The following is a 144,179-nucleotide window of genomic DNA, read 5'->3' as shown; positions in this document are numbered from 1 at the left end:
TGGAGAGAAAAACCCACGAAAACCTGACGCGGTTGGCCTGACTGTAAGGGAACTCTAATCCATGATTCGTCTACCACTGAGGATATTTTACGTCAGCATTGTGTCGGTGCAAGCCGCTTGCGAATTCGTATTAACCATCCATCGCTGGGATTCGAACCTGGGTCACCTTATTGGAAGGCGAACGCTCTATCCCCTGAGCCACCAAAACTCTCCAATCTATTATTGTTATTTTATAATCATCGTTAAACAACCGACCCAATTTCTGGTTTACGACTACTAATGTTCAATTGACTAGCCACCTTGAAATTTTGAACGCAATCCAGAATACTAGGGAACTCCTGGATCAAGTATTGGGGGAAATTTGTGGAGGACTTTTTCAAAGGAACTAGCCAGCATTTGTGTTACATGGTGAGGAAAACTCCGAAAACCTCCCACGGTTAGCCTGACGGCAAGAGGATTCTAGCTAATAATCTGTTTACCACTGAGGATATTTTACGTTAGCACTGTGGTCCATTCTAACGGTTTGCAGAATTCGTAACAACCAGCCATCGCCGGTATTTGAACACGGACACCTCACTTCTCCTGAGCTACCACGGCTCTCCAATTTTTTATTGATCGGATTCAATGAAACCTTTTTTTTGTTTCAGGAATGAAGGTACATGGGGAGCTCTTGTTATAAATCGAGTACAAGAAATTCGTCTTTATAGTGATCCAAAGAATCGGAACCATGTTTCTGGCAACATGACTCTTGCAGATCCGTCTACAAAAGGTTCCTTTAATTGAGACCCTTGATATCCGAAAAATGGGATGAAGATCTGAAGTGGTTGAAACAAACAGAAGAAACTTAATTAGAACTACCATTCCTACAGGAGAATGAAATAGAAAAAAAAAGACAATCTTAATACCTAAACCTAATATTGAAACTGATCAATTTTATCTTAACTACTCATATTATTTTCGAATGGTGCGAGAAACAGCCTGGCTATTTAGGTTCATTTGTATCATTAGATTCTTTCCGTGCGCCAAAAATTTCCTAATAATTGGAGATTAATATCACAAAATTAAAGTTTTGAAATAATAAGGAGGAAAAACTGTAAGAGTTATGATGTATGTGAGGTGAGTGTGAATTTTGGAAAATGTAGAATACCAAAATTTTGCGTGTGCTGACTCGGCGTTCCAATGAGAACCTGACTGGTGGAAAATACGTTATCGCGAAAATCACTACCAATTAGAGTCTCGTTTCTATTTCCGAATTCACATTCACAATTTTTTTTATTTTTTTTTATTTTGCAAACAGCGAGAATGACTTTTTGAATTTTCATCCATACCTGTGTCAACTTAGAATGAGCTAAATCCTTTTATCCATGAGTATATGAGTTCCTTCCATTAGTTCAATGAATAATTCATGGATTTTCCCTTGAGTTTCAATTTTATTCATAAGTTATATTTAATAGTTTGGGACTGGATAGCCTAGCTGGTTGGGCGTTGGGCCCATATCCGAGATGTCGTAAGTTCAATCCCCACCGGCCGGTGACAAAAGGGTGACTATTGTACGCTAAATCTCTTGGGTTCACAAAGTTCCCATAACAAATCATACCTCTGAGGGTACTACATCAGAGTATCAGAGATTGATCTTACTCTAGTTGGAAGGCGCGTGCGTGTGTGTTCTCCCTGTAAAACGAGTTGTGACGTATGTATGCTGTCTCCGGATCATCCTGAGGAATGTTTCCCAGACCGTCGCCCATAGCATAGCCCATTGTGCAGCACTAGCACGATGTAAATAAGAGTACTGTACCGTAATAGTTTTCATACTTGGAAAATATTCTCGGATTTGTATTGGCGATCGCAACACTCGAATACGCCATCTGGGAAGAGACCGGTTTCATGGCTTTAGCCCTTCTCCCTTCCCTCTCCTCCTTTTTTCAGTTGTATAGGAATGTACCACGATATTTTCCCTTTTCTTAATATTTTTCCTTTTTATTTAATAAAAAATTTTTTTCAAATTTCTGTGATACTTTTCTTTAGAATTATGTTTAGCGTAATTTTCAGTTCCATATAGTTTTCCAACTTAAAAGATTTTAATCTATATGAAAATCAAGAGAGAAGTTAACGTACTTCCTTCCTCTATGACTTTCCACACGCTAATGGGGAAAGNCAGACCGTCGCCCATAGCATAGCCCATTGTGCAGCACTAGCACGATGTAAATAAGAGTACTGTACCGTAATAGTTTTCACACTTGGAAAATATTCTCGGGTTTGTATTCTGTCTAATAATTAGAAATGATTTTTAAAATTTTTTTAATTTTATACAGGTGGGAAAGACATTTACAATTCAAATGAATCATCGTTGAAGAGGCATCTGCGTTATATAGAGGATTACATATTCTCTTGATAAAAACTCACCGATCAGGTTATATTTTCTATCACAATGGTGATCGTGGATGCTTCAATCGAATGCAGTAAGCGAAACAGTTGAGCCAATCCAGAAGCAATATGAATATTTTAAGTTCACGCACCACCGGACTTCAAAGATGAATTGATTGGCGCAATATAATTAGCCCGATTATCTTGGGTGCAGCAAGAATAGTTCCTTGGCTTTACGCATACTTTTCTCTCGGCTGCCTCAGCAATCACGATATATCTTTGTCTATAACCGTGATTGTGTCATGTAAACAAAAATCAAAACAGTTACACATTTTTGTTTACCTTCTGCTAATATATGCGTTGGTGAATTAGACTGTTAATTTTACCATGGCTTTTAATCCGAGTATCGTAAATACTAATATGCCTCCTCCGAACTATCCCAGTGTACCCGCGCGATTCCAATCGCATCCAATGAATCCATCACCGATTCCACAGCACATGTTTAATGCCGGAATGCACGTGCCTCAAACAAATCCTTCACCATTGCCGTTCAATGTAATACCTCCAAATAATTTACCGCCACCATCTGCTGTTGGATTAGTTCAGAACACTGTGCAAACAATGTGGAATAATAAACCAATGAATTTATCAATGATTAATAATCAGAATTTTACCAGTGCACCTCCGATACCTAATGTGCAAAATACCCAAATTACTGGTTGTTTTCAAACTCCACCTCCACTTCAAAACAATCAGCCTTCAGTTTGGAATAATTCAAGTAATCATCCACAAAACAATTATAATGGGTTATTAACTGTTGCACCCAACTCCTCTACTGGAAATTATCAACAAAATAATTTCACCCAAAATCAAACCGCCCTTCAAACACCAGCTAGATCGGATTTTCAATCATTTACCTCTCAGCATCATGGAAATAGTAGCTCAGTTTGGTCTAATAATAATTCTTCAAACAATGAGCCTTACAGACCTCCACCTCCTGTAAATCATACCCCTATGATAGATAATCAGAGTCGTAGCTTAGTTTGGTCTGGTAATAGCACTTCAAACAATTTACCTTGGTCTGGTAATAACACTTCAAACAATTTACCTTGGTCTGGTAATAATTCTTCAAATAATGCACCTCCACCGTCTATGAACCATTTGGGAAGAAATCAGAATAATTTCGATGCCAATAAGAATTCAATTGCTTTGACGCAAGAAAATTCCTGGAATCCAATTCAAAAAACAAACGTACCCGATGCAAGCATTTTTCAAAATCCCAGTGCTATTTTTAATGTGGCTGAAAGCAATAATATGTTACATGCTCGTGTTCATGATTCAAATGTGGCCAATGAAATTCCCATGAATCAGGGTGATATGAATTTCTCCAAAAAGTTTAATTCACCGCATAATGGTAATTTTATTCCAATTAATGGGGATTCTGTACCAAAATGTAATAATTCATTTCAGAATCAAAACAAGCATCATCATTTTACAAATGATTTAAATCATAAGAATGTAAATAGATTCCATGAAAGCAAGGCACAAAAAAGGAATTTTCACAATAATAATTTCAACCAAAACAGGGACTATCGTGCAAGTAGTTACAGATCAGAGAAACCTAATTATTGCGAAGAACAAAATCCACCATTTCTACCCAATAATCAGAATTTAATAGATGTGTGTGCTGTATCTAATAAAGATGGTGTTGAAGTAAAACCTACAAATATTAGTCTCCTTCAATCAAGCAACTATCCTGGGTCTAATTTTAGCTCTACTATTCCGGAGTTTACTATTTCAGATTCCGAATCAATTGATAGTAAAAATTCTCCACAGAAGCACCAAAGAAACAAAAGAATTTTTGAGAATTTGCAAAAAATCAATCCTGAATCCAGTATTAATGCTTCTGAGTATAAAATGGTAGGTTCTAAGGAATAAAGTTTTGTTTTGATTAAAGAATAACAATACCTACTTATCGCTATTAGTTCAGTATTTAACATAAAATATGAGAGTCTGGTTTGATTTAATTATATTTTTCCTCATATTTTGATATTTATTTTGTGCTTAAATTTATTAATGATGTAGTAACTGAATATCAAAAATTTAATTTAATGTGTTGCTTGTTTATTTATGCTCAAAGCTTTTATAGTGATGACATGAGTTTTTATTTTCTTGGTTTCCTATCTTTCTTGGTTTCAGGCAAAAAATACAGGGTGGTTATTTTTAAATTCCCTATGACATATCAACCTGCTGAAAAATAATATATTCTTTTATGTTAAATGTAATTAACACAGGTAATTTTATTTATTAATGTATTTAAATTCATTAATTTACGTTCTTTATGAGTATGACTGTAAATTTATTAATGTCTCAATATATTTTGATTTCGGTTACACGTAAAAATGTTATAAAGTTTAATAATTCATAAGCAAAATCATTCAAGAAATTCGTAAAAATCAAACGAATCTTTTTCTTAGTTAAGCCGAAAATGTTTAACAGTGTGCAAACTTGACTTTCTAAAAACGTTTTGAAAATGTGTGTAACTTAAAAAAATAGTGCTATTAATACTAATAGTGAAAATTTTGGGTGAAGTTTTAAACTAAAAAGAAACTGCTGTTTGAAAATATTAGGCTTTAAGAATTTTTTGGGTGCAGAATTTCCACCCCTTCTGGAACAGGCCAATTTTATAAACAATGGTTTGCCAGCGCCCCGACTTGTTTGTTCCATTAAGGATCTTTGAGAAGAAAAAAAAATTAAACACCTATTGATTTTTTGAATAAATAAATATTTTTGGTAATATGAACGTTATCATCTTAATGAGCTTTACTGTTACGAAATCGATGATGTTAAGAAATCAATAGAAATGTCAATGGAAACATAAACTACCTTTTGCTTCAGTTGAAAACAAAATTAAATCTTTTATACTATAACGAAGAAATATGAATTAGATTCGTAACTAAGTATTTTTGGTTATTTTTTTTTACCTTCATATTGTTTTTTTTTACTTTTTTTCAAAAGACCACCTATATTGAAAGAAGAAACAGGCAGTTATTGTCTGTTTCAATGATATTTCAAAATGTGTTTACATTGTTAAAATAATTAAATAAATTTCTAACATAAAATAAATTATTATAATTTTTTTTTTCTTAACAGGGTTGGATGACAGAAGATATTCAAAAGGCCCTCCATAAAAGAAATATGTTATTTAAACAAGCGAGAGCCACCAATGATCCAGCAGTTTGGGATGAGTACAATAAATTGAAATATGAAATTAATGAAGAAATAAGACAGGCTAAATTAGATAATAAAAATCAAACTCACAAGCCAAAAAGAAACGCTGTAAGTGTTTTTTTTTTTGTTTTGTTATAAATGTTCTTACAGTGTTTTCATTACAGAAAAGAAGTAGGTGAAAATTTATCACCCTTTCTCCAAAAAGTGGGTGAGATTTAAAAAAGTTATGTGAGATTTCTAAAAATGAAAAAAAAACACGAATAGACTTGGAAAATAAATATTTCATTTTTAAGCTTAACATCTTCTAATTGTTAAAGCATTGAATATTTTTGCTGCATCATCATATGGAAAATGTTCTATATCTACTTTTTCATCAGCTATTCTCATTAGGTTGCTCAAATGCTTATCAGTCAATCTGTTAGTATATTTTGTCTTAATTCGGTTTTGGGTGCAACAGATGCTGAACTATTCTGAAGCACTAAGTAAATTTGTAGCATTGTGCACGCCCTTTCCTATCCTCTTCACCTGCCCGCATAGGTTTTTCAATTATTTATGCTATAGAATAAAGAAGTTATTTTCATGTTCATACTTCATGATAGTATTTGATCCATAACCGTTGAATATCCGTATTTGTTTTGTTTTGACCGTTCCTACCGACATTTGTTTCATTTTCATTTGTCCATTACGGACTAGAAAATGTTGCCTTAACAAGGTATTTGTCCAACTTACATTCAAGCACAAGAAATTTAAATGTCTTAAATGAAGAAACCTTACCTATGGTTAACATGTGGTTGCAGAGAAATGTGTTCTGAAAGGGTTTCCGGGAGGGGGAGGGGCATTGTGTTCTGCTGTTCGCACTGGTTCTGGACAATACTGGTAAATTGGAAAGTTTGATAACAAGGACCGATGTTGAAAATACGGAAAGATCAAGGAAGAGGAAGAAAGGTGAAACGGAGGATTTAATTTAAATAGCGGAAGATGAATTTTTTTCCAAAATTTGCGAGATTCGCTCATTTTGAAATTCATTAATAGAGTGCGAGAACTTCTCGCATTAATCATTTTTTTATGCGAGAAAAGAAATAAATATGCGAGATTCTCGCGCTGTAGTGAAAACACTGTCTTAGTAAAGCAATATTTGATTATTTTAAACTTCTTTATTTCAATTTAATGTAATTCTGAAATTATTTTAGAATCTTTTTTTTGCCATGGTTTGTAGATTCATGTAAAATGATTTGCTTATAATGAAATACTTCATAAGTTTATTCTGTTAAATGATCATTTCATGTAGAATATGACTGAAATTTAAGCAGTTACCGAAGAAGATAAGCAGAAAGTGCATATCATTAAAAGCTACTAAACAAAGTCAATCTTTAGATTTTTTAAATGAAGATATTTTATTATTTATGTTAAACTGTATTAACTTTCTTATTAGAGCATGATTTCATGAGAGAACTTTCATTCTGAAAAGAGAAAGACAAGAAAAGTAGACAATTTGCACACACAATGCAAAAGTATAGATAATCATTAAAAAAATTAACAATTAATGCTGAAAAACAATTAATAACCATAAAACACAAGCTAACAATAAATAACCAGCAAAAAAACCAACTGTCCTGCTTAAACTAATATCTTACAACCTATAAGTTATTTGTCATTTAATCTGCAATAACAAAAGTCCCACTGATGCTACTTTAAGTTGAATTATGCGTATAACTGAGACATTTCAAAATGTATTTTCTTTTCAATGTAAATAAAGAGTTTTGAGTTGATAGTATTTAGTATTAGTATTTTCCCAATAATCATGAAGTCAAAATTATTTGACGGCGCATCTGTGATTTCATTAAACAATTTTTCAGAAAAAATGGCATGTTGGTGTATAAAGGTTCGCCACCCCTGTTACAGTCAATGTTAAGTGGTCAACCAATGCAACTGTTTAATTTTAGTTTTATAACTTTAGATTAATTATTATTTATGTTTCTTTCATACTATTAGCCAAAAGTATGGCAAGACAAAGGGAAAAAACTTCCTTTCAATTGTGACACCTGTGACAGAGGTTTTTGTTCAAATGATGAACTGGAATCACATATGGCATTGCATATAAAAGTGAGTGTTTTTATTATTTTTTTTAAAAATATTTCAAAAACTACTATATTTAAGCTTATTAAATACTTTATAATTTTAATGTATTTATATGTATATGAGGAAATATGCAAATTTTATATTTTATTATTTTCTTCAATGTTATTTTAATTCAACAATTGTCTAATTTACCATAGTATTTTTTTAAATAAATGTACATGCATATTCGGGGGTCTGTCCAGGCCAAATGTACTATTGTTTAGCGGTACCTTCACAAATTCAACTTTAAGAAAAACGATCATTTCACAAAATACTTTTTCTTAAAATTTTATTTTTTTATCCCATAAAAAACATTGAATTCATATTTTTGTGTTGATTTTTTATATAATTTTTAATTTTCGCAAATTATGTTTAAATTTTCACAAAATAGGTACCTCAGAAAAACCTAGACAGACCCCTGATATTGTTGTAAGAATACCTTTTATCAGGAATCTAATTTAGTAAATATGCAGAATATAGTTTGAACTGTTATGAATTACAAATAATGTACGGATGTGGCTATGAACTGGTTGTGACAAGAAAAGTTTCTACATGTCAGTTTTTCTGAAAATTCTGGTTTTATTGTGTTTTAAGTGTAACAGAAAAAAAAAACGTTCCTTACCATATTCCATGATAGAATAGATTTAATAAAATGTATGTAAGGTTACAAACATAAACCAAATCAACCATCTTGTCAATTTTTTTATAATTATTATTTTTGCTGCTTTCCCGTAACTGAAAAAGTTGTGTAACTTGCCAGTAAATTTTTTAATTGCAATTTTATTTTATTAAATAATTTTTTTCTAAGATAAAAAGAAAGTAACATTATAAGCTCAGTAAAAATAGATACGAGGACTTATTGCTTTTGATTATGTTTTTTTAATGGAATATTTTGTTTAGAATAGAATATATTTTAAAGAATTTTTGTTTAAAATCGTATAAGTAAAAATGAAAAGGATTTGAGATTTGTTACAACATATCACTTAGCAAAAAAAAAAAAAAAAAAANAAAAAAAAAAAAAAAAAAAAAAAAAAAAAAAAAAAAAAAAAAAAAAAAAAAAAAAACAGTTAACAAATGTACTAGTTTATGGTCTGTTCTTTTTAAGCTAAATTTAGAAGTGCTACTTATTGATAAGGTTGCTTTTATATCATTGTGTTTAAAACAAGCACTTTAAATCAACGTATTTCAAGTTGCAATTGTACTTACAATGACCAGACTGACTAGTTACAACTATAATTAGGGTTCACGCCTGCATGGCCAAATGATCTTCAATCATTATGGATTGCTGAACCTAATTAGCTATTATAGTTATATAGATTGAGAATTATAGTCTGCTTAATTTTTAACTTTGATCTAGTTCATAAAATTAAGTTGCTATAGTAACGATTTGTTTTGCTTTTTTGAGAGTGTTCTGTGGTGAAAAAACAAAAAGAACTTTAAGTTTATATTTATTTATTTTTGAGCATTAATATATTTATCTTTGTACCATTTTGTATCTTTGAATGTTTTAGGTTTTATTGATGGATTTTATATTTTTGTAAATAGAACAGTAAAATAAATCATTTTGTGTGTTGTAAGTTGTTTTATGGAATAATCAAGAATAATCTGAGTTGTTTTATGGAATAATCAAGAATAATCTGAGTTGTTTTATGGAATAATCTGATTCAAAGTGCAAATCGGAATAATATAGATGGCAATTAATATTTTTTGATGGGTACCAAAAAGGAATTATGTGATCGCAAAGTTCGATTTATTTTCTTTAGAAGTTTGTCTGTCATGTTAAATTTTTGAACTGCTAAATGAATACCTTGGTGGGTCCTATTTTCGTTACTGGTGTGATCCCTAAGTATAATAATATTATACATGTAACCTACTGGAAATTATATTATATGAAATCTCATAATTACTGGCCATTTATTTTTCTTAAATTATCAAAGTATTAAACAAAAAAAATTTATTTCTGTTATGAATTTTTATGATACTTATCTAAGAGCAATTAAGATCTTTTACCCATGAGATGTCTTGTGCCATGAGATCTTCTGTGTTTACTTCCATTAACTTCTGTGTTACTGTGTTAATCGACTAATTTCTTTCTTAATTCTTAGAGAAATCTAGGTACCTTAATTTTTAGTTTTAATCCTTTTATTTATTCTTAAAACATTCTAAATTAATTTTTTTTCATTGAAATAATGTAATTAAACTCACATTTTTTTCAGTACTTGCTTTGATCATTTAAGCCAGCTCAATTAATCAATTCCTACATGTGTCTAGTTAACCTAATTTTAGCTGATAATAATTCTAAAATTATCAGTGACTTCATATTAGATAAGTAAAGATAATGATATCTGCAAGCATTTTGATGTCAAGATTTATTTTGACATTAACTTTTTTTTTGTTACATAGTATTAATTATAATGAGTTTATTTTATCACAGATATTTTTATCACTACTTAGTTTATTATTTGTTTCTAGTGCCTTGAGTGCAAACAAATAAATTTCTAAGTGTTACAAGGTCACTATATTTAATTATACTACCTTTTTGAAAAATTACAGAATAGCTAATTTAATCGGTTTTAATTTTTATATTTCTATATCTATCTATATATATTTTTATAGTGCCATTATCAGGGTTGTATCTTTGAAGCCCATCCGAAAATTGTAAGTCTCCACCAAAGAATGGTAAGAGCCTTTACAAATATATTTTTTTCTTCATTATATAATTCTTAATTTTCATTTTCAGCTATATTTGAAGTGAGGAAATGTATTTTGATGAAAGAGAGTTTTATAGTTAATTTTAATTCCTAATACATTTTCTAGCATTAATATAGGATTATTTTATTTTCACTAGTGTTTCTATTTCAGTGATCCCAATGGTGGATTTACCATAATTTCTAAGACTTTTAAGGTTAACTAAGGAAAGGTTTTGAAATTCCATGATGATTTTCGTAGTTTTTTTACTTTTCTGGTAATATTTCTTTTTTTTTTTTAATTTGTTGGCAGTTTATTTTTTTTTTGTGTTAATAAATATATTTTTTTTATCATTAATTTTAAAACAATTTTCCACTAGAATATTTTATAATTTAATGTCACTAAACTTAATTATTTTTACATACCTTGGCTTTTATTTTTATAGAATTAAATCTGTTGAATCTTTTTATATTGTGTGAAGAAGATGTGAACTAAAAAATTAAATGATAGTTATGTTTCATAGAGAGTACTGCAGGAAATTATCTCCATAACTGCTAAGAAAAGTAACTTTGGGACTGGAAATCACCATTACATGTTACCATCCACATTATTGTAAAATTTTTCATAAAATTCAATTTTTGTATCACAGAGCTGCCAACTTTCTACTCTTTTTGTTAAAAATTATCCTAGTGGTAGCCGTGATATGTTTTAATGTATTATTTTTTATTAATTTAAACTTATTTTCCTCACCACTACAAATAAATGTTTTTAAAGGTCATATGCAGCTTCACCGTGGTGATATCTTTAAAATGTTAACAAAATTACCAAAATGTTTGAAAGCTTTGGTTCTTAAACCACTGTATAAAATATTTTACAAAAAGCATAGCAGCTGGCAGATTTGGGGATGTATTTTTGAGACAAATCGTTCTTTTCTTATGTTCTGCTAGAAGTTTTTTGCCAATTATCTAGCTTAAAATAATTGTAGTACACTCTTATAATATACTTATTTTTGCAAGGTAGAATTATTTATACATAAAACTTACTTCATATGTAAATTATTTATGTATTTGTAATCAAAATTGTGAACTACCTAAGTTTCCCCCCCCCCTCTCTATATTAAGGTAGTTTATTCTTTTATTTGATAATAATTTTTTTATTTATTGTTGCATAGAGAAAAAGAGAGTAGTATATTTTTGCAAACCAATGATATATTACAATTGCAAACCAATGATTCAGAGGAATTTCCAAGTAATTTTGTTTGATTTCGTAAAATTTATTTCTAATAACTACTGTAGTGATTCTGCTAGACTTTAGAAATCCCATGTCCTTTGGACCCAGGACTTCTAAATTTCTTGTTTCTTTTTTTACTGAGAGTGAGTCCTTATTTTAGATATTGCAAATTCATACTTTAAAAATATACATAAAAAACAAATATTTTATGTTAAGGAAAAAGGTGTGATTGTTGATTCATTCAGTAATAATACCTATTCAACAGATTTGAATCCAAATTTCTTTATTAATGCAACTAAAAATTATTTTCATTTTCTCGTTCTATTTTCATCACAGCAGAAAAATTTAATTTTGATTACATAAAAATCTTCCCATGTGCTATCCCCCCCCCATCTTTCTATTTTCCATGATGGAGATGCATTGTAACTTTCTTTTGCCCCCCCCCACTTTTTATTTTCTGTAGCACGTAAGAATCTCTTAAGTATCAATGGCTTGTTATGGAAGAAAAATCAATTAATCAAACCTCTAAAGTGCTGTGTATACAGTAAATAGCATTAACAAGCTTCAACAGTATAAACATAGTTAAGTTTTTTTAAATGGCAGGAGTATTTTTCTCGTATTTTCATTTTCTGTTTTAATTTTTATGGAATACATTTTTATATGAATTTAGATTCTCATTGTCATGCATTTTCTGTAACGAATAAACTTTTTAAATTTTTAATCAATTAAGTGCTGTATAATATAAACTCATTGGAGTAATTTATATTTATAGTGCCTAGTTATTTAGTTCCATGAAAGCTCATGTATTTTATTTAAAAATTTTTGTATATATTTATTTATCGTTTAAAATTTTACTTTATGAATTTTTATTTCACCATCATATTGGAGTTGCATAATAATGCTTAATTCAAGTATATTTCTTTCAAATTGTTCAATCTTTATTTCAAATTTTATTCTTTCATGTGTCCGTTTTAGTTAATTATACCTTTTGTTTACTGTGAATATGGAACTCGACTGCAGTATAATATGGTTGATATTACTGTTGTTGTGCAGCCTGATTTAGTTATGTGAACTTTGTATATTCACAAATAAACAGGCAGCAAAGTCACAATCTGTTGATGTTTTATCTTCCACTGTATTTACTTGGATATTCATATGTTTTTGGAAGTTTTCAGATTTTAGTGGGAGAATATTTTCATTACTTTTTCTCCCTGTTTTTTAACTTTTCAAACAATTGAATCTCTCGTTTGTTAAACTTAGTAAAGAAAACTTGCTTTTGCATATCTAACTACAGTACAGAACCCGTTATCCGGAAATCGGAAAACCAAAAAACCGGAACAAAATTCGATAAATTTCCCCGCTATNATAATATGGTTGATATTACTGTTGTTGTGCAGCCTGATTTGGTTATGTGAACTTTGTATATTCACAAATAAACAGGCAGCAAAGTCACAATCTGTTGATGTTTTATCTTCTACTGTATTTACTTGGGTATTCATAAATTTTCAGATTTTAGGGGAAGAATATTTTCATTACTTTTTCTCCCTGTTTTTTAACTTTTCAAACAATTGAATCTCTCGTTTGCTAAACTCAGTAAAGAAAACTTGCTTTTGCAATTCTAACTACAGTACAGAACCCGTTATCCAGAAATCAGAGAACCAAAAAACCGGAACAAAATTTGACAAATTTTCACGCCATTTTTTTAAAAAAAAATTTTTTTTTTCCTCATAAGATTTTAGAATTTTTCTTTCCTTTTTGAAAGATGTTTACCTTACCATCATTTTGGAAATAATCATTAGCGTATTACTTCATCGTTTTTTCTTCTTTCTAAGATTATTTCCAATTTGTAAAAATTTTTTTTTAGTTGGGTGTTTAACAATAAAAAAACGGCTTTTTGAAGCGATTCAGAAAACCGGAAAAATCAGTTATCCGGAATAGCCATGGTCCCGATTCCTCTGGATAATCGGTTCCCTACTGTTTTATTCTTTGATGAACTTATATGCATTTTAACACATTAATGGACAGCATCATCATAACCCTAAAATTGCTGTTTTTCAGAGGGCAAGAGTATTTACTTTGTCTATCAATGTATTTAATTTTTGAATATTATTCTCTTATGTTTAAAAAAAGATTATTATTTAGTGAATTCTCTTAATGATTAACCACTGCATTATCATTCTGAGTTATGGATAAATGTTCATATTTCTCATTCAAGCAGATCACCAAATTATTTAATGCCAATTAATTAAAATGCTTTTACCCTGCAGAATTATTTATTTACATGCTTGCATTTTTATTTTAACTTGCAAATGCTTATCTCCTTTTTGATTTTTCAAAATTTTTATAAATGTTTTTTAAGGAGCCATTAACGAAGTGTTATTCAATGTGAGAATTAAAATTTTGCTCTTTTTTTAAATTTCAATGAGTTTGATATACGGTGAATGTGTTTGACCTGTTTTAGAGAGCAAAATTAGTTACTTACATGGCTCTATTTTTAGTAGATAGTCTATTGACTGAGAATAATTATGAGAACTTTTTTTTAAAATTATTTGATAATTATGTTTACATTTGATACAAAAAATTCTCATTTTAAAAGTCATTAAAAATAATAAGTGTAGCTCATAAAAGTTTATTAAATTGAACCTTTTAGCAACATGATACAGGATATGCCGATGTTATAAATAAATTACAGAATGATGAAGAAATAAAGAAATGGAGAGAAGAGAGGAAAAGGTAAAATATTTAACTTTTAACTCTCATTAATTATAAAAAGTCTTTTACCTTAAGGACAATAGGTTTTCCTTTCATCTAAAATTTAGTTTTGAAGAAGAATAGGGAGCCATTTATAAATTCGAAAATTGTTTTAAAATTGGACATTAAAATTCAACTTGTTGAAAGAATATTTCTTTTCTTGTTTACTTTTTATTCCTACATTATTATTAGTTTGGCATTTAGGATTTTTTCTTTTTACAACTTTTAGTTTTGTTATGAGCCAAAACGATCTATTACACATTGTACAAAGCCAGTAAGCATACACCCTCAAAATGATCTGGATGTTTTGTCTGTATATGTGTTTTCTTATGAAACGTATATTTTGGTGAGAATGCTGTAAATCTTACAGACTGGTTTATTGTCGAGTATATAGACTGATTGTCTCTGTGCTTTCATTCCATAAGTGTTCCCTTGGTAATGCAAAATGAATGGAATATCCGGCACTTGTGAAAAATATGTTAAGTGTCTAACATATCCTTTTTCGTAAAGAACATACTTTGTCTATTTTCATTTTCTAAAAAGGGCAATTGTATAAAGGGATGGAATCAATTTTTCCCCCTTTAATTTCTTTGTTGCAATTTTCTGTTAAAAACACAGTTAATTATGAAATACTTTTTTTAGATGAAAATTAGTAATTAATGCTTTGGAATTGCTCTCATTCATCCTTCCTTCAACCGATTTTATTTTTTAACATAACACACTTTCTTTCATGAGCGTTAACTTATTATTTCATTTATTATTTTTTCACATTTTCAAAAATCAGCAATTTAGTCAATTATATATTTTTTCTTATATCTTTAATTGAGAATTAAAGGATTTAAATCAGCTGTCTCCTTACTCTGGTGAATTAAAGAGCCTTGACTAAATTACAAGTGATTGAAGAAGTAAAATTGCGAATAATCTTTTCTTTTAAAATATTATTGAATTGATTAAATTATTATTATTATTTTTTTGAATTTCAAATTCTTATAAGAGGATTTTTAAAAAAGGCAGATATGATAAGTAGTGATCAACTACTTTGATTTGCCACAGTAATTTTTTATACATTTTGAAATCAATTTTCATAACCAAAAGTTGTTATACTCTGTAATTAAAAATATTTCTCTTAGTTTGTATTTTGTGTATTTAATTATACTGATAAATATGAATTCAAAAAAAAAAAATGTGTGTACTTTTCTATGTCATGTTTGCTTTTAAATTTTTTATTATGTTTTTTTAATATAAAATTTCTATTACTTACGAAAAAGATTAAAAACAGCTATTGATTATCAGAAAGAAAGTTTCTGAAGAACGGAAATTTTCTGAGTTATCTAAATGGTCCATATGAATAAAGCAGTATCATCATAACTATAAATTAAATTTAGAAATTTTGTGTGTTTTTTCCTTTAAGAAATGAAAGATACAAACGATTGAAAAAATATCATTAATCAACAGAAAATATGTGATAAAAGGCATATTAAAATAAGCTGATTGGTTAATTTAAGTGTTGTTAAAAGTTCACTTCTCATCACCTTAAATATTTACATTCTGTACATTTTTTATTTACATTTTTATTTTGAATTCCTCATATGTTACGAATCTAAAAAACTGCAAATCAAAAAGAAAGAGAAATATAATTATATTGCTTTCTTCTTTTACTTACGAAAATAAATTCCATTCTCCTTTTTAATTCTTATTTTATTTTCAAAACAGTCCTTTTCAAGTTGGTGATCCACAAACATATGAATTAATATAATTTCACCTTTTCATATTGCCCGTTTTGACAGTAAGCTTTTTGTGTAATTTGAATATTATTAAAAATAGCGCAGAAATTTGAGTATTTTTTTGATCAGTAGAATTTTTTTTAAATTTTCTTTTCTTTCAGGTATTAAAAAGTATTTTGCTTACTTTAAAAAATTCTTCGAAGCCTGTTTACATAAACAGTCGAACCTCGTTAACTTCAACTCGAAGGGGATCAGAAAATTTATTCATGCTAAAAGTCATTTACATTAACAGTGTAGAATTTTTTTTGATAAAAATCGTACAATACACAAGCATTTTTTATTATCTATATTTGCTAACTATTTGTCTTTTTTAATCTTAAATTTCTATTATGAATATACATTAATGTATATTTCATTTCAATGAATTTTTATTTTATTTTACATTTTATACAACTTCTCTGCATCACATAATAAACACAGCTACTTTCAAAAATTAAACTAAGATATAAAGGAAGAAAAAATATTATAGTTCAGACGACATTCAAAATGTGAACTTACTTTTGGTGCTCTCTTTTTTATTTCTGTAGAAGCAAATAAAATTACTGAAAAGTAACTAACTTAGAGGAGTAAACTAACTTATTGCACAAATTAGAAGGATTATTATAACTGAAAAATTAATTGATTATAACTTGCTGTTTAGATTTCTTATTTGCACATGCTTTCCAAAAGTCTTCTGACTTATGATCTGATTTGTAACCGAAAAATAATTGGAATTTTTATTTTGCATTACAAAAGAACCAATAGTTTTAATTGCTTCTCTGGCATTCACCAGAAAAAGTCATATGTCCTTTTGTGGGATAGAGTTCCATGTCTGTTGCACTTGGTCAATCAACATGGGCATAGTTAATGCTGGCTGTGGATGACTCAGAAGTTGTTGTCCAATGATATGCCATACGTGCTCGATTGGGGAAAGATCTGGTGATCTAGCAGACCAAGGCAACATTTCTACATATTATAGAGCATGTTGGGTTACAACAGCAGTATGAGGGCAAATGTTATTATGTTTAGAAATACCCCCTTGAATGCAGCTCATGAATGGCAACTAAACAGGTTGAATCACCAGGTTGACGTACAAATTTGCAGTCAAGGTGCATGGAGTAACCACGAGAGTGCTCCCTAAACCATAACTCCAGGTGTAGGTCTAGTATGTCTAGGCTGGTGACAGTTCGGTTAGCAGGTGCTCACCTGTCCTCCTTCTAACTAATAAACGGCTATCACTGACACCTAGGCAGAACTGTCTTTCATCAGAAAACAATAGATCTTCACTATGTCATCCAGTGAACTCTAACTTGACACCACTCACATTGTAAACGGCAGTGGTTTGAAATGTGTGGATTGCAAGCTACAAGGTGTCTCACTCGGAGCTATATTTGAAGTAGTCGATTTATAAACATTCCTTGTGTCACTGCAGTGCCAAATGTAGCTTGAATTTCTGAGGCAGACGTAGTACGGTGCGCCACTGTCGTATGCCATATATGACGGACTTGCTTATGAGTAGTGCCTCATGGTCACTTAAAACCCGGTCTTCTTGAAGCTGTGCCTTCCTTTGGCCACTGCTGACAACAATCATGCACAGTGGATGTATTTCTCCCCTGTCTTTCTACAATATCGGGAAAAGAAAATCCACCTTCTTGCGCTCAACTGAAAATAAGAACTGTAGAACACATGTGTACAGCAATTCTGATTTGCATGTTCACAGTGGCACCAAACTTATGCACTAAGTGCAAAATTTGAATGAATATTATCTATTAGTTACATTAGCAAACCCACCAAATTTATTTCATCTAGTGTGACTCCTTCTTGCTGTTGTGATTTTTTTTCCGTCAGTGTATGTTCTATGAAGCATTAAGTTTCCATTTTATTACTAAAAATATTTTTTTACACAGCTTTTTTGTATCATTAGAATAAACAATATAGCACAACAGATAAAAAAAAAATCTTTAAAAAAATTTTTAATTTTACTTTTTTAAGGTTTTAATTTAAGTTTTTGAATTGTGTTGTTTTATTTATTTATTGCAATCTTATTTGCTTTTCACACTAATAGGCGTTTTCCTACTGCTGAAAATATCCTGAAAAAGAAAGCCGAACAGGCTGAAAAGGAAGCTCGTGGAGAAGTAATTGAAGAAAAAGATCATGGGTAAATGGGTAATTCTTAAAATATTTTTCATTGTGCTTCAATTTTCATGATCAATTGAAGAAGAAATGAGGTTAGGAATTGGGGCTTTCTAAAAACATATATGCAAAAATGCCCTTTTGTAAAATCTTTTTATTCTAAAATATATGATGATAAATATTCCAGTTAGTTTATACTTTTAAAACTCATAAATTTCTTTAAATATGATAGTGTAAATTTTTTTAGAAATTTAAAAGCAAGCAAAAAGAAACTGGATGAAATTTCTTTTACATAATATGTAAGAATAGTATGAAACAGAAGAAAATTGTGAATTAAAGTCGTTAAGAAATGATAATTCTAATTCAAAATTCATGTTTAGTAATGACATCATGTTTGAACGACTTTGTGAAAAAGAATGAAAAAAAAAAATAGACAATAAGAGGTTTTTAGCCATTTCTACTTCTTTGTTTTTCTGTAACTAACATTTGATTTTTTTTTACTTACAATTTGTGTGAATGGGTTTTAATTATTTATTAAAATTATAATTAATGCCAAGCTCTTTTTGCCAAGTTTTTTGCTTTCATCTTTTTCAGTTGGCTTGAGAACTTAAATCAAAACATTTGTTTTACCTTAAATTTCTCAGGTTTCCTGAAAACATATAATGTGTTAAAATTTATTTGTTCTTTACAAAATAAGGAAGTTATAATTATGTAATTCTACATATATTAGTATGAAGGAAGCAGAATCTCATCTAACTTTTAAAAATTTATCTTTTCTTTTATTGATGTTGATTAACATGTCTTAAATATTAGTGTTATTTTAAGTGTGATTTTCAATTTCTAAGATAGTTTTCAATATTTTTTAGGAGATTTAGAAAACGTAGATTTGAAGACAGAAATAAAGACAACTCCTTCAATCGACGTGATCGAAGTAATCGCAAGAGGAGACCTAGGAATCCTTTCCAAAGAGCTCCTGAAATTGATCTAGCTCAAGACTCAGGCTCAGATGGTGAGGGTGGATGTCCTACAAAGCTACCTAAATTTAGAGGGATGAAAAATGTATATGAGCATTTATCTATTGATGATGGTATTGAAATTGGAGGTTTAGCTGATGCAGGACTTGAAAGTACAATATAAAGTTTTTTTCTTTTTTTTATTCTATTTTAGATTGACTTTTTCTTAGTATTAACTGTCATTAGAGTATGATTTTTTTTCCCTGTATATTTTAAAAATTTTTACTAACAAAATATTATTCTTATTCTTTTTAAATTTTTTTTGTAGTTTTAAAAATTTATTTAATATGAACTGAAATCAAATATGAGTGTATCACTTTAAGATATTTATTTTTAGGCCAAGATTAGATTTAAGATCGTTTCTTACTATATGATTTCTTTTGTGTGGTTGTCTAAAAACACGAATTAGTTTATAAATACTAATAATTCCTTTCAGTGTTTATCTGTCATATTTTAAGATGGTATGCTTTTTTAGAAAAAAATAAAATGCTTTAAATCTCTGACTTATTCCTAGCTACATATTCTTACAAATCATTTGCCAATAAAAATTTATATTGTTAGGTCATCAAGGAGAGATATTATACATTGGATATGTCTCCTTTAACATCTTATTATTTAACATTAGTTTAATATTTTACTGTTTTTTTTTCCTGTTATAAAAAACTTTTATGCTTCATCTGCTTATAAAAATCATAGTGATCTCTAAAAAGTAATAAAATTTTTTTTTTAAAATTAATTTTATTGAAAGGGGAACTTTAGGAAATCCATTCTGTTTGGAAGCATGAATTTTCATTTATTTTGAACTACAGGATCACAGACTCTAGTGTGAACTAAAGAAGGATGAATCATCAAAACATAACACTCCAAAGTGCTATATTCTCCAAAAAAATCTGTTGGTTAGTGCTTGACATAACATAATCCATTCTGATTTTCTGAAACGTAGCCAGCTTATCAGCCACAATAATAGTACAGTCAGACTTCGATATAAAGTCATCCGCATATAAGGTCACCCTGTATACTGAAAAAAATTTGCAAATAAAATTTTTTATGTAATTTATTAGACAAAAATGAGATTTTTTCCGCAAATTGTTTTTTTTTTCTTCCTAAAAATGTCATTCCAGTCACATTTTTTATTAACAATAATATATTATCTCATTGTTTAAAATAAATGGAGACACGTGTTTTTTTTTAAACCAAAAAATTAATGTCTTAAATTTAAAATAGCTTTCTTACCCTAATGCTTATTTACAATTTCAAATCCCATTAGAAAGAGGATATACATTTTAAGACATCCTTGCATATCTTTATAAATATATTTATGACATAATAAACTGAATATTGAAATGATACAAGTGTTGTTTATTATCATTCATTATTTGATATTATTCTTATTCTTTAAATGAAAGATTAGTGTGCTATAAATCTATTATTTTATGTTTGTACTTAATATTTCTTTTTTTTATTTTAGAGGCAGATGATGCAGCCATTAATCATACTTTAGAAGTATCATTAGACCAAGTTAATTCATCTACTGATCAACAAGATATGAAAGGTTATTCATTATTTTAGTTAATGACAGAAGTATATCTCATTATTTAGATAAATAAAAGTATACAATGGAACCCTAGTTTTACGTTGTCCATTTCATATGTTATGCCGCTCCCTTCGTTATTTTCTGCTGGTATGCCAAATTTGCCTATACTGATAATGTTAAATTTTCCTGAATTTTTCATTACCATTTTTTTTTTAAAAAATCTCACTTTATATGTTTTTCTAACAGTTCAAAATCATTTTATATCTACAAAGCTTGCACAAACTTTTGCTGAGTTCTTTCTTTCTTTTTCTCCCTTTCTTTCTAAAAAAAAAAAAAAGAAGAAGAGACTTGTTTAATAGCTGTTTGTAGTTTTTCTGAAATTCTTTCTATTCTATTTTATTGCCCTTTTATCTAAGAAGGGATTTCCCCCTTGAGTCAATGTCAGATAGGTGATGGAATTGGCAAAGCACGGGAAGTATGGGAGCTTCAATTGTAAAATTTACGAGTGGAATTTTTTCGAGCAGACTTTGACCTTTGAATCTTGGAATTATCAAATCATTTAAACGTTACATTAAGCAACTGGTATGGTAATCATTTCTTTTCTTGATTCCAGTGTCCTGCTAGATGCTTCGAAAGTAACTATAAATGATCTGGAAGCTTTGAATTTGATTTTTGCAGCATTTAGCAGTGTTGACTAAAATCCATTACAAATGGGTTTAATGAAGCTTTTTGGTATCCCGTGGGAACAATGGCCATTCGGAATAAAATTGCATGTCTGACGATCTTCCGTGGGGAGTGACGTGTGTATCGACCTCAACACACATATCATTCATTATTTTTCAATATCTGATTTAATGCCTACTCCCAATGGTGATCATGAAAAGCATAAAATTATAAGTTTGAAAGCCTAAAATCTCTTAAACTTGCACAAATGTAAACCATAAATCAATTTAATAAAGTAATGAGAGATATATTATTGAAATTTTACCTTAAGACAAAAAATATATAAATATTACATACTTTTTTCAAGTAATTCATCTCTAAAGTGTCAATTTTTGAAAAATATACTTATTCTTTTTGTACCCTGATCTAACATTTTCTGTGTTTTTTAACACTAGTTCTATGAAAAATGTAAAATCAAGGTTCCACTGTACATGTTATACTTTTTTTTTAAGTTCATGTTTTAAATTTGTTATAAATTTTTTCCGCTACTATTATACTATTTCTTTCATTTCTTAGGCATGGGATTTTTCCGTTAATAATTAGTAGAATTCCGCAAATCCCAAGACCCTTAACTCGCTGAATTTCGGCAATCAATAATTTATATTCCAGCAAAATTTTCTCAGAATTCCACTAATCTAAAACTTAAATTTCATTACTTACTCAAAATCTTGTTAATGAGATATAAATTCTGCCCTTACCAGCACCCTCTTTTTTTTCTTGCTAAGTTCTCGATCTTGTGTGATATCGACTTATTGCATGCAGATTTGTTAGAGAATAGCACAACTTTGTATAAACTTTAAGAACACGAGACTGAAAAGAAAAAAAAAAACTATAATTACTTCAGCTAGAATTATTGAACTACACTGGCAAACAGAAGAGTATAAAATTGATAATCCAAAAAGTAATTCCAAAACTAATTGTCGAACATCTGTTGCAAAAATCCAATGATTTTATTCACTTTTATTGCTTATAGATGCAGAGTTAAGGAGCTTAGGAAGTTCATTCTAGTGATTCCTTCAATTATTTATTGAAAATTGCTTCAAATGGTCTTAATTAAATTTATTATCTTATTGAATCATAATTGCTAATTTATTTTTAGAAAGCTTTAAAATGTATATAGGACTTTTGATACCTTTTCCTTTTTTCCCTACTTGTTCTAAACTAAAAATATTTTATGTATGTGATCATTTCATCATGATATCAAAAAAGGAATAAAGAGATAACATTAGTTTGCTTTTTTCTTTGAAACTTCAATTGTTTAATTATTACAATGCATTATATGTGCTTTAAAAGAATTGAAATTTTTAAAAAAAAATATTATAAATAGATTTTAAAGTCTCATTTATTGGAAATAAAAAAAAAATTATCTATAACACGTTATCAAAAAAAAAATTTCAATATAACTACGCAAGTTTCTGCTTTTGCGGATGATATATTGTTTTGATGGTTAGGTGCTAGAAGGCCTTCATTGATTTCCTTCTATTCCTTTGGACAAGAAATAAATTTAGAAAATGCTAAATACATGGTTATAGATTGTAAATAATCTAATACAGATGCCGGACATAAGAATAACGATGGTAAGACTTAAAGTGTTTTATTATTTGAGTTCAGTTGTAACTGAAAATAATATGATACCAGAAATCGACCATAATCTTTATACTGGTAACCACAGTTTTTTTTTTTTTGCACTACAGAAATTAATAAGATCTAAAGTAATAATGTGTTGAACAAAACTTAAGAGTTTACAAAACTGTGACCGTGACCCAAAAAAATTAAAAAAATGTTAATTCCTTGAGAAGGGAAAAGTGTAAGAATCAATTTTGGACCAGTCAGAGAGGGTGATGTGTGGTGAAGGATATTTAACTGCTAAATCATAAAATCCAAAAGCAGTTCAAAGATACTTGGGTATTTTGAAGTATTAAAATCACGCAAAAATACGATGGTCATGGAAAGAAACAATGAAAGCAGGTGCACGGAAAAAGATCTTTATTGATCAGTGTCATGGTCAATGGAAACGTGGAAAAGAGATGGATTGATGTGGTTAAGAGAGAGAGCTCAAGATCTTAAATAAAGTATAAAGCAAAAACGCGAGACAAATAGCTTTGGAGTACAATTGTTAGGAAGGTAACGTCCAACACAAGCTGTTAGTACCAGGGAATAAGTAAGTATATATTTTTGATGGTCAGAAAAAAAGGAGAATCTAATTACATCTAATATGTGCTCCTGATTTGGTTTGGAGGGGATCTTCTGTAAGATTAAAAGTCATAGAATGAAGAAAAGTGTTCGAAAATTGCCATAAGCGACATTAAGTCTTGCATCTTAACAAAAAAATAAATATATAAAATAAAATTAAAGAAATATATCTTAAATCCAAATATTCTTTTTACATTGTTTTACTTCTTAATTAATAAGGAAACTTTTTTTAATCATTCAAGCTGAAATGTTTGTGTTGTATTTTTTGAATATAGAGTTAGATGATGATGATGAAGCACCCCTAGAAATTCCCATTCAAAAAGTCTCCTTAAATGACTATTCAGATTCAGGTGATGAGAATGATAATAAACTATTGGCTAAAGAAAACCATCAAGGTTTGTGAAATATTATTCTCAAGTTTTTCTTTGCTTTCACTGTGCATATGTTGTCATAATTTGATATAGTTAAAAGTTTTTGTAATAATATATTTTGTTATTGAAACAAATTTTAAGGCTGCTGAAATGGATGGTGTTTTCAATAGAAATGTAAACAATAACAATCTCGAGCTCGGCACCTACTCTAGTTCCGGTTAAAAAGTTTGCAGCTGCTTACTACATGTTATTCTGATAGGCGATGTTTTCAAACAGATAATTTTATTTTCAATAAAAGAAATAAATTAGATATTTTCTGAGCTCAAATCTGCCGTATTTCATAAGATATTAATGTTATTATGTAATTCTGGGGAGTTTGGAGTGAAAATTTGCTTTAGTTATTTTGTTATTTATTATTAAAAAAAGTGACATGGTTACTAGATTTTGAATAACTCGCTTTTCTCGCTCTTTCCATTTGTTTATTACTGTTTGTTCGTGTTGCAAGCTGTGCACCATCTTACGTTAGTGTTAACACTTTTAGTATTGTAAGCACAAATATTGTTAGCATTGTAAACATAAGTAATAAGTAATCAAATACATTGTTTGCAAGAATCTCAAAACACAATGATGCCAAATGGCTTTAAAATACAACTAAAACAGTGACCCAGAAATTTAGGCAGTCCCGAGCTTGCAGCGTTCCCTAGTGTAGAAAACACCATCCATACAGTGTTTCATTTACCATAACAATTTTGTTATGTAGGTCAAAATTATCTAATTGTACCATTTGGAGAGGGGAAAAAATAGTGTTTTTCCTTAAAGAAACTACTTTTATTTAAAAAGAAAAAACTACTTTTGTTTTTATAGGAATTAAATATAATTTCAATTTTAAAAAAATAAAGTTTGATCATAAAAATGGATTTTATGTTATGATTTTCCAAGTGATGTTCATATTTAAAAAATTGTTGAAACTGTTATCATTTATTGCTAAAGCTATTTCATTAAAAAATCTAAACTATTGTTAACCCAATTATTGTGTTGTAATTTTTACTATGTTTTAATGCGAATGAATGTATTCTTTTCTAAATAAGTTGCTAGTATTTTTTATATAATCTATAGCATATATACATAGCACAAAGTTGCGGTATTAACAAAAAAGAAATAAATGGAAATATTGAAATAAAAACTGCTTTGCAAGATCATTCAGAGTTAAAAATATATTCATGTTTGATATGGCATTGTATTAAAGCGAAATATAAAACAGAATATAAAAAAGAAAGCTGATTTCGAGGCTTTTAAATTTTAGAAAACACAGGGCATTGGTATTAATTCTAATTGAAGTTTTTAAATGAATATGAAGAAAAAAGAATTCTTAATAACATTTTTTACTGTGACGTATGCACTCAAATTAGTAATTGTGAAAAAATATTGTTAAAAACTTTCTTTTTAAAGCAAGCATATTGAATTGCGACTTAGAGGCTCACTGTCTTCACTTTCGTAGTTTCTTTCATATTACTTAGTAGTTCTAGTTGACTTTGCTCTCTCATGCATTATAGTCTAGTTTTGTTTGTGGGGTAATACGCTGTTAAAAATGAACTTGTTAAACATCCTGTAAAACTTTTATTTATATTTCATTCAATTTGTATACATTGTGATTTAATGCATATGAATTTCAGTGTTTTGAAACACGACATATTCGGCATTCTTTTATAAATTCATAAAACCTTTTTTCTAACAAACTTGCAAAATAAACTCCAAATGGAAGAAGAAGAAAATGGAGGGGGGGGGGAGAACAGCTGGCTAATCTTTTGTATCAAGGAAGTATGATATCTTTCTCATGGTAATTATGAATCCCCATTAAATTAACCTAACTCTAAATTATTAACATAAATCTAAATTATTATTAATTGTGTGTGAATTGATATGTATAATTAAAACAAAAATGTAGAACAGTTTATTTGTTGAAATGAACTATTCACTGTTAACATTTTATTTCCTCCTGATTAATAACTCAGTGTGATTCAACTTTTCGTTATTCAAGCAAGAAAAAATAAGAATTTTTATTCAAATACTGGTAAACATGTATGTTTAAGAGTTCATGCGTATGACTGCTCACTTGCTTGCTATTTCAGTTCTCTATTGACAATCATTTAATGTTTCAATTCTCAATTTTTTTTTAATTCACAGATAATTTTCTATTGAAACCATTTTTCTGTTATAAGTTTTCTAAACTCTAGTAATAATGTTATTGTTGTTAGAAGAAGCTTAAAAAAAAATTTTTTTTTTTAAATCTTGCATATTTTTAAAAACTTTTTATTTGTCTTTATATTTAGAATTATTACATGAAGCAGAAGATTCTTCCTCTACTAGACCTAATATGGATGAAAAATCAAATCATAATAATAAATCGTCGTTATCAGTCAAAGATAATAAAGGTATGCTCTACAGTTAAACTATAATTAAAACTTGGTTAATATAAAGTTTTTTTTATAACTAATAATTCCTTAATTGATATTAGTGCAGAAAGGAAATGAAGAAGTTTTCTTAAAGTCTACACTGGTCCCTTAGTGGACTGGTCGTAAAGAATGCCAAAGTCAAGCATCACTGGCTGCGGTCAATAAAGGGGTGGGTGACCCCTTTGATCAGCCTGTGTAAGGACCAAAGTGCGTGGTATTGATTCGTGTTAAACTGTTCAGTCGTAAAGAGACAGACTTCGCTTGCAGGTCGTCGGACTACCCAAGCAGAGGATCAAAATTGCAATGACATGTCTTCGGATCATCCTCAGGGATGTTTCCCAGACCGTCGCCAATACCCTATTATGTGGCTCTAGTGTTGTGTAAATAAAGTACTTACCTACCTAAAGTCTACACTGTAGCGTTATAATCTTAAAGCAATTTATGTGTAATGTTCTATGCTTTTAGTGTGTTCAGAATTTTGAAAAAATGTATCAATTTAATTTTTATGCATCAGCATTTGCAATAAACAGCAAAATGGGTAAAGCTGTGCTATTCTAGGAAAAAACTAGTTAAAGTGTGGAAAAGGTCAGAAACTAACAGTGTGAGGGGTTAGTTGTACCCAGTGTATAATTCAGCAGACTTCATGTGTTAATCAATATCAGCATTTTTTTTTTAAATTATAGTTCAAAATACACTAATAATTAATTTTATATCATATATTTGTTAAATTTTTGTTATCAATTTTATATTTTTATTTTGTATTATTTTTATAAATTGTTTTTTTTGTTCTTAGAGTTGTATAATGGCAAAGATTGGTGTGAGCGGTGTATAGATGATTATAATTAAGGATGATGATGAAAACAGAATCATTATCATAATAAAAAATTTTTTAAGTAGTGGTTCTAGAGTTTGAGATACAAAATGAAATGACTATTTAATCCAAATGACTTTCTAAGTGAAATAATAAATTTTGCATAATACTATCAATAAGGACAGGCCCTGGAAGATAAATCCCCCATGCCTAGCCAAAGTGATATTTAATCAACTGGTATTTAGTCCATATTAACGCTTTGTTGTATAGGAGACATCCCTTATAGGCACATTATTGAAAAAGGATACTGCTAAAATAAAAGCCGATTCAGCCAACATCACAATATCTTGTGATTATTCATCTCTAATAATTACTGTTGGTACTCTGATTCCACTCTCAGGCATCTGAACGACCCCTGACCTGGGGATCAGTGGGTAAAAGACACTGGATGTCCCCTACCATGGGGGAGGAAAGGAGTTAAAAAAAAGAGAAGGACTCTCTTCTGAGAAATATTATCATGGACATGATACTGATAGAATATAGATGAAGAAGGGAGCAAGAAGCAGAACTTAAAACTTTTTTTAAAATAGGTATAATTGTAAATAATGAATAAAAAATAAATATCTAGAAAGTAAAAAATATATGATTGATATATGATATGTATATATAAGTCCTGGCATCCTTCCGAATGAACCTCTGACTATCGGGCATTAACATCAAAATAATATAAAATTAAGACAATGTAACATTGATTATAAATATGTATTACTATTACATTTAATTTTGAATAATATTTATTTATTTTGGTTCCTTTTTTTTTAAATAAAATATTTTAATTTTTTTTCTTCTTATTTTAGGTAACAAAAGAGAAAGAAATGAAAAAAGATGTCGGCCACCTGTTCCTCCAAGACCAAGAAACTCCCTTCTTAAAATGGTTAGCAGCTTTTTTAAAATGTGAAATAATTTCAATAACCTATACAAAACAATTTTCCTTTAAAAGTTATATGCTGTAATTAAATTATGAAAACTAAGGAAGCTGTCTTAGCTGACATTGCAGGTTGAGATAAACTCACTTGTTGTTTCTTCTTATGTATGATATTATTATGATTTCTTATATTTAGCTTTTTTCCCTTTAACAACTGCTGCAGCAAAAAAAATACAACTTGATTTTTTTTAAATAATTAACCTTTTATATGAGTGTAAAACTGCACATAAACATTTTTAAAATTTTGATGCATATAAGTGAATTAAAACAATTCCGACAGTAGCAATATTGTTACAAATTAGTAAATATGTGTATAATTTTGTTAATTTTCCTTTGTGAGACTAAATATTTCAGACTGAACCTAGTTCAGTTAGAAATCTGCTTGAAAGTCATGTAATTCAAACGTAGTTTAAAGAAATAAAGTCTAATCTATTTCTTATAGAAAACTAGGGTTTGGCGACAGTTTTTGCTGATTTGGCAATATTTGGTGACCATTTTGGTGATGAAGTTGTAGTTCTGGCAACTTGAGTTTTAAGCAATAGGACTAATATTTACAAAATTATACGAGAATTGTCTAGAATAATGTCGAAAGTTCCTGGGTTTCCTCGCCAAACCTACATAAATGGTAGTGTGTCGGTAGAGTAGAGAGTATTAGTCTTCTTATAATTTTAGTAATCTGACCTGAGCTCATTGAGCCCTTTGAAGTCGTAGGGTCTGAGTACTATGTTATTTGAACTGTTTTTGTGTGCTAGAAATTGCTATATTTTCTGGAAGATTCTGTTAAAAACAATCTTTTAGTCTTACGAACTGTTTTAGGCGTATCCAATCAAAATGATCCCCTGGGCTCGGTACAATATTATGTAAATAATGACTATTTAATTGCTTGTATGTAACATTTCCTAAAAGCACTCTAATATAATTACACCCTTGTAATTATAGCTTAATTAAGAAGCTGATAAATAATCATTATTATAAAGCAGTACGAACTAAATTTATCTTAGTTAAATCCTTGAATAGGGACCAGAAGAATTCTATCGAAATATTTTTGTTCATCTGTTTAAAATGTTGAGAAAAAAATTTTATCTATTGAAGAATGCTTCAGTATATTTAAACTTTCTACTTGAGATCAAAATTGAATGCAACAAAATTTTGTAAAGCTACGCAATCAATATTAGATAAATTATTTTTTCACTTTGCAATAAAGAATCTGAAAGTAATTCATTAAGTTTATTTATTTATTTTTTTTCTTTTGTGTGTCAACTTTGAATTCAGATTTAGTGAGCAAATGGATGAAGGACATTTTTCTGCTTCCCAAAGTACTTAGTTATGTATGAGTCCTTCTATATTGTGAAAATATATTAGGTTATTAATTTGAAGTGTAATTTAAAAATGTATTGTTAATTTATTAAGTTAATTTATTTATGTCATTTATTATGTTTAATGTATTATGTGACTTAATGATTTAATAGTAAGTATACTGATTAGATTCAAAGAAAGCATCTTGATAAAGGAAAACCTAATCATTAAATTAAAAGTAATCCAAAGCTTTTTGTTTACTCTAAAAAATGAACTTTGCATAAATTGTGATTATTAATGTCAAATAAATATCAATATTTTAAGTGTTTTTATTTTCTTTTTATTTTCAGTTGTTGAGTGATGAAATAAGGCATGAGAGAAATGTGATTATGCAATGTATACGGCATGTTGTGAGAAACAATTTTTTCAGAAATGGAGCCTATTCGTGACATTCTTAAAGCTTTTGTTAAATTTGTTTTATAATAGAAAACAAAATTATTTTTCTTAACAATACTGTTATATATATTTGATGACTGATTTGTTGAGGCATTACAATGTATATTTGTTTCCTGAATAAATCTGCTTTATGTAAGTTTTGCTTTTTTTTCCATTTTTATTAAAGAAAAAGTTTTGTACATTAAAATATTACATAAATACATACATGAATAAAAAAGAAATTCTCATTGCTATTATTTAAAGTTTTTTTTTATGTATAAACAGGGATGAGATTCTTCCGCGGATTCGCGGATTCCCGCTTNTTTTTACTTTCTGACTACTCTCATCCCTGGTATAAATCAAATAGAAATTATATTTATACAATTTTTAGGAATATTATTTACACATACAATGTCATTTATCTCATGTACCCTTACGAATATCGAACTTTTTTTTTTTTTGAGTAACAAGTTTTTGGGGTTGAAGGAAAATTTTTCTTTGATTAATATTTACCCATTGTTGAATAGAGATGGGTTCTGTTTAGGAGAACTAAACCCCATAAATTTGTAATTTAAACCTGAGAATAAGAAAGTACATAAAAGTTATCTTATTACTATGATTTGGAATTCTTTTATTTATAATTTTTGCGGTTGTCTTATTTATATATTTTTTATTAATACTATCTACAAATATTTCATTTACTNAACCCCGTAAATTTGTAATTTAAACCTGAGAATAAGAAAGTACATAAAAGTTATCTTATTACTATGATTTGAAATTCTTTTATTCATAATTATTGCGGTTGTCTTATTTATATATTTTTATTAATACTGACTACAAATATTTAATTTACTTTTTAGGCTCTTATTAAAATCCATTGGAATAAAAAGCTTAATCCTTATCTTTTTTATTACGATGAATTTTGAGGAGGATAAAGAAAATATATATTCGTATTTGCCTGTTCTAGACTGAGTTTAAACTCACTTTTGTGAGACTGAACTCCATAAATTTATACATTTCAAATCGGAAAAAGAAAGAGAAAAACAAAATTATCTCATTACCTATAAATAAGAGTTCTGTTATTTATATGTAATTCATAGATATCCCACCACAAAGAGGTACTCAGTGGTCTTTCGTCCTTTATTGTATGTGTCTTGTTTATCCTTAAACATCATTTGACCAGTTTACCTAAGGTATACATTGTCGTTTATGTTAGGCATAGAATGACCGGTTCCAGTTATCTGCCATTAAACCTTATTTTTTTTAGACTTTATTTAGTTTTAGAATTAAAATAATATATGATTTAATCCTGGAATAAAAATGGAAGACAAAATAATTTTTAACACTTAATTGTTCAATAGCCTATGAGCCGGCATTTTTCACCAACACCGAACGACGGTTATCCTATTAATATGCTATTGATCAGTTACTAATAATTAAATATAATTTAGTATTAATATCAAGAAAATGAAATATTTTTAAATCTATTAATCTTATATCAACAAAGAGCGGACATTTTTATGTTGAGAAAGGATAGATGCTTTGTGTGACATTTCATCCCAAAACACCGAGCAAACCGAGGAAAATCTGCAGCTGGTCAGACATGCCTATGAGGTATGCTGTTAAACCACTAGCAAATGATAAAATTTTAAGATGCACTTTTAACAGAATCCTATTAGGTCACAGTTGATAATTCAGTGGGCCATTAAATGAAATTACACACAGATGTTCAACATACAGCAATTGAACTCAACTGATTGCCTTATTTATAACTCACAAAAACCACAACCTTGAGATACCTTGTCTGTTTTTTTTTTCTTCCTCAGGCTTAATTTATAACAGCATTTTATCAGCGTACCTAAAGCAGGGGTCTGTCCAGGACAAATTTACTCCTATTTAGCGGTACCTTCACAAATTCAACTTAAGGAAAAACGTTAGTTTCACAAAATACTTTTTCCTAAAATTTTATTTTTTTATCCCGTAAGAAGTAATAAATCCATGTTTTTGTGTTAATTTTTTAATGTAATTTTTCATTTTTACAAATTATGTCTAAATTTTCACAAAATAGGTGCCTCTCAGAAAAACCTAGACAAACCCCTGTAAAGTATGTTAAGTCAATTTGGTACACTACAGTACGAATAATTGCAACTAGAGAGCCATTAACCCTTTTCTTCTTAGTTTTGAAATTTTATTAATATAGGATTTAAAGTCTATGGATGAAAAAAAATGAAAGAAAAAGTAACTTTTAAAATGCAGTTTTATCTCTTCTATTGGGATTGAAATACCTAATTGAATAATACCTATCTTTTTGAGTAAGATGAATTTTGGGAATAAAAGATAAAATTAGGTAGATGAATGAATGACCCACTGACTTTTCAACTTGATTCTATAGGACTGAGATAAAACTGCATTTTCAAAGTTGTTTTGTCTTATTTCATTTCTGTCTATAAGTTTTAAATGAAACATTATATTAATTGAATTTCAATATATGTTTAAATTTTTTTATTTATTTTAAAATACTAGTTTCTTTACAACTACATTTTTAAGGTAGAATTAAAAAGGCTTGTGTTTATTTTTTTTATTTGAGGCATGTGAACTTGTGAAAAATTTATTTAAATTCTTATTTTTTATTCATAATATTTTTTTGGTGAATAAAATAAATATGATTAGAAAGTAATTTTTTTTTTTTAACTGACAAATGAAAAATGTTTTGCAACTTTAACATTTTTTAAATACATCTAATAAGCAATACAACTTAATTTATAAGTTCAATACTTTATTTAGTTGTTGAAAATTACTTGAAACAGATTTCTTATGCTATTTTAATGTTAATCGTTATAAGTCTAATTTTTTACCTTTTTTTAAATAGATTTTTTTAATAACATACAGTTAAGCTTAATTTAAAAATACAGATTTTTATTTAATAGTTGAAAATTACTTAAAGTAGGTTTCCTATGTTTGACAGGTTTCTTAAGTTAATTTTTTTAAGTCTAATTTTACAGAGTATTTTTCAATGACTTATTAAATAATATATACTGACTATATTATGGAATTTAATTTAATATTAGGACTAAAAAAAATACCTTAGAAATAAAAACTAAGAAATATTTTTTTGTCATAGCTCATCAAATAAAAAATTAAGTGTTTTTCCATTCAAGAGATTTTTTTTTTTAGAAGAATTTTCTCTTCTCTGAATATATTTTTACTCCACATTCGTTATGTATAAAAGTATTCTAATTCTTACTAAAATATACACTTATTAAAAGTAATAAATTATGAATTTGAATTAATTATTCTTTAAAAGGACAATTTTTATAGTTTGCATTATACAATTCTGAATCATTCATCCCGAATTTTAGAAAATTTCAGAATTTAATATTCAGTTTAAACTGATTGTGGCAATCAAAATTTAAATGATTCAAACATATTCATAAAATACCTAACGGCGATGTTTTAAGTATTTGCAAAATTTCAAAAACATTTATTTACTTAGTTATTTTACTACTGATAGAGAACTAGATCTTTCATTTTGGCATCTTTGGTCTAAACTTTTTAGATAGACCAAAAACCATTATAAATAAATTAACTTTTACACTAAAACTATTACAAATAACTAAACTATTCTTTTTTTTTTTTTTTTTTATTCAGTGTTTACTATACCTCGCAAAATAACTGTAATTAAAAGGACTACGCATTTTCAATTATGCAAATGTATTTAATTATAAGAAATATAATGAATATGTTTCATCTTTTAAAAAGTAGAGAAAATTTATAGTTTTTAAATAATAATTACTTATAATAATAACTAATGGCAGAAAAAAAAACAAATATAAATTATACACATTTTAGAATCAATTTTAGATTCGTTAACAAAACAAATTTTCCATTTTCAATTATGTTGAAAATTAAGTAATATTTTATTTAAAGAAATACTGATACATTATTAGTATTAAAATGTATTTATTAAAACAAAAAGAAAGGGAAAAAAAAAAAAATACATCTTTGAATAAAACGAAACCGATCCTGCATTTGACATGCATTCTGCTATTTTTATTCACTTCACTTCAATCATTCTGTCCATCATTGATATATCGTCATAATGTCAACTTTCGATCATTAAATTGATAGTCATAGTTTAAAACATTTTGCAGCTTACTTTCAAGCTTAAGATTTTGTTTAATTTTCAATATCTTTTTGAACTTTGCTTTTTATGGTTATGACGTCAGTAAGAAAAAAAAAAGTTCGAAATTGAACAAGCATCATCATCATCATATCTGAATCAGTCACATATCATGGCGAACTGTTTTGGAAAGCGCGATTGTACCGTGACTTTGATATGTTTACTCTCTTGTTTTGCTTTTTAATTTCATAATTATTTGTGTGTGTTTTATTTGTAATGATCATCTAACAATACTTGTAAATGGATACTCTTCTCACTATGGATTACCTCGAAATTTTTATGTGAAAGTAAAATTCATTCTGAGAGTCAATTTCAAAACTGGTAAGAAACAGACGATCTTCAATTTTCCAAAAACGTGATTCAGAATTATAGCAAAATATTCTATCTAAAAATGTGCATGCACTCTGGATTAGTGACTTCAATGTATTGGATCTTTCTTTCTTTTATTGCTGCTAGTAATTAGTGCCGGTAATTATTAAGAAACTGCACTTTAAAAACTCGTTCATCATCAAATGTTTTTTATTCCCACCTAATTATATTTTAAAGAGCATCATATACAGTAAACAGTGCATTACATCATACCAAGAGTGTTGTTAACAATCAATCTAAAGTTTAAAGGTGAAAATATGGCATCCTAGGGTTACTTTTAAATGTCCACTATCACATTATTTTTGCATTTTTAAAACTGTAAAATCACTGTGAACAATAACTGCCGGTTTTTAACTCCCTGAAATTTCATTTCTCAGAAAATAGCGCACGTAAATGTTGTGGCAAATATTTTTACAGACTTATTTGAAATTGTGCCACAGAAATTAGCTTCAATGTCATGAAAAATACAAAAAAATTCTTCCTTTGGTTGATTGGGTGTAGAGTTTCACAAACTGATTTATCAACTGTAATTTAATGTGGCAACTCTAGTATTTATTATACTGTAACTTTTAAAATCTAGTTTATAAACCTAATAGTGATTATACTGTAATGCTAATTTATATCATAGCTTAATCTAAATGTTGTATCAATTTATCGATAACAAATATTGAAATTTGCTTCTCTTTTTGCAAACATTTTTGTATCTTAAGCATTTATGTACTTAAGTTAAAGTTAAATGTTGTGGAAGAGGGCATATTATTTTTGATTTTTTAAGTATTAACCTTAAAGAATTATCAGTTTCATGTGCTGTTTGGCTAGAGAAATAAATTCTCTACCTGTTAAAATAGTAATAAGATTACGGTCATTTACTTCTTATCTTTCATCATTTTGAACTTTCACAAACAAATCTATTCTTTTTCACTTGAATACTGTCTTGAAATATCCAAAGTTTTGCCAGTTTTTATTGCTTACCTGTCTCCTCTTCTCTTAAAGTTGCAAGCACTTGAATTAACTGTACTGTTACCTTAGTGTAAAAAGGAACCAATTTTTAGTTTCTTCACAACATATGGATGTAAAGTATATTTGACAATTTGTTAATGGAAAAAGATATTTATTAATTAATATTCGTAGAATAATTTTTTAAAGCGTCTCAGACATGTTCTTTAGGGTTGAGGTCTTTTGATCTGATTGTCCAATCCATCCAATGAATATCTTCATGGTGCTCTGTGTGATGTCATATTATCTTCTATTAAAACAAAACCAGGACCCACCGCACCCCTGAAAAAGTGAATACGTGCCTCTAAGACCTCATCTCTGTACCTCACACCAGTCACAGTACTACCTCACACCAATCCACCATACCTGTCTAGACCAGCAAACCTAGCATGTTATAATGATCAATTTCTCAAACATTTAAGAGCAGGTAGTGCCCTTAAATGTTTGAGCCCTGTTTCTCACCATATGAAAGTACATTGAGAGTCAGTGGTCAGACTGACGTGAAACTCCTCAGTGAATAGAGCATTTGACCATTGTTCTATGCTCTTTTCCTATGATTTCTGCACCATCCTAAATGGACTGTTTTGTTGGTAAAAGTTAGCAGGTCGCAAACAACAAATCTTCTTGCAAAAGCCTTCTAGAAACAGTAACCTTTGAAACTTTGCTTTCTTTGGTTGCATAGAGGTCACTAGAGAACTGAGAAACTAGCATTCTTGTCATGCTTTGCTATTATCTACAAATATTCTTCATTATTGACTGTTGGTTGACCTTGCACAGGCTTTCTCTGGATGGAATACTGAAATTGTTTCCATAAATTGCATATGCGGTTGAGTTTTAATTTGAATTCTGTATAAATCTGGATTTGAGACTGGAATGCTTCTTGTCGATTTGCCATCTCAATTCCGTCACATAAACTTAAACGTTGGTGATTACTCATTTTTGTTGTCTCAAATTTCATTAAAACATTTGTTGCTTAAAAATGCTGCCACCAAGAAATATGACAAGGTATGCGGATGAAAGAAATGCAAATTTCATCATGCTTGCTTATGAAGTCTATTTCTTTATTAGCTTCACCTATCCATATACACTTACAAATTCAGCACACAAAATTTACATTTTTGTTTCAAAGCAGTAGTTTTATATTTCACACAGTTTGTTTGAGAAAATTCATCAAATATGCAAATTCTATTAAAATTTTAAACACGAATGTAGGCAATTGCAAATTTTTATTTCTCTGAAAATCTTTTTAGATTTTAGTCCATTACCTGGTGATTTAATCTTAGTATCTGGCTTGCTCTCGTTAATAGTTTTCAGGTTTGTATCTCTAATAGTGAGTTCAAGTTCATCTCTAGGAAGAGTTTTAATGGTTAAAGACTTCTATTTTTTACATAATTCAGCAAAACTTTTTTTAAATATCTTATTAGTCTTGTATTAATAAGCTATTGAACAGTTTTCTTAGGAGCTTAATACTGGTTTGTCAAACTTAATTTAATAATGGAAGTAAAGTTGCATGTGAAAAAGCTTAAATAGAAGTATATCAGATAAATGAAAAGATTTTGGCAAAAAAATGAAAATTATGTAGATATTTGGCGATTGTGCAGACAGTTGTAAATTATACGATTTTTCATATCTTTGCACAATTCTTAGGGCCCTGAACATGGCATTTGAGCATGAATTCTAATTCTTTGTTTAGGAACTCTGCTAGATTTGATGTAACACTGATATAATTTAAATTTTTTTTTTTTAATATATTAGTGTATATAAATAACATTCATCTTTTTTTTCTTCCAGAACTTCTTGAACTATATACTGATGATTACATTCAAATCTTAAGGTTAATGTTGGATATTAACGCCTGAAATGATGGCGTTAAAGGAGGTAAGCTTTGAAATAAAAAGAATATTCATTTCTAGTAGTTTGTAAAAGAAGTTTTAGAAATATTTTTACTGATTAAAAGATTTTACAAATATTTATTTTTAAAAAATATATTGAAAGTGAAGCATTGTATAAAAATCTTAAATCAAATGCGGTTTTAATCATCATATTTTTTAAAAAATAGTCTTATTAAATGTTTGAAAAGATAAGTACTAATTTTGAAAATTTGGTATACTTACAGCTTTTGGGCCATTATTATGGATTTAATAAATTTTTGTAAATTTTAAATTATATTTCCTCTATGAAGTATTTTTATATTCACAGACATATTAACTACTCTTGTTTTCAAGTCTCTTAAAAATTGAACAGGATAAATGTATACTCTATTTTGAGAAAATGTCGTTTTAGTGTTTACATTAAAGCTTTTTTCATTCATATTTGCTTTAATGCAAAAAACCTTGTATCTTTTTCATTTCTATGAATCTTTAGCTCAGTAGTTTCCTAGTTGTGCAAACCACCAATTTAGTATTAAAAAAAAGTTCAGTACCATGCATTGGGAAACATAGCTTTAGCTTACTTTTAAGAATATATCTGTTTAATTGAAAAAAGAGTAAAATAATAGTAACTGCTTCACAATGGGTTTTGAGAAAAGTGGTTTAGCAGCAATTTTCTTTTTATGCTAATGCGATTAACGTTAAAATAGAATTTCAGAAGACTGATAAAACAAAATTTATTTTTTAAAAAAAAATTGCAATAAGTAGCTAGCTCATTCAAAAGTGCCAATTATATGAAAATCTCAATTTTGAATTTTTTGTCATGTATGTTGATTTTATTATTGCACAGCAGTGTTCTTGCCAGTGAGTTTTATAAAATTTAAAAGCAATTTTATGGAAATTTCTAAGTTTTCCCTTCTTTAAGTTCTATGTAAAAAAATGAGCTTGTCATAACCTGTTTCTTTTCATTGAATTCCCCCTTCCACATTTACTCTAATTTTTTTGTTAATAAACTTGTTTTCTTTCGAACATTTTATGTTTATTTTGTCACTTGTTTTATTGGTTTTCTTCTAAGATTGTGGATTCCTATGATGCATCCAATATTGTTAAATTTAATAAGAATATTTAATTTAAAACTAGTCCTAACTTTTCTTTATCTTGCATTCATTATATCAGCTGTGGGAATACAATTATCCTAACTTGTTTTTGCAAAAAATAATTCCACCTCGAAATCTTTCTTTTCTTATGTTTTTTCTTATTATGGTGAGACATAAAAAATAGTTTTTTAAAAAAAGTAAGTAAATAGATAAAAGATTCCAACTGAAGAACAACCCCTAATTTTGAGGTGTAATTAAGAAAGATGAAAAAGTTTTGTATATTTCCAATTTTTAATATATGAATGATTATTCCCAGTAAAAGCTATTCTGTGGTATGTCTATCTCTCTTTACAGTGCCCACTACACCTTTCCAGCTCATTAGGTTTATTTTAATTCTTCTTCTTTTTTCTTTCTTTTTTTTTTGTCTAACATAATTTCTATCGCTACATTTAATTACTTTGAATAATAAATATCTACTTTGGATAAAAAATATCTACAAAGGTTTCCGAAATAAAAAGTGGACATGTGGGTCAAAATGGCTGCAGTTATGGCAGCTCCACCGAACAGGGATATAAAAGGAGGTAGGAGGTGTGTATTGCATACTGCATTCATCAGTGTAAGCTGTTTGTGGTAGGAGAAATCGATTGAATATTAAGTCGTGCTATACATGGATGCCTCCAAATCGAAGCATTTCATTTACTGCCCCAAAGAAGCACTGTCAATTCAACACAGTTTTGCAGTACTCTGACAAATCTATCGAAAGCAAATGGTCCGGCCTTCTCATACAAGTGATCCCTCATGACAATGGGATACCTGCAAGTGATGTAGTGTGGGTATCTCGATCCTTATTGGTTGTAGAAACGTGGGATTTGTTTACATTAGCAATTGTTCTTTCCATTCTAATTCGAGTAAGCCAAGCCTGTCAAGTACCAATTCTCTTAAATAACACAGCCTATATTCTTTTACGAAGATTTCAATTCTACCACTATATATTTACATGAAGACAGGCATGAAACCTTGAAGAACATAAACAAACTTATTATGCATCGAAGTTGCCAGGTACACGAAACCAAAATATATCACGGTTACAGTCAAATACATAAACAAATAATAAATTTAAGTTAAATAATGAAAGAAGTAGACTGGAAAGAATTATATTTCAACAAATTCGATGCTCTATACAACTCTGTATTTAATTTTCTTAACGCTAATTAACATTTTTTGCCATAAATGGCACCACTGGAAAACAAGAACAATCGCACTCCCTCTGCCTAAACAGGCACACGTCAACAACAACAACGCTAATTAACATTTTAAGTTATGTAGAGAAACTTATCTCAACTTTAATACTCCATGTTGCTGATAAAGATTAGCTGGCGCTGACGTCATAGGTCACATGCGTGGGTATTGGTTGTCTTCTTCTTCTTGGAATGCAAGTACCCAATTCCTGCTGCCGCATCTCCTGTGAAACCGAGATGATCTTACAAAATTTCCATTAGGAACGGTTGGAGCACCCACCATACTGTCCAGATTTGTCCCCTTGTGACTTCCACATCTTTGACCTACTTAAGAGAGTATAACAGAGGACGTGTTTCCATTCAAACGGTGAAGTGAAGGAAATAGTGCAGGCTTTCCTGCAGAATCAACGACAATTTTATTATCTTCTTAGTTAAAATTATTTTAATGTGTTAGTCTTGAATGAGTTGAATGATTTTTCAGATTGCAACTACCCCTATATTTTGGGGGTCAAAAATCTGAATCCGTCTGAAAAAAAAGTATTTTATTCAGAGAAGGTACGTTTTTTATCCGATTTCGTAGATGCGATTTTGGAAGTTAAGGAACATGTAATTAACTCTAGAGTGATTGAATCGAGCTTTAAACTTACTAACATCACTGGTGTTGGCAGTTTTTGTAAAAAGGAAACAGTATTGTCTGCAGTTAATTTGCAATTATAAACACAGGAGATTTCGAACGTACCTTCTTCTTCCTACCGAACTTTCTTTGACATTTTTGAAATAATTTATTTTGTTATCGCTGGCTAAAATAGCCCATTGCATTGTGTGAAACTCTCAGAACCCTAGCAAGTACGGATCTGCGATTACAATTGACACAAACGTACTTTTTTTCTTTCTTTCTAAATAGAGTCTGGATTTATATATTCGTGTATTTAGATTCTAAATATGTATTATGAAACCGAAAGAAGTGAAGGCAGGAACATAGGGAGTATTGTTTCCGTTTTTATTGTTTATTTACTTATTTGTGTGATGGCACGTGGAATGAATGCTGAATAGCTAACAATAAACTAATTCATCACATTGCCTGTCTTTCGAACTAACAGTAGGTTTTTGTTACTAAAATATTTTCTTTTGAAATTCTTCTTTTTTTTACCCCCAAAAGATAAAATGTTTCTATCTTGGAAAGTTAGGGTTATATTTTCCCCAGACTGCTCCAGGAATTGCTATTATTCTTGCATGAAATAGTATTGTTGCGTATGAGTAGTATTGTATCAAATTTTTTTTAACTCCTTATTTCATTTTTGATTTGTGATATTAGACTATTCTGTTATTTTATTTTATAACCATCGTTGAACGGCCGACTCAGTTTTGGTTTTACGACTACTAAGGTTCAACTCCGTAGTCTTGTAACTTTGAACCCCATCCAGAAGACAAGGGAATTCCTGGATCATGTATTAGGAGAAATTTACCATCGTGGAGGAATTTTTTAATGGAAATAACCCTCAGTGTTACACGGAGGAAAAAAATCTCGAGAACCTCCCACGGTTAGCCTGACGGCCAGGGGACTCTAACCCATGCTCTGTCTACCACTGAGGATATTTTACATCAGCACTATAGTCAGTGCGAGCTGGGTTGCGGAATTCGTATCGACCAGTCATCGCTGAGATTTGAACCTAGTTCACTTCATTCTCATTGAAGGCGAACGTTCTATTGCCACTGCAGCTCTTATTATGTTATTTTGTATATTCAGCTCAAAAATTTTTTCTTTTTATTGCAGAAAGAAAGTAGGTTTTTGTCTCCAGCTTACAACTTTTAAAGTTATATCCGGCTGAATACGGAAGCCGCATTTTTTAGTAACTCTGGTGGTGAAATAATCGAAAGATGAGCTAGTTATTTTGATATTTGATATCACTTTTAGTTATATTTTCTGAAACAATTTATATCAGCTTCCCTCTCTTCTCCCTCTTCCTAAAACCTTGAAAAAAATTGATTATTTCAGCTCCTTAGAAAAGCCTGAAATCGTAACGAAACTGGAACATCAAATTTTTGTCTTTAAAATCGAAATAAATTTTTTTCTAAAACGCTATAAATTATGCTTCCTTTTAGACGAGAGGCATTTATTTTTCAGGATTTTATTTATATTTAGGATATTCAATAGTACTGTGCGAATATCTTAATGTACATTCAATGTACTTATATGTCCACAGGGCATTAGATTCCCTTAATCGTTTCAGTGTGCCTAAATAACCTGAATTAAAAATTTGTCATTAAAAATAAATCTGTCATAATGAGAACATTTTAAATTTCTAAAAACTTCGACTACTGCTTATGATTTTAAATGCAGTTAGCAGACTTAAAACGCACCAGTGTCCGCTTTATTATTCTAGGAAATTTCACACTTCTCTCATAATTAAATGCACTTAAATTTAATGTTCTCTTAACAATGTTGATTGCAATTGTATTAAGTCCGTGTTTGTTAAAAGAGAAAATATCAAAAATAATAAATAAAAATAATTCGAATTATAAGTCAATATCATTATTACATCATGGATTGTATATCCATGCTTCCATCTCTTAAGAAATGTGACTTTTTAATGCTATTTAATAATGAAAAAAAAAAAAAAACGGGAATAAAATTTCTGGTTATTTAACAAATTGAAGTTTTGCCATTTTTTTTTTAAGGAAAGATATAGTGAAGTTCTGAGAAATTTTAAAAATTCTGTATATTAATTTTTGAAGAATAGGAAATAAAATGTACCATATCTTTTTTTTCCCCGTCTCTATTAATGTTTTTTACACGTTCATACATATTACTTCCCTTGAATGAAGTTTCTATGCAAACGACTACAATCAGATGCTGTTGAGGTTTCTCTTATTTTGATAGTATAATCTGATATCTGTTGCGAGAAAAAAATTCTTACTTGGCTTGATTCTCTGCGATTAAGATATTCTTATTGCTTCATTTTTATTCTGAGAAAAGTTTTCAATCTGTTGCTCCTCCTCCCCCCCTCCTGTGAACTTACTTATTAACCATAAATATGCAAATTGATGTGAAAAATGTTGAAATAATTTGCGTTTTTTCTCAGCATCATCCATGAATAATAGTATTGATTTAGAGTGTGCAAATAGTTTATCTACATATTTATTTTGTAAACGTATCATTTATTCAGAACTCGTATTATTTGTGAGAAGTTAGCGAGATTATCTTTTGATGCCATTATTATAAATGCGTTTTGTTTAGATATGAATAATCTATCTATTTTATCCGGTTTTTAAATTGTGAATTTTAAAAGTTGTAAAAAAAAGGGATAAGAGTAAATTAAATGACCGGTAAATTGGTTTATTTTATGAATGTAATGGTAATATTATGTTATTTATTTTCAATCTATGACCATAATTATGAAACTATTTTTTTAATAATGTGTTGGAAAATACGTTCGTAATCATGCTTGAATGTGTTTGTTTTATCTATAATAATAAAATAGATAAAACTATTAATAGATAAATATTTTATCTTTAATAATAAAATGAAGAGTGTGTCTGTCTCTGTGTGTACGGTAGCAAGGAGCAAACTTAGCCCACTCCTAAAATTCAATTATTTCGTTTTGTAAAGCCGTATAAGAAATTGAATTTTTTTCATTGGCTTAAAATTTGCCATTGATAAAAATGAGAAAAATATTTTCGTCCTAAATGAGTGGTTTCAAAAAGTTATATCGAAGAATTTCTTCGAGAAAATTTGATACGCACATGCTAAATTATATTCACAAAATACAAAAAAGCGAAATAAAAAGAGCAACATACATAATTATTTTTGCATTTGAATAAATATTTTCTTGGATGCAAAACCTGAGAAATAAATTTTTTGCCCCGTTGGTATGTTAAATTTCTCAGAAACGAAGAAATTAGGTTTTTATTAACGAGAAAAGTATTTTAAACCCTTATAGATTTTTTCCGAAAATTGTCCGCAAATATGACAACTAATATATTTTAGTTCGCAGGCCGGATGCGGCCCACGGGCCGCCAGTTGGACACCCCTAATATAGATACTGTGAAAAGAGTTTTTTTTTTTTATTACGTTCCTTCTCTAGGGATAAGCACTGGAGAAAATCGCTTGATTGTGATAAATTTTGACTATCTAGAAGAGTTAACCTCAAGCAACGGCATCATATCAAATGATTCTGAATACAGTTAATCTTTGTTCTACTGAAAACATGCTAACCTAATCTTATAATCAAAAGTCATCGGGAGTTATAAAATATAATATTTAATTTAAAAATGGAATTATTTTAGCTTTATGGTGTTCGTATGTCTTTCAGTTTTATACAAGCTTTTGTAGTGATGTTCAACACTGATAGAATGATTGCTTACTTTCTTCATGTATCTAATTTTCGAGATATATTGTTAATAAGTAATATTAAGAAAGACATTTTCTTTTCCTTAAGCTTGAATTATTTTTATAAAAAATAAAATGATTTTTGCTTTTAAAACCTGTGATAAAAATGGAATACAAAGTTTTAGTTTTATTTAAAATTAGAAAACAAATCAACCACAACACTCACATTTTTCTATCTCTCTATATATCTCGATCTACTTTTCTTTCTTTCTTTTTTCTGTTTTTATTTTTTTATATCTTTTTTTACTTTTCTTTCTTCTGTTTTTATTTTTTTGCATCTTCTTTTAAATTAATACTTCATTGAAGATTTATTGTATGCTTCATTAAGACAGACTTAAATGTGTGTATTAAAATGTAAAACAGGAACCAAATGTGATTTCTCATTAAATTTTATACAATTTTTTTAATCAGATAAAGGTCATGCGCCGTTCAGCATGAAATAATTTTATTTCAGATATTATATCCACCATTATCATCTTTTAATAAATAAATGAAATAATAGCAGTTTCATTAGTTGTTTATGAAGTTTATATCCTTTTTTAGGGTAAAATTGTATACAAAAAACAACAGCAAAAAAAGTCAGAAAGCAATGTGCTGTATTGCAAATCTTTAACTTCAAAGTGGCTTGCTAAATTTTATTAATGCTTTTGATTTATTTCATTTGTTCTACGTTCAATCCGCTATTTACTATGAAAATAATTAGGATAGTGTCAGACAGTACTTAATTTGAAATTATAATGATCTCATCGTGAAAATTTTATAACATTAATTTGGCGAATAAAATAATTTCATCATTTAAATTTTAATTAACAAGCACCGAGCTAGTGTTTACGTTATTACGCTTAGATTATTCTTTTAATCCCATTTAAATTTTTCGTTTGGTAAATTTTTTCATTCATTTTCAAATACATTTAAAATGTCTTGAACGATTTGCCCGTTTTCTTCAAAAAAAATTTTTTTTTAAATCGTCTCTATTTATAAATGCCATAGTTTTATTAATCCTTAAGTTATTCATGCACATCATCGGCTTACCGATTCTCAATCACCTGTTAAGTCATAGTCTCTCTCTTTTGTATAATGCCCGTCTCCCGAGATAGGAACAAGAAAACTCGTTTGATGAGCATCCAAAACTCGCTGGATGGCAAAAAGGGAGCTTGCAAAATAGAAGTTAATTGTAAACCTGTGCTGCTGCATTGTAACGGGGAAAATGTAAGTTGACTGACCTGTGTAACTGCTGGTAACTGCAATGCCAAATATCGTTCTATTATCTCGCAGTTCACTTTTTTATTTGCTGGGGATATATTTTCTTTTTAATTTATGCAGTCCGCTTTTGACTGAATCTGGAGTTCATCTTTCAGATTAATTCTGGGTGTTTTTATGTCATTCCGATTATTTGTTTCAAATAAAACTGCAAACGTGTTTTTCTCCTCTTGCTCTATCTTCCTAGGTGTAATGCTTCATCTTCTTTGCAAGGATCATTATTTTAGACAAAAACCTATTATCTTTTTATATTTAATTTGTGGTGTAATATAGCATCTTTTCCTTATTGTTAGACAATAAGAAATTAAAATTTTATTGTTTTCTTTGTTTTTAAAAATTATTCTAATTATAATTATTTTATGTATAATATAATTTAGCAGTATGTGTATAATATTGTATAATACAGCATTGAAAACTGTGCTAACCCACAAATAGTACACACGAAGGGCTATGTCCAGTTCGTGCAGCATTATATATCATCTCAAATCTCAACCGTCAATTTTTAATTTGGCAACATTGTGCTATTAAAAGTACGGAACTAACGTGAGAAAAAAAAATCTATTTCGAAAAGCATTCTTGATTTTTTTTAAACTTAAATATTTAGTACAACAGATAATACAAAAATTTCAAAATCTGCTAAATGAGAACTTTGATTGTCCAATTGAAAATTGTGAACAAAATTATGCTATAAATATATCACATTATTTTAAAATATTCAAATTTTTTTTTTAAAATATGTACTGTGATGTGGGAAGAATTTAAATGATGAAATGAAATTATATGCTCAAAAAAGTTACATAATTTTTTACGTGGTTAATACGGAGATTAAAAAATGAACAAATGCATAATATAGCTAAATAGTTAATTTTTAGTGAATTTTTAGTTAAAATTGAATGTGAATTTCTGTTTGTATGTGTATTTACTACAAATGAAAATTACACTCACTCTCCACTATTTCGTCCTTTTTAAAGATTTATTTTTTCATTAGTTTAAATTTGTTTTTATTTATATTTTTCAGAATTTCCATTCCGAACGTCGACTGGAGTTATACGTTCTTGAGTTTAAATTCGTGTAGTTTAAAAAAAAAAAAATTGAAAAACTGGTTCACATTTAAAAATTAAATTATGATTCATTTTCTAAATACTTGATGCGATTAATGCTTCCCTAACTTATCACTCTTTTAGTTATTTTTGTAGTGTGAAATGTCTTATATCGTTGACGTAACTGTTCTAGTTTTATACACAACGTGCTTATCAGTTGGTTTAGGTCAGTTTATTATTGTATGGCCTTGCTGCTTTTATTCTCTTCCAAAATAATCTCGATCACAATTCATGTTACTTTTGTCCGCTATTGCAAGTGAGTCAACACTCACGCCTACGTGTTGGATGGCTTTAATAATTTTTTTTCCCTTTTTTCTTGATTTTATTTATTTATTTACTCTTGTTCTTTTATTCCTCGACTGCATTGATTATTGCTGACAAGAAAAATGTTTCACTCGATTTACAGTCCTTGTTTTTGAGAACAATACCTTGTCGAAAACCGTGGCTTGAATGTATCGTGCTATTTCCATACAACGCGTCACGCGCTCTGTTTGTACTTGCTATAGCAAAGAAAAATTGTTTTATTAGTATCCTTATGAAGTTCACATCCACACTCCGAGTATAAAATGCTATTGTAAAGCAAATTATAATTGCTTCATATTTTTTTCTTCTTGCTTGCTTTTATTACTCCTTAGTGTAATAGATATATTTGGTTAGCATAGCTAATGCAATTTAAAGCAATTCTTAAATACTTTTTTTTTTTTTTTTAAATTTTGGAAATTAAATTCACGAAGATTAACGAAGTGGTCAGAAGAGGTTCTAACTGCTATAGATAATTATTTATAAGGATTTTAATTTAGTCTTTGGAAATAAAAGTTTATCAAAACAACGGAAAAGTCCAATGTTCTGAAATGTCTTGCTTGTATTTTCTGGTGTGGTACGACCGNCCATCTCCTTACTTTTACAGGGTGCGTAGCGTTTTTGAAAAGTGCTTAAAGGTGCTTATTTTCGATTTTCGTTTTTTAAAAGCCCTTAAAGGTGCTTTTTTCATTGGGTGTTTTCAAAAAGTGTTTAGTTTTCCCTTTTTCAAAATGAGATTTATCCTTTACCATATTGATTTTCGCTGGGAATTATGCAAAAAGACGCAGTTTACATTGTTCTATTGAACGTTTTCACAATTAATTCAACCCCAATCTATTTCGGCTTAATGTCTGTCCGTAGCAACGAATGGCGTATGAAAACGCCATTCGTTTTACATGTTTCAAAATTTAATGAATTTTGACTATTGTCAAAAAAAAATGCCAAAAGGTTTTTTTTTTTTTTTTTTTTTTTTTTTTTTTTTTTTTTCATGACGGATAAAACAAGATAAAATATTTTTTGAGTACTTAAAAGGTGCTTATTTTTTGTTGAATAATTTGGCTACGCATCCTGTTTTAATAAGATTAGCACGTAGACACCTCTTACTAAACGAAGTAGTTTTCGTTAGCTCCAGTTGCAGAGAGCCATTAACTATAAAGTGCATTTCTACTCAGTGTTCCAATTTTAAAATTAAGAAACGACTATATATTTTATCTATGAATATCCTGAATTATCGACTTAAATTGGAGGCAATCCAAATAGACTATTTAATTAGAAAAAAAATAGGATAGNTGTTTGGTATTAAAATTCATAAATTTTCGTATGCTTTTCTCAAACTTATTGTTTATCTTATAAAATTATATATATTGCAGCTCATTTTTTTATGCATGAAAAATGTAACTAAGTTTATGAATGTTCAATTTTTATTTTCTAATTTAGTTTTACTGCGGATTTTACTTCAAATGATAACTTTGCTGCTCGGAAAAAAAAAAAAATAAATAAATTAGTAATTGTTTTCATCTTATCAAAATTTTTTCTAAGCAGGATTAATTCATACTCATTTTAATGTGTTTAACTATTCGGAGTTACTTTCGACCTTTTTTTCTGTCCTCATTTTCTTTGAGGCGGTGAAGATGATGTTTAAATGATTACCGATCAATTCTTTTTAATCAAACTTTCTAATTGTGGATAGAAGAAAGCGCACGAACTTTTGAAAACCATATATGGATGGCTGTCTTCTTAATCTAAGAATTATTTCATTCTAATGTCGGAAATAGTTATTTAGCTTCTCTAGTGTCTTAAATTGAGCAAAAAATGTTGTTTGTTTTTTAAATATTTTTGGATCCATATTTGGAAACGTTTACGAATCCCCAAGCCGAGACTTATTTTTTCTTTCTAAATAACTAATTTGTAATAACGTTAATTTGATTGATGTTTTTTTTTTTTTACCAAGATGCCTTTCTTTCTTTTTTTTTCTTAAATTGCTCGGTTTAGTCATCATTTTCGTATAGGAAATTGTGAAAGAGGAAGTTGTGTGTTTACATAACAATCTGTAAAAGGATTCAGTGTGAGAAGCCAATGTCATTTGATCGAAAGTTTGTAAGAAAGGGGAAAAAATACGTCAAGTAATAAACTGCAGGAAATTGTGTTTCGTTTCTTTTGAAATTGTTCTTATTTGTAATAATTATATTGAGTATATCGTTATTTTATTCTATTACAATTTGGTCGGTTCTTTTAAAATTTTCATTAGATGAATAGCGGCTAATAAAATAATATCATAAACGTGTATATGAATTATTCACGTGATTTGAGGAAAAATACGGTGTTCTTTTGCTGGTATTTTTTTTTATATACTTTCTTTTTGTTTTGTTTAATTATTTTTTTTTGTACCTGCGACATTGCTAAGCCGAGCGTTTGTAATGGTTTTTCAAAGAGAAAAAGGAGAAGAAAAAAAGGAGAGAGAGGAGAAAAAAAAATACAAGTGAAAAAAATACATTTGAAGCAAAGCTATAGTTTTAAACTATACAGGGTGGTCCTAAAATATGTGTCAGAAATGTAAAGGTAGGTAGAGGGGACTTAAATAAGCATATTTCGTATAGGATTGTGTGTGCGGTAATGCCGCCTTGAGCCGGTAGGGAGCGCTGATGACTGCGGCGTATAAAAGCGATTGCTAGCTGGATTCCCGCACGGGCCACCATCATGCGTGAACTGCAAGAATGACCACCCAGCCTGTTTCACAGGTTGCCCAGCCAGGCCAAAGAGAAAGCTCGCACCCAGGAGGAAACAACAACATCGAACTCCTGCCAACCCAGTAGCCAGATTTACTCACATCGTGAGAGAACTACAGGAACTCATGAAAGATGCGGAATTAGTTTCCCTAATCCAGTCCCTCCTCCCACCAACCAAGACTTAGACGAGGAGATACTGACAATGATGACGACCACAGATCTTCATCTGTGGAATTACTACTATTTGTTAAAGCCAATAGTCACCGTCGCCCTAGGGCCCATTTTCGATGAAGAAGTGAGGTGCCAGCATCCGCGGGCAGGTACTTCGTCAAACCACCTATCCAAGTCCAAGTAAGTCCCGCACGGATCTCAAACAGCATGCATCGTTTCACCAATGTTGAGCTTGCCGACGTACATTTCATGTATGGGGCTGCACAAGGAAACGAATTAGTTGCTCAGAAGATGTACAGGGCGCGTCAGAAATCACCTGGACGCTGGTCTACGGCCAGCATTGGATAGGACGGGGTGGTCCAGTTCCCTGGCCACCGCGTTCTCCTGCTTTAACCTGCTTGGATATTTTCTTTTGGGGTCATATTAAAAGCCTGATGTACGAGAGTCCCATCAAGAAGATCTTGTTGCCCGCTTGTCTGTTGCTGCTTTACATGTGCTCGACATTAAATTTTGTTTTGGCAAATTAATATACATACGTTAAATATTTGGCGATCAATATCATTACGTTAATTTAATATGGTGTAAATTTGTTAAATTATTAATTTTTAATTAAGAATAATGGTTGGGATTTAATTACTACCTATTTAACGTAATTTAGATTGTGTAATCTAAGCTATTTTGTTTTATATACTACTCCCACAGTAATGGGTATAAATATTTTAAAGAATTGTTTATTATTTAAATAATTGTATATTAGAATATTAATTTTATTTTGAATCATTAATATCTATTTGGAATAATTCTTAGCTTAATTTTTATTAGCAGTAGAAAGACTGAAACTTAGTATATACCTATATTGCCCAACTAATGTGTAAAGAAATTTTTTTTAAATTAATTTTTAATATTTTTTATATTATTTACAGTTATATAACAAGTTATTAGTAAATATTAACAATAGAAATAATTATATGTTGTACAAAAAAGTCACAAAATTCTAAGAAATTGTGTCATTATATACATCATTGTTTTTCTAGTTGAAATTAAAAAGCAATCAAAATGACTTCCTTGGGCAATCTAATGTTAAGAAAATGTAACAATTATTCTAAATTTTAATGCTCTCTATTTTATCCTTTCGGCCATTTAATCTATAACCTTTTTTTACACTCATTTTTAATACTCTCACCATAGTTAACAAAATGAATCGTTTTGAAATTTTAAGTTGAAAGTTACACGCTAAAAGTTAATCACAAACGTTTTGAAATATTTCCCATCAAAACTAACAACCGGTAGTCAAATGAAGCGCATCACAGAACTTCTCACTCAAATTAGGGAGAGAGAAAAAAAACGCTTTTATAAATCTGAATCTGACTCTAACTGGAGGGCAAAATACCATCCAATATGTTTTATCACGCTTTGGAGCTCTCGAAAGAAAAAGTGCAACAAACTCGAGTCTCCCGCCATGTTCATTGGGATGGAAAACGGCTATTCATTTCTTTTATCAATTCTTTATACACAGAAGAAAAAAGATAACAATAATAAATGTTAAGAAAAAAGCTGCCCATGAATATTATTTTCCTTCATTGTGTTTTTCGCTTCTTAGATAAAGACAAAAGACACACTAAGTATAAGTCTGTTTCCGGACGTAGATACCTCAGAGATAATACATTCAAACTTCGATTCGAATTCGAGTGTGGTATATATACACAGAAGACGACAAGAGTTTTGATACCACTGAAGAGAAAGGGTTGCAAAACCCGCCGTACGAAAACGTCATTACTTTTCGTTTTATTCTGCACACATCCGCGCTTCTGTTATGCTTCAATCCTTAGAGAGATATTAGATTGTTGTATTATGAGATATACAATCTTTATAGATTTAAATGAAAAATCATATTTTATAAAAATATTATACTCATAATTATGTTTCAGTTATAATAATTATTACTGATTATATGTGCGCGTATATTTTAAGCTATTGAATGGCCGTGAATCAAGGCCATTAAAAAAAAGCTTTCCTTTTTTAAATTCATTATATTTTTTATGGCGTTTGTGAACTCTGCCCCTCCTCTCTGTATCTTGCTATAAAAAAAAAGCTTTTTTTTTATGTTTTTACCTAAAGCTTGTTTTAAAGATTATTAAGTTTTCCTATTGTTTGAAAATGAAAAAGTAAATTTTTTTCTCTGGGTTTACGATAAAACTTTATTATTAAATTAGTTTCTTCAAATTGTTTTATATTTTTACGTTTAACTCATAATTACAGTTAACATTTAATAATTAATATGAAAATGTTAACTTTATTAATTCATATATACTCATATGAATGTATATATAATGTACTAATATTATTAATATTAATTAATGAGTATATGTATACTATATATGTACTAATATGAATATAATGTACTCATATTAACTCGTTACTTACTGTTACACAGTGATTTTATGATGCAACGCTTACTCACTTTAATTACTATGGTTCCGTAAACTATTATAATTCATATTTATTATTAGATTACTGCTAAAAGTTTTTTAAAACTGTCAGATAAGTACCACGGTTTACGTTGAATAAAAATGTCATGCGTTTCAGGATCTAAATACGCAATGCGAAATGTAAATTATAGGATGCAGAAGACAAAATGGTGAAAAGAAATGCTGTAATTTAAGATTGCAAATACGACTTCCTTTTCAAAGGAATTGACAAATTTATGGTTGTGTTCCTTTTTCCCTAGTGATTCATCGCAATGACAAACGTCACTCCCATCAAAATCAAATTAAAATGACATTTGTTAGTGGTGTATATTTTTTCAAGTGGAAAAAAAAGCATCTTTGAAGTATCACGGTCAAAAAAAAGTCTCTGATTATTCTAAACTTTTCTTTTTTTTATGTGTGACTAATTTTATTATTATTACTACTGATTTAAATTTCAAAGTTGGTTTCTTAATACTGTCGAAAAAACTTGCTTTTTTCTTTCTAACTTTATTTAGATTATTAGTACTACTTGATTTTCACGGCGACTGTTGTTAAAACGACGCCAAATTAGAATTATTCGCATTTAGTTAGTGGCTGCTTCCATATCTCTGCGATTTTTTTCAATATTAAATCTTAAGTTTTGTCTTTCCCATCTAATTTTCACCACATGAATTCCGCGAGAAAGGCTCTCTAGAAGATGACGAGCTGTACCTCTCTTAAAATAATAAAAGCTCTTTTTTTGTTGACAACTTTTCACATTGCAAACTTTTCATTCCGCAAAACTTTCTTTTACATCGAGTTTCATTTCGTCTCCATTTACGCATACTCGATAGCGAGGTAGTACCTCTTTTTCCTGGATAAACGAAACGGCATCTGCCTCATTCCTCGGTAAATTAATAGTCCTCAACATTTTCTTTTTTTCAATGTTTAAATTAGAAAATAAATAAATATATTATATCACCCGGTATGAATGCAAAGCTCAAATAAAACCGAAAGTGGTTATGATTAGTTTGGTTGCTTTAGGTTGTTTTTTTTTTTTTACTTGATTTGGCGGTTTATCGCTGTCGCCGTGAAAATCAAGTAGTACCGGTTAATGCTGTTTTTAGAAGCTCTGTCGCCAATAAAAATAAAATAACCTTAGTTTAAGTGACTTGCACTTGAAGCAATGAGATGTTTTTTAACTATATATATAATCTTGCTGTGAATTATCAGCGCTTTAGAATAGACAAATAACTATAATTTTTTTAAAGTTGTTAAATTTTTTTTTAAATCGCCAATTTGGCGAAATTTTTCTACCTAGATGAAAATTTTCAAACTCCCTGCCTTATACTCTGTTTTTGCAAATTTTTTGAAGCCCAGGTAATGCAGCATTGGGGTGAATTAAAAAATAAACAAATGCTTTTCATTTTCACAAAACTGTAGCTTTTCTCCATATTGACATTTTGCGCCGTTTTCAAAATAAGTGTAGACAGCGCTGGCTATAGATAAACTTGACCTAACAGTCATGAGTGATTGTCGCAAACTCACAACAGTTATAAAAATAACATGTTATTCGTAAAAAAGCATCATTTCATGTTACGACGGAGCCTTTGAAAAAAACAGTGGTTCCCAATTTTTTTCGGCTACAGACTAAAGAAGCTTGACTAAATAGAAGCTTGACTAAATAATCAAGCTTCTTCGGGCAGAATCCCGCTTTTATAATTAAAGTAAAGAAAGACGATTGTCCACGTATTAACAATTAAAAAATACTTTATCTTGTTCTTTGGACTTTTTTTATATTTAATAAGCTGAATGAATTTTTGTCTTTAGTAATCTTAAATTAGATTTTATATTCGAGAGTTGAATTCACACAGTCTTTGAGATGAATCTTTTTTTTCGTGCTACTATAGAATAGATAAAAAAAAAAAAAAACTGCTATAAATGTTAAAAATGGTTATTAGGAAAACATTTTTTTTTTTTTAAAAAATTCAGTTATTTTATTTTGATTAGAAAAGCGCAATGTGAAATACAATTGCATTTTTTTATAAATGCATATCCTTTTCATAATTGTTGTTAGAAAAATTATTATTTTGTTAAAATTTCGGCTTTTACTTTAAATATAATTTCAGGCTCTTAGGCATTTTACTTTAAATATAATTTCATGAAGGTTATCCAAATAACAAATAAATAATGGGTTATTGAGTGGATCTACGAATAACAATAGATTTCAAAAATGTTGGAAAAAAAAGCTTTAAAAAAATCTTAACTCTCGGAACATCTTTAACTCTTCCACGGAACCCTACACTGTAAAAAATATTCCGTAAAATTTACGGTTTTAAACCGGCAGCTGGGTTGGTTGTGGAAAACCGTAAAATTCACAAAGTAAATCCGTAACTTCAACGGCTTTTTACCACATGAGTACAAGTTTTTTTCCGTAAAATCCACAGAGTAAATCCGTAACTTCAACGGTTTTTTACCATATACGTACAAGTTTTTTCCGTAAAATCCACAGAGAAAATCCGCAACTTCAACGGCTTTTTACCATATGTGTAAAAGTTTTTTTCCGTAAAATTCACAGAGTGATTCCGCAAGTTTAACGGCTTTTTACCAAATGCTTACAAGTCTTTCCCGTAAAATTCACAAAGTAAATCCGTAACTTCAACGGCTTTTTACCATATGCATACAAGTTATTTCCCCGTAAAAGTTACAAAGTAATTCTGTAGTCACAATAGTATTTACCCAAACAAAAACAATTATTTGACGTAAAAGTTATGAAAGAAATTTGCATTTTCAACAGCTTCTGGCCATAACAGTACAAAAAATCTCTAAAAAAATATATGTAGTTAAATTGGAAAAATTTTTTTTAAAAATGTACACAAGTTTTATCTGTATGTTTTAACAATTTATATAAATGCATTTAATCAGTGAAGCAAATCACTCGAACCATTCTTTTTAACAATATGAAAACAAGTTTATTATGTATTTCTTATAGTTTTAAACTATTTGCATAAAAATATTTAGTCAGTGAAGCAAAAATATTTTCCATAGTATAAATTTAATCAAGTTTTTATTTTTAAACTATTTGGAAATATTGAAGTTATAACCTGTTTTTTTAAAAACAACAAAATACCATATATTTGCAAAGAACAAGTTTATTATGTTATGTTTAAATTGTTTACAAAATTATATGAAATAATTGAAGTTACCAGGTAAAAAAAAAATTTAAAAAAAAAAAAAGATACATATACATCTATAATACACATAATGCAAGGAAACTGAATAATGAAATACAATTGATAAAATAAAATACAACTTTTTAAGAAAATCGTAAATTTTTAATAAATGTCAATAAAATAGTTTAAAAGTTATACGTGTAATGCTCACTCTTAAATTTAATTCAATAACAGTTATATTTTTTTAAAATTTGATAATAAAAATACAATAAAATGAAAAATACATGTTAAAATAAAAATACAAATAAATACAGTATGAAATTGCAATTACAGGGCTCAACGCAGGTCATTGTGGAAAAAGTAATGAAGTGACTAAAATTTTTTAAAAAGTGATAAATAGCGACTTCAAAACAGTGTTAATATTCAGGCAACATCCCAATAAAGTTAAAAATACGCATAACTGAAAAAACATGAAATAACTATTATTGCAAAGAAAAAGTACTTTTACAATAGACAGGGTATCTGCTACATTTTAGATTTTCAAATTCATGATTTTCCATGACTAATTCCAAGAATTTTTCATGACTTAATGAAGTTACTATTTTCTCCGACAAAAACGCAACAATTAAGCATTATAATAACATTATTCAAAATTATAGGTATAAACAAAACTGTTATACTCTGCATCTTCATATTTAGAGATTTTAAATTTAAAAAACAGAGTAAAGAAAGAGTTGAAACAATAAAATAGCTGAAAAAAATACAAAAGCGAAAAAAAAATTTTTCTGCAGAATTATAATCTAAAGATACTTTTCTTGTTCATCAGAAAGGAAAGAAATATTCCTGACTTTTCTGTTCTCATTTTGGAATTAAAGAAAATCGCCAATGACTGCTTTGCTTTAACTAGAATTTTAAATTGATAAAATTAAAAAAAATATTAATAAAAATTCTTAAATCACAGAAGAGAGAGTTTAAAAGATAATTCGCTCTAGAAATGATGTTTTTTCTTTCATTTTTTGAAAGAACACCATAATTTTTAAAGAACATGATAAAATAATTTTATATTCTATAAAATATGACTGAGTGTTGATTTTGTTAGAAATTCTGATACTAGGAATAGGATGAAAATGGGGGGGTGATTGCATTTAAAAAATTAGATTCTTCGGAGACCTAAATCCATGACTTTCCATGATTTTTTTTCAAAAATAGTAAAAATCATGAAATTTCATGACAAATTTTTTTCAATACTGAAATTCATGACTTTCTATGATTTTTCATGACTTTCCAGGTGCGCGTATACCCTGAATAGAAATCGGGATACAATAGTAATGGGACAATAGAAATGGGAATTTCTTTTACAATAGAAATGGGAATCAGCACCATTCAAAGTCCATCAACTTATTCAACAAGGATAGAACCTTTGGATTGACAGCATTCTTTTTTTTCTTGTTTTTTGAGGCCTTTGACCCTTTATCTGGGTTTATCTTTAGGAAACACCTGCAAAATACACATTAAATGAATATTCATTTTGTTAATTAAGTTCAACAAGAACTTTTAAAAATTATTAACAAAAAGTCAGTATGCTTTTTGGAATTTTTTATTTTTATTTCTACAAAATTTAGCATTTTTAGTCCTAATACCAGACAAACAAAAATAATTTTTATTTTAATTTCCTTCAGTATGTAATGTTTTATCCACTACTATTATGCTTTCAATAAACAAAAAGTTACTCAAAGTAAATAAAATAATAGTTGAAAAGTTTTACGTTGATGAAAATATACCCATGTATTTCTACGAATAACACTTTCCTCTATAAAAGCAGAAAAATTAATATATTTTATTTTTTACCTCTGAATAAACTCCAGGGTTCCACAAGCCATCTCAGCATACTCGATGTTCAAAATATAGTATGCGGCAAACACCATTAAAAGGCCAGTGCTGCCACTTTTAATTTCCTCATTTATGACTTTATTGTCAATTGCAACCATGTACGACTTGGCAAAAAAGTCATCACCTGAAAGTTGAGCAGATATTAATAATGAAATTATATTGACAAAAATGTTTATTTTAAAGCTAAAAATGAAATATATGTATAGAGAGAAAATAATCATTGTATGATAAACTCATATCATTGTATGATGATACATAGTTCACTTATTTATTTCTGAGTGACGGTGAAAAGATTACATTTATACAAAGCATTCGGCTTCAAATTTGAGTCAGTTAGACCAATTGCTTAACCTAAATTAAAAAAAAAAAAATTAATGCAGTGACCTCTATAACTACGCAAGTGCAACTTTTACTATCATTAAAATCTGTTTTATAGTTATACTTAGTTTAATTACAAATGTCATCAAGTTTTATTTTAAACTGTTACAACTAAATTATTTGCAATAAAACAATGCTGGCATTATATTTCTGGGACAACTAATGAGCCTTGAACATAGAGGCAATATATAACTTTCCTTTTTTTAATAAGAAATACATTCACTTTAAGTAGAAGTAAGCAGAATAAGCCCGAAAATTTCGATAATCCTGATGCTTTGATGTTAGAGGGCTTTTCTGCATTATTTAAAAGTCATATGTAACATAGACTTTATTTGTACTCATTCTGATAATGCTCTATAGCTATATTAATGTGCTGTCAACTATTGAAACTTCATAGGTGCTATTACATGGTACCCTAATATATCTTAATAGTTTGAAGCTGGTCAAATTAATCATTGTTTAAAAAATTAAGCAGTTCAATAAAACTAAGAGCCTCCAATGATGAAATTTAACCAACATACATTCTTGCCAAACTACATAAATTTTGCCTTCATTAAGAAACAGCCATGCAGTTATGAATTTTATGAAGCTCTATCATTTTAAAACAGAAAATGCAGATCAGATAATTTTAACTGATTTACATAATTATTTCATCACAATTAACACACTTATCAACAAGCATGTTATAATATTTGAGATATAATTAAAAGTTTAGTTTCATTTCGAATTAGATTGTTAAAATTTTAAATTATTAACTTAATTTTTTAAAACTTATTTCAGTGTTATTTTTTTAAAAATTAGACATACTACAGGTAAAAATTTTATTATACTTACCAGAAGAAATCAAACATGGAGTACTCGGCAATATGCCCAGATTTTCGACATTTTTGGCAGATAAGGAGCTCTGAAAATAACAAATGGCTATATTTTAATTTAAGAATTTTGAATACAGTAAGAATTTAATGTGCATTCAAATTTTCATTTTTTTATACAAAAAATACAATAATTTTTTATAATGTATTCTTGCTTTGTACCATGAAAAATGGAGAATTCTAAGAACTCAGACTTAAAAGTAATAATTAAAAGATTACTTTAACAAAATACGTCATTATCTTGCAACGAAGTTAAATTGAATTAAACGTAGAATGTTTTTAATTTCGGTTACGTTTCTTAAATTTTATTTATTTACTAGTTTATAAATTGGATACTTAACCTACAATCAATGTTAAAATAATCAAATTTAAAGATATAAAAAAGCTAAAAGTGTAATTTCTGGAAGTCACATGTAGATGAAGTCTAATGCTATTTTTTAAATAAAGTAGCTCTTTTAAAACCACTAGCAGGATCTTTATGGGAAAGTGATGATCAGTGTAAATACTACTTAGAAACTTTATACTACCTCTAATCATTTACTTCTGCGAACAATTTATGATGGCAACAATTTGACAAACAATTACTCTATTACAGCTACTGTACCTTACTTTTACGCGAGAAACTGATTAGAATAGGTGATCCTTATTGGATGAATTACACAAATGGTGTCAAATTTGAAAATCCAGCTTGTTTCAATTTGTTCCAATTATTCAGAAAGAACATGAGTTATCTGAGTATCTTTGAAGACGCATTATATGAGTTCTTTGACGGAGAGGTGGAAGCCATTAGCTAAAGCAGTTATTGGTTTTTCCAGTGAATTTTCAAAAGTGGTTCTATTCTCAAGCAGCAATCCTGGTCATTCAAATAGTGCTCTAAAATCAAATGAAATCCATCAATGTCGAGATTACCTGCAAAGGTTGGCTCTCAAAAAGAAGCAGATTGCACTCCAGTGGATATCTGGCCACTGTAGAATTTATGAGAACGAACAGGCTGATTTCCTTGGGAGGAAGAGCTCAAGATACTTAATCAAGATTTTAAAAAATATTTTTCCATTTTCTTAAGCTTCATATTAAACAAATTATGACACAAAAATTTGAAGTACAGTTACTCGACTGTCTGCAGTCAAAGCAGTGGAGAATTGAGGATTTTTTGTCCATTCCCAACTCTCCATGTCAAAAGCTGTTACTAAATTCAGCCTTATGTCAATAATGACTGTCTAGAAGAAGATCTCTATTGTATTGTAATTTTTCATCACCCAAACACCACTAAAGTCAATGAATCGAGCTCACCTCGCTAGTTGCTCATCACTTCCTAGCGCTGTGAAGTGACATTATTGGAGAAAGAGAACTTTGTAGTGGCAATGATTTCGGTCATTTTTTGGGCTCTAAAATGTATTATTTTTTTTTTTGCATTGTCTTTGGAAATAAAAAAAAAAGGTAAGTCAATAACTGTAAATATTTTATCTTATTGTGGTTGACTACAGGAAGATGTCTGAAATTAAGAGAACATGCCTAAGATATATAAAAAAAGGTTTTTATAGAAAAATATATGATAAATACTTACGTCAACTGAGATAAAAATTGCTTCTTTTTTTTCATTGAAATACTCAAGAATCAGACATATGGCAGAGCACAGTTCATCAGCAGTTTCATCGTTCTCAAACTTATCCAATATATCTTGGATTGCGATTTTCTTTTTTGACAAAGACTTAAAAAAATTTATAATGCGAGGAATTTTACTTTCCGAAGCCTTTTTCAAGAGCTCCGGAATGTTCACCCCAGTCAACAATTTAAAATGCTGGAAGAAGCCTTTCTCCGTAAAAAGAAGAGGCCAGGAACCTATCAAGTCTGTAATAGTTTTTAGACTGTTAATATCTTTCCTTTGGCTATAAAAAGTGGCCTCTAATAAGGCAAGGCTTCTCTCATTGGCATCCTCAGAGGGTTTCATCGTCGACGATATCGCCAACATCTCCTTCTGCTTCTCCTTCTGGGTTTCAGGACTTTCCCCAATCGGCAGAACATTTGGCTGCCAATTCAAGCAGCCATAATTGGCTGAAGCACTGAGTTCAACACTTGTGCTAGGGTTTTCTTTCCTCTCTCGTTTCAAGTTTCGTTTTTGTAAACTGAAACTGTCTCTTCTATTGAGATTCTCAAACTTAATAACTAGTGTTCTAGTAAGAGACTCACACCCCCCAGCCACAACTTCATCACACCAAATGTCTGAAAATGACTTTGGATAAGCCTCTATGGCTTTGCGAGCAATTTTGCTCAAATTTTTTTTGCCTGGTTTAGCACAAATTTTGAAGATGCTCTGTGCAATTTTGTTTACAAATTCTTTCCGGTTGGCAGGAGATGGCCGTCTGCCTTCCTTTAAATCTTTTGTCAACTCCACAGACATTTTCTGCCACGGAATAGAATACTCTTCAGCCCAATCTAGAGCACTATTCTTTGGAGTCGTTGACGTGGCTGATGTTGAAGTAGCTTCTGTTGTTGTGTCGGAAATAGTGTTGACCTTCTCAGGCGACACTTTTGAAATAGGCACTGGTGGCAACACATCTATAAAAAAATTTATTTTATAATTTTGGTAATAAAAATTTAAAATGCAATTTTTGTAATGCTAGAAATACTTTTTGTTTAATGAATTTTAAATTTTAGCTAAACACATTCCTACAGAATTATTTAATGCCAAAGTTGTGTTTTGTTTAGCAAATTAAAAAAATTTATGTGATCGAGAGTTCAAGCAAAAGAAAAACAATTTGTTTCTTAGGAGAGAGGCTTGTTTCTAGGTTCTCTTTGAGAAAATTCCAATTAAGGTTAAAGATAATTGAAAATCACGAGCATTTCTTTTCTCCCAGGTAAGAGAAAAGATTATCTTTAAAAAAATAATAATAGTAAATGCTGTCAAAAAGTTTTACAGAGAGCAACTTTTGTTTTGTCAAGAATGAAACTTTATTGCTTGATAACACGATAGATTACAACAAAAAAAATTTTGATGGTTTGTGTCAACAAAGCTGATTAAATGATAGATAGATGCATACCATCAAACTATTTTTGCAGAAAATATGTTTTTTTTCCCATGACTTAACATATTGTTTACTAAAATGTACTCATCCTACTTCTCTTCTATCACGAATACTATATGACACTAAATGATTGCAATCCCAACAGTAAAAAGTCTTTTTATTAAAAAATAAAGACTTTTAGATTAGAACAAAACTTTTTAAAATAAAAAATAATTAAGATGGTTCAAATTTAAAAAAAAAAAAAAACATCAAAATCTGTTTCAGGTTTCTTCCTTCATTACTGTTCAAGTCTAATAAGCTATTGAAAATTAACCCCAAAACTATTGCTATTGCTTTGCCTAAAGAAAATAAAGCACCTACATTTTCACATCTTCTTTCGCATTCATATATCATTCACTCCTTTTCAACTGTAAAATGATTGATTCGAATTTTGATTCTATAAAATAGTTCAATTTATAGTAAATTTATAATTTGATTTAAAGTCTTTTATGGAGAAAAAAAAAATTAAGATTTGCCTTCAGCTAAGAATTTTGAGATTGAACTTAGTAATTGATATTAGTAATTCGAATTCGGCCCTGTTCGTGAATAATTAAAAATACTAACTCATACCTGATTGCTTCCAGGCAGCAATAAGTTTTCTTGCTTGAATTGGCCGAAGAACTGGTGTTAAGTCTGCTTCTGCCACATATTTTAATTCTTCTTCCACTGTTACGCCGATATCAACAAGCAATTTTATTAGGGTATCCAGAACACTGCATTCCATGCAGGGCAATATCTTTTTAATTTTATCACGTATTATTTCCATGCTAAAAATCACAGATAATTCTTTTTAGAACAATTACTTATTTTAAAACAAATCATAAAATGAGAAACATTTAAATCTTGCCATAAAACATTTGCCTAGCAATGGGCCATTCCATTGAGACGGGTGTGACATTCAGACAGTTTTTTGACATTAAATCTGCATTTCAGGAAAATAAATACCAACAAAGTTTTTAATTATGTTTAACGTTACATTTGCTTGAATAATTGAGTTCAAATAAAACTGCAAGAATTTTAAATTTTCTTTAAAAAAAAGTTTAAATCTTGTGACGGGTGTGACTCTTTTGGGACATGAGTTTTCATTTACTTCTACATTTGTGAATATTGAAATGTTTCATCGTTACACCAATTTTTTTCTCAGATATTCAGATGGAACTTAATACATGTTTTTTTATGAGTAGTTTCAATATTTTGAACTTGCAGGAATTTTTTTTCCTAATGTGACGGGTGTGACATCGTGCAAATATACAATTTTCAGAGGCAATTTTTTGAAGAAAATAATTACCAGTACAACTAGTAAACTTGACAATAGTCTCACTATAAACACTGCTTGCAGGAGGAGATTGATATTTATAGACTAATTTTGATAATATGGGAAAATTATTTTGATTTTTTCCCCACCAGTTGAGTGGTGATTCTTTCCTTTCAATAACTGGTAATGAAATATATTTATTCAACTCCTGCACTGAAGTTAACTCATTTTTGTCAGTATCAGTAATTTTATTATTTATATTACTGTTGTTAGTTATTTCTGTGAAAACATCCCAAACAGAAATAGATACACATTCCTCACCTTCAGTTGACTTGTGACAATTTTCAGAACTAGAATATTTTGCGATTGACTTACTATTGTTCACATTTTCTGACGATTTAAAAATTTCAGATGCTTTTTCCTTCATCAATGAAAGTAATAAAGATTTCACAACTTCATCATAACTCTGATCTTTATCAAAAAACAGTGTTTTATATTGTGGGTCCAAAATCGTTGCCAGTGAATAATGTTTCTTCAACTGTATTGTCGAAAAACGTCTATGTATATTTTTTTCTAATTCAACACTTCAACAGATTTTAACAAATATTGTTATAAAGTTACAACCATAGGAATAACTTCAGAAATTAATGATTTTGAACTACTTATCTGTTTAGTTATTTCTTCAAATGGTTGAAGCAATTTTATACAATTTTCAATTAAAGTCCACTGATATGATGAAAAGTTTTGAATTTCATTGTTTCCATTCGCATAGATGGATATAGCATTTTGTAATTCTTGTAAGCGGTTCAACATGTAAAATGTACTGTTCCATCTTGTTGAAACATCCTGCACTAATTTTTTGCATTGTATATGTAACTGTTTTTCTTGTATTTCTTTAAATTTTGAACAAGCTAAAGAAGAATGGTTGAAATGGCCAACAATTTTTCTTCCTAGAGCAATGATATCCTTTAATGGTCTTTGGGAATTTAATGCATCACTTACAATTAAATGCAAATTATGTAAAAAACAAGATTCACTTTCTAAATTGAGATCATTTACGGCTTTTACAATATTTGAACCACCATCATGAATGAGCAGATATATTTTACTTGTCACATTACATTCCTCGCTCAAGCTGCTTAACATCTTGCCTACATTTTCTCCAGTATGACTTCCGGGAAAGTGTCTTGAGTTTAATACAAAATGTTTGTAATTAAAATCATTATCTATCCAGTGGGCAGTAAAGCTAATAAAACTGTCTTTATTTACTGAATTAGACCATATATCAGTAGTTAAAGATATATATGTAGCTGAAGAAAGTAATGATCAATTTCTTCTTTTCTTTTTGAATGCATTTTTGGTAAAATTACTGTTAGCGAGAGCTTATTTTGAGCAATGATACGTAGGAAACAGATATCAACTAAAAATATTTATTTGATGTAAATAAGAATAAAATGGAAATTACGAATGAATGACACGAGCGTCTGAACGACGCGGTGTTTGTAAACAGACTGATCAGATGAGTCTCAGCGGTGGCGTTGCCAGATTCAGTGTCTGAAAGTTACAGAAGGGTTGAGTGATATTCTCACAATTAATTGTTTGAAATATTCCCTTGATGGACTATTTATCATTACTTTTTATTTAAACTCTCAACTGTCTTACTATAATTAGCAACAGTTGTACCTTCATAGAGGACTTTTTTGATTTGACTGACCCGAACTTACGCAGCATGCAGATAAAAATACTAATAACATAAATAATAACTAAATAAATAAGAATCTATGAACTTTCAATAGCATGATGTAAACATATATAACGTGAGCCACCAATTTCATATGCCTGTAATGGATAATAATCAATCAAGTCAGTTTTACTAATAAGAAAAAACTCTTTGTTTTTGGAACTTATTTCGTAAACACCTAACTGACTGATAAATGTTGTTTCAAAATTCTGCACAACAAAGAATACTTCGTTATTATTTTTAATCAAGATCATCAAAATTTCACAAAAAGAAATCTCACAATCTTCAGATATTGGTAAAAAACTACCCTTTTTGTAATCTGTGCCCTTAATGCTTAAGTCATAGGTAATAACAGTATTTGTTTTATCGAATAAGTTGGAGGGAATAATCTTTCTTAAATTTTCTGAATACAATTCTACATGAAATTCATTGTAATTTTTTATATCTAAATCTGTAAAGACTGAATTATCTGTGTGGATGTATGTTTGCAATAATTGATGCCTATTTGCCAGAGTTGAGCAGATATTTTTGAAATTTCTGGACTGTCTAGCACATCTTTTAAAATAGCTATGTTTGCTTTCAAAGCGAAGAGTCCATGATCTTATTAAAGGACCAAATTTTACAATAAGAGTTGGATAATGGGCCAAATAATGATGTTTGGGTCTAAGAGGAACAGAGGGAAAAAGTTGAGCTCTTGTAAATAAATACTCTTCAATAGCTGATTGTAAATAAACAATTTGACCTTTGTTAATTTGTGGTGCACAAACTATTTCCGTGATTGAACGTAAAAGAAGACATAATTGCCATACTTTATCATCATAATTATTCATGTATGGACCAAATAAAATTGGAAACAATCTTAAGAGGCACCAATTTTGAGCTGCATGGCCAGTTATTCTATTTTTCTTAGCATTTACTTCATTTGGTTTATTTCTCGAGTCATTTCCCAAGTAAGAAAATTGGGAAATTGCGAAATTTAACTTTTCATAGGAGAAAATTTTTTTTTCTTTAATAAAATATTTCAGAAATAATGCCAGATCATGTGAAATTATTCCTTCAAAAAGGTCATGTCCAAGACAAGGTGGCAATCCAGGCAGACAAACATGAAAATAAGCCAACTCGTTGAATAATGAAGGAAACTTTATTCCTTGAAAAGACCCGTTATTTAAAATTTCCGCACAATTCAGATCATACATTTCCTTCGTTCTTATTTCACCAACAGAATGTGGCTTGTTGATAAATTCATGTTTCCTTATTATACAGTAACGACATAAATAATCAGCATTAAAACATTCCACAAATCCACCAATACAATGTGAGCCTAAATTATCGCCAACAACGCAACAAACAGTACCTTTAACAGTTTTGCCATTAACAACTATCCCTTGAGTTTCAAGAGTTTTCAGATCATTAATTAAAGGTGAAAATATTTTGGCTTGTCCAAAGTATGTAAAATCTGAATTTTTACATAAAAGAAGCAGTTGAATGTTTTCACTATTGCATCTGTAAAAAGGCGGTAAATTTGCTAGTGAAAAATAAACAGCAATCAATTTGTGAATTTTTTTTGCTGATCCAAGAGGATTTACTATTTCAAATGCATCTTGATACAGTATTACTGGCAAAGAATCTGGATATTGGCTAAGCAACTCGTTATTCTTGAAAACTTCTCCATCCCAAATGTCACGTAATGTGCCATCATTTATTTTTGAATGCACATAATCATTACTCAAACTTGTAACTGTTTTATTAGTCATCAGATTTTGTAATGTTGCCAATAGTGGTATATATTGACAAAATGAGGGTTGTTTTTTGGCATTTCTTCCTAGGTATATGTCAACAGGCTCAACGTAACTGTTAAAATTTTGCTTGTAAAAGCATTTTCTTTTGTAATCAGTTTTAAAAAATTCTGAATTATACTTACTAAATAAATCATTAGTTTTAATCTCTGATATAATTTTCCCAGAATCTTCAGCAGAAACTAAAAATTTTGAAAGTTTTACTTTAACCTTTTCACAGATGATTTCACTGTTTACAGTGCTCAAATTTAGTAACTCATTACATATAGTTTGAATAGTACTGGAAGGTAAAAGGTTCTTTGCTTCTAGTTTTAGATAAAATAAACCTAAGTTAGTTAGATAATTCTGGTTTAATGTGGGATCATTCAAAATGCTTTCAGATGAGAACGTTTCTTTTTCTACGCTAGGAAATGGTACCAGGGAATTGATGTTAGGCTCTTCTTGAATGTGTAGTTCATTTGATGAATAAATGGGTTTTAAATTGTTTGATTCATTAACACTTATTAAATCATGATGGCAGCGACTAATATGGCTGCTAAAAGACGATTTTTTATCATAGCTATGACTACAATTATAAAAAGGACATTGCATTTTGATTCCATTATCAATATGAAATTTGATATGTGAAATTAATTGTGGCAAACTAGTTATGACACTTGTGTCACATTCACTGCAATTGAAAATTGCGCTTTCAAGTTTAGGCGTGTTTTTAGTTAATTTATGATCACGAAAAACATGATATTTGAATGAATTGTAGTTTTTGAAGCGGAGATTACAAGATTGGGCACCACAAGGGAATGTTATACCGTGAACATTTCGATGTAGTCTCCAGTGGGCAACATATGGCTTTATAAGCCTTGTTTCAAAATTACAAAGTTCACATTTGAACAAATACATTATGGCAAGAATTTAAATTCTTAAAATAATGCATGAAATAGAACAGCGTACCTTATAATCGAAGTTAAATCCCTTGGTTGAATCACAAATAAGAAGCAATCGCTATATTCGCAGTTGGCGGGCTTGCAATCAACTTTGGTCACCAGAATCAACAATACGCTAAACTGTTGCCATTAACCGCTTAACTTACAAAAAAATTATATCTAAAAAAAGATAATAATCAGGTTATTGCATTCTCACTGCTTACGATTTACGCACGTCAGATGGCCGTTGAGGGATAAGAATCTGAAAAAAAAATTATTTTTCTCTAACACATTTTCTTTTCTCTCGATGGCGATCATAGCTGCGTGATTTGCATGAATATGAATGGTCCCGTAGAGTATCATTAGAAGTCAAGGTAGAATTTTATTTATATTGTTAGTTCAGTAGTTATTCTATCCCGCTAAGGGCGTGGATGTCTGTTTTTTCTCTGTTATGCCTTAAGTGAATACATACCACTCTGACTTGGGGCGAGGATTATATTGCTCACCTCAGTCACTGAGGTTCACAGAGGTACCTGAAGGGTAACGTTAAATGAGCAATAATACCGTTCAGCGAAGAACGTGAATAGTTCAGTGAAAGACATAAGAGAATAATTAATAAATTAAGTAATTAGGTAATTAGTAATACCTAATTACTTAATGTATTAATTATTAAGTAATTAGGACAAAAAAAGGGATGTTACATTTTAAAAAGTAATACCCAAGGTAATTTCTGACAGAATGCTGTGTTATCTCAGTATAAGATGAAGTTATAAACATAGCCTATTGTCTTCTGTAAGCTTCCTCCCTGTAGAAAATCGGAATAATTCGAGGCAAATAATTTCTTCCCCTCTAGATAAATAAGTGAAGCCCTGTTTTCGACGTAGTTTTTTAAGCTAGATTGAATGAAAAGAAAATCATAATAACAGTTAGGAAGTTATAAGTTTTATGAATTAAAAGTACAATTTTGTTTTAACACATATCTAACGCGTCTGAAATTGTAAATGGATGTAAGTACCAAGTTGAATTTTTTGTAAGCGATATACTCAAATATTTTCCTAACTCTTTTCGTCCGCTGTTTTATTTTATCTCATTAATTCAGCATAAAAAATCACCTCAAGAAACCAAAGAAATATCTATTTTCAGACAGCTCTAAGATAGCATTGGAAAAGCTGAACATTTGTACATACCAAAAAAAAGTACTTTTCATACATAAAAGCTCTTATAATTTTGAATTATTTATTCTATTGACACACACATATCATACATTACATGAGGAACAATATTTTACTTGGTAAGACAACGATGTCAGATACGTAAAGAGGTATAAGTACAAAATCGTACTTTTTGTACACTAAATTATTATAATTTTTAAAATATTTGTTGATCCTCTCGGTATTAGTTTAATTCAATTCATCCTTTAAAAATTCCCCAAAAATAATATCTTATTTGCATATCCAGAAAAAAATTCAACCCCTCCTCCTTAAATTACCTTCACTTTCTTCTTCTTCTTCTTCTAAAAATAATAATAAATAAATAAAAAGTAAAGCCAAATAGGGAGAGAAAATGTGAGGGGTGGCTAGGAAAAAAGTAGATTAGCTTCCAAGCTACATTTATTAGGGCATAACAAAGCTCTTGTAAGGCAAGTGGATATCGACAAAGTCAAAAAAATTTATATATATAATTTTACTAGACCAGATGTTCAAAACCTTTAAATAATTTCTGAAAATTAAGAACTAGTATAGAAATAATCCTAAAATAATTTGATAAAAGACCAAGTCATACTAAGGAACGAAAAAAAGGATAGCAAAAGCTGGAATTCCAATTGACGGTTTTTATCCGTTTGCGATTAGGGTGAAGAACGGAGAAAAACCGTTATTTATACAGAACGGATTTAAACCGTTACAAATACGGAGAAATTCCGTAAAAACAACGGGTATTTTTAACAGTGTAGAGTTTCCTGGAATACCATTTAGAAACCTCTGGGATACATAACGAAGGGGTAGAAATTAGGAACATTTAGGTTTCTGCTCCGCGGACCATTGACTATATGATATTGCTAGTCAGTACACATTTTCACTGGTCTATTTGCATGTCCCTGTTTAATTTGTTGTTTAAAAAATTAATAAAGTGATTTTTTAATGAAAGTTATGATCATTTCTGAGAAAAACTCATGTTTGAATTCCGGATCTGGTAGCTTTGTGATAGTTTCCTGTCCGGGATTTCATTTATTTACTATCATGTAACGAAAATGTAGGCATTCAAAAGTATTCCTATTTAAATTTAAGGTAGATATATTTTTGACTATTTTATGAACTTTTTGACGCAGATGGGACAGCGGTGTACTTTTTATGTATTTTTTTCTGATGCTCTAATAAGAAGCAAAAATATATTATGGTATTTTTTAATTATATGAGACAATCAAAAAGTTACTAAAAAATCTGTTAGATTATCGGAATTATATTTGTACTAAATAAAAAAAAAAAAGAGTAGTCTGATTTTTTTTTTTTTTTCATTTATGTTCAAAACAATTGTAATAATTGATTGTGTAAATTTAAGAAATTCCGATGCTGAATAACTATTTCTCTTAGATCTAAATAAGTGCATATTTGAAAAATTATTGTTTAGAGGTGAGTCCTGTTAGGACGCAGGAGAAAGACACCGGTGTTTCCGTTTTGTATTTCATAATTATTAATATGCTAAACTTAATATTTTTCAATTATTTAGACCTAAATTAATTTAAAATGATGAAATAAGTATGGAAAATGTTTTAATAAAAATTCGGAACCAAAGGCAGGTTTAAAAAAAAAAAAAAAAAAAAAAGGGAAATTTTTTTATTTTTTTAACGAAGAATTAACAAACATATGCGGAGTAAAGTTGCTAAAAAGTTTTCTTACTGAAAAGAGTAAACAGAAAACATAGCAACTGCAATAAAATAAAAATAATAAGGGAAACAAAGGGAATTCGCGTGCTTTTCTAAAATTTGTTGCCAACTTCCGCATTTGGTCCTGAACTCTGGGTCGGCGCTCTTTGTGTGATTCAAATTTGGAGATGCGAATTTGAAGCCTGAATATGATTAAGTTAGGAAGCTGCGTTATCTTTCTAAGCTCACCCTTTTTTTTTTCTCCCTCCGCCAGACAGACATATTCTCGATTTTCTGTTATTCCCTTGTGAAATTATACGTTTCATGCGTTTGTCTTTTCATAAGCGGCTTGCTGAAATCATTAGACCATGGAATGGATTTCTCTGATTTTCGAAATTAGTGCGTTTTAAAAAACGCAATTAAAAACAAAAATTTAAATTCTCAACTAGATTAAAATAATTTATAGTAGGTAATGGTTTACTGCTTAGAGAAGTAGGGGAAAACTTAATATTTTTTAATCTTTAAGTTGCTTTATTTGGTAGTACTATAGTCGCTTTTGGCGACCAGTTTGGTCACCTTTCAAAATTATCTTGTAACCAAGCTGAATGCACAGCATAATTGTATTTCAATATTCTAATTCATCAACCCCTCCTCAATCTTTACACCTTACTTAGCTTTTAACAATATATTAACCAAATTTTTTAATTTCAATTTTAACTATTTTCAAGAGATTTCCGCGATATTATCATATCTCTTTTTGTATTTAATGTATAGTAATATTTTGAATTCAATCCAACAGCTGTTAAATCACACAAACCACTGTAAGTAAAGAGTTCGGGACATTTTAGCATAGTAGGCAGCAGAAGTATTAAAATTATTTGCATCTTGTCATGAGATAAGATATAAAACTCATACCAATGCTCCATAGCGTGTACTACTTCCTCACTCACCACTCTTTCCATAACTTGAGTATCATATGTAATATAGAATCTCGCTTACGATTTTTTCTATATTAATTTATCGATAAAAATAGATTCTCTGATTAATTTTAAGACGTAGAAATCGTTCTTTCACAAAGAGCCATAAAAAGTCAAGATTCCAATGAAATTTTTTTTTTCTTCTCTGAAGTTGATGGGTAATACTTTGAAATGCTCATTAAGGAAATCCTAAAATTTCCCTATAGTTTGCATAGCATCATCTGTTAAAACGAATCAAGATGGTTAAATTTTCCTTTTTGGAGGACGTTAGATTACGTCAGTGTTTCTCAAACTTATAACTTTTGTGTAACCTTTCTAAATTTTTGGTGACGCTGTGTACCAATAGTAAAAAAAAATGAATGTATTTTTTACAATGAAAAAATTGCACAAAAGTTAAAAATCACAACTGACTGTTGACACCAATAATTTATTAATTGTTAACTCAACAAAAAATAGCCAGTAAAAAAATACGTAATCGTACATTTTCATGGCTTGTTTTTTTTTTTTTTTTTTTGAAATAAAATTTTTTGAAATTTTTGTTTGTTGCAAGATATTTCGCATAAGAACGCGTGCCCCCGCTAAACTGTTCCAGTACTCCTGGGGGTATGCGTGCCACACTTTGGGAAACACTGGATTACGTTAAAGATTTTTTTGAAGCCAATTTCCTATCAAAATTCCTGAATAAGAAACTGGACAGTCCGATTTAGCTTGGGTTTTTCATGATGTAATTGCTAGTAACACTACGGCCCGAATGACCAAACCCCAAGACCTTGATTGGGGAAACCTTTTCCTTAAAGAATTTATCATAAGATGCTCGTACTTTGTACTTCGTCTATGGAAATTACTTGTTTTTTCTTCAAGGAGGATCACAAGATATATGCTATTGCTCGAAATAAAAAGTTCCGTGTCCGATCATTGGTATGGCAGTATGCGGCACCATAGCACCGTTTATGTTTAAAATTTCTGCAGCCATTTTAAATATGATCAAATATAAATCTAAATTACTTCGTAGCTGCGTTTTTATTTCTATAAAAATACATAATTATCCTGAATAAATACTTATAGTAAAAATAATTTAGACAACCTTACAAAATGAATAATCTCTTTAGTGTTACCATGCATAGAGAAATACCCGAATTTATGGTACCACATAAGAGAAATATGTATAGATTATTCCTATTTTTGCCGGTGATCTCATTAAAAGGTTTATTAGTTATGTTAAGATTTTATTTTTCTTATCAAACATATTTTTGTAAACGAATTTTCATTGTTTGCGCTTTGTTTAGCCCTTTGTGTTTGCTTTGAACTAAATCTATTCGATTTTGTTTATGTAGATTAGAGTACTTAATATACCCATTTAGTTAGGCTTCTTCCTGTCATTAAACTCTCTTCAGAAAAAGAACTATGTATCTGTCATTGAATTGGAAATCTTGTAGAAGATTTCAAGCTTAAAAATGCAGATAGATTTTGCTCCCCAGTCCACCTGGTGAACTGTTTCCTTCCGAAGGAACAGAGTGCGTGCCTCATTCGGCATGTAATGGCCCAGAAAACTCTACTGAGCTTGTAAAAAAATTTCTGCACAGAAAAAATCAATGAAAAAAAATTATCGTAGAATTATGTATCTTAGGATGAAAGTATCCGTGTAAAGTAAATAATAAATTTCTGTCAAATTACTCGTGTATTTTTGTTCTTTTTCAATTATAAATCTGTATAAGAATTTGAATTGATATTAAATTATCTCCTCTCCCCTGTGTCTTTATCTTCTTCATGCTTTCGGGGATATTTCTTCTTTTTCTCCGTATTTTTCTTCTGAATAAGTTGATTCCTTAACTTCGAAGCGTGATGCCGATATATCGACTGTTGTGCTACATTTGATTCAAAAAATTATTTTTCATGTATTTATTTATTTTGGAAGCAAAAAAATTTGAAAAATTTAGAATTACTGTCATGTTTGGAAAAAAAAAAGGTACAGTGAAATTAAGTCTATATATGTAAGTTTTATAGATATAACTTAGAATCCATGAAATATCACACTTTCACGGTAATTTATTACGCTTTCAATAACGTTACAATGCAGTTCCACGTATTCAAGTACTCGTATTATGACTGTTTTCAAATGTTATTTAATTAGTTGCAGCAGCAAAACTGTTCTCATTATTATTTTTTTTCCACCAATCACTTTTTCTACGAATTTCCGGCAGTATCTTGCAAATCTTCCATCTTCTCGATAATGAGAAGTGCGTACGAAAAGTCATGCTTCATACCACGCCCAATACTTATTTCCTGGGGTAGACCGTGACTCGCTCAGTCTTTCCGCACTGGTCGCGAAGCGTGTCGATCGAATTTTGCTGTATTACTGTTTCCTAAGTTAACACGTTTTTTTGTTAAAAAAAAACAAAAGATCTTACTACCGTTATTTTGTCGTTTCTGGTGTATTTATTATACACAGTATTTATCGTTGTATGTATGCATATTTTTGAAAATATTATTTCGAACCAACTTTCATATCTTCTGTGATCCTTCTGTCTAAATCAGTGATGACAATTGAGGAAAGCCTGTTCCTTAAAAGAGGACACTATACAAACGGGAAATCCTTCAGGGCAAATTCTATCTCACCTACCTAACTAATTTAAAGTATAGAAACAGTGAATTCAGGAAAACTTAGAGTTAGCCAACCCAAGAGACAAGGGAACTCTTAGATTACGCAGTTGGACAAACTAGCTTTCCTTGAGAAATTTTTGATGCAACAAACCCTCGCATGGGGAGGAAAATTACGAAAATCTCCCATGGTTAGCCGGATGACTAGGGAATTCTGGCCCATGATCTATCTACCCCTGATGATTTTTTACGCCAGCCCTGCTGAATTGTGTTTGCCGGGAGCGTTGGAGGCGAACGTTGTATCTCCCAAGCCACCGTAGCTCAATATCGCTTTTTAGATAATATATTTTTACAACTGTTGAGAAATTTGTAGCAGTTATTCATGATTGGTAGGTTCAGTTTTGTTCATCTTTACCCAGCGCCCTGTTGTGCTCTTAATAAAAATGGTGCATAATGTTAATTTTTATTTTATAACCGTCGTTGAACAGCCGACCCAATTTCATGGGTTTACGACTACTAATGTTGAACTCCGTAGCCTTGTAATTTTGAACCCAATCCAGAAGACAAGGGAACTCCTGGATCGAGTATTGGGAGATATTTGCCTGCTTGAAGGACTTTTTTGATGAAACTAACCCGCATTTGCGTTACACGGAGAAGAAGACCACGAGAACCTCCCACTGTTAGCCTGACGACAAGGGAACTTTAACCCATGATCCGTCTATCACTGAGGATATTTCAAGTCAGCTCTGTGGTCTGTGCAAGCCGGATGCGGAATTCGTATCGACTGGGATTCGAACCCGGTTCACATCATTGGAAAGCGAGCCATATATCTACTGAGCCATCGCGGCTCTGCATAATGTTAATAAAATGTTATGAGGAAAAGCCATGGTTAATGAAAAACATTTGAAATCTATTTTTTTAATATTTGAAGACAAGGCTGCATTGTTTGCGCTGATAAAAATATTCGCAAATAAGAGTTATTCATTGATTATAGTAATTTATGTCTTGGTGTAAAATTCTCATCAAATTTTCAATGTTATAGAAAGTTTAATAACATATTATTTAAACTTTACCCGTTTTAAAATCCAGACAATTTTTTCACCAAAATAGTATTGTATAGTTTAAAATAAAAATCTACCTTAACTGTTACTCTTTCGTTTTCCAAGGCAACAGAGCGTTAAAAAACACCATATAAAATCCAAGACTTCATTGGATGAGCCATACATTTAAGCTTAATCACTCTGTTTTGTTATTCATTAAAAAGTAACAAATTAAAAATTACCACACCAATATATAAAAAGGAATATCTATCCATATATAAATGAAGTCGAAAAATGTAAATATTTTTACTCCTTAAGTATTTCTCTCTCTCTCTATTTTTATTTTTTATTTTTTTAAATCTGGTATTGATGTAGAACTTAAAATAATAGTTCATTTTAGTTGCATATTTCTACTTAAGTACTCTTATGTTGAATCGTTAAGATGTGATGCTTAAATTACACCTCAATTCAAAGTCCAGATTTAAGAATGCCCCTTTCGTTTATGGTCCCATTCTTATATTTTGTTAAAAGAACACGTATAAACGGAAACGTCACTCAAATTATGAATTAAATATTGATCTCGTTAAAAGTAAATCCTAAATCCTTTTAACCTAATTGGAATAATTTCTCTTTTGCCGAAGTTAAATAGAAAATTCAGTGAAGCATTTCAATTTGCTTCTAAAGCAATATTTGTTAAATACTAAGTAGAGAATAATTATAGCAGGCAAAACAATTTCTAGTTATTAAAGTTTTGCACCTTGGATATATTTTTTAACTGTTTCATAAAAAATAAAAAAATACTCTATACCTTTTTGCTTCTTATCTTTAAAAAAAAATATATATATTTTTTTGTATTTTTATATCAAAAAAATTCTACTGTATCCCCCCCCTCTCTCTCTCTGCATATATATATTTATATATATCAGGGATCTGTCCAGGCCAAATTTACTACCGTTTAACGGTACCTTCACAAATTCAACTTTAGGAAAAACGGTACAAAATGCTTTTTTTTTTTTAAATTTTATTTTTCTATCCTGTAGGACAGCGTTTCCCAAAGTGTGGTACGCGTACCTCCAGGGGTGCGGGAGCAGTTTAGCAGGGGTACGCGTTCTTATGCAAATTACGAAAATTTCAGAAAATTTTATTTAAGAACAAAGCTAGCCGTGAAAATTTACGATTACGTATTTTTCTGATGGCTATTTTTTGCAGAGTAAACAATTAATAATTAGTGGTGTCAACAGCCAGTTGTGATTTTTACCTTTTGTGCAATTTTTTTATAGTAAAAAATGCATTAATTTTTTTTATTAGGGGTACACAGCGTTACGAAAGATTTAGAAAGGGTACACAAAAGTCATAAGTTTGGGAAACACTGCTGTAAGAAACGATAAATCCATATTTTTGCGTTAATTTTTTAATATTTTTAATTTTTACAAAATAGGTACCTCTCAGAAAAACATTGACATACCTCTATATATATGTATATATAGTTTTTTTTTTGTTGAATAATTTAATTGAATTACTAGATTTAATATACTATCAAGGAAAGTAAGTTGGATGATTATTTTTTATGCCTATGATGATATTCTTTAAAATGCAAATTCCCTTTATTTTTTTCTTAATTATGAACTCATTCTTTTTATATCTTCCCGCTAATCATAATAAATATATCACTTTTGAGAAACAAAATTTTTTTTTTCTAAAATTGTAACAATTGACTTATAAAAAATTAGTTTTCTCCCCTGTTCAAGGGTAAAAATAAATAAATTAAAAATACTACGCATAGACTAACTTGTCAGCTGTTGATATGGAAACATGTGTTGCTTTCACATTCCCGAAGTTAACCCGTTGACATTTAGATGTGCTATAAGTCAATTCTGCATGCGACACTCCCTCTGATTGAGGGCGAGAGATTAAAATCGCATTTGGGTACGCATCTCTTGCTTGCTCATAATAATAATAGCTCGAAAAGAAAGTCTCGAATAATCATCATCCGATTGGAAAACCCCTACTCTGTGTTTTGGCTTAGAGCCAGTTCACTTGCTTCGTCCTCATAACTAATTTGTGTGTGTATTAGTTTAGGGGGATTTGTTTGGAAATTTGCCTTTTAGCAGGTGCGAATCTGTCGTCAGAGTTTGTTTGGCTTTTTTTGCATCATGTGGTGTTGGATATTTTTAGAATTTACACTCTTTGGTCTATTGAAGATGAGGCCTTTATCGAAAGTAGGGCAAGGGTCTTAACTTGTTAATTATTTTTCAAGGAACCATTACTGTTGAGCCCAGGGAGATTATGGTTCGTTACCATAAGTTTTGTGTTGGGACATTAATAAAGCGTAAGATTTTTTTGAAATCGATTTTGAAAAATGCACTAAATGATGTAAATAACGGCCTGTTCTTTTCTTCTTCTAATTTCTGATTCTGTATACCATAGCTATTTCTTTTCAAATTCATGTGAGCCACTTAATTTTTAATATAAATATAATGCTTAATAATATTTTTTCGTGTTTAACATGTTATTCTGATCTGATTGACGAAAAAAATCTTAAGTGTGATACACAAAGTAGTATTTTCACATTTTCTAATACGATATTCTTCTAGTATTCTATTAAATTAAATCATAAATTTTTTTTTTGAATGAATAGAAATTTTTTTTGCACTCTGATCAAAGGCTATCTATTTCAAAGGCTATTCCACCGTTTTGTCCCTCTCGTGACGAATGCAAATAATTTATATTTTAATCAAAATATTTTGTCAATATGTATTCATGAAAAGTTTTGGCCCTGAATTTGAATCGCTAAAAATGGTTTTTATTATTAATATTTATATGTAATATATATATAAAAAAAATGTTATTTAGTACAATCAGAAATTATTAAAAATTATTATTTTTGATTGCGCCAAATGTGGAGTTATCCTGTGTGATTCTAGTCTCTAATTCAGATCATTAAATTATTTTAAAGTAAATTAGTTCGGTTTTTTTTTTAACATCTTTCAAATTAATCCTAAAAACAATTAAGGTAGAAAGTATCTTTTCATATTTCATAATTTTTGTTTAATAGTTAATGCAGTTACTCAACTTAAATACAGTCAAAGAAATATTACAAAATATGCAAAATAAATTCCTATCTATTTTACGCAATTATAGATATTCTCCTTTATGAATATTAATAATACTCTATATATGTGGAATGAACATAATAATTTGCCCACTCACTTTATATTTTGTTATTATCATATTTGTGTCGTGTATGCTGAATTTTATTATGATCTAGTGTTAAATCAAATTTGGATACGTAAAATTTTGTTCCCGATCATCATAATTTAATAAGAAAATTTAACACGTTATCTGGTAAAATAAAGTATCAAGCTTAGTGCTGCCATCTCTCGTTAAAATGTTATACTTTCTCCTAAACAATTTTAATTTTTTCTCAAAATGTAATATAGATGGCGATACTTGTTGAAGACTGAAAGTAAAGTTTCATATCTTTAATAGTAATGTGAGCCTAAATTACCTAGTTCAATTTAGATTCTTCATTCGAACCATTAAAAAAAAAAAAAAAACATTTATTTGAAAAAAATAATTTGTATATATTCGCGAATGCGAAATGAACTTATAGTAAATTTTTTGTTGTACATTTGTTAATTTTTATAATCATGTTTAATTCATTTTCAATTATTTGTTGCTTAATTATCAAACAGTTAATTTTTTACTGCATTTATATAGCTCATTGAATTTAAATATAGCACATTTTTATTCTATAAATCAAAACATCTGTTAAAGTTTGAAAGTAAACAATATTGCTGTGATAAATTATATAATCTAATGTTATTAGTTCGAGCTTTGTTTATTTCAACGAAGGTATGCTTAAGGTGATACTATTAGGGAATTGGAAAATTCGGATTCTCGCAAAGAACGTAAATTTAAACTTTCAATCGTTGCATTTTTTAGTTTTCCCGTTGAACTCATAAATAAAGATATACAATGAAAACATTTTTGTATATATTTTGCGTGATGTATACCAAATTTTGGAGGGGGGGGGGAAACAGCTGGTGGAATTAAATATTAATCTCTGAGCGATTCTGCGTCAGAGGGACAATTAGTGAATTTTTTTTATTCCATACTTGCAATTGAAATATTTCGAGCATATTTGCAAATTTTTCAGAAATTTGTAAATTTTATGCGTTATATGAATCTCCGCTCTAATAATGGTAATTAAACAAGAAATGTCTTTATGAAAAAAGAGCATCAATTAGTTTTATATATTATGCATTTGCATAAATTTAATAGAGCCTTTTGTCTTCGGATGTTATGTAACTATAACTTTGATAAATAACTATAACTTTAATGTATTCTAATGGTTTCATAGCTTTCGCACAATTTCCTAACTAAGTTATTCCTTTTAGTAAATAGGGCTAGTTTTTAGAATACAAAAAAGTAAAGGTTTGTAAATGAACTCTTTTTATTTTTTTTTTGTATTTTTCAAAATGTCACTGTAATATGTATATTATTAAAAAATAATCGCCTGAGTTCGTGAATATGTAAATACAATCCGTACTGTCGAATTATTGCATTCCCTTCGTAAAATAAAATTATCTCTTTATTTACTGTGATCAAAAAATATCCGAAATGTATTGTGTGCAACTTTCCGTTGTTTCAATCCAGATCGCCTGCAAACTTTTAACCAAAATTTTTACGTCTTTTTAAAAACATTTTGAAACAGTCATGAAAATGTTTATCCTCTAAAATTAAATTCATTTTTAATGAGAGAAATTTTTTTTATTCCTTCGATTTTCTGAAATGATTATAATCGGGCGAATGTAACCCAGCAATGAACGTGCACTAAATAATGTTTTTGCTATGAAAATTTCTGCAACGAAAGCTCTTGAAATAGTGCTAGATGCTTTTACAGACGACAGTTTGTCAAAAAAAAAAAATATTTTATTTGTATAAAATGTTCAAAAAATTGTAGAGAATCCATAGAAGATGATCAGCGATCCACTAGGTCATACACTTCGATTAATGATCTACTTATCGATCATGTCAGAGAATTGATGAGAATCGGTGATCCTACGACAATATTGCAAAAGTTCCTTATATTATTTGGTTCCTTTATGGGGCTATTTTTAACGAATGTTTAAAGGTTGTAATGTGTAGCGTCTCGAGTTCTTCCAAATATGTATGGCATGTTCAAGTGGCCCTAGGAGTGGCTTTTCTTAAAACATATGTTATTATAAGGTATGAAATTTGAAGCTCTGTAATTAAGTGACAGGGAGTTTAAAAACGAAAGACCACGTCATACTCCCTGAAAATCCAATATTCCAAATGAAATAAATTTTGATTAATAAACCTTTCGTTTTATGCTATCGTTCCAAAGTACTTTTTAATTACTGTTATGTTTTATCATATTTGGTACGACAGCTAGTGTGGGACTACCAATTTTTTAGGTTTTGGCCTTTTTACCGATTAGTGAAGAGCTTTGTAAAAAATTTTCTTTGCTGGGATTTTTTAAAATTTTTTTATCCATTCTGGAAATATGAATAGCCAAGTTTCCTCTTAAATTTTAATACTTTTGAATATATCAGGCTCTTTAATAGTTCAATGAAATTTCAGAATTAAAACGTCACATTAGCATATAATCATATATAAAATAATTTTTTCTATTAAGTTTCTTTAATATATTAAAGATCCCTCAACAGAATCTTCATGAAATTTTTTCCTTGAAATTATTTTGTGAGATGTAGTTAGTTACTCTATTCCTCGTAAAAATTGCCCCAAAAAGTTTTTAGTTTTTCTAAATATAATTGCTTCGTTCATAAATATTCGTTCCTAAACCAAATTTCCATTAGATTAGCTAAGCTCTTTGCATGCATAGCAACAGTTAAAACATTTTCTCAAAAATAAACGTGAATCAGGCTAAACGGCCGTTATATTTGACAAACTTGTAAGCGTAAATTGTGCTGTCACCTGAATTCTAAATGATGGTTTCGTAAACATGCTGTGTTCAACAGTTTTAATTAGTTAATATATAAATTCTTCTATGTTGCACAATACTGAAAATCAACTACCAACATAATCTAAAATCTTGTTGTTTTAATATGCTTGGCGACATTTAAAACGAGAGTTCTTTAAGGATTTTTCAAGTAAAAGTTGCATTTTGTTTTATTTTTGACCTTCCTGCACGTATCTTAAAGGTAAAAGTTCAAAAATCGAGTTTGGTAAGTTAAGTGAGAAATGAATTCATTTTTAATCGAGGCTTTTAGGTCATTGTTTTTTCATTTCTATTCGCGACTAGCTTGTTCTCCTGAAGGTATACGGTCGCAATGTACATTTGGGCCCAAATACGTATGAGGAGGCTCTTCGACCTTGAAATTCGTGTTTTTTTTCCTTCTTTCTTTTGTTACAGCGTCTACAATGACATTCGTGTTAATGAGTTGTGTTCAGCTATATGTTTAATTAATTCTTTGAATCCAATGAAAATCAATAGTATTTTTTATTAATAGTAATTTTATGGGTTTACGACTACTAATGTTCAACTCCGTAGCCATGTAATTTTGAACCCAATCCGGAAGACAAGGGATCTCCTGGATGAAGTATTGGGGGAAATTTGCCTTCTTGGAGGGCTTTTTGATGAAACTGACCCTCATTTGCGTTACATGGAGAGGAAGACCTCCCACGGTTAGCCTGACGTCAAAGGGACTCTAACCCATGATCCGTCTACCATTAACGATATTTTACGTCAGCACTATGTTCGATGTGAGCCGGGTGCGGAATTGACCAGCCATCACTGAAATTCGGACACAGTTCACCTTATTGGAAGGCGAACGCTCTATCCCCCTAGCCACCACGGTATAAAATAATAGTACTAAAAAAAGTAAAATAATAGAGCTACTCTCGCGTGATGACAATGGGACTATAATCACTACGATTAGTGACGTCTAAGCTGACGTCATATTACTTACATGTCCCCTGGAAATCCATCAATGATCAATCAGTTACACATAGCAACAACTAATCAGGGGTCTGTCCAGACATTTTGTGAAAGGTCCGTTTTTCGTGAAATTGTGAAAAAATTACTCACATTCTTTCAACCAGGGTCCGCTTTTATGAATTTGTGCAAATGAGGTCCGTTATTGCAAAAAAAAACTTTTTCAAGGAGTTTTTAAATTGTAAAGACATACAAGATTATGCTCAACACTGTAAAATTATAATTAAAAAAATTAAATATTAAAAAATAACCAACAATTGCTGCTTTTAAATTAGAGGTGCAACATACAAATATTTGGTATTTAGCCTATACTGCTGAACGCAGAATATTCATTTCGGACGAATAATGGAAGAATCGTCTGCCGAAGACAAAACTTAATTTGTTTACATCCATCTTTCTTGTTTTCTGCCCTGCGAAGGGTTTATTCGATTAACAAAATAATAATGAAGATAAATTTGTGAAGGGTCCGATTAAAAGAAAAATCATTTTGTGAAGGGTCCGTTTTTAAGTTAAAATATTTTGTGAAGGGTCCGTTTTTATGAAAAGATATTTTGTGAAGGGTCCGTTAACGGACCCAAATTTCTTCTAAACAGACCCCTGCTAATAGAAATACGTTTCTATTGGAATGGAAATATGAGTGGTCCAATAGGACTGGAGCGATCGACACTGGGACACCTGCAAGTGACGTAGTGTAGGTATCACGATCCTGATTGGTTGTTAAAACGCTGCATTTGTTTACATTAGCAACTGTTCTTTCCATTCTATTTCGAGTAAGCAAAGCCCGTCAATTATCTTAAGTGACACAGTCCATATTCTGTCACAAAGATTTCAATTCTTTCCCTATATATTTCTTACCTTAACACAAAGACAGATACCAAGCTAACTAGAACGTAAACTAGCTAATTATGCATCGAAGTTTCCAGGTACACAAAATAATCATATATCACGGTTACAATAAAATATGTAAACAAATAATAAATCTAAGTTTAGTAAAGGACGTAGACGAGAAAAAATTATATTTCAGCAATGTCGATGTGTGATACGGCGCTATATTTAATTAACTTCAAGTGAATTAACATTCTAACTTATGTGGAGAAACGTAGCTCAACTTTAACTCGCTATTTTGGTTATAAACGATGAGCTGGCTCTGGCATCATAGGTCACTTGTGTGGGTATCCATGATCTTCTTGAAGTGCAAGTACCCAATTGATTGGTCACTCTACAATCAAGTGATATAGTTCAACCTCTGACTTGGACATCTGTTATTATTTACCATTAGGAATGCAGGACTAAAATACGAAAGCAGCATTCGACGTGCCTGAACCAAAACGAGAAAATAATTAAGTTAGATGGAACTGATTACGATAATCAATTTTTATGAATCATTATTTTTTGTTGTTGGAGTATTTATAAATATTATTTAAATCTCTCAAAAGGAAAGTCTAAAAGTAAAAAAGAAAGGAAATTCATAATTTGATATCTCAAACATTTTCAACTAGATGAAAACACTCAGCTTATAACAGTAATATCCGACTGTGGCGTTAATGTTTCAACTTCCTTTACAAGAAAACATTTACACCCAAAACTAAATCTTTTGTTTGAGGGCGGTATTCAGCTCCAAAGCAAAAAGAATAAGCAAGAAAAATAAGGAGAAAAAAGCACGAGCCAAAAACTGTGCGGCTTAATTTTTTTTCACGAGTCTCTAAGAAATAAGGGTAATATTTACCCTTAATTTTTTTATGACAAATAATAATAATTTTTTATAATTTATTATTTATTTATTTTAATTTTTATTGTTTTAATATACTTAAACTGATACAACTGCTGAATATGACGCTTATACAAATTACACGTGACATGTAAAACTTGACCCTTAATTTTTTTCATGGAATATTTATAATCATTTTTTTAATTTATTATTTATTTTCCTTTAATTTTTATTGTTTTAATATATTTTTGATTATTCCGAATTAAAAACTAAAGTTAGAAAGAGATAAAACTATAAGAAATAGATATTTAAACTGATATAACTACTGAATAAGACGTTTATACAAATTGCAAGTGACGTATGAAACTTTGTAATAAATATGAATTTTAAGTATGAATTTAAACTAAGAGTATGTTTTTTAATTCCAATTTCTCATACTTAAAAAATTTTTAAATTTGATTTTTATCCAAAATTTTGAAATAATACATCTATTTTTATTCCTATGAGATTTGAATCGAATGTGCTAGTGTCATAATCAGTCTATAACAATTTTAAAAAGTTCCACTAAAAGTCGTTTTTTTTCTTCTTCCTAATCGATAGATTTCTGTCTTCGTTTGACGCCATCGCACTCAGAATAATGAAAATTTATCGACATTTTGAAAGTGAAACCTCTTTTTAATTACCTCATAATACCATATTAAGTGGAAGGAAAAAAGAAATTGAAAACTGTTTTGATGAGCCCACATACATTTCTTATACCACCAACATTCTTTAGAAAATGAGAACGACCTTCAGAAGGTCAGTTAACTATTTGAATATTAAGTATTGTGGTTTTTATAGCCAAAAGAATTTTGTTTTTGAACACCATCGCATCAGTAGCATATTCGTCTTAAAGAAGGGATAGGTTCGTTTGAGGTAATTTTTGATTCTACACAATATTTTTTTATAAGCTTGTAATACACCTACCGCCTATATGTTGTTGAACTTGTGGGGGCTGATCTTTTTAGCGAACTTTGACCCCAGATTTGTAATCTTTTTTCTTTTTATGGTATCGAAAAGTTATGAGTCACTCACCTTATAGGCTAAGTAGGTGGGTGTGAAAAATATTATTATAAATACCTGTGTTTATCTTTTCCCCCCTTTTGTTCAATCTTTCACTGACTCTTAACACTTGTTTTATTTATCTGGTGTTTAATATACGAGGTGTGATATTTTCTTAGAGGTAAAGGGAGGAAATATCGTTTTAGAAGAATAACTGCTGATAATGGAATTTTTTTTTTTGGTTTTGTTTACCCTGATGTTTGTTTACTTACAGTTTTATATCGTGACTCACGTGATGAGGTGCCTAGCGCGTTTCATAACCGAGTTGTCTTATATCATTTTTGGAATAATCATAAATTATGTTCCAAAGCTTATAATTTAGCACATAGTAATAATAATAAAATAAAAAACTTTTTTTTTAAAATTTATTTTGAGAAAAATAAGTAAACTGTATTTAAAAGTGAAATAATCACCTTATGAAATCACAAACATGAAATATGATATCTCACCAATTGGTCGTGGAACAAATTAGCCGTATATTATTATTTATTTATTTTATTTTGCTCTTTCAAGTTATATTTTCATTATTTATTTTATGTGTACATTTATTTTTTGATATTTATTATTATTTTTTTTTTTTGGGTGATTTTGACTAAATCTAGGAGGAATGCGAATCATGACCATGATGACTCTTTGCAAAATCGTATAAAATGGCAGAAGTATAGTTTTTAGAAACATCCGTGAAGTAGATTTTAGAAAAAGTTTTAGGAAGTTTTTTAAAAATATCCTCGCTTTTTTCTATATTTTCCTACTTTACATTTGATTGTAGAAATAATAAGGCATATTCTTAGTTTTGAAATAAATGTTGTAAAGCTTATTTGTGTTTGTCTAGCCTAGTTTAAAATTATTAGAGAGAAGTTAATGGTTTCCCCAGTTCACCTTTTGTTATACACGATCTAGATTTACATAAATAATTATTCATGTTACATCGCCTTAAAACATGAAGAAGCATTACAGTTTTCAACCTTACGTGTTCTTAATTTTAGATCAAAGTGGAACATTATTCCAACTGACATCGCATACTGAGTGAAATAGAGTTGATTGTTTCTTTTTTTTTTCTTCAATAAAAACTGCCTTTGGTTTTCCACATCAAACAAAAATCGTAACCTTTTAATAGTGTCATTCATCTTTTTTGATTTTTTTTTTTCGCTACATGAAAGTAGGATCGTCTATGTATCATAAAATACGTAATTGTCGTCTTATCATTTCGTTTATTCTCATTGGTCAGAAAAATTACATGATATGACCATTAACAAACAAAGAATACCTGTTATCTTTAGTTGTCATCATAGAATTAATAAAAAACGCTTCTTAATATTATTCTTGGTTATTACGTTTTCAATTTTGACTATTATTCAAAACTAAAAGTGTTGTTCATTTTTTATATTTTAAAATAGTCGTATGCTATTCCCTTATTAGGCAACATTTTATGATAAATATAATTAGTTACCATTTTACAATCATTTTACGGTTAATAAATTTTTAAGAATTAGAAAAGAAAATTTTATGGGTGAAGTTGCTATGGTAACGAAGCACAATTCTTAGACTTAAATTTCATCCTAATAAAATCGAAAACTAAATCTGTATTACTTCTGTTAAAAAACATATGTGATCTTTTAATTGAATTTTTTTATTTTTAATTAACAGTCTGTTTATTCTCAAGAAATAAAAGTGATAGCGAAGCAGTCGTATGAGGTTGGCGAGCAAAACGAGCAGAGGTTATGCCCTCTAATGAATGTTTTTTGTGTCTTCATTTTATATGTTTCTTTTTTTTTATTATTATTAATTATTGTTAATGTTCCAATTAAAAATACTCTCTTAAAATAATTTTAGTTTTTATCCTTGTGACTTAAGATAGATAATCCCCCATCATTATAAAACACCCTAAGTAAGATAACAATCATCTTACGTACACTACAATATCTTAGCTTTAACTAATTGCAATAATCTTAGCTTTAACACATCGTATGATTTACAGATTCAGAATGGCTGTCACTTAAATATAGGATATCTCTTGTGATAAAATTTTGTTTAAGATTGTTTTTAAATTGAATTTTGTTCGTTTGCCCATAGTCAAATGAAATATAAAAGCATGATTATTAGAATATAAGAATAAAATTTAAAGGAATAACTATGTTATATATTTACTATTTTAATGCTGTTGATGCGGAATTATATTAATTTCTAAAATATTTAAAAATAGAGATGTTAAAAAAAATTTTAAAAAAACATTTAAGATGTAAGAAAATACGGAAAAGCAAAAAATATCGAAAAAATAAATGACTAACAAAGAAAGAGTTGCTTGCAAATCAAACTGATTTTTTTATGAAATCATATACTATTAAAGTTCCTTACAACGACACTTCACAGTAGCAGATAGGATTGTTGTTAACGCAAGCATTACGTTATAAGCAATTATACATATTTAATATTAAAATAACAGTAAAAAAATTCACGTTTAAGATACTTATGAAAGAGAGTGAGAGAAATTTAGTTAATCAATTATGAATTTAAGAATAACATGTAAAATACAAAAGTGTGCAGAATTTTTTGAATATATTACTCGAAATAATAGATTCTTTATTTTATTTGTGTAATTTTATCTTTTAAATTCAGTGGTAAGATAATATACAACTAAGAATTGTTCATTAGTAAGTTGTTAAATTCAAAGATTAGATACGACTTCTTTCGTGATAATTTAGGTGTGTGTAAAACTTTCGAAGTGAAATCCGGTAAAAAGTTATTAGATTTTCGAGAAAAAGTTGTGTTAAACCCATTCTAATTGCGTGTATTTGATTCCATGAATCTGCTAACCTGCAGTGCGATTTAAAATAATAACAATCGAAGTGACACTTGAATTCTAAAAATTATTTTTAACGATATATCTCGGAATAATAGGATAGTGAATCGCGTGATCCAGTTTACCTGTCGCTGTGTGTTATGAGGAGAAAGCAAGAAAACTGGAATTGAATCTGCATAAAGTTGAAAGCCTCGATCTAGTTTTCTTCCGTAAGATCTGACTTGTAACGATTATTTTATAACTTGCCGCAGAACAAGTTTACATCTACCTGAAAGAACCAACTCTCTCCCAACTTCTCAAGAATGCAGTCCGCGGAAGGTCACTCTCAAAAAAATTTATATATATTTTATTCGTGTACTTTCTTTCTTTTACTATTATTATTATTATTTTTGTTTTCAATCTGAAAAAGTAGTGATAGTAAAAGTGGTGAAATATATTCATGCATTCTAGACCAGGGGTCTGTCCAGACATTTTTAGAAAGGTCCGTTTTTATAAAATTGTGAAAAAATTACTCGTAATTTGTGAATATAAAATGAACATTAAGTCACATTCGTTTAACCAGGGTCCGCTTTTGTGAATTTGTGCAAATGAGTCCGTTATTGCAAAAAAACTTTTTCAAGGAGTTTTTAGATTTTAAAGACATACAAGATTATGCTCAACACTGTAAAATTATAATTTAAAAAATTAAATTTAATATTCTTTAACGGAAAATNCGATGCAACATACAAATATTTGGTATTTAGCCTATACTGCTGAACGCAGAATATTCATTTCGGACGAATAAAGGAAGAAGCGTCTGCCGAAGACAAAATTTAGATAGCTTACATCTGTCTTTCCTTCCCCCCCCCCTTCCTGGGAAGGGTTTATTCGATTAACAAAACAATAATGAAGATAAAGAAATTTGTGAAGGGTCTGATTAAATGATAAATTATTTTGTGAAGGGTCTGTTTTTAAGTTAAAATATTTTGTGAATGGTCCGTTTTTATGAAAAGATATTTTGTTAACGGACCCAAATTTCTTCTAAACCCCTGTAGACCTACAAATAACCACTCGCCACATGGTGAGTCCACAAAAAATAGTGGCGACTTAAATTAAATAAACAACCGGTCACTTTTTTTAAAAAATTGTTTAATGATAGAAGTACATCAATACAGAAAAACTCTTTAAAATAGAATTTTTTCCTTTGAAATCTACAGTTTCTCCATTCAAAATTTTGACCCTTCAGAATCCATCAATTTGTGCTGGTAAGATTCATGTAGAAGGGTAGTTCTTTAACAATTCACATATTTTTAAGTTGTAATTTATCCATTAAATGTATATTGCTTCCTCAAATATTTTTACATTAAGTTCNCGAAATGTTTTTTAACCTAACAGAATTCTTTGCCGACTGTTTTCTCTATGAATGAAGAAAATAAAGTAAATATTTAACTGTTGTGAAAAGAATCTTATTTAGTTGTACAAAGTACTTCAGCCAAACGCTTAGAGCCACGTAAGAGAATTATATATATTAGATCAGAAACACATCATTAACAGGCAGAATGCTTTGGTGTTTTCAAAACAAAGCAAACGTTGCCACCGACGGAAAAGAAATACAGCCAAAATTTGGGAGCCACGTAAGAGAATTATATATAATAGATTTTATCCAAGCAACAAAAAGAAAAAAAAGTCATTAAATGAAAAAGACCTATCAATATCGATCACCGACTTATTAGATTTGAGGAAAAAGTGGCTACTAAGTTGTTAGAGTTTACTGGCCACTGACTACTAAAAGAAAATTTAAATTTTCAGGTTCAGTGCTATAGCATCATCGAAATTATGATTTCGCGAAGGTTTTGTATTTATCAATGGTGCTTTTATATTTCGGTGATAAAATAGGTATAAATTGTTTTAATTTCAATAATTAATTTCAAACATTGATTTTTAACGATTACTTTTTATGTTACATCTGCATCTTAAAGAGGAGTCCCAAAAACGTTGTGAGAAACATTACCAAAATTGTGCGCCAGAATTTAGCTCACAAAATATAGGTGATCACCAGAATTAAGATGCACTATTTCTTAATTTTTAACTGAAAGTTCAATGCTTAGTAAACAAACAAAAATTACTTGCTTAAATTAATTCGATTGTTGCACACATCATACTAAAAAAAATACCCGATACAAAATATGGGGGACTTAACATGTTTAATCCAGTTCTTGCAAACTATTTGGGGAACCGGAAAGTAATGTCGTTTCGGTGCATTTGATATTTGTTATCAAGATTTTATTTTTAATTAATAATGTATTCTCCCTCGTTAACAACAAACTTTCAATTTCGGATCGAAAATGAATCGAGAAAAAAAATGAATTGGTTTTTAAGACTAACGAATATTTAATGCGCCGAAACGACATTACTTTCCGGTCCCCCTAATATATTTTTCATTAAAAAAAATTAGAGACCTTAATTTCCAGCACTTTTTTAATGTATCACCCATTTTAGGTCAATTTTATACCTAGGATAAAAATGACCCGGTTAGACGGGTCTACCCTGTCAGATTTTCATTACTTGGCTGACGGATATGAATACGGGTATCAAGATTAAAAAACAACAAGCGTACAGCACTAGCCATTCAATTGCTGCTCGTTTCCTATGGGGAGTGGAGAACATCCAGGTTTTCGAATAAGAAAAATAAATCCAAATATTTTCATTTTCTTATTTTAAAAATAAGAATTTTTACGATAAACTTTATACAAAATGAACATAAAATATATAAAGTTAGTCGAGAGATATAAACTTGATTTTTATGAGCTACGCGCAATAGTTTATTTTCTATTTTTTCTTGCAGATTCTATTTTTTCATAGAAAAGTTGTTGTTTTTTTTTTTTTAATTTAATTATTTTATTACATAATTGAAGTTCTGAAAATTTCAGAGCAAAGTTATCTGATACGCCTGTTATATTTATTTAAAGCTCTGTGATAAATATTTTGTGTTAAAAAATAATTTGTCCTTTTTTCCTCCATTACATTTCAGAATAACATATACAAAGTCTAAGATTCACTTTCGAATAAGTGGATGCAATGATGTATTTTATTTTTAGGCTCAGTATTTCATAATAAAATAGTCAAAAAATATTCTTTATGAATGACACATTGATTGTTCTGATGTTATTACTGATATGAACGAGACAAGCCATTGTTGACTTAACTCAAAACGTGTTGCTTATTCGTTAGATGGTCAAATTATAATTACCTTACCTTCGGGCTAACCATGGAAGGCTTTCTTTTCTGTGTAACGCAAATTGGGGTTAGTTTCACTGAGAGAGTTTTTAACAAAAGCGCGTTTGCCTCAATGCCTGATTCATGTGTTACTTTTTTTCTAGACTAGGTTTAAAATAACATATATCGGATAATTAAAAAAAAAAGATTATAATATGGTTCAATCTTTATACCGGCCATTTTATGAAAAATACTTTACAAATATACTACGTTTAACGGAAGGTACTCATAACTGTTATTTGAAATTTAAGTTAATAAATCAGATGAAAAATTTATAAATTAAGTATGTTATCCTCCATTAGTTGATGCATATGACAGTTGACATTTTACATCTGGCATACTGATTTTCATTTAATAAAATTTTTAAATATAGTTAATTAACATAATATAACATATTATAGCATGTAAAGAAATGTAAATATTCATTTAACGTTCTATCTGGATTCATATAAAATTATGATTTTTGTATTGCTTTGCATAAATGGTACAATGACTCTTCTAGATAACCTAAAACCGATCGAATACCAGTTATCCGACCTTAGCAAAATTTTTAGCTCTAGTACATCTCCACATAATTAATTTATAAAATATACCAATTAAAATTTATTGTATGGGAGAAGTATCCTGCCTCTAATCTTCTGATTGTTGTGAATTTATGGAATTTATGTTTTGTGATTTAAAATAATAAATAAATAAATAAAATAAAAAACGTGTGAGCTTTCTATTTTGCAAATAGTTCAAAATGTGTAATTAAGAAAATTGACATATTTTCTTAATATTTTAATTATAATTTTTAAATTTTTGATTTAATTTGTCTTACCCTACCATATAACATTTTATTGTATCACGCCGTTTGTTTTTAAGCAGTGTTTTATTTTATCCGAATTTATAATTTCTATTTTATTTATTAATTTCGGCATTTTGCACATTTTAACCTTTCTATGATTTTTTTTCTGACATTTTACGAATTTTTGCACTTTTTTTCTTTTTTTTTAACTAGTATAAACAAATTTAAAGGGAATAATTTTTAAAATTAATTTTCCATCAATCGATTTCACGGAATTTAAAATCAAAAAAATATTATTGTAACAATTGTTACTTGGGGATCAATAAGAGCTATAAATTATTTATATCTTCCTTTTTTGTTTCGTCCAATTTTTCCTTGTCTTGGCAATATAATTTATGTATCTTTGATTGAATTTGGCTTATAACATTTTACTGTACCACGCCTTAATTTTTTCAGTGGTGTTTTATTGTATCCGAATCACTGATTTTTATATATTTATTTTAACGATTTGTAGAGTTTAAAATTTTTTTTTTTTTTTCATTTAGAATTTTTTAAAAAAAATTAAAGGGGATTTTTTTTAGTTAATTTTTTACCAATTTATTTCATGATATTCAATATTAATATGCAAAATATTATTGAAGCTAACGTTATATGAATATTCTTGAGGATGATAAAATATCTGTTTATAAATTTTTTTTTTGCTCTGCGATTTCCATATGTCTTTATTTAAGCAATCTTTATTTAAATTTAGCCTCCCCTAGTTCATAACATTTTATTTTATCACACCTTTTGTTAGCAGCAGTGTTTTATTGTCTCCGAATTACTGATTTCTGAAGTAATACATTAAGCGTTTCGCATTCCGATTGTTACGCTCCAGCGATCGGCCCCGAGGTAGTTTTTCGATGTTGTAATTCGTGTTTTAAGCTTTTGGATTTGGCCAAATGAAACCTGGACAGGTGGCGTGCCGTTTTTCAGTCTCAGAAGATTCGGTTTACCTTCTGCAGAGAAGTCTTGTTGAAGGAAACTACCGAGTTCACTTTTTTTTCCTTCTTCTTTATTTTGCCCATGAATATGTGTGTGGGTTTCCTTTTATTTTTTGTTGGTTTGTCACACCATCCAGATGAATCATTCCGTTTTTGCCGTTCACTGTGTGATCACCTTTGCCAACAACAGCATCTGTGACAAAATAAGATAATTGCACGTTTTATTTGGTTGTTTGCAGGGATGAAATGTTTATATCGTAAACAGTTATGCTAAAAATTATTTTAAGATCCTCAAGTGATTCATAGCGTGATTCTACAGCCGTGGAAGTGATATATGTTGTTATTGTGAGTGTGTGCATTGTATAGTGGTTAATTAATCTGAAGATTTAAAACTGATTAATCGGAATCAATTTTTAATAAACAATATCTGGGGCTGATTTTTTAATGCTGTGATTTGTGTGCTACTTCTGTTTGTGCGTGTGCCAAAACGCGTTATTTGTTTCAATATTATTTTAAACGCCTTCTGTTTACAGGAAGCTTACAAATTGCGTGTACTTATCAATTTAAAACGGTAACTGAAGAGCGGTGGAAAAATCTCAAACTATAAATCAAGGTGGAGTGATTGAAAAATAAAGTATACGCGAGAGTGTGTTTTATTTCCTCGTTGTATTTTTGCAGCTGGTGATTTATTAGTTCTTTCCCTCACCAAATGGTACCCACTTTCGCGTGTTCGAAAAATCACTTAACATTTCTATCGCCATCTGAATCTGGTTAAGTTGTTTGTGATCCAGTGAAAAGTTAAGCGAAAATTGGCTTTATGATTTGTGGTATGCCGACTAGATTTGATTCGCCTGTGAACAGGGGCAATTTCAATGGGTGTACCATGCCGCCTACTTGGGGATATCAACATCAGCCGCAATTTTTAAAATGGCGTACATGGGCACAACCAGCACGCCCAGCACATTCATTGGTAAGTATTTTACTTATTGTTTTTTTTTTCTCACGGAGAGTTTGCTTTCTTTAGGTACATAAATGAAGAAATGACCTCTTAAGAGAATGTAATCTATAACACTCTGTGACTTCGTTATTTTTCTTACCTAATATCGTTGAAGTTTTGTACAGTATAGCCAAAGTCTGTTGCTTTGCTGTTAAACTTAACATTCAGTCAAAGATTTTTATGTAAATAAAAATCCAGAGATTTTGTGATGACCAGGGATGTTAGCGAACGCTCATTAAAAGCTAGGCTGGAAAAAAAAAAAATTTGTGTTGCTATTATATTTTAGTTTTATTTAGGTTGTTATACTTTTATACAAATCCACTTGAACGTGTTTTATGCACGATGCCTGTTTAAAAGTGATGCATTTCTTCTATTTTTAATTCAATTCATTTATTATAATGCACACAATTTTACTAGCCGTTTATTAATTGCGCCATTGACTTTTTTTCTTTGAGTTTTTTTAAGTTTTTTATTAAGTTTTAAAATTTAGTATATTCTTTCAGATATATTTTATTAATATAATCATTTGTTATCACAATTCACAATATTTTTAATATTTGTTTCTATTTGAAATGCCCCAAATTTCAAGAAACCGTAAAATCTAAATTTTCCTAAAGGTATTATACACGGTGGCTTAGTGTAGATTTAAAATGAATCGATGGCAATTAGCACTGGAACTGAAAAACTGTTTACTCGAAGAATATTTTTCCTTATGTTAATTACAACTAGATGTCAATATGTGCCTTGTTTATTTGGGTTACTTGAAATCTCAAAAACTGATTCTTTTATTATCCTTACATTCATATCTTAGATAAACTACTTCCCTTTTTTTATGAAACACAGTCCGTACTCATGGAACATGCTGACGAGGTGCGGTCGCCATTGTTCATTTTTTCATTGTCCGTTGTCTTGAGATGATGTCACACTCACACAATAGCAATTAAATGACTATTAGTAAATAGCTAATCGGTCACCCACATTTCTAATACCCGTGTGACCTTCACAGTAGCAGAATCTGTGCTGTAAATCGGCGACCGATAGAAAAACTGGTCCGGAGTTCGCACCAGTGATTAAAATTTTTATTATTTTAGTGATTAGTTGCTGTATAATGAAATTGCAAAAACTGCTATAGATATTCTTCACGCATCACTAAGCCATAGTCATTGTAACATTGTACAGAATTATTTAAGTTTAGTTTGATTTTTCACTTAATATAAGTTCTGTTTGATTACAGTTTGATTTTTTTTAAAGTCGAAGTTTTTTCGGATTTTAATGAAGCAATAAAATCTTTAATATATGTTTTGTTTAAGAAGCTATAGTTAGTTTAAAAAAGTATGAAAGTTGAGAAAGACAATAGTTTCGTTTTTGTAATTGTATTTTATAACCGTCATTGAACAGCGGACCCAATTTTTTTTTAACTCTGTAGGTTTGTAATTTTGAACCCAACTCAAAAGACAAGCGACTTCCTGGATCAAGCATTAAGAGGAACTATTCTTCGAAGAGGTCTTTTTGATGGAATTAACCCGCATTTGCGTTATATCGAGAGCAGGACTACGAAAAACTCCCATGATTTGCCCTACGCAGTGTTTCCCAAAGTGTGGTATGCGTACCCCAAGGGGTACGGGAACAGTTCAGCAGGGGTACGCGTTCTTATGCGAAATATCTTACAACAAACGAAAATGTGAAATTTTTTTATTTTAAATCAAAGCTAGTCATGAAAATTTATGATTACTTATTTTTCTATTTGCTATTTTTTGCAGAGTTAACAGTTAATAATTAGTGGTGTCAACAGCCAGTTGTGATTTTTAAATTTTGTGCCATTTTTTTATTTTTTAATTAGTGGTACACAGCNAAAATGGTACCCACTCAAAGCGTAATCTATGGGATATTTAGCCATGATATTTCAGCTATACTAAACTATTTCACTTACTATAACATTATTTAAATATGTTCAGCTGTTTTCCCACCAATTAAAACTAATAAATATAGTTAGCCCTATAAAGCTCACAAAAGAGCACAGTAATTGTTGTTTCCTTTTAATATTTGTGTATAATAGTTCAGGGAAAACACAGGGAATTTTTTTTCCAAATTTGAGTGGCAACCCTGCATAATAGCGGACCCAATTTTTTGTTAACTCCGTAACTTTGTAATTTTGAACCCAACTCAAAAGACAAGAAACTTCCTGGATCAAGCATTAAGAGGAACTATTCTTCGAAGAGGATTTTTTGATGAAATTAACCCTCATTTGCGTTACATCGAGGGCAGGACTACGATTTGACGATTGAGACCAGGACTACCCATGATTTGCCCTACGGTAAGGGGAATTCTAACCCATGATCCTTCTACCACTGAGGATATTATACATCAGAACTGTGGTCAGTGCGAGCCGGGAGCAGAATTTGTATTTATCAGCCACCTCTGGGATTCAAACCTGGGTCACCTCAATGGGAAGCGAACGCTCTATTACCTGAGCCACCGCGGCTCTTTATTATAGAATTATCAACAATCTTGTTATTACTCTATATTCCTTTACAACTGTTTCAGTATTACAAAAGCATACTTTTGGTTATTTTGAACTTCCGCCTTCCTTTATGAGCTTAAATACGAAATTAGTAACCCCCTAATATTTGTTCAGATGAGTTTTTTATAATTAATTATTTTTGTGGTTTCCTAGGAATTTTTTTTTATCAACCCTTATTAATTAATTCTGAAATTTTTAAATAATCTATAAAAAATTTAGGAAAATATTTTTTTAAATTTATATTATGCTCTAAATAAATGAACTTATGAACTTGTTCTTAAAGCATTTATCACCCTTATTCTTAAAACATTTTATTACCTAAGAAGCAGTATTAAAAATAAGCAAAATTTATTTTTGTAATGCTATTGAAAAAAAGAAATTAATGAGATTTGTATCTCATTGCTATTGAGTATTGCGACTTCACTACAAAATATAGTCATTTTTTTTAAAGGAGACTGTAAATAAAATAATTAGGTAAATAAATAGATAAATTAAATAATTTACTGCAAAAAATAACAAATTAACAGTGTGCATCATATTGGGGGAAAATGGAGAAAAAAAAATATTTCAATCCGTATTTTAGAGTTAAATAAATCAAAAATAAATGCTTCGCAAGGCGAAATATAATCAAAATTCAAAAACTAAATGCAAATATTTTCCAACATAAATAACGTGCAGGGTGAATCCGGAAAGAGCATTTTAACCGATGGCAGTAAGAAAGAAAAGTATTAAATCAAACGACGGAGAAAAACAAACAAAAATTCATCACGAGATGCAGAGTCCGAAAAGATGCTCCATTTGATAGTTGTATAAATTGCTGACTTCTTCCGTGGCCTACAATTCCACATGCCCTTCTTTCCCGTTCAGTATATTCTTGATGACCTTTGTACCGCCTGTCCTTTAGGCATTTTCTTTCGGTTCAATAATAACTATTTTTAATGTGGGTGGTGTAATTTTTTATAGTTTTTAAGAATTAAAATTCAATGTATGAAAGAAATCATTGGTTATATTTTTGTTTTAACCCTTTGGCGCAAAATTTTTGTGAAAAATATTTTTCATATTTTTTTTAATTATTTTGTATTATTTAAAGAAATTTTATATTTAGCACTTCAATTATTTATGGTTATCAAATGCAGCTTGAAATACCGGTGTCTCTTTCTGTGTTAAATGTAAAATCTTTTAAACACGACTCACTCCCAAACAATAATTTTTCAAATTTGCACTTATTTGCAGTCATTTAGATCTATGAAGGGAGAAAAAAAATATTTTTTTTCCAAACTACTTGTTTATGATTTTATACTTTAGTATAAACCTAATTCCGATAAAGTAACAGAGTCTTTTTTAGTAACTATTAGACTATTTTTTATAATTAAAAACTACCAAAATATATCCTGGCTTGTAATTAGTAGAGCGTCAGAAATATATATATATTAAAGGGACACCGGTGTCCCATTTCGTCAAAGGGTTAATTCATTTCTCTTTATTAAAAAGTTCACATTTTGTGTAACAATAAGATGGCCTTTTAAAATGATTGAATGCTAGTTAATGGTAAACACTTTTAATAATTATAGAGAAATCACGAAAAATGCAATAATAATTATTTATTTATTTTTTCGTTGTGCATGTTTGTTATTTTTTTAAAAGGATGCTGACTGCTTGGGATTGTTTATATTTTAGATTATTGTTGATTCTTTATATTTTAGATTATTGTTGATTGTTTATATTTTAGATTATTGTTGATTGTTTATATTTTAGATTATTTTGATTTAATAATTTTAATTTCATTATTTTTAAACATGCCTTCAAAATAAAATACAGTTATACCAAAAAATAAATATAAAATGATTTAACATTTTAACTTACTAGAACGTTAAATCAATGAAAAGCCGGAGCTTGTTTCTTTGCAATGAGACGGATTCATCTGGGGGTAATCGGAGACAATGATACATTACAAACATTAAAAAATTTATGGCACTACCTTCGGGGGCCCCTGTTTTTTAAATAAATAAAATTCTAATGGAACACAGATATTTTTAATTTGGGGTATAAGCTTAGGAATTTAAATTCAGTTTCAATAAAATGGGCGGCTCGGTACCATTTGATCCATGGACCGGGGGTAACACTGCCTTAATGAATATATGAATAATAAAAAGTAAATTCTTTTAGAGCAACCTAATGTCACACAGTCAATCTTAATTTATTTTTTATATTGTATTTCGATTTTATATATATAGTGTATCGGTTAAGACGAAATCAATTCATTTTAATAGACAGCCTATTGAAAGAAGAAAAAAAATCTATGTTGATATTGCAGGTGTTCGCCATTCATTCTACCGGAACCCTTATTAACGCAAAGTAGATATAACTTCCTTTCTACTTTACGGAACATGCTGAGTTCATATTAATAAAAAGTGCTTCATATCCATAAATTTCTTTTTTAATCTTAGTTTTTTTTCCCCATTAAATATCATTTATAATACAATGAATCCCTGCTGTTGGATTTGACCAGGTTTGAGGAAATGTATATAATTTAGATTGCTGCTGAGTTTTGAACTTCTTTTTCCACTTGCTGAACCTAAAATTAATTTCAAAATCATCTATGAACTCCTTATTATCTTGTTCGATATTTTTGCCCTGCTTTTAATTGTGACTTGTTTCTTTTTTTCATCCAGAGAATACTTTGCTCTAGTTTAGCTAATTTTCTTCGTTTAAGTTAATATCCTGATATTAAAATTAAAAAAAAAATTTCGGTTTACTTTTTTAGATACTTCAAGAAATACAGTAAAAATTAAGTATAAAATTTCAAGTATTTTGCAGTATCTTCTTCTATTATTTCAAGTATTTTCAAGTATCTTCTAAAAATATATAAAACTTTAGTAAAAAATATTTAGTAAAAAAGTTTGCCTAAATAACCAGAATTGGAGAAATGTAAGCTCTTTAATTCCCGACAAACCAAGACGTGATGCAGTTGCGGCCTTCCGCTTATATACAGGCCACGATTGTCTTTCTGCTCACTTATACCGCATAGGCCTTTCCACCACGCCTTTTTATCCACTTTGTAAATCTGGAGAGAAATTGGGCAGGGACCACCTGCTTCTATGTGGGGCCCTTCATGGACACACTGAGTCTTCAAGATATTGGGAAGCAAGAGAACTTTTAAGGCAATGACTTCGGTCTTCTTTCGTTGTTATCCTCCGTACATTTGTATTCGTTATTTATTTCATATTTCTGCTTGTACCTTTTTGCCTTTCCATTGGAAATCAAAAAGAAAAAAAATGTCTATCTTCTAATGCCGGGAGAATATTTAAATAACAAACAAAGGAATAATAAATCGAAGTAAGGCATTTCGATTTCCTTTTTTAGTGTTTAAAAATATGAATGCAATTATAATTTTACATTGAATCTTTCAACAAACATATCTTAATTTTAGGGCTAGTGATATTTTTACGCAGTTAACACTGTTGGCTAGCGATTAATTCAGATACAAAACATTAGCTTTTGAGGTGTTTTATCTCAAAGTTGAAGATTTTTTTATTGCATAATCTATTTTATCATAACTACTAGCAGTAGAATTATTAGTTTTTGCAGCTATGTACTTCTGCGTCTGACGATGTGAATGTTATGTCTTACTTTACTTAAATTTCTAATAAGTTTTGGTAATAAAATTGTTACGTTGTTTTTCTTATGAACGAATACCAATTCAATACAATATTTTGAATCCTATCCCCGCGCTTTTTTTTTATCAGTTGTCGGTCCCATTGACGGGTTGGAAAGAAAAGGAAACGAAGCGATCTGAAAAGAATTGCGTGAGCAATTATTCTATAACATGAAATTTTTAAGAAAAGTATGAAATATGAGAGTTGTTATAAGCCTTAACCTAAAATTTTTAGATTTTTTATTTTTATAATTAGTTTAATCATACTTTGGTCAGTTAGGAGTTATTGGCGCAAGAGCCAGTTTTGGCTATATCGCATCTTCAGCTAGGTTTATTTAATTAACAATTTTAATGCAATTGAAAAACTAGACTGATGAATAGAAACCTATGTGCTTGAATGATGTTTTAATTTATTAATTTTATACTTTCCATAGAAAGCCAATTATCAAACGTTGATAGTAAAATGTAAACAATGTATGAAAACTTAAAATGATTGACTTTTTGCGTAGCTACACTCCCGCTCTAAGGCGTAACCGTACGTCTGAGGTCGCTTACAATCAGACATTCATTTCGAAGATTTTTTGTATGTTAATAACATCTCTTTTGTCTAAACTTGAATGGTATAGCCGTGTTATTTTTGATTTTTAAACTGATGTTGGTGCTTAGTTTTTCTACTCAAATGCTCATTCTGGATCCTGATAGTAAAAAAAAAACAACTTAAGTGTCTATATTCGTTGAAGTAGTGTGGGAAAATCACCTCGTTTAACGTTACCTTGAATATGAAGGTTACAATCTTGATGGAAAGTCATTAAATAATCGCACTTCTTCCGTGTGTCATTTCGAATTCTTTTTTATTGTTGTCTTTGAAACTTTTCCAGGGAAGGAAAGTACGTGTTATCTTATTTTTCCCTTTGCTCGTAAACTATTTTTTTTTTTTTTTCATTGAACTCTGATCTGTAACTAATAATTGGTTAAATTTTATTGCAAGCAACTTTTCGGAAGTAAGTAAGATTTCAAAAAGGAAAAAATCATAGTTTGTTGAGTACATATTACTCTTTTACACTAATATAACTTATAAAAAATCTCAGTTTAGAGTAATACAATAAGAATAAGATATTCTTACTGTGCATCTCATTATTCCTTTGACGCAGAATTTTTATTATTTTGTATTAGTATTGGCCAAATTAGTTGAAAAATATTGTATTTAGCATTTAATTAATTTTCCTTATGAAAAAGCCTGAAACACGGGTGCCTTTTTTGCGTTGAAGGTAAAATCTTCCAAACACGGCTCACTTCCAAACAATAGTTTTTCAAATTTACACTTACTTGCTGTTATTTAGATCTAAGAGAAACAATTATTTGTCATTGAAACTTCTTTAATTCACAAAATCAATTATTGATAAATTTTGGAATCTGAATGGAAAAAAAAATTTCGGACAAATATAATTCTAATAATCTAACAGATTTTTTTAGTCACTGTTAAACTGTTTTATATAATCAAAAAATGCAAAAATATATTTTCGTTTCTGATTAGAGCGTCAGAAAAAAATTTCTATATAAAAGAGACACCGATGTCTCGTCTGCGTCAAAGGGTTATACTACTAGATTATTATTTCTAACATTCGTATTCCAAATAGCAGGGCTGATTGTGCTCCGGAAAAAATCCGGATTTCCGGATTTTTCGCTAACAGTGATCCGGAAGTTTCCGGAGATCGAAGGTCCAGACGTTTCAAAAAATCATTGATCACAGAAGTTCCCGGAAATCAAATTTTCAAAAGTGGAACTTAAAAACACAGTTTATTTTATTTGTTTGAAAGGGAGAGTCAGAGAGATACTTTATAAGCTTATATTCATGATTAATATTCATTTTTTATCAGCAAATAGTTGTTATAATCATAAACTCAAGAAAGACATACATTTGTAAATTTTAATTACTTTTCCAGGTCATCATAGGTATGTGTAAAATTTTAAATATATTTTAAGTAAACTAAGAAATATTGAGAAAAATGAAGAAAAAAAACTTGTTTAATTTTTTTTTCAATTCATTTTTTTTTTTTTTTTTTTTTTTTTTNTTTGTTTATTTTTAACTCAAGAAATTTTCCGGAATTTTGACTTGGGCTCACAATCACCCCTGAAATAGTAAAAATACTTCTTTTTCGAATTTCCAAATTCAAAGTTGCACTTTAAATAATTTATGAAGTTATTATAATATGCACTTTAAGATAAAATCTTCTTGCTTGAGATGCTAACCTTAGATGTATTACCTAACTCGAACATAAATATGCTGATTAATGATAAATATGCTAATAAATGTTAATGCTAATTTTTAATCAGACTAAACCAGCTTTTCGATGTATTCGGATTCTGAACCTTCTAAATATAGGGGGTGACCGCAGCTTGGGGTATATGTTCCCAGTCGTGTTGTCAGAAAAACGGTAAAAAACATTTTAATCGCCCTTCCCCCCCCTTTTTTTTTTCAATGAGAAAATAGCGTATTGTGCCATATTTATGCATGCTACGTAGCGAAAATCAATACTTATGTTACATAATTAATCATTGGTCGAAAAATATTTAATTCATAAAGTATAAGCATCACGTTAAACTAAGTACTTCATGTGACAAATACAAAATTTCAAATAAATAGATTGAATAGTTCTGCAATATTGCAATTTTAAAAATTTATAGCTTTGTAAAGATGTGGTCAGTTAATTGCTCTAAATTCCAGATCTGGCGTCTTTGTCTTAAAGAAAAAATTATTAGACCAAATATTAATCTATGCATACATTTTACGAGTATGAGCAACTCAAAAAGCATTTTAACGCAAGAATACTAATTTCTATCTCAAGTCAAGGAACTTCGCTATGCTATTTCGATGCATTAATAATTCACAAGTTCTTAAATTAAATTAACGCTTTGATAGTTATCGAATCCGCCGCTTTCATTTGCATCCTATTAATTTCACAAAAAGTCTTTTATTTAATATTTTAAATTAAGTATTTAATCAACAAAGCATACTTAATTTAGTAAAAATAAATACACATGTTTTGTTTTTGTGGTTATTAAAATTCCTTATAAAATATACAACCACAGTTTTGTGTTACTCTAAAGTAAAAAAAAAGTGTATTATAACTGCAACACTGATTTTCGATTTACTAGATTCGATTATTTTAGAACAATTGTAATCGGACCTTATTTATTCAGATGAGTGGCGAACCGAAGCTATTAAACTTGCCTTGATACAGATGTTACGATAAATTTCGTAATTGAACCATACAGCAGAAGGTTTCTAGGTAAACCTTGTAGAAATTGTTTGTTGTGAAACTACTCGGTGGTGCTTACAATAATTTGTGTAATGTTGCCAACTTTTTTGTTTTCTTTAATGTTTTGTCGTAACCTTCGCTTTCATTATAAACACATTGCGGCATTTCTCTGCCTTTTTTCTAACAGCTTTAGTTTTGAAATAATTGGAGGAAGCTTCATAACTGCTTTCTCTTAAATTGATAATAGAGTATCTTTCTCTTCTCACCCTCTACTCCACCCCACCATCAAAAATCAATTTTGTTCAAATAAGCAAGAAATTTTGTTAATAGAAACTAGCAAAAAAATTGAGACGTTAGTAAGTATATTTTAGAAATAAATACAAGCTTTTTTTTAGTATCTAGTAGTTATTTAGCATTTTTATTGAAACGTGCTTGAAAGTTTATTAAACATGCGCATATTATTTTATTTTTTTAACTTCTTTCAAAATATGGAGTCAAATGAGCAAAAATTCTATCTATTTAAAAATAGCTATTTATGACTAGTCCGTTGATTACTTTAAAACAAAATCTAAGCACTTTCTAAAATATTTAAATTTTATCATAATAAAGATACATGTGCCCAACTAGCTACGTTTTAAAATGGGGCACTTTGAGTAGTTTTAGATATTATCTTAAATGTATTACGCGTTATTGTTAAATCCATGGCATTTTCATGTAAAAAAGAAATATTTATACTTCACCCTTTTAAATGTATAAAAATTGGTTCTCAATTTATCATTTTGTACCGAATCGCATAATTTATTTTAGAAATCCTGATGCCTTTCTGGCTTAATTAGTTTCAGATTGAGAAACTAAAAGTTGAAGTATTGAGAAGCTAATTAACATCATTGTATGAAAACTATAATTATGAGATTTTGAGCATTACTTTCAACTCGAATTACTTTATTGCTGTCGAAAATTTTCACATTTCATAATCTGATGGGCACATTTAATCCCACTCAATCTCGACTAAGAGTATCTAAGTTAAGTAGTCCGTCTTTGACAAGTAAAATAATTGATAGGCAGAAATAAATAATTAAAATACTCTGACGCTGTTGATTGAATTAGTTCAGGAGACGAAATTCCACTCTGCAGTCTCCATTGGCGTCCGAATATTTAGGGCTGGCGAGTAAGTTTTGTTTACTGCTGATTTCGACACTATCAAAGTACCCGGTCTCTTTGATACTTATAATGATATTGAATCATTGAAACTTATGGCAGACTTATTTTATATAAAAATTTTTATAATTATTTTTCCGATAAATATGTTTCAATTTCTTTACGCCCTTTTATGGTTTTGATCACCAAAAAGTTCTACATGCTATATTTGTTAACATTTTAAAAATCGTTCATATTTTTCGCGGAAATTGTAGCGAGTAAAAATATTAGTTTGATCACTGCCTTTAGAACTGAAACTTCTTGCCCTGAATTAGTGATTGTTAGCGTGACATCTTACACTTCTCTTTCGAATAAAATGGATCATTATATAATTATGCTTGAGAAAACCTTTTCCCGTTTTTCCTTACTCGCATATGAATCTACATTTTCCTCTTCTCTCTTATGAGGCAAATGAATCATAATCTTTAACTTTCGCAAGAAACCCAGGCTTTATGTAAGTGTCCAGTTAGCGAGTAATAGTGGTAATAAATTTCTGGTTGTGTGGTTTGATTGATGAGGAAAACGCTTTTGTCGTCTGTAATTGGGTGTTTTCTATTCCTTATTATTTTTCTTAAATCTCAAAACTAAACGAAAGCGTTTCCCTATTTTGCATTAATAATTTTACTAATCCCATAACTTCCTGGTCACCTCTAAAAAAAAAAAAAACACAACCTGAAATAATAAATCATTTACGCTGAATGGAGCCAAGTTATCCTCTTTGATGTTATTTTTTTTCTTAATGCGTTTATTTATTACCTATATATATATATATATTTCTTATGTGGCACCATAAACTCTGGTAGTTCTCGATCTATTGGCAACACTAATTATTTTGTTAGGCTGTCTTAAGTAATAATTTAAGTGTAGTTGGTTATACATTAAGTATTTATTTAGAAATTTTTTTTATTTTTATAGAAATGAGAACTTAGTTACGAAGTAACTATTTAGATTTATTTTTGACCTTTTCTAAAATGACTGTAGAAATTTTAAACGAAAACTGTGTTATTGTGCCGCACACTGTCATACTAATTATTTGTGACAGAGATACAGCATATAGAAGTTATACGATACTCAAGTTACGACAGCACGTAATTAAGCATTTTAGGACGAGTTTTCAATCTTATCACATGAATAAGATCGAAATAATTTTAATACTTCAAGGCGGAAATGTCCCGAACTCATACTTGCTCGTGATTTAATGGCTGACAGACAGAGTTTATATTATTACTGAAATTCAATACAGAAAGAACTACGGACAGAAAATAATTAAAATTGAAATCAAAGAAAGTACTTCTAAGCGGGCAGCAGCTGAACTGTAAAAAAAATTTTGGTTAATACATTGTTTAAAACTAATTAAGGTGTTAGTATTGGAAAAGGGATTGCAGAATTAGAATATTTGATTATATTCATGTTGTGCATTCGTTTTGGTTACCATTAAAGTTTATGGCTAAAGTTATGGATAATTTTGAAAGGTGAATAAGAGTTGGTCTCCAAAGGCGGCTAAGTATTTTTATTTAACTCTTATTGCCGTGCAAAAATTTTAAAAAGAAAAATGTTAAGTAAATTTAAAAGAACGCAGTTTGCATGTTCTTATGAAGCTAATAACTTAAACATTTTTGAAAGTATTTAAAAAAATTAAAATTATAATATTTTCCGTTAACATAGGACAAGAAACCAACTGAAATATAATTGGTTTCTAATTCTAAATGTTATTGAAAGTATTTTTTAAAAATTAAAACGATAGAAGAAGAAAAAAATTGTTAACTAAGGCAAAGAAGCCAACTGAAATAGAATTCTACTGCAATTTTAAATATTGAAGTATTTTAGAAATTCAAATTATTATTATTTACATTAACGTAGTCTATCTTCGCACTTTTTTTTTTTTTTTTTTTTTTTNTTTTTTTTTTTTTTTTTTTTACTTGTTATTTGTGACTCTCAGAAAATCCCTCTATCGATTTATTTCTAACTTTGCTGGTTGACATTTGAAAATCACATTATTTTAAAATTGTTATAAAATTGACAAATAATTCTAACCTGATATATTTTCCGAATATCCTTAATTATTTAATTCCGGGGCTTGTGGAAGAACTGTTGAATGTCCTTTTCCACCACTTCCTTATTTCCAGGGTTAAAAAATTTAAATCTGTTGAGAAACTTTTTTTTTTCCTTTTAATTTCTATTTTCTTATACCTAATTTGCTTTTCTTATACCTTATCTCGTTACTTAGAAAATAGTTAGCACTATTTATTCATTCGCATATTTAATCTATACCCCACGCACCATAGCAACTTATAATCATTAGACCAGGGGTTTCTAACTTACATGAGGCCGGGGGCCGCAATTGAAAACACCAGTCAAATGGCAGGCCGCAACTTTATCGAAATTTTATATAGGATTCTTTTATGTTTGAAGGAACATTAAATATTACTGTCAGATTTTTATCAAGTTGTACGAAACAAATGTTTTGAATTACAAATTAAAATTAGAAGTAGATTATTAAGATGCATACACAATAAATTTTGTATTTGAATAAATATTTTCTTAGATGCAAAACCTGAAAAATAAATTTTTTAGCCCCGTTGGTATGTTAAATTTCACAGAAACGAAAAATTTAGGGGTTTTTTTTAAACGAAGAAAAGTATTTTAAGTCCATATAGATTTTTTACGAAAATTGTCCGCAAAAAAATTACAACGGGCCACAAAAAAAAAGGCTTCTCGGGCCGCCTGTTGGTAACCACTGCATTAGACCCATAGAAGTAATTGGGATACGGAATTGTATTTTTCTACATATCTATTTAGTTTTTTATCTGTTTGTTAGAATTAAAATCCGTGTAAATTTTTTCTTTCATTCAACGCAAATCTTTTTTTTTTTCATCACTAAATATCAACCCCTCCCATTTATCTGTTTCTAGAAATGCTGGAAATATAATAAAATAGCCGCAACTTCGTGTGTTTTTTATTCTTCCATATTTTTTATTATTTAAATCTAAGCCAACGTTGAATTAGGATGATCACATTTTTTCTTCCTATCCACTGAAAAGAAGAAAAACGAATTGCTTGTTTGTTTTTTTATTTACTCGTGAGTCAACGAACATTATCTTGGGAGGAGAGAAAGCGGTTCGAAATTTACAGCCCTTCTTATGTCCACGATTCTGACATTTATCCATACTTATACCTCTACATCTTGCTTCTATTGTTTCAAGAAATCTTTATGATAAATTGTATAGAACGCAGATCGTCCCCCTATTGAAGAATTCTTTAAACAACGAAACGAGGTCAGGCAATTTGTCACCCCTTTTGCAACACACTTCCTTTTAATACAGCAACGAACGAATGAATGATTTGTACAAACGTGAAGTATATGTTCCTAATACTGATGGTATGTCGTACCTCTTCTCTCCTTCATTTGTGTCTCGCTATCTAGCGTTCCTATCGCTGCCTCATTGAAGGCTGATGTTGATCTACGTAGTTTTGTTAGAATTAAAAATGTCGTTATTTGCCATCTATCTGCTTACCTTATTCATCTATTGTCTCTTTTTATTTTCTTGCATTTCATTGGTTGTTTTAAACAATGGAGTATACAACTTAATTTTTGTATCATTGCGGCTTTCGCTTTATTATCATCAAATGGTAATTTCTGATTATTGTTTGATAGAATGTATGTCTTTCTTAAAGTAAGACTCAACTGTCCAGCGTTAGTTTTTAACACCTTTTATGATTCCTGGTCTGACACTGTTAGAAAGTTTTAGCCCACGAATGCTATTTTTCATCCACGCGCTTTTATTTACAAAATGCAGGGGTGTTTGTGCTCCGGAAACAATCCGGATTTCCGGAATTTTCGCTAGCAGTGATCTGGAAGTTTCCGGAGATCGAAGGTCCAGACGTTTCAAAATATTATTTATCACAGAAGTTTCCGGACATCAAATTTTCAAAGGTGGAACATAAAAACACAGTTTATTTTATTTGTTTGTAAGGGAGAGCCAGAGAGATACTTTATAAGCTTATATTCATGATTAATATTCATTTTTTATCAGTAAATAGTTGTTATAATCATAAACTCAAGAAAGAAAGACATATTTGTAAATTTTAATTACCTCTCCAGGTCATCATAGCTATGTGTAAATGGTATAGGTATGTGTAAAATTTTAAATATATTTTAAGTAAACTAAGAAATATAGGAAAAAAACCTTGTTTAAATTTTTTTTCAATTTAAATTTTTTTTTTGTTTTTTTTTTTAACTCAAGAAATTTTCCGGAATTTTGACTTGGGCTCACAATCACCCCTGAAAATGATTTTCTGGAAATTAATAGGATGCAAATATTTTACGAAGTACTACTACACTGCTTTAGTAGATTTTCAAAATAATATGGCCAGGGGGGGGGGAACGCTTCAGTCCTGAGGACTGAAATCAGTCTTCGTAAAATCAGTTGACTGAATTGATTACAAAAAAGAAATCAAACTGTTTATTAAAATAAAAATTAACAATTATTTTTTGTTAAAATGAATAAAAACAATTATTACTTTTTATGAAATTGTTATTTTTCATAATAATTGCAAAATGATCAAGTAATTAAGTCATTCCACAATGAAAGGATTGGAGATTGACTGAACTTCATCCTCTACTTGTGTAAACAAAATTTGTATTGCTGAATTTAAATTTGCTTCAGTTTGTAACCCCCCCCCCNACCCCCCCCCCCCGATAATTTGAAATGTTGGGTAAAATCAAATTACTCTTACTTTTTTTTTAAAAAAAATGAAATTTATAAACCTAGGAGAATAAATATAGAAAAATAGTTTTTTTTTTAAATTCATTTATTTGTTAATGAAAAAATACATTGATATTATATGTAAGCCATTCTTACAGAAAGTGAGTTATAAATTTCTGGATAATTCTAGTAAACAACCCTAGTTCGTATTAATTGGTCATGAAACAAAAGTCAGTCTTGAAATTTTTATAGAGTTACACCCATGAATGTGGTCAAAATGATGCGAAGCAGGAAGAATAAAAAATTACCTAAAAACATAAGAGTCAAATGTTTTAAGCTCTCAAAGAATATTTTGTGGTGTTATATTTATAGTTAAAACAACTATTAATTTTTTAAGGAAACTATTATTAATAACATATTTATCTATGAATTTGATCTTATTGGTTTTGCTAAAAACTTGCTTTAAAAAAAAAAAAAATTTCTCTTAAATTATGTCATTAGCGGAAGTTAATAGTTTGATTATAGAACTAACAATAGTTGCTGTCCTGATATTTTCCTTTCTTGAGCCTTGCAAGCTATCTAACTTGCCGGAACTGCTAGAAAGGGTTGCAAATTATATACATATTTGAGACAGTGTCCATTTCTTGCAGCGTCCATCTGTTGCGTGTGTCCAGGGTCAGACAAAATTTTTGAATGTTTAACATGAATAAAAATATATAATTAATAAAAATAATTTAAAATGGTTTTTAATTGTCCTAGTTTATTATGTATATTTAGCAACTCTTTCTAGCTGTCTTTTATTGTTGTGTGTGCGTGTCTATTTTGCTCTTTCATTTTGGCTATATTAATATTGAAGCATATTCTATATTTATCATAATTATTTAATGCTGACATTTTTTTAGATTTTCCATATTTTATAAAGAAGTGCTGCTGAGTATAGTTAATAGTATTTCGTGGCTTTTAGCGATTAAAACTATGATTTTGTGCTTAAATAAATAAATCTCTCATATCACATATATTTGGCCTTAAAATTTCAAAATTAACAATTATAAAAACAAAAAATAAGTGTTTATTATTAAGTTGTAAGAATCTTTCAATTTAAAATCGTCTCACTCGTCCATGTATTAATCTGACTTAATTTTATATATCATCTTTATTCCAGTTATTTTTCAAAACATAATCTAAATTCATTTTTTTTAATTATTTTATCACTAATACGGCTGTGTAATCTTATCGATTAAGTTAGAAGTAGGAGTAATTGATTTGATCCATAGAGGACTGCGAATTTATTCCTAAATAAATGTTTTGCATTTATACACACACACCAAATAACTTGATTTAATAAACACAGTTTTCCTTCTTAATTTATATTTACACTATTCTCCGTAAGCCTCAAATAAGCATGTTTGAAATAAATAATAGTACTCCTGACTTCTGCTTGTAGCCCATAATTTATTTATTTCTTTATAGTGTGTATGTGTCTCAATATATTTGTTTACCCTAAATATAAATTACTCATCTCAATATTTTCACAAACAAACCCATATCTGTGAATGTTTTCACTTCATCGATATCTCATCATCAATCCAACATATACACAAATAAAAATATTTTTCTGATAATATACTTCACTTTTAGATATCACTTTATAACCTCATTGATCATACCCTTTTTTGAAAGAAAAAAAAAAGAAATGTCTGCCTGTAACGTGTTAAAATTTTTATCAGTAAAGAATTGTGCTTATCAAGACTATTTCGGCATAAGGAGAAAGATAACATTGCAAAAGTAATAGCTTTCATGCAACTGTTGTCTTTGTAGTCATGGTGATATATTAATTTTTTTTTCTTTGTTGTACAATACCGCGATTAAAGCTCAGTTGGAACTTTTTTTTCAGTGTAAATGGTTACGTTTTCCATGAACTATTTAAAAAATTTCTATGATGCTACGCACCCGCCAGGTATGTTCTAATAACTTCATTTAATTCAATCTTTACTGACCCGTTGCGTTTGGAGATATATGGCGCAATGGCCTGTACTTTGACCTTTAACCAAATATTTGTCACGAAGTTTCGACGTGTAAACAAATAAGTAGCGGTTAACTTATTTGTAATCGATTGCATTTCATTTTAAACATCAATTTATGGTAGAATTTCGTGTTTAAGCTATTTTTTTAATAGATTAGAAATAGACATTTTGACTTTGTAGTAGTTCTTTTTTCACCCCTTTAAGATTGTATTAGTTAATTTTGGTTTAAGATAAAAATTGTTGCTGAAATGTTTTATTTCAGACTGCATTTCTACTTGAGTTTCATTTAGGTTTTAATATTTATTAACGGCAACTACAATGGTACAATTTAAAATTAGATTTGTTAGTCGAGTTTCTCTTCTCTGTTGTAACAACATTTCTGCAAAGCTTTATAGGTTGAAATTATAAAATTGCATACCATAGCTACCAACTTTCCAGCATTTTCCGTTTTTCCGCATTTATATCTCATTTTACGTCTTTTTGCAATTTGCAGCAAAATTTTGTTCTTTTTTCGAACTACTTACTCCTGCCTTGCTTAGAGAATGGCATCTTGAATTTTTGCTCTTCTTATAAATTAATGCAAAATATACGATGTTAAGCATCTAATAGTTCAAAAAAAGGGATCATATCTTTCTTTTATTTCGCACATGAATGCGTTAAAATACTGTAATCCACTTGTAAAACACTATATTCCGATTACTATATTGTCTGTTCTTTAAATAGGGAATAAAATTGAAAACGCGCAACGTCTTCTGCATTTTAAAAAAACGGTTGTTGGCAGGAATAGGGCACTTTCACTTTTTCGCACTAATTAGGAAAAATACCTAGGTATATACCTAGGTAAAAATACCTAGATAACTGCTGTTATAAAATAATAATCGAAACAACTGATAAATATGCAACATATTATACAAACAACTTATATCAAGAGATGAATACCTCCTAGTCAGGTTCGCAGAAATGGATGCTGGTTTATAGCAGTTCAGAAAAATAGTATATATGGTAGATTGTAAAATAATCAAAACTCCTAATCTATAATTTGTAGGATCACTTAGGCGATTACTGACATTTATAATAAAGTTCAGCTCCCATTGAATGAAATGTTAGAATTGGGTGATATAGATAGGATGGTTAATTTGTATGGAATTAATCATGTTTGAGACGCTGAAATTTTTAGTGAAATTCGGTACTGAAAACTACAGGGGAAAGAATGACATAAATTGCTGACATACTGGACCTAAATTAAAGTAAAATCTAAAAATGATCATAAACGACGTATATTATAACTTTTTGAGTAGTTGATATTGTTACTAATAAACGAAGTTAATCAAGTACATGGGTGCAAGTCTTCCGTCTCCAGGACGGATTTCCGTCTTTCGAAAATGTCCGCGGGCGGAAGTAAGACGGAAACAAGACTGACTCGAGGACGGAAATCGGAAATTTCTTTTTTTTCTGCCCTTAAAAATATTTTTTAGGTCTACATTATTGGTCTGTTGTTATTTTATCAAAAGACAGATGAATAAATATTTTTTGTATAGTACTTAAACTTGATGTATTATGGTAAAGCTTTCTTAGATAGTTTGCATATGTCAAGGGGGTATTGTGTATGTTAGGTATTTCAGTCAAAAAATTTTCAGTCTTGGCCTTTTTTTCAACTTGCACCCATGATCAAGTAATATTAAAAGAAAGAAAAAAAAATTATGTCAATTCCTACTACAAGGAAAATTTTATTTACTTTTTATTAAATAATTACAATTAAAATGAATATGTATATACATATGACAGAAACGGAATATTAAGTGGCAAAATTTTTTTCTCCTTTATAAAACTAAAATTAATTAATTAAATTTAATTTATAAATTAATATTTGAAAAAAACTATTAACATCAAGTGTCATCCACTGCAAGTTTAAAAAAATATATTTGAGTTATGAGTTTTGAAAATTTGAACAAGATATATAAATATATATAGGGAGAGTGTAAACTAATAGTAGGAAGTGAAAAATACAGGAGGTGTATAACGTATTTGGCCATAAATATGTATAATCAATTAATATATAATGTCAATTTTGGGATTGTAGAAATTATTAATAACATTCGATGCTATATAGTTCATGGCGTGTAAGATTTACTTGGATTTAAATAAATGTTGATAATATGAAAATAATTAAGAAAAAGCAACTGATATTAGCTTCAATCAATAATTTTGAGGGTAACAGACAAAAATCAGAACTGTTATTAAAATCCACGAATAAATTAAAATTAAAATTTATTGAGATTAGTTTGGGTATGATTTAAATGTTTCATTATATTTCAGCTAAATTTGAAACTGTGGTGACTTATTTGAAAATTAGTAGGTACAATCCTCTGATTGTTGTGTGCTGGTTTTAAAGTTGGTTTAATTTTTAATAGGGCCATTTTTTTCTATTTGTGTTATGTTGAAATATTTATGAGATTTGAAATTCATTAAAACTAATACCAAAAATTATATTGATTTTCGAAATTATTATTATTTTAATTTATTTTATTGGGAAGGTGGGCAGGATTTTCGAAGTTTTACCTACTGTAAAAAATTGACCATAAACTCTGTTGTTAATTTCTGTTGTTATAAATAACATAATTTATAAGTTCTGTGTTTATAATTACAAATAAAATCGGTGAAAAATAATCAAATGAGTGAACTCACTGGGGAAAATAGCTTTCTAATAGTGGCCTCTTTTCTTGACCCCAAGCTAACCTTTACTGTTACACACGTTTACATTAATAGAGTTCAATAATAGTTATCTGATTACTGCACCCATCGACCTTTAAAAAGTAATAAAGTTGGCGGCAAGTGTATTTACCACGGCCTTATAATGGTTTCCCAAACTACTTCAAGATAAGGTATTGAATATATTAGTAATATTTTTGTAGTGTATTTTTAAATTCTTCATTATAAACATTGGTTTGTTGTTTTTATTAAGTATATTTGTATTAAGATTTTTTTTATTCCAATTTATGTTTCTTTTGTAGAAGGTGGATCCAGAACTTATATTTACAAAACAAGAAAGAATAGGAAAAGGCTCGTTTGGAGAAGTTTTTAAAGGCATTGACAACAGAACTCAGCAAGTCGTTGCAATTAAAATTATAGATTTGGAAGTAGCTGAAGATGAAATTGAAGACATTCAACAAGAAATTATGGTTCTGTCCCAGTGTGATAGCCCTTATGTTACAAAATATTATGGTTCCTATCTTAAGGTAGTATTTATTTTTATATTTTTCCCTTACTTTTTTATTTAAGAAAAATGTGTCGTGGTATTATTATTCCATGTCAAAAATATTGCATGTTTTTGAAACATATCACAAGCGTGATTGTTAACATTTGAAACATATAACTCCCAAGGTTTACAATTGGAGTTGAATACAATGAAACCTCTCGGGAGCGACCACCCTTTGTTTCACTGTAAAATGGAGGTTGAGACGGAAATGAACGTTCTTAGGAGTTATTTCTATTGACTGCAAAATGTTATCGAAGGTACATGATATTTCGCAAACTATTTTAATTTTAGTCAGTGTCATTTTCTTGGTGCGGAAATATCACGTGTGTTGGCGTCATGAAAACCGGATCCATGAATAAAATGTAGCGTCAATAAAAATGATCCCTACTGATACAGTGATGTGTTTTAAAAAAAATTAACCAATTATGAATGATAGAATTATTTTAAATAAATAAACAATTATGTTTTTTGTTTAAGTTTGCTTTAATTTTATATCATGAAAATTAGTTAGCTTTAAAAAATACGAAGAGGTTTGTTGGCTTGAATTGCTAAGTTCTTTTCTAAATTAAATTTTTTTTTCTAAATTAACTTTTTTTTTCTAATTTAACTTTCAACTCTAAAAATAAATAATTGATAGCATCGTCTTTAGTTTACTCTGACTGAAACATGAGATTTAGGTCTCTTTCAAAGATCATCAGAAAGAGCTTTCTAAATAAAAACCTCACACAAATGTTTTGAATACATTTTAATCTACTTATTTGTTGTGGTAATATTTTTTTTGTTGATATTTTTTTCATATTTCCTTATTTGAATTTCGCTGGGAGAGGTTTTGATGGTCTCTCGTAAAGGTTTTCTGCATCACAAAGTCTACGGGAAAAATTCCGTACTTTCCAAAAGTGATCGTAAAAAAGGAGGTCGCAACATAGAGGTGATCGTTCCTCGAGGTTTCATTGTATATTAGTGTTTTTATGCAGCAAGATTGTGTGTAACAATTTTTAATTTTTTTTTCTCTATGTTGCTAAAAATTCAAATGCATATCTTCAGGTATGAGGATTATTCTTACCTGTCCATTTGAACGTTGAATTGTTGTTATAACATGAATAAAAGTTATAAGAATTTGTGCAAGACCTATTTCATACATGTACTTATTTAATATTGACCTGTAAAGAGATAATATAATTCTTTATGCTTCTTTTTCTTGGGGTGTCAAAAGTTAAGTATTATTATAAATCATTGATTTATAAATAAAGTAAAACCGCAAAGATTGCAAAAGGTTGCAATATATTAAAATGTATGATTCTTAAATAAATTAAATAATTAGAAACTTTTTATATGAATAAGTTAACAATAGTTTAATGAATGATAAATTAAACAAGAAAGATGATTTTTTAAAATGAAAAGTGCTGTTCAAATATAAATTATAAAAATTTGCAAATGACATATACTTGAGGTATACCTTATAAACTCTTTTATGTTCAGTAATTGTATTAAGAAAGTATTTGTATATTATTATAGAAAAATGTCATTCTAAATGACTGAAATTTACAAAGACATGAGGAGTTATCCAGATATTTTTATTGTAACTAGTTTTTTTAATTAATGCAATTTTTAATTAAATCGCTGGACGGTAGCAAAATATCACATTTTTTGTCCTTTTCGGTATAAATTATTAACCCTATTGGTTGAAAAAATTTGAACAAAAATTTCGGGGCAGTGCTTATAATAGAAATAATAATGAGCTGACATCTTAATGACTTTTGATCTAGTGATCGGTTTTTCATATACTAGGACCCAAATTTTGATAGATCAAGGACCTTATCTTAATTATGCTAATTTATTCGTGCTGTCAATATTTTAAGTTACGAAATCAGATACAAAAACATATTTTTCCAGAATAAACAAATCTTTTTTTCGACAAATTTGGATTGTTGATCTTCAAAGCACAGCCGCTTTCAGGAAAATAAGGTCCTAACAGTTAAGGCAAGAGAGCAGTCGAAAGTTTGAACCTTTTAATGTCATTTTCACTTTTTGAGCATTTCGCCATATTCAGGACTTTTATACGAAAAGTTCGTTTTAGGTTATTTAAAAAGAAAACCCTTTCTTATATAATTTAATACTTGTTTAGTATGCCTTAAATTTTTTAAAATGTAGTATGCATTGATTAAAAAGTTATCATCTAGATTAGACAAAACCAATTGATCTAACTTCTTTTATTTTAAAATTTGCAAACTGGGGAATTTTCTTGATTGCCAGCTCTACAATTCTTAAATTTCCCAATGAATTAAGTTTTATGAAGCGAATTTTACGAAAAAAAATCCTAAGTTGAGTTTTTTCCAAGGTTGGCAAATTAAACACTTATTTGAGTTTTTTCAACTCTTTCTTTGTTATTATTATTTTGTCCTACTAAGGAGCGTTGGTTATCTTTTTTATTGTTTACTTCGACATTTTTTTATGCTGTACATCAGGGGTGTCAAACTCGCGGCCCGAGATGAACATTTTTGTGACCCAGTCAATATATCCGACGCAAAGTAAAAATAAATTAGAAATGTGAATTAGAAAGGAAACTAGCATATGAAATTATAATATACTTTATTTATAAACTATACGGATCATTTTAAATTGTACGCTCGAAAATGTAAAATTCTAATTGGCTTGCGGCGCCAGCCATTCAAGGGATACTGCATCGTATCAAAAATACGCAGAAAAACTTTCAAATCTTAGAACGGAATTTGAAACAAGGTTTAAAGATTTTAATTCCTCGGAAAACAAATTTCGTTTGTTTTCGTCGATTTTCTCAATAAATATAGACTCCAGTAGTATGCTAATGGAAGTGACTGCGATTCAAGTGCGACTCAAATTTGAAGGCAAAATTCATTGAAGTGGTTATGCCAGAATTTTACAAATATTTAACGGCAAGGTTTGAAAATACTCGAAAATTCGCATATGAAATTTTTTCCATGTTTGGAAATACTTATCAGAGCGAACACTCATTTTCTGTTATGAATGGAAATAAATCTCCTGTCCGAAACCGTATTAATAACGCTCACGTTGGGTCAATTTTGAAAGTAATCTCGGCCAATAAAATTTCTCCCGAAATAGGAAAGACAGTTGCAGAGAAGAGATGTCAAGTATAAAGCAATAATTTAACTTTATATAATTTTATTACAATGTACTATTCAAAAAAAAAATATTTCTTTCTATGAACAATTTTTTTTTTATTATTTTTTTGCGGCCCACCTAAAGTTAAGCATTGTTTATTTGGCCCAAGTTAGCTTTTGAGTTTGACACCCCTGCTGTACATAAATCTGAGATTTCTATCCGATTAAACCAGGAATAATAAAATTTTATTTTTGCTGATCTTCACAAATATCACAAACTATATTTTTATTTATTTTTATTATTTTTTAAAGGAAACTATATCAACAAAAAGGCTTATAGTATTCTTCATTTGTTTTTGTTTTTTTTTGAAATACTGATTGGATTGTTCTGTAACTAAGTACGTTAAGATAGTGAAGATATGCAATGAACTTAAAAATTTCCATCAAGGTTTAGTGAGAAGTAGGTTGTAGGGACTAGTAAAAAAAAGAAAAAAGTATTTTTGGAAACCTTAAGCCATAAAACCTGTACTCAGTCTGAAAATTTACTCGCCTTTCTTGTTTATGCTGTACTTTTGATTTTGTAAACCTTGTTTTTATATTCACAATTAATTTTTTAACTATCTTTAAACAATTTCATTTTTTGTTGCAACTTAGATTATTTCAGGAAATTTATTAATACCTTCAGATTATTGTATAATTAAAAAAAAGAATATATAATTTAAAAAAAAAAAAGGATAGTTTGCTTTGCTTAGTATTTTTCTTTGTTTTAGTCAATTTAATATCTCAAATATTTTTATTTAGGGTTCAAAGCTATGGATCATTATGGAATACCTAGGTGGTGGATCTGTACTAGATATGATAAAAATGACTTCACAATTTTTTGAAGAAACACATATTGCAATTATTCTTAGAGAAGTATTGAAAGGATTAGATTACCTGCATTCAGAACGTAAGCTTCATCGTGACATCAAAGGTAAATTTACATAAAATGTTCTGTGATTTGTAACGAAAAAAAAAAAATTTTTTTTTCAATAAAATTTATTGATTAGATTTGATATTTTAAGTACAGCATCACAATCTGTCCTAGCTGCCTGGCAATTTATATTTAAGTATTTTCAATATTTCCATATTGAAAGTTTTTAACTTTCATATAACTGAATTTTTTTTGAGGTTTACTCAGAAATAAAAAGTAAACACTAGAGCAATGTTATAACAAACAGTAATTTTTTTTTTCTATTGCAAAAATAAATAAAAATTGTATCTTTATTCTCCTTATTTGATTTTTATTATATTTAAGACTGCTATTAGACAATTCATATGATGCATTATTCATATGATGTATATCCATATAAAATAAATTTAAAAAAATTGTTAAAAAATATTCTCTTGTCATGTTAATTTTTTTCCTTAGTTTTCACTATCATGCTGCAGCATAAACTTTTAAAAATGTTACTTATTATTATGATATTTTAAAATATTAACATAGTATAAAATATTAACATAGTATAAAATCATAAAATACTTTTAGAGTAAATATATAACATTTTGATCAAAGTCAATTTAATTACAGATATTAGCCCAATCTTTCATTAATAATTTTTTTTCCAAATAAAGACTTTTTTTGTGTTGTCACAGCAGGGGGGATGAAAATTCGCAGATCTTAATATTTCCCTAGAACACAGTTTTTTTCCCCCGTTTGAAATTTACTCTAAAATTATAGCCCTTTTTTTCTTTCTTTTTTTAGTTATAATGACTTTTCCAAAATATTTTTGGAGAGTAAAGCTTGTATGTAATTTCTGATGACTTGTATAGCTTTAACTAACTTGATAACTTTTTCTGTAGCAAAGAAAAGAGAGAAAAATGAAAAGTTAATTTGATTTTGCGCAATTTTTGAAACTAGCATGTGTTAAAAATATAAATCAAAATATAATACTAAATTTGATTAAATTAATGGATATTCAATATTAAATAAGAAAATATCAGAATTCGGGTATTTAATTGGTATTTTTTAAAGATTTTGTGATGCAAAAAAATTTTTCTTTTTGTTTACAATAAAAAAAATTTTAACATTTCATTCATTTGTTTTACTTTTTATTTGACCAAAAATTTTCCTTGGGGCTGTCTTATTTTACCTGTGCCTTGTCTGCGCAATCAGACATATTCTACATCCCTGCTTATACCATTTTTAAAAAAGGCCAAATAAAATAAAATTATACAATAAGATAAATATTATCAATTTCATTAAAATCTGTATCATATAGGCTGAAATTTGTGAGTTTATAGCATTTAAAATAGGGATGCAAATCTTTTTTGTGTTAATAGATTTTAAATTTTTATTTATCACAGTTTTATGTTGATCAATACATAATTGTTGTTCTGAATACATAATTGCATCAACAATATATTTGTACTTTTTTTTTATGGAAGTAAAGTAAAAGCAATAAATTTAATATTGGAGTATAATATTAACATTTTTGAGATTAAACTCACCAGGGATTTATCGAATGAGCAAAATTAGAAGAATTTTTCTCCCCATTACTTTATTTTCCTCTCTAATAACATGTGTAAAAGACTGCAGTTAAAATATGAGTTTTTACATGCAGAACTATCAGTGAGTTAGGTAATAGAATTCTAATAGTATATTTCATTTCATAATTATAATTATTATTTTAAATATTAAAAGTGCTTATATTTGAAAACTATATTATAAATAATTCCTTGTTAATTGTATTTTGTAATCGGTTTTGTAATTAAATATTTATAGTTTTCCAAACAGAAAATTATTTTAAATGTTTTAAAGTTGTATCTTTTTATGATTTATCTTTTACAGTTTTTACTTCATCAAATTGTTCAAAAATTTATCTATCTTGTATCTTGTAAAATTGTATCTTGTTAAGAAATTTATATGAATGAAATCATTATACTTATGTTATCACTCATTTTTTAAAATATTAAAAGCAAGAAAGCAATTACATTTTTATAATTTACTGAAAATAAACTATTCTTTCATCCTAATCATTGTATAAGGGGTGTATGTTCACAATTATACTTTTTTAAAATAAATATAATTATTGAAATTTTGTTCTGCCAATGCATAAAAATTTTAATGTTGTACTTAAAGAAATTGTATCATTCCATTTTAATTTTTTAATAAAATTTGTTTAATTCTGGTTTAAACATAGGTTTAAGATTTGAGGGGAAAAATATGTTAATTTTAAGTAAGAAATATTATTTTTGTTGATTATTTTATTTATTAATTAACTTTTTTCCTTTCAACAGCTGCAAATATCCTTCTTTCTGAAATGGGTGATGTAAAATTAGCAGATTTTGGAGTTGCTGGACAATTAACTACAACAACAAGTAAGAGAAATACATTTGTAGGTACACCATTTTGGATGGCACCAGAAGTTATTAAACAATCAGCGTATGATTCAAAGGTATGTATCTCTTTGTGACCCTCAACAGTGTTACATAATCTTAGTGTTTGTTAGTTTTCTTTGTACCTCTCTCCATTTGTGCTTTAGTATGAATACAGTCATTTTAAAAATGCTTGTTTAATGCATTTATAAGTTTGTGATTTGTTTTGGTTTAAAATATGATATGTTGAAATCCACACTGTAAAATGTGTATAATAAATGTCACATGTAAAGATGCATTAAATTGCATAAGTGTTTGTTTTAAATATTGTGTTTTTATAACATACCAACTATATATAAACCTAATTCCATTATTTAATGAAAAATTTAAATGAACCATAGCATTATTTTCTCCATGTTCTATACTGGAACTTAAATTACTTTGTTCTAGATTTTTCCAACTTTTCTTTGATCATATATTGGTTGTTCTGTTCCTAACAACAAATTTGGATTCATTAATGCAAAAGAAAAAAAACTTAAATGATCTTGATATTTCTAATTTCGATGTTTCTTGGTACAAGGCATCACGCATCAGTAAGATATTCAACCATTTAAACCTGCACTATGTGATGGCTTTTTTCCGTAATAACTTATTAAATATGTACCAATCATAAATAACAAAATTAGATGGGTAGACAACTGTTTTAAGCTCTATAAGCAAGTGCCATGATCAGTGCTAAGGTGCAGAGTCAATATATACAGCAATACTTTTCATAGTATGAGCATTTTCTTTTGTCAAGTAAGTGAATTTGTTCTGTGCCCTGGACATGGATTGTGGCATTTGCATATTGTACCAAGATAGCAGAGTTGGCCAAAAATGTAATCGATTACATTTTTTGATTACAGTAATCAATTACTTGTAATCATGATTACAATTTTCAAAAATTTTGATTACAGCTGTAATCATGATTACAATATTGATTACAGTAATCAATTACTTGTAATCGTGATTACAAAGTTTGATTACAGCTGTAATCATGATTACATAGTCGATTACAGTAATCAATTACTTGTAATCATGATTACAATTTTCAAAAAATTTTGATTACAGCTGTAATCATGATTACAATTTTGATTACAGTAATCAATTACTTGTAATCATGATTCCAAGTAATTGCGATTACAAGTAATCACAACAAAAACGATTACAAGTAATTATGATTACAAGTAATCAAAATATATGATTACATGTAATTTGATTACATGTAATTTGATTACATGTAATTATGATTACATGTAATCTAATTACACGATTACAAGACTATTGTATTCTTATAAATGATTATATTTTACAGTAGATAGTAGAATGTATTTTATAATGATACATTTTGCACGTATTAACATGTACTGCATTTTGTACGTATTTGTATACGTACAAATGAATGTAACTGAAATGTATGTACATATGATTTTATCTAGTGCATATGTTCAGACATTTTAGTATCACACACATGTACATACACTTATATTGTAGGTATAAAATATATGTACGTATGTATATAGATAATAATTACGTATGTATGTGCAAACAATGTAGGCATGTACATTTATACACAATGAATATATGCATTTTATGCAAATATTTGTGTATGTAAAATGTATATCTATGTTCATGTACGCATGTATATACAAGTACTTGTGTTTGTACGAACATACATACATTGTCTGTACAATGTATGTCCCATGCATGTATGTGCAATTTATTTATGAACAGTACAATATATGTATGCATGTACAATATAGGTATATCTGTAGGATGTACAATATATGTATGTATACATGTACATGATATGCATGTCCAGTGTATTTATGTACATGTACATAATATGTTCATGCTCAATGTAAGTATCCAAATATGCATAATACATTTGTGAACTATTGTACGTACATTGGGCGTATTTATATTTCACATATATTCATACATGCATTCGACATGCATAACGTACGTACATACACACATTTGAGATGCATATATTGTACAGATGTATATACATATAGCGTACAGATGTATATACATATAGCGTACAGATGTATATTCATATAATGTACATATGATGAAATGAACATATAATGTTCATATAATGTACATATGTGTGTACATATACAGTACGTATGTGCATAAATATATTGGGCATAATTCTTTCGTACAAATTTTACATGTGTACATGCATGCTATCCCTATCTATGCATATGGTGCAATGTATATATGTACAATGAATGTATCCACACATGTACAATACACGTATGTTCCATGTATGCATATCCATATGTACTATATATGCACGTACAATACATGAATGTATGTACATACATTGTACATGCGTACATACATTACACGTATACATATGTACATTACATTTATGTCTAAATATGTGTACAATGCAATAAATAAAATGCATGTAAGTTAACTTTTAATGACTCAAGCAAGTTAAATGACAAAATCAAACGATATTTAAATTTAGTTTTCAGCTTTAATTGTTCTATATCATTTTGAAATTCTCTGAATAAAAAATTATTTTCAGGTATTTTCATGAAATGTTTGACAATACAGATTTATTTTTTTTATAACATAATGCATGATTCATAGAAATTTTTTAAATGGTAAGAAAAACGGTAAATTTTATGTGTGGAATTAATATTTAGAAATTCCAAATAAAATTATCGTTTGCTTTCTAAAAAATATGAGGTCGAGTTTCATATACCTTAGAATAATTTTAAAACAAATTTTAATAACTTTACTCATATAAATTTTTTTAATGTATGCACAATGTATGTGTATATTGTAATTACATATATTTAAATGTACGCACGTATTTGTACATTACTTGTAATTATGTACATGTATACGTTGTATGCACATGCATACATTGTGCATATAACTATTTTTTTGTACATCCATGCATTACATGCGCATAAGTATTAACAAAGTATGTAGTTATACAAGTACATACGTAAGTTGTACATAAGTACATACTTTGCGTGCACATATATCGATGTACATATAAATATGCATGTATACATGTACGCATTTTATTTACGCAACTATGTGCATATATTGTACCTTTAAATAACATTTTTACATATTGTACGCAAATACGTACAATTTTATATACAAACGTACATTGTATATACGTGCTATTATCGTAAATTTATACAATATATGCACTTAAGTACATAAAAGCATGCAAACGCATAAACATTATTTTCATATACGTTCATACATACATTGTCTATGTATACAAAGATACAAAACATTGCCTTTTTGTACAAACTAACATACATGCGTACATGTATCATAAATGCATAATTATATGTACTAAGCATATGCGCATTGCATTAAGTATATTACAATATAATTATGAATATTGTACGTACAAACAACGTTTGTGCATACATTGTATGTATAGGAATCGCAAATTGTACGTTCATGCGTGCGTACATTCTATGTACATAAAAATATGTAAACACATGAATACTTACATAAAAAATTTGACTATAGTATACAATCGTAATAACTTGTAATCGTATAGTTTGATTACAAGTAATCACAATTACATGTAATCAAATTACATGTAATCATGATTACATGTAATCATATATTTTGATTACTTGTAATCATAATTACTTGTAATCGTTTTTGTTGTGATTACTTGTAATCGCAATTACTTGTAATCATGATTACAAGTAATTGATTACTGTAATCAAAATTGTAATCATGATTACAGCTGTAATCAAAATTTTTTGAAAGTTGTAATCACGATTACAAGTAATTGATTACTTGTAATCGTGATTACAAGTAATTGATTACTGTAATCAAAATTGTAATCATGATTACAGCTGTAATCAAAATTTTTTGAAAGTTGTAATCACGATTACAAGTAATTGATTACTTGTAATCGTGATTACAAGTAATTGATTACATAGCTGTAATTATCTGTAATCAATTACAGTTGTAATCGATTACTGTAATCAACGGCCAACTCTGCAAGATAGCCACCTGCTTTTAAACTTGTTTATTTGAACATAAATCATTGTTTCTACATTATTTTATTGCTGGCAGAGAAAAAATCATGGCTTATTTGGGTAAGGGATACCTTTTTTTAAGTTTGAGTCCTGTACAAAGCTTGAGTGTTCTTTCATTCTATGTACTATCTGCCCTAATTGTGGGAGCAATGTTGACCCACCGAATATAGTGCCTCTGAAAGAGTGGCCAACAAATCTTCCCTTCAGATGCGTTTATTGACGAAATATCATTCCCCAGAAAAGCATTGGAAGTAGAAGAAAAAATGTAAAGTTTGTTTACTATGTTGAGTTTTTTTTACCACTAAATGATTACTTAGGGGGTCCTATTGGACCACTAAATTTTCATTGCTGGTGTGAACTCTTAAGCATTACAGAATGCAGTAGAGTCTCGATAATTCGAGATTGATGGGTTCGAGTCTACCTCGAACTTTTGAAAACTAGAATTATCAAAAAAGTAAAATTTATTAAACCTTTCAATAAATTGAAAAAGCAATTTTTAAATTTCAGTATTTAATTATCATTATTTGGGAGTAAGACTGAATTTTTACGCTTGCTCGGATTCATTCATTCTTATCAAGACTCTACTGCAGACTAAAAAATGGTTGAGAAAAAAAATATACTAATAGCTCAATTGGTAATTTATTATATGAAGTAGAAACTGAACCTACTTACAGTGATAGCAAGCTTTATATGCCATCCAAGTGATTAAATTTTTCTTATTGCTATGTTTTTTATAATGATGGATCTAAGGCTAAAATATATCATTTTACTATGAAACTTAAGCTAGATAATGTGAGAAACGCTAATAAAATCGCAATAAATCTGTGTTATGACACTGAAGAAAACCCCTAATTGAGACACCTAAATGATTGCATGTCCTTTTTTTATGGCTTTATTTTTGCTGTTTTCGCAATATCTATCTTTATGTGTTGCACAAAGTATACCCCCTCTTCATTTGGATCCTTTTACTGTGAGCTATTTTTATTTTGTAAGTCCCTCATATACAAAAACTGTTTTACATAGCAATTAAAATCATTATTTATTAGAAGCATTCCTTTTATTAACTTTGCTCTAATTAACTGTTTCTGTTGGTTGTGCCAATTAAATAGAAGAAATCTTACTAAAACAAGCTGTCTTTGAAAGCATGAAATTTATTAATACTTTTTATTATTTAGGCTGACATCTGGAGTTTAGGAATAACTGCAATTGAGTTAGCCAAAGGAGAACCACCTAACTCTGACTTGCATCCGATGAGGGTGTTGTTTTTAATACCAAAAAACAATCCCCCACAACTGACTGGTAATTATAGTAAGACATTCAAGGAGTTTGTAGAAGCCTGTTTAAATAAAGATCCACAAAATGTAAGTAAAGATGTTTTTCACCATTTCTTCACACTCTTTTATTGATAAATCAACTATATTTACAATCATAAATGAATTTGATTTAATAATAATTATTATAATGAATAATGTTATAAATCACTTTTTATAATTTTAAATATTAATACAAATTAGTGTTAATTTGAAGATAGTGTTAGTCATGGTAAAAGAAAAGTGGCGTTCTCTATTCATTAGGATGAAAAGCAAAAAATTATAAGGAAACTATTTTTTTTTATGAATAAATGGAAATACTGTTAGTTTTCTAAAAATATTGTTTTACTTAGATGTCATGATCAGCACCAATTATGATTGTAAATGCAGTGTATTCAGATAAATAAAATTGTGAAGTTATTTTTGGATATATATAATTAAACTAAATTTTCATTATCTTTTTGCCATAATTCATTTTTATTTAAAGAGTAATCAATAAATCACATTTAATATCATTTCACATAGTTTACTACCATATCCATATTTTTGAACATGATAGCTGAACAATATAATAGATTTTATTTATAGTATCAAGCATTTTTTTAAAGGTACAGAATTTGTTTCTTCTATATGTTCATTAAGGATCCTTAATTATTGCATCTGTTAGTATAAGATTAATTTTGACTGACAAAAGATACTAGTCCAAACTCATGAATATTGAAAATAAATTTTAAAAAATATAATGAATGTCCCTATTTATTTTATACTTTATTGTTTTGACTATAATTATGACATTGAAAAAATAATAAGAACTATGTATTATATAGGAACCTTTAACTTTTGATGCTTGTCTGTGATTTTTATGTTTTATAGTTACTTTTTTTGAAATCTAAATCATTTTTCTGTAAAAACCATTATTTTAATAACCGTATGAGTTTTTTTTGCACCCAATAAGTTCCTTTCAACTCTTCTGTTCTGTGTAAAAACCAATTATCTCCCTTATTCAATGATAAAATTGTGAATTGAGAAAGTTTTGTACAAAAATGTTCATGTTAAATCTATAAACAATATAAAAAACATTAAAATTAAAAACTTTTTTAGCTTGTTCATTTAATAGAACGCACTATTCATTAGTTTCATGTGCATTGCTATAAAATATTGTCAAATGTTTCTTAAATAAAATGTGATTATTAGCAAAATTTGAAGGAAGTTCTTGTATAATCTGTAATTTACAATTTAGTTGATTCTAAATGAAAGAATCAACTTGAAATTCTTGTTTGAAATTTAGTGTAATTAAATTAGAGATTAAAATATTAAATCAGATTTAGTGTAAGTACACAGGCTGGTAGTCTGAAATTAAACATGATGTATTTATGTTCAGGTTCATATGCAATATTGAAAAATTTGTATTTATTTTTTCAACATGACACTGTCATGGGAAACAGTAATGTTACCAAATATTTAAAAAAATAGAAGCAGACAGTTCTTGAAAAAAAATTAAATACCTAATTAAAGTTCATAGTTTAAATACTAAAGTAAGAATGGGTGCTAAAAATAAATACACATGCTTATGATAAGTTATCAAAAAATAAAGAAATACTGTAGTTAGTTTTAAACATAAATATGCTTAATCTTATTCATTTAAATGGCATTTCAATTTTAAGACGTTTAAAATTATTAAATAGGAAAACTTTTTGTTGCAAAAAAAATAATTATTATTATTTTTGATGACTATCTTTTTTTAACACTAATTATTGATTCTCTAATTGCCAATACCATATTTTAGAGGAAAATATATAGCTTTAAGAAATAATTCCAGCTTTTAATAGAGACAGTTGAGACACTAAATGCATTGAAATGTATAATTTTCTGTTTATGATCTTAAATCCTGTGTCTAAATGTTAAGGAAAGAACAATTTTTAACAGCAGAAAAATATTTCGTCTAGGTTTAAAAAGATAAATAAAACTGATTGCTAATGTAAAGCATGATCTTAACTTCTTAACATAAATACTCATTTACTTGGCTGTGCTGTCTTTTTAATTCTTAAACACCCTATTAAAGTAAATTTTTTTTTTGCTGTAAAATGTATTGTTAACTGTTTTTGATCTTTGTTATTCTTTATACTTAAAGAAATTTATAACAGTTACAGTTTGTTTCATTTTGGCAGCAAAAAAAAAAAAAACTTGCAAATGAGGTTACAGTTTTATTTTAACGAAGTTTTTAACCTTAATAATGTTATTCATCAAAAGTGCCATTGAGATAATTGGCATATTTGTATTTTTCAAATTTATATATTGTACTGAACATGGACAAATGAGAACATACAGGAACTTAAAAATTAAATCTACTCTCACTTAATCAGTATGAATTTACACTTACATAATATCTTGATTTTTGAGTGAAGGATTTTAAATCTCGAAATACTTATTTAAAAGGTGGACTAGCTGGTCGCTGGAAGCAGCTGTTCCATTAAAGAAAAGTAAAAATAATTCGATCTCTTTTATTTTTGAAAATTTTTTATTTCTTTTTTCATTAAACTAGAATAACAAATTGCTTGAATAAGACAAAGAATTTTTCAGGATGTAAGAATTATAAATAAAATATTTTTATGATGTATGATAAAAGATGGTTTGCTAGAAAAATGTATGTAGCAAAGCCGAATTTCAAAAATAAATATTATGCTTATATTGTTGAAGTTGCATATTTTGTATTTTTGAATTTACTTTTGTGCATCATTACATAAATATATATGTTCTTTAAGTAAATACCAATTTTTTCTTCTTTCTATATTTAGGTAATGGTAGTACTTTTTTAAAATGAAAATTTATTAGTTTTTTTTTTTATTAATGTTTTCATTTTAAAACTTCTTTTATTTGCAGAGACCCACTGCCAAAGAGCTTTTAAAGTTTCCATTCATCCGTAAAGCAAAGAAAAATTCATATTTAGTTGATCTTATTGAAAAATACAAAAGATTCAAAGCTGCTGGTGGTGGTCAAAGTGATAGTGATTCAGAGGCTTCAGACTCGTAAGATCCTTTTATGTTATAATGTACAATTTTATGACTTCCCTCTCTTTTCATTTTCTCTCTAAAAATCCTTCAATTTCTTTTTTTTTTTAACAGTGATGAATCAAAAGTAAATGACACATGGAAAAGTTGGCGTTGGGATCTTGGTACAGTCAAAGGACCTGGAATGTGTGATATACCCTTATCACCTACTTTAGATGGTGAAAATAATGTTATGCCTTTAAAAGTGTCAAAAATCCCAACTCCCGTAAAGCATCAACAAAATGGTGATTCAACTGCATCATCGCCTCACTCACCCAACTCTCATCCCGAAACTGGTCCATTTTTTCGCCAAGAAAATAGGCAGCAGCAGCCCTCTGTAAGATTAATCGTACTTTAATTGTATTACATTAAGAAATCTATATAATGCAATTCTATTAATTTCAATGCCCCATAAACCTTATTAACTTTACAGTTGCAAACAATGAAAATTCCAGTTAAGAAGTTTCTTTAACTGAACAAGTAAACGACAAAACTTTTGTAATGTATAACTTTTTACATACATTATAAAAGCTAAGCAAACTAAAATTTATAAATTTGTTCATCAATTTTTAACTTTAGTATCTAAAAATTATTTTGAAGCATTTTAAGTTTGATCTGTTCTAGACTAATATTGCCAGGCTTCAATGGTAATTTTAAAATATGCAAAATAATTTATGTAAAGCACAATTATATAAAAGGAAATCCCTCATGTTTCAATATTTCTGTATTAAACGGATGTTCTACTCTATATTTATTTCATTAATAATGTACATCATTATTATTAACCTATAACAGCATTCCTGCAACAGCCTTTTAAGAGGCCAGGGTGCCCTGATAATTCTCCACAATTTGATGACCAACTGTATGAGTGTGGCAATGTGAACAGCTGGGTGCAAGATCTACCATTACTTCTCAAAGCAGCTGGTAACCAGCAATCTGAAGCTTGAGATGCTTCAAACAGCCTTTAATTAAACCCCAGTCTTTCACTATGAGCTCAGTGCTTTTTACTGCTCAGCAGCTCCTATTTGTATATCATATGTCATTAATATATCTCAAAAAAATTAGAACAATAAAAGAACTTAGTTATAATTTTCTTAATTGTGACTCTTTATGTCATCAATAATTTTCTTTGCTTTAAAAGAATTTTTTATAAAAATATTTTCTTCGCATATCTTTGACCAAATGAATCATGCTCTTTCAATGTTCAGTTAAAAAAGTATGTTTGTAAATTTTGAAATATGTACTTCTAATTTATTTAATATAGGCAAACATATTTTAACATGTAACCAACGCAAAAAATATTTTAACATGTAAGCTTAGGTATCATTCAACATTAATAAAAAAGCTCAAATTTTAATTTTAAAAAAATTTCAAGTTGTTACAAGCATGAGATTCTTACTAGGATTTGTGAATTTTCTCAATTTTTTTTCATTACTTTTCCAAAAATGTTTTTTAAAAAAATTATAATAAATAAAATAAAAAACAATTCAGCAAAATTGAATTAATAATGATATGCTATTAAAAAATTGTCATCTCGGGTTTAACACAATCTGACTATCTAACAAATTATTCTGTTTAAAAATAGTCTTATTGGCAATTTATACAATATGCTAAATTCTTATGTAGGGACAAAATAGTGTGATAAAAGGTTAATTTGCAATTGAGGATTTGCTATATAAAGTACATCTACATATTGGTGATGTTGCCTTAACTTAATTTTGTGGATTTTCCACAGGATTCGCTTTTGTCATGTCACTCAATTCCTTGGATAATATAGAAATTACTGTACCATCAATTGCAGAATAGAACTATTTTGTTTAATCACTGAAAAATCCCTAATTAACCACTTCCCAGTTTTGACCAAACACCGTTCGGGTACTTGAAAAGGGGCTTTCCTTGTTTTGCTCGAGCGCTCTTAAATAATTGAGGAATTATTCTAGTATATACTATAGCATAGAGCAATTTTCATTATTAGTTGAAAATTTATAATGGATTAACAGTAATTATAAATTTTTCCCTTGTTTTTATTTTTTATTTTAACTTGTTTAATTTTGCCTGTATATTCTACCTTAGATTTAATTTAAAATATGCATCTCTCCTTGATTTTTGTACTACTCAATTTCATGGGTGATCAGGAAATAGTTTATCATCAATTGCAGAATAGAATAATTTTAATTTATGAATTTAACTTTATAATTAGTAGACAGTTTTTCAGCATAATTTTGCCTAGATATTTTATCCCTTATGTAATTTGAGAATAACTATTCTTGTGAATATTCTCACTAAATGAATTGTTTCAGGCAAGGCCGGTCAGTATGGCACCACCTCCACCGTCTCAACCAAAACTTATAATTCAAGCTAGGAGTAAAGAGGCAGAATTTATTGACAAAAGCAAATATGAGCTACCTATTCAGTTTGAACCAGAACTAGTTGGGCGTAGAAAGTCTGATGAAGATATTGCTCGAAAGAAAGCAAAAGAAAAGAAAAAAGAAGTTCACAAAGTTCAAGATTCTCCAACAAAACAATCACCTGGAAAAGGTTCTTCGTCATCGATTATCTTGCATTCATTAATGTGTGAGGTAAATGAAAGATTTTGTTTTATGTACTTTTTTCAATTGTCTTATGATAGGTGATGGATGGTTGATTTTGGTAACCAATGCGTCAGTTTTTTACTCTGTGCTTTTTTTTCTCCAGTTTCTATTGATTAAACTGAAATGATTGTTTATTTTTTTTTTTTTTTTTTTTNTTGTATTTATATATTAATACGGCTATTTTCTAAAATCAGAAAATAAAGTTTCAGAAGAAAACTTTTATTTTTTTTGTAACAAATTTTATACTCAGTATACTGCTTACTTGTGTATTTAAATAAGTACTACTGCTAAATATATAAAAAAATTTCAGCTTTTCAATTCTAAATTTTTTATTCATTGGATGAAAGAATGTATTATAACTATTTTACGTGAATAAAATATCTCTTACTATTTATAACGGAATTATAAAGAAAATTTTTATAAACATAATAAATACACTTAGTAGTCAAGTCAGTCCTATAAAATATAAATAAAAAATATTGCTGTCTATAAAAAATTAAAGAACTCAGTATAATATTGCTCTCTCTCTCTTTTTAAATCACTAAAATATCTTGTGTCTAAAATGTTTTAGATATTAAGTAATAATTAGACTGAAATATTCCATACAATCTATGATTATATTTTTTATTTTGTAAAGTCAGTTTTTTTTTCTTTTCATGTTTTGTTTGCATCTTATAAGATAATATTCTTATTAAGAAAATTAAACAATTATTAACTATCAAAACTAGAGGGCTCCTAGTAAGTCATGGACCTTAATCGAAATTTCTCGTGGAAAATCATGATTTTCAGTGAAAAATATTAAAAATTCATAAAAACTCAAATTTCAGTATCAGTAATAGTAAATTTCGTTTTTTTTTTAAATTTTTTTTTATTGAGAATAATTGAAAAATTTATAGACTTAAATCTTAATGTTTCAAATAGGAAAAATCTTTTATGAATTAAAATAATGCAAACGAAATTGTGTTTATATCCTTATACAAATATTGTTACCTACTGCTGTTCTTTTAGAGACTTTCTGTAAAAATGTAGTACAAATTTTTCAATTCTAGTCCTTGGTTACCTAGATATCTTATATAGGACTAGGTAACAAATATTGTTACTCTGAAACATCTATATTGTGGATACAGTATATTCAAATAGATAGAGTGTACTTTCTACTTGATAAACTAAAATGAAAAACAGCATAAATACAGCATAAAATGAAAAACAGCATAGCGTTAAGAAAAATATAGAGACACACACAGACAAAGTGGTTAAACCAATCAGGACAGAGGAACAAGTTTGAGCAAGATATTGAAAAGGAGGGTGGTAAGAAACAGGAGTGAATGGGTTTAGTGGGAAACCCAGGGGGCAAAAGATTAAATTAGAATCTTTTAATAACTAGCGAATCTTATGTATAAAAAAAAAATACAGTGTTTTATTCTAATAAATCTTGACAAGGTTAATCAAATAATGGGCTAGTTCAAGTATTCTAGCTATCTTTTCTCATAATATTTGTTATTTTAAGTAGAAATGAATAATATGACTATTTTTATTTAGCTCAAGAAAAAGCACAAAAATGATCTAAAGAATCTTGATAGTCCAACCAAAACAGAAGCCATTGAAGAACTTCTTGGCGCTTTTGAGCTAGCGGAAAGATCTTGCACTGGCATTAGTGATTTATTTGTTAAAGAAATTTTTCATCGATTATTGCCTTCCTATGGTAGTCATATGTTGCAAGATATCATAGAAAAAATATCTAGGTAAGTAACCTGCTTTTTTGTTTCAATACGAAGATTATAATTAATGTTTTACTGGTTTTGTGACTGTTAATCATGGCTTTTTCTGCCCAATTATGGGAACAATATATTATAATAGCATGTTTGCTTGTTTTTTAACACTTTTATATTTAATTTTTTTTTATCTATTTTGGCTTGTATAATTTATATAACTGTTCTTTTTTTATTTAAATAATTGTATTTAGGTATACTTACCACATAATAAGATGACTTAGTTAAATCTTCATGATTCCTATTTTATTATATGGTTTTTAAATGTGATCAAATTTATGTAAAATTTTTTGCGCTTATCTGGGATTGATAACAAAAAGGTAGAAAAGATTTTCTCAGATTATATTTTTTTAAAAATTAATTTTATTATTTATAAGTTATTTTCTGATTTTTCTATTGTTTTATGGTTTATATTAATAGTTATTTTCAATATCTGTTAAACAAAGCTGCTTAGCAAATTTATGATACGTAATTACAAATAATATTTTGTCATTAACCATGATATACTCATATTTATAATTTTTTCTTCTTCTAGGAATGGATCATAGAAAACACAGTTGAGAGATAGACAAGTTTAACCCTGTGAATATTTGTCTGCTATCTATATTTGGAACTGTTATAGATATATCTACATATATATTATTATTGAAAAATAACTATATCCACCGTGCGTGCCTAAAATGGTATGGTCCCCCTAAAACTCCTTACATTCCATCTGTATTTGTTTGTTCACCATCAGTATATTTCTGCTTAATACACCTCTTAATGATTTACCCTAAAATAAATTCATAACATCTATCTGTCTATATATATGATACTCCAAGTCTATATTTATGAACACAGGGTATTTTTAGGTGTTCACTTTTTAAAATGAACTTATTTTCTGAAAAGTGCATCAAAATGTCCGTGTTGAGTACGACCCTTTCAGTGTATGGACTGCAGAATGTGTTCCTCCGCGAGTTTTCCGAAAAATGTAAAAGAAAGAAACGTTCTCCTCTTTGTTGTTGTTTATTATTATTATATATTTACTAAAATATTTTTTGAAAAAAAAAATCATTCCAATCCGGTAGTTTAAATATTGTGAAAAAAAGGAATTATATTTATACACCATATCATATCTTTACTCTGTGATAATTGTATTTGTAGTTTACTAATTACTTCTAAAGAGGGGGGGGGGACATATTTCTGAAATGTTAACGAAATTATAAATCCATCCCCAAGTATAATTTTGAACCATGGAAATGTAGGTAATTGTGATTTTTTTTAATTGCTAAAATTAGTTCATTTGTTTTCCCTCATCAAGGTAACATTTGTGTTACATAGTTATCTTACTTTTATGTGTCAGTTTTATTTTATTTTCACAATTTTTCATATCATTAACTGAAGGGAAAATTCTTAATTATTTCCTAACTGATTCATTATTTCAAGAATAAGGAACAAAAAATAAAATATACTAATTTATAAATTTGAAATTATTATTATTATTTTTTCTTTTGTTATTCTTGTAATATATCATTAAAAATATCTTGCTTTCTCATTGTATGTTAATTTTTTTAAAAGAAAATTATTACCTTTTTTTTTTGAGGTTTGAAACTAAATATATGATGCGGAGTTCAAATCCTCAACGGTCATCAGTATTAATTGTTCATTTCTGGAATTTGACTGTTTGTTTATTAAGAATTTTATTTGATGTTTCATTTCATCTGTTTTTACTACTTATATTACCCCTTTTTTTTAAATTTGACATGCTTATTAAATTATGTTTTATGATCAAAACTATTGATTATTATTTTAAACTAGAATTGCACTGAAATTTAAATTTAATGTAAACATATTAATAACATTTGGTTTCGTCAGTACTGCTCTCTCACAAAGGAAAGAGATGAAAACTCCTGTAATAAGTGCTCAACTTTAATTATTTTCTTAAATGCTTTAAAAATGTATATCTTCGAAAACTGAATTTTAAATTAGGTGCTCTATACAATGTTCTAGAATAATAATATATCAAAAATTATTTTCTGAGATGTCATTTTAAAGCAAGAAGCAACTGGAAGTGTAATTTATACACTTGTCATAAAATGTTTAAAAAATAAAGCATATTATTAAAAAAAAACTTAAATATATTTTTAATTTTTTATTAAAATTAATTCATTTACTCTTTGTTTCTCAATCGCTTTTGGCAACATATATTTTATTAATATTGAACTACTGTAAAAATGTACTAACTATTTTTCCATTGCTGAAATAGAAATCAATCTATTTATTCAAAATAATAATTGTCTTGCACTATTTATCATTGAAAAATAAACTGTTAAAAACTAATAGAATTGCAGAGAGGAAGGAAATGTATATTTTATGTGTTTTAGGTATAACTTTTCCAGTTCATTAAAGCTATTCCCTTTTCTCAATTCAAAAATTTACCTCATATATTACTGCTTTTTCATTCTTTTTTTTTAAACTAAATGTGTCTTTTGAAAAATTATTATTTCTTCTGTAATGTGTTGAGAATTCAAGAATGGGAAATATTTATTAAAAACCATTAGACCTGTTCTGTAACATGAAGTGCTCATGAAATTATGTAAACTGTTGCCATGTGAAAAGAATTGAAAAAGTTTAATTTGTTTAAATGCCCCATCTCTCTTTTTTTAAATAAACAAATAATTTAGAGGTCAATAAAACATTTTAAAAAGAAACTTTTAACAATGGAAAATTAAATATTAAATACCAACTGGATTTTTTCATTAAACAGAATGCTTAATTTGAAATATGTATTGGAAAATTAATGCAATTTAGGTAGACTGATCCAACTAGGGTAGTGGGAACAGTCCCTAAGTTTCTGAAAATTACAAGTTAAATATTATTAATATTTAAGTTGTCTAAGGCAACATTTTTCTCATATTAAAAATTATGGCATTAGATTGTTTGTATAAAACCTTTATTGAGGGAGTTTTAATTATTTGAAAATTGAAGGTATGCAGAAAATATTCACTGCCTTCATGTTGCAGAATTCTCCCATTGTTTCAAACTTATCTTTTAATTTCTATTAATTCAGTCAAGAACTATTCTAAAGGAATTGAAGGTTATATTCAAAAACACATTTTGCTGACATATTTATTAAATTTTTTTTTAAATCTTACGTTTTGAATTTGAACATGTATCCTTATATTGAATTTGTATATTTGCTCAAATGTAAAATACTTTGTTCCATAAATGATATTAGTTTATTGTTATATTTTAAGAGTTTACTATCACAAAAATTCTTAGATGAGTATATGATACTCAGAGTGCTATTGTATTACGTAATCTTAATTTTTTATTCTTAACTGGTAGTCGTAGATAGCATTTTTTTTAATAAGCCTGAGTGAGATAATTATTATTCTTGTTTAAATTTTTTTCAAGAGCTTCTTTTTATGAGAAATGGTATAAAAATCACTTCTTTTTTTTAAAAGCTAATTTATTTTTTGTTTCATTCTAGACTGTTTTTTCATGCCGTTGAACTGAGTAGCTTATAAAATTATATGGTTGTCTTATTAAAAAATACATTTTATTTCAATTAAATAGCTTTAATTATGTGCAAAAGATTTCTTTAAGCACATTTGAAAGTGTGTTTGTATTTTGTAAAAACTTTTTTTTTTATTGTGTTTTAATTTTTTTTCCCCATTTGAAATCTATCTCTGTACTTATATACATTTCAACAGAATAAAGCACTTATCCAAAATACTGATAAAGACCAGGGATTGTTGATAATAATTATTTTTCATGGCTGTACGAGGGATCTGTAAATATTGAAACATGAAAGAGTTGAAATTAAAATGTGTTTATTTAGTGATTTTGTTGTTTATTTATTTAATTTTTGAATCATTTAATTTTATTTTCAAAAGAAAAAGCATGTGAAAGTTACATTTTCAATAATTAATATAATATAAATGTTGCGGATAAAGAAAGAATGAGAGATAAATCAACTTTAATTCGTTAAGGTTCAGAATTACTCTTCTAAGTCGGTTAAAGCTTAAAGAATAACTATGGTATCTGCCTTTTATCAATCTAAGCAATGGTTCAAAAACAACGTCTGTGTAAGGAATACTGGGCAATATTAAAGGAAAACATTAGTAAGGAAAACATCTGTAAAGGAAAACATCTGTAAAGGAAAACATCAGTAAAGGAAAACATCAGTAAAGGAAAACATCAGTAAAGGAAAACATCAGTAAAGGAAAACATCAGTAAAGGAAAACATCAGTAAAGNTATCATTACGTGCCAAGAATTAAGATAATTCACACAAAATTAGGCATAAAACATACTTTTTCTAAATAAATATACTCATTTTCCAACGGTTTTGGATTCTTAACACTGAAATTAAAGGACATGAATGTGAAAAATATCTGACTTATAATTTTAAAATTGAAAAGAACAGAAGTTGAATTTCCTAAATGTTATTTTTGTTTTATCGTACTTCTGAATTTATTCGAGCGGATCACGAAATTTTACTCAAAATTTTATTGTTTATTTGAATATTTGTAGAACATGAAATCTAAAAATTTTGAACTGCGTAATTTTGTATACTCAAAACCAAAGTTTGAGGAGGAAGATATTTTAAAAATAATGTTTTGAATTACAGTGCGCAAAATAAAAAACGGACCACCCTGAATAACTTTAGATCTAATGATCGAATCTTCACATTCTTGGACTCAATCTTAAAGATTCAAGGGGATGACCCCAAATATGATAATTAATTAGTGCAGACGATATTTTAAGTTACGAAATCAGACACAAAAACGAACTTTCTCTGAATAAACGAACTTTTTTTACGACGAATTCAGATTACTGACCACCGAAATATGGTCTCGACAGTTTGGTCAGATCAGAGGTTCAAAGTTTGGACCCTTAATGTTAATTTTATTTTTTGCGTATTTCGTCTTGTCTCGAGAACCTTTTAATCTAATTGAAAATTTTTTGCACACATAAAATTCGTTTATCTAAAGATAATTCCATTAAAAATATAACTTTTAGTAACTATTTATTCTTTTTTATCGTTTTATTAAATAATGGTCCAAAAAGTTGTACTGTAAGGTATAAATTTTTTTACATCATTTTAAAACATGTATTTTTACTTGGCAAAATACAAAATTTGTGAGAAATCGGTCGAGAAATCAAATTTTAAAGAAGTCGTACATTTAAAATTCGATTTCTCAGGGACTATTCAACCGATTTCGCAAATTCAAAAAATTCTTGCAATTCAAAAAAAAAATTTTTACTGTCATTTAATAAAATAATTAGTAGTTACTAAAATTTATTTTTTTGCATGGAATTATCTTTAGAGAAACGAATGTTATAATAGTGTGCAAATATTTCTTTTTTCGTTTAAAAAGTTCTCGAGATATAGCGAAATACGCAAGAAGTAAAATTAACATTAAGGGGTCCAAATTTTGGATCACTCTCTTGACCAAATCATCGGGACCCTATTTTCCAGAATGCGGCTACCCCCTATATTTTTGGGATCAGAAATCCGATTCCGTTAAAAAAAAAGGTATGTGTATTCAAAGAAAGTACGTTTTTGTGTCTGATTTTGTATCATAAAATATCGTCTGAACTAATTAATTAGCATATTTGAGGTCACCACCTCATACCATAAAGAATGAGTCCTAGAACGTGAAAATCCGACTATTAGATCAAAAGTTATTCTCAGTGATTCGTTTTTTATTTGCGTACTGTACACTATTATTGTGATAAATGCACATTAATATTTAAATTTAAGTGGATATTTTAAAAATATTTACTGGGAATAAACATTCAGGGCTTGATAGTCAGCAAACATATTATACGATTTTAACGTTTAAAGAAAACTAAACTTTGGTACTACATATAAAATATTCTTTTTTACAAGAAACAATCATAGACGACCTCGTCATTCTATTTATTAGCCTCATAAAATGTTATAGATTTTATTGTACAGTCGATTTTAAAGTTATTCTAAATTTCCTTCTATTGTATTTGTGTTCATATTTTAGAATTCCGAAATCATATCTATTTTTCAACTTCGATGTATAAGTATCCTAAGTGTAAAGGTATCCAAACAAACGGGAGCTTTTAAATAATGAGACACAATAAACTGAATACATTGTCTAAAATTTTTTTTAAATGCTATGCAATGTGATTTAAGCCTTTATTAGTTATATAATCACATTATTTCATATTGCTGCTATTGAAATTAATAATCTAGTTTTTAAATTTTACTATTAATTCATTTTCCTTTTATTTTCTATCTGATACTTCTTTATGGAAAGTCATCAAAAGTTTTATGGGCGATAAAATGAAGAAAAAAAAAACACCTTTTTTTATTTATATATATATTTAGGAAACAATAGAAACTTTATTGGAATAAGGCACAAAACTCCAGTTGAAATTTAAATAATCTATCTTATCAGAAAGTGGTCGAAGTTTCGATTCAGAAAATAATTGTAGCTTGCATTCTCTCCTGTTAAAATAACGAAAATAAACTAGTCTAAAAGTGATCGCAATTTCGATTATGATAAATCCTATTTGGCGCTAATATAGTGATAGTTTCTGTATGTGGTTAGGACTTGTGTTGTCGACATGTACACAGAACTCCAGTTAAAGTTAACGATAATCTATATTGAGCATTATATTAATAAATAATGATTCCTGTGGTCAAAAATGTGAAATTTGCATTGAAGTTTAGCACAGAGGCGCAGTTATTCTTCGGGTGCTTCAGTGGGTCTGAAATGATTGACGATTTGGCGGTAGATTCTATTTATCGTGGACAGGAAACCATTAAAACGTGTATTGTTATCAGCCATAGAACTCTAACAACTAAAATTTAATCACTTCAGAATTTCTAATAACAATAATTTCTGTTTAGCAGTAATATGATCAGGAAGTGATCAAGAAACGTTTGAGATTTGCATTGTAGTTTAACCATAGCGATGCAATTCAATTTGAACCCTTAGGCTAGTTAGAATTTTGATTAATTATAGGTCTAGTTGTCTATAATACAACGAAAAATCAAAAATATAATTGAAACTTTAAACACCTTCCAGAGCAGAGACTCAGTTAAAATTTTAATGCTCTAGCTAGCTTGTCTTAAAAGGTTCAATATTTCGATTGTAAGATTCCTAAATGATTCGATTGATTACTTGATATTTTGATGATCAGATGGTAAAAATAATAAAAATAATAATTACTTTTTTCACCAAGAATCCAAAGTTTGATTTCTGTTATCGTGGCTGGTGCAAATTTTAAATAACTTATTTTGAAAATTATGATTAAGACTTCTAAACTGATTGATTTCATATTTTTTTTTTTCTTTTCAAAAAATGAAAAAGAGAGTGAGAGAGAATAAAGACATAAATCTCTATAGGTTTTTTGGTTGTTGAACTATAAAAAATATTTCCTTATTTTTCATTATTGATTTAAAATAGTGAAATTGAAAAACTTTTTAACGCCATAATGCGAATAGATATTTAAATACATAAAAAAGTTGTATTTTCTTACATAAGATGTTTCATCAATTTTTTTGAAAGTGCTGAGATTTAAGAAAATAAATGAATGAAATAAATCATCTATGTAAAACCGAATTACCTTATTGCATATAAAGGCATTTTTAGTGCGTATCAAAATGCAAAAACTATATTTTAGTGTTGACCGTTTGTATGCATAAAAAATAGGGGGGGGATTGCTAAATTCAAAAACTTTGATAGCATTATTATCTACGTTAAAGAACAATTTTCTCACAATTGTGAATAATAAAAACAAAGCATTTGTGAATAAAAATTCTCGGAATGAAAAAGCTCGCGTACTCACTTTAATGTTTTTTTCTCTTTCTTTTTGTTATTTTTGACATTGTTTACGGAATATAATATACTAAGTTTGAAAAAAAAGTATGTGGACAATAAATAAATGAATGAAAAGAACGGAACCATTATATTGTTTACCCGCTACTAGCTATAAATAATGCAAAATAAATTTTTAAAAGAAAAAACTTTTTTAAACTGAACTAAAAGATAGAAAATATATATTTTTTGCCACACTTTAGAAAGAAAAAAAGCAGGATGCATTACTTATTTTATTTTCAGAATTTTGACATAAGGTTATAACATATAATAAATTATACAGTTTTTGTTTACCTAGTTTGATATTAACATTTGCTCTGAATAGCTTCAATTAACTAGCATTAGGCATAAGCAAACATACGTCTAAGTGAGACTAGTGTGGACTAGAGTGCCTAGATTATACAGGTACTCTAGTGGTGGCTAGTTAGCATCGTCCCTTTCAACTTCCAATCAAAGGAATGTGAATTAGTTACAAATTTAACACATTTGTTTTCATTTATTTCCGACCGTTCTGTGTAGGGGACGGGGAACTGGCCTTGCATCAGATAGGTTCTGGGTTCGAATCCGGGCAAGGCATGGATGCTCTTTCATTCTCTGTACTTACTACGGGGGCAACGATGGCCCACCTAATAGGGTGCCCCTGGAAGAGAAGCCACCAAATCTGCCCTTCAGATGCCTGTATGACGAAAGGTCATTCTCCAAGTCGGTATTGGAAGAAAAAATATGTTTTCATTTATTTTCTAAATTAGAGAATGATACCTTTACAAACAGTGATTTCAATCCCAATTTAACTCGAAATTTTTATATTAATCCATTTTTTAAAGGTTTTAAGAAAATTTAAAGGAAATGTCTTATCACGTTTGTTAAACAACAAAACAGATGTTTTAATGGATATTTAATTTTTGCCATGCATCAAACCAAATCAGTAAATGGTCTCCTCTTCTTAACTTGTTTACATTGCTCCAGTGAAACTCATTGTTTCCGTGCAGTCCATTCGGATCATTATCAAATTAAAACTGTGATTATTAAAATTGATTCAACTTAAAATTTGTATTCATGTTTTCGAATAAGTCAAATTCAATAACGGTTTTCAAATGTATTGATTTACTTTCAAAATGTGTTTTTTAGTAGAGTGAAATTCTGTATTACAAATATTTATATTTTATAACCGTCGTTGAACAGCCAACCCAATTTTTTGGGTTTACGACTACTAATGTTCAACTCCGAAGGCCTTGTAATTTTGAACCCGATCCAGAAGACAGGGGACCTCCTGGATCGAGTATTGGGAGAAATTTGCCTTCGTGGAGGACTTTTTGAGACAGCTAACCCGCATTTGCGTCACATGGATAGGAAGACCGCGAGAACCTCCCACGGTTAGCCTGACGGCAAGGGGACTCTAACCTATGATCCGTCTACCACTGAGGATATTTCACCTCATCACTGTGATCGGTGCAAGCCGGATGTGGAATTCGTATCGACTGGGATTCGAACCCGGTTCGCAGCATTGGAAGGCTCTATCCTCTGAGCCATCGCGGTTCTCTATTACAAATATATCAATATTTATTATCTAATAAGGTTTAGAGAGAAATTAATTTCATTTTGACTTTATATGTATACATTTCTGAGTTGTAATAAGCGCCTACTTATTAAGTTATCAAATTTGTCTACATTAGCCTTGTAGTGGACAAAAATAGCCTTTAAAAAAAAAAAAAAATCTTGTAACTCCAATTTTAAAGTAGATTGCAGGAAAATTTTCAAATTGTTGTTAAAAAAATACTTTATAAGCTAAAAAAATAATTTCAAACTTAGTTTTTTGACAAATTTGTAAAAAAATGTCCACACTAGCCCCCCCCCCCCCCCNGCCCCCCCCCCCCCGTCTCTCTCTCTTGATAAGAAGAAAGATTTCGATGGATGACATTTCGATATAACGGTAAAAGCTTTTGCTTGTCTAGAACAGTTTAAATTTACATTGATTCATGGCTAAGAGACCCAGCGGAAGTTTGAGCATTCTTTTAGTCGAAACAAGACCAAAATTTTAATTAATAATGAATTCTTTTTGAAACCATATCGTATCGTTGGTCGGAAAGTGGATAGAATTTTCATTGGCCCTAAATCCCCTTTGGTGATAATATCTGCTTGTACCAGTAAGGAAACAATCAAAACTAGCTATGTTCTCAGGCATAGACCTTCAACTAAAATTTTGTTACTCTAGCAAATCGGAAAGTGGTTAGAATTCCGATCACAAAAGTCCGTCCGTCCCTAGGCTCTCCAACACTACACTCGTGGTCTTATGTGTTGGTAAAAACTAAAAAAACATCGCTAGTTGTGTTGGTAAAAACATCCCCAGTTTAATTTTCATACATTTATAATACATTTTCCGCATTTGTTTAAAAAAATTGTGAACATAAAATGTGACTACGTATTAAAAAATTTTAAAGAAATTTTTTTTATGGAAATGCCTTATTTTCTTCCATTTGAAAAAAAGAACGTGCATTTAAGTAAAAAAATAAAAGAATTTTTTTTATGATACTCATAAATATTTGATTCAACGTCACGCTTACATTTTGTGTAATCATTTTAATATCTTTTGAAGTTCTATTGAGAGAAAATTGATTTACAACTTTTGAAATTCATTGAAGTCGAGAGTTTGGCGCTTTTTCTCCCTCGCCACAAAGCACCTTGAATCCCTTCATACTTCAGTTGATGGAAGAATGGCGCAGTTTTGGATAATACGGGCTCGCCCGAATCACTAACTTTCTGATCATGCCTTATTATGTACAAATTGCATTATTTTTATGCCTCGCCTATTTTTCTATAGCTTCAGGACAAGGTATGTACCGTTCTTTTGTTTTCCATTAAGTATTAATTGTGGATTTTGCTCAAAATGAAACGCTAAAATTTGCGACTTTAAGTCGCAAATTTTACTAAAAGTTTACTTCTAGTAAAACTAAAAGTTTTTTTACTAAAAGTTGAAGCTTTCGAAAGAAGAAAAATAGTGTACATTATTTCTTATTTTTATTTTCTAGAATTTTTTTAAGAAAAAGATTCA

The 144,179-nt window shown here is 29.0% G+C and overlaps 2 protein-coding genes across 6 annotated transcripts; both read left to right on the top strand.

Annotated features, from left to right (window-relative positions):
• The first annotated feature begins 2,662 nt into the window (after positions 1-2,662).
• On the top strand, positions 2,663-30,249 carry LOC107454426 (nuclear FMR1 interacting protein 1). Its single transcript, XM_043047001.2, has 12 exons — positions 2,663-4,284; positions 5,518-5,703; positions 7,588-7,698; positions 10,330-10,392; positions 14,282-14,364; positions 18,211-18,303; positions 19,145-19,404; positions 20,760-20,843; positions 24,017-24,136; positions 26,443-26,544; positions 28,234-28,310; positions 30,008-30,249. Exons 1-12 carry the CDS (start codon positions 2,752-2,754, stop codon positions 30,104-30,106), a joined length of 2,811 nt encoding a protein of 936 aa, XP_042902935.1. The 5' UTR covers positions 2,663-2,751; the 3' UTR covers positions 30,107-30,249.
• Positions 30,250-34,189: 3,940 nt separating this feature from the next.
• Positions 34,190-135,395, top strand: LOC107454425 (serine/threonine-protein kinase 26). 5 transcript variants are annotated; one of them, XM_071178648.1, is made up of 11 exons: positions 34,190-34,593; positions 37,429-37,515; positions 113,784-114,008; positions 117,928-118,099; positions 120,406-120,563; positions 125,741-125,926; positions 128,756-128,901; positions 128,998-129,259; positions 131,223-131,501; positions 133,053-133,255; positions 133,818-135,395. In XM_071178648.1, exons 2-11 carry the CDS (start codon positions 37,498-37,500, stop codon positions 133,828-133,830), a joined length of 1,662 nt encoding a protein of 553 aa, XP_071034749.1. In that variant the 5' UTR covers positions 34,190-34,593; positions 37,429-37,497; the 3' UTR covers positions 133,831-135,395. The 5 variants fall into 5 exon arrangements, with proteins under 5 accessions (XP_071034749.1, XP_071034750.1, XP_015927110.1 ...); XM_071178649.1 differs by having other exon boundaries at positions 34,395-34,740; XM_016071624.4 differs by lacking the exons at positions 34,190-34,593; positions 37,429-37,515 and adding an exon at positions 76,898-77,125.
• Positions 135,396-144,179: the final 8,784 nt, after the last annotated feature.

Source organism: Parasteatoda tepidariorum, chromosome 3 (assembly GCF_043381705.1).
Source record: "Parasteatoda tepidariorum isolate YZ-2023 chromosome 3, CAS_Ptep_4.0, whole genome shotgun sequence".
Lineage (NCBI taxonomy): Eukaryota > Metazoa > Arthropoda > Arachnida > Araneae > Theridiidae > Parasteatoda > Parasteatoda tepidariorum.
Note: the sequence above shows the minus strand (reverse complement) of the source record. Positions and strands in the feature narration are given on the sequence as shown.

Excerpts from the sequence above, each read along its gene's own strand:
- LOC107454425 (XM_016071622.4), top strand. The coding sequence starts at position 93,230 with ATGATTTGTGGTATGCCGACTAGATTTGATTCGCCTGTGAACAGGGGC. Across the intron at positions 125,927-128,755 it reads TAAATAAAGATCCACAAAAT|AGACCCACTGCCAAAGAGCT; the intron begins GTAAGTAAAGAT and ends TTTTATTTGCAG. Across the intron at positions 128,902-128,997 it reads GATTCAGAGGCTTCAGACTC|TGATGAATCAAAAGTAAATG; the intron begins GTAAGATCCTTT and ends TTTTTTTAACAG.
- LOC107454426 (XM_043047001.2), top strand. The coding sequence starts at position 2,752 with ATGGCTTTTAATCCGAGTATCGTAAATACTAATATGCCTCCTCCGAAC. Across the intron at positions 10,393-14,281 it reads TAAGTCTCCACCAAAGAATG|CAACATGATACAGGATATGC; the intron begins GTAAGAGCCTTT and ends TGAACCTTTTAG. Across the intron at positions 26,545-28,233 it reads ATCAGTCAAAGATAATAAAG|GTAACAAAAGAGAAAGAAAT; the intron begins GTATGCTCTACA and ends TTCTTATTTTAG.